General features: G+C 38.8%; 3 protein-coding genes across 17 annotated transcripts; 2 read left to right on the forward strand and 1 right to left on the reverse strand.

Moving 5' to 3' along the window:
- The first annotated feature begins 33976 nt into the window (after window positions 1–33976).
- RNFT1 (ring finger protein, transmembrane 1) lies at window positions 33977–46051 on the forward strand. The gene is made up of 9 exons (XM_032871899.1): window positions 33977–34131; window positions 35423–35880; window positions 36068–36144; window positions 37792–37892; window positions 39339–39492; window positions 40303–40461; window positions 41352–41417; window positions 44531–44632; window positions 45154–46051. The coding sequence occupies exons 2-9, from the start codon at window positions 35478–35480 to the stop codon at window positions 45286–45288; spliced, it is 1197 nt and encodes a 398-aa protein (XP_032727790.1). The 5' UTR covers window positions 33977–34131; window positions 35423–35477; the 3' UTR covers window positions 45289–46051.
- On the reverse strand, window positions 34197–86057 carry RPS6KB1 (ribosomal protein S6 kinase B1). Of its 12 annotated transcripts, none has more exons than XM_032871886.1 (15): window positions 85840–86055; window positions 78243–78292; window positions 77116–77236; window positions 75548–75616; window positions 67280–67427; window positions 65142–65199; window positions 63593–63693; window positions 61506–61596; window positions 61219–61342; window positions 60653–60760; window positions 59677–59739; window positions 59179–59256; window positions 55061–55168; window positions 53153–53265; window positions 34197–34486 (listed from the first exon to the last, which is right to left on the reverse strand). In XM_032871886.1, exons 1-15 carry the CDS (start codon window positions 85978–85980, stop codon window positions 34396–34398), a joined length of 1464 nt encoding a protein of 487 aa, XP_032727777.1. In that variant the 5' UTR covers window positions 85981–86055; the 3' UTR covers window positions 34197–34395. The 12 variants fall into 12 exon arrangements, 10 of the variants coding, with proteins under 10 accessions (XP_032727777.1, XP_032727781.1, XP_032727775.1 ...); XM_032871890.1 differs by lacking the exon at window positions 34197–34486 and adding an exon at window positions 44359–44467; XM_032871884.1 differs by lacking the exon at window positions 34197–34486 and adding an exon at window positions 50566–52196 and having other exon boundaries at window positions 85840–86054.
- Window positions 86058–86371: 314 nt separating this feature from the next.
- TUBD1 (tubulin delta 1) lies at window positions 86372–111797 on the forward strand. 4 transcript variants are annotated; one of them, XM_032871895.1, is made up of 9 exons: window positions 86372–86482; window positions 87318–87533; window positions 90863–91010; window positions 92008–92224; window positions 93742–93973; window positions 100181–100345; window positions 106377–106517; window positions 109914–110097; window positions 111621–111797. In XM_032871895.1, exons 2-9 carry the CDS (start codon window positions 87362–87364, stop codon window positions 111721–111723), a joined length of 1362 nt encoding a protein of 453 aa, XP_032727786.1. In that variant the 5' UTR covers window positions 86372–86482; window positions 87318–87361; the 3' UTR covers window positions 111724–111797. The 4 variants fall into 4 exon arrangements, with proteins under 4 accessions (XP_032727786.1, XP_032727787.1, XP_032727788.1 ...); XM_032871896.1 differs by lacking the exon at window positions 86372–86482 and adding an exon at window positions 87029–87205; XM_032871898.1 differs by lacking the exons at window positions 86372–86482; window positions 87318–87533 and adding an exon at window positions 91127–91190 and having other exon boundaries at window positions 90867–91010.
- Window positions 111798–121896: the final 10099 nt, after the last annotated feature.

Raw genomic sequence — 121896 nt, forward strand, 5'->3', positions numbered from 1 at the left:
CATCTGTCATTTCATGACTTGTTAATTTTAGCCATCCTGACTGGTGTGAGGTGATATCTCATTGTGGTTTTGATTTGTATTTCCCTGATGCTGAGTGATATGGAGCACTTTTTCATGCGTCTGTTGGCCATCTGGATGTCTTTTTTGCAGAAATGTCTGTTCATGTCTTCTGCCCATTTCTTGATTGGATTATTTGTTCTTTGGGTGTTGAGTTTGCTAAGTTCTTTATAGATTTTGGTCACTAGCCCTTTATCTGATATGTTGTTTGCAAATATCTTCTCCCATTCTGTCAGTTGTCTTTTGATTTTGTTAACTGTTTCCTTTGCTGTGCAAAAGCTTTTGATCTTGATAAAATCCCAATAGTTCATTTTTGCCCTTGCTTCCCTTGCCTTTGGCGATGTTCCTAGGAAGATGTTGCTGCGGCTGAGGTCGAAGAGGTTGCTGCCTGTGTTCTCCTCAAGGATTTTGATGGATTCCTTTCTCACATTGAGGTCTTTCATCCATTTTGAGTCTATTTTCGTGTGTGGTGTAAGGAAATGATCCAATTTCATTTTTCTGCATGTGGCCGTCCAACTTTCCCAACACCATTTATTGAAGAGGCTGTGTTTTTTCCATTGGACATTCTTTCCTGCTTTGTCGAAGATTAGTTGACCATAGAGTTGAGGGTCTATTTCTGGGCTCTCTATTCTGTTCCATTGATCTCTGTGTCTGTTTTTCTGCCAGAACCATGCTGTCTTGATGATGACAGCTTCGTAATAGAGCTTGAGGTTTGGAATTGTGATGCCACCGACTTTGGCTTTCTTTTTCAATATTCCTTTGGCTATTTGAGGTCTTTTCTGGTTCCATATAAATTTTAGGATTATTTGTTCCATTTCTTTGAAAAAAATGGATGGTACTTTGATAGGAATTGCATTAAATGTGTAGATTGCTTTAGGTAGCATAGACATTTTCACAATATTTATTCTTCCAATCCAGGAGCATGGAACATTTTTCCATTTCTCTGTGTCTTCCTCAATTTCTTTCATGAGTACTTTATAGTTTTCTGTGTATAGATTCTTAGCCTCTTTGGTTAGGTTTATTCCTAGGTATCTTATAGTTTTGGGTGCAATTGTAAATGGGACTGACTCCTTAATTTCTCTTTCTTCTGTCTTGTTGTTGGTGTAGAGAAATGCAACTGATTTCTGTGCATTGATTTTATATCCTGACACTTTACTGAATTCCTGTACAAGTTCTAGCAGTTTTGGAGTGGAGTCTTTTGGGTTTTCCACATATAGTATCACATCATCTGCAAAGAGTGATAGTTTGACTTCTTCTTTGCCGATTTGGATGCCTTTAATTTCCTTTTGTTGTCTGATTGCTGAGGCTAGGACTTCTAGTACTATGTTGAATAGAAGTGGTGATAATGGACATCCCTGCCATGTTCCTGACCTTAGTGGAAAAGCTTTCAGTTTTCCTCCATTGAGAATGATATTTGCGGTGGGTTTCTCATAGATGGCTTTGATAATATTGAGGTATGTGCCCTCTATCCCTACACTTTGAAGAGTTTTGATCAGGAAGGGATGCTGTACTTTGTCAAATGCTTTTTCAGCATCTATGGAGAGTATCATATGGTTCTTGTTCTTTCTTTTATTAATGTGTTGTATCACACTGATTGATTTGCAGATGTTGAACCAAACTTACAGCCCTGGAATAAATCCCACTTGGTCGTGGTGAATAATCCTTTTAATGTACTGTTGAATCCTATTGGCTAGTATTTTGGTGATAATTTTTGCATCTGTGTTCATCAAGGATATTGGTCTATAGTTCTCTTTTTTGATGGGATCCTTGTCTGGTTTTGGGATCAAGGTGATGCTGGCCTCATAAAATGAGTTTGGAAGTTTTCCTTCCATTTCTATGTTTTGGAACAGTTTCAGGAGAATAGGAATTAGTTCTTCTTTAAATGTTTGGTAGAATTCCCCCAGGAAGCCATCTGGCCCTGGACTTTTGTTTGTTTGGAGATTTTTGATGACTGTTTCAATCTCCTTACTGGTTATGGGTCTGTTCAGGCTTTCTATTTCTTCCTGGTTCAGTTGTGATAGTTTATATGTCTCTAGGAATGCATCCATTTCTTCCAGATTGTCAAATTTGTTGGCGTAGAGTTGCTCATAGTATGTTCCTATAGTTGTCTGATTTCTTTGGTGTTAGTTGTGATCTCTCCTCTTTCATTCATGATTTTATTTATTTGGGTCCTTTCTCTTTTCTTTTTGATAAGTCTGGCCAGGGGTTTATCAATCTTATTAATTCTTTCAAAGAACCAGCTCCTAGTTTCGTTGATTTGTTCTATTGTTTTTTTGGTTTCTATTTCATTGATTTCTGCTCTGATCTTTATGATTTCTCTTCTCCTGCTGGGTTTAGGGTTTCTTTCCTGTTCTTTCTCCAGCTCCTTTAGGTGTAGGGTTAGGTTGTGTACCTGAGACCTTTCTTATTTCTTGAGAAAGGCTTGTACCGCTATATATTTTCCTCTCAGGACTGCCTTTGTTGTGTCCCACAGATTTTGAACCGTTGTGTTTTCATTATCATTTGTTTCCATGAATTTTTTCAATTCGTCTTTAATTTCCTAGTTGACCCATTCATTCTTTAGAAGGATGCTGTTTAGTCTCCATGTATTTGGGTTCTTTCCAAATTTCCTCTTGTGATTGAGTTCTAGCTTCAGAGCACTGTGGTCTGAAAGTATGCAGGGAATGATCCCAATCTTTTGATACCGGTTGAAACATGATATAGGACCGAGGATGTGATCTATTCTGGAGAATGTTCCATGTGCACTAGAGAAGAATGTGTATTCTGTTGCTTTGGAATGAAATGTTCTGAATATATCTGTGATGTCCATCTGGTCCAGTGTGTCATTTAAGGCCTTTATTTCCTTGTTGATCTTTTGCTTGGATGATCTGTCCATTTCAGTGAGAGGAGTGTTAAAGTCCCCTACTATTATTGTATTATGGTTGATGTGTTTCTTTGATATTGTTATTAATTGGCTTATATAGTTGGCTGCTCCCACGTTAGGGGCACAGATATTTAAAATCGTTAGATCTTCTTGTTGGACAGATCCTTTGAGTATGATATAGTGTCCTTCCTCATCTCTTATTATAGTCTTTGGCTTAAAATCTAATTGATCTGATCTAAGGATTGCCACTCCTGCTTTCTTCTGATGTCCATTAGCATGGTAAATTATTTTCCACCCCCTCACTTTAAATCTGGAGGTGTCTTTGGGTTTAAAATGAGTTTCTTGTAGGCAACATATAGATGGGTTTTGTTTTTTTATCCATTCTGATACCCTGTGTCTTTTGATTGGGGCACTTAGCCCATTAACATTCAGGGTAACTATTGAGAGATATGAATTTAGTGCCATTGTATTGCCTGTAGGGTGACTGTTATTGTATATTGTCTCTGTTCCTTTCTGATCTACTTTTAGGCTCTTTCTTTGCTTAGAGGACCCCTTTCAATATATCCTGTAGAGCTGGTTTGATGTTTGCAAATTCTTTCAGTTTTTGTTTGTCCTGGAAGCTTTTAATCTCTCCTTCTGTTTTCAATGATAGCCTAGCTGGATATAGTATTCTTGGCTGCATGTTTTTCTCATTTAGTGCTCTGAATATATCATGCCAGCTCTTTCTGGCCTGCCAGGTCTCTGTGGATAAGTCTGCTGCCAATCTAATATTTCTACCATTGTATATTACAGACTTCTTTTCCCAGGCTGCTTTCAGGATTTTCTCTTTGTCACTAAGACTTGTAAATTTTACTATTGGGTGACGGGGTGTGGACCTATTCTTATTGATTTTGAGGGGGGTTCTCTGAACCTCCTGGATTTTGATGCTTGTTCCCTTTGCCATATTGGGGAAATTCTCTCCAATAATTCTCTCCAATGTACCTTCTGCTCCCCTCTCTCTTTCTTCTTCTTCTGGAACCCCAATTATTCTAATGTTGTTTCGTCTTATGGTGTCACTTATCTCTCGAATTCTCCCCTTGTGGTCCAGTAGCTGTTTGTCCCTCTTTTGCTCAGCTTCTTTATTCTCTATCATTTGGTCTTCTATATCGCTAATTCTTTCTTCTACCTCATTTATCCTAGCAGTGAGAGCCTCCATTTTTTATTGCACCTCATTAATAGCTTTTTTGATTTCAACTTGGTTAGATTTTAATTCTTTTATTTCTCCAGAAAGGGCTTTTATATCTCCTGAGAGGGTTTCTCTAATATCTTCCATGCCTTTTTCGAGCCCGGCTAGAACCTTGAGAATCGTCATTCTGACATATTACCAATGTCTGTATTTATTAGGTCCCCAGCCTTTGGTACTGCCTCTTGTTCTTTTTTTTGTGGTGAATTCTTCCGCCTTGTCATTTTGTCCAGATAAGAGTATATGAAGGAGCAAGTAAAATACTAAAAGGGTGGCAACAACCCCAGGAAAATATGCTTTAACCAAATCAGAAGAGATCCCAAATCGTGAGGGGGGAGAAAGGGGATAAAAAGAGGTTCAGAAAGAAAAAAAAAAAAAAAAGAAACAATTAAAAAAAAAACAAATAAAGAAAAAATATAAAAAAGAAAATATATATATATATATATATATATATTAATAAACTAGTTAAAAAACGTTAATAAAAGAAAAGGGTAAAAGTTAAAAAAATTTGGCAGAAGAAGAGAAAAAAAAAATTGAAAAAGAAAAAAAAATTAAATTAACTGCAAGGCTAAAGCATCATGGGGAGAAAGCCATGAGTTCCATGCTTTGCTTTCCCCTCCTCTGGAATTCCGCTGCTCTCCTTGGTATTGAAACTGCACTCCTTGGTAGGTGAACTTGGTCCTGGCTGGATTTCTTGTTGATCTTCTGGGAGAGGGTCCTGTTGTAGTGATTCTCAAGTGTCTTTGCCCCAGGTGGAATTGCACCGCCCTAACCCGGGGCCGGGCTGAGTAATCCGCTCGGGTTTGCTTTCGGGAGCTTTTGTTCCCTGAGCGCTTTCCGTAGAGTTCCAGAGGACGGGAATGAAGATGGCGGCCTCCCAGTCTCCGGCCCAGAGGAGCCGAGAGCCGGGGCCCCACTCCTCAGTGCGCCCTCAGAGAACAGCGCCCAATTATTCCCGTCACTCTGGCCTCTGGCCGCGCTCCGAGCTGACCGAGCCTGCAACTGGTTCAAGGTAAACCCGAGCTGAGAGCTCACTTCTCGGCTCTGTCTCTGTAGCCGGCTTCCCTGTTGTAATACCTGTAAGCTCTGCGACACTCAGACACCCCCGATCCTTCTGTGACACTGCGGGACCTGAGCCCACACTGACCCCGCGTGGGCTTCACCCCAGTTAAGCCTCTGGAGCGATGTCTCCCTCAGCGGAACAGACTTTTAAAAGTCCTGATTTTGTGCTCCGTTGCTCTGCCGCTTGCCGGGAGCCGGCCCCTCCCCCCGTGGTCTATCTCTCTGTCGCTTTGGATTCACTTCTCTGCCAGTCCTACCTTTCAGAAAGTGGTTGATTTTCTGTTTCTAGAATTGCTGTTCTTCTTCTCTTCGATCTCCCATTGGATTTGTAGGTGTTTGCAATCTTTAGATAAGCTATCTAGCTGATCTCCAGCTACCTGAAGTAGTCTCAGCCTGCTACTTCTCCGCCATCTTGACTCCTCCTGAAATTAATTTTAATAATATATTTTATTTAACTCAATATATCCAAAATGACTATCACTGCAAAATGTAATGAACAAAAAAATAATTTGTGAGATAGTTTACATTTTTTGGTACTAAGTCTTAGAAATCTGGTATATATTTTATACCTTATTAGCACAATTCAAATTCAAACAAACTACATGTCAAGTGTTGGGTAGTGACATGCGGTTAGTGACTACCATCTTGGATGACAAAGGTCTCAAGGCTAGTTCATCATACATGAAGTTACAGATTCAAATATATTATTTCACCCCCTACACATTTTTTAATGTTTTTATTGAAGTATAATTGACATATAACATACTGATTTCAGGTATACAACATAACAATTTGATATGTGTATACACTGTGATCACAATAAATCTAGTTACTATCTATTCCCTAGAAAGTTAACTTTTAGAATTTAATCTCCTCCTGACAATCTTCAGGTATGCATACAGTATCATTGACTATACTTATCATGATATATGTTACACCCTTGTGATTTATTTATTTTATAACTGGAAGTTTAGTACTTCACCCATTTTGCCCAACTTCCCAGTCCACCACCCTTCTGGTAAATACCATTCTGTCCTCTGTATCTGAGAGTTTTGTTTCATTTTGTTTATTCATTTTTTTTTTACTCCACATGCAAGTGAAATCATACAATATTTGTCTTTCTCTGACTTATTTTGCCTAGCATGATTTCCTCAAGGTCCATCCATGTTGTTGCAAGTAGTAAGATTTCATTCTTTTTAGTGGCTGAGTAGTATTCCAATGTGTGTACATACACTATATCTTCTTTATCTATTCATCTACTGATGGACACTTAGGTTGTTTCCATATCTTGACTATTATAAGATGAACAAAGGGATGCACATATCTTTTTGAATTAGGTATTTTTTCCAGATAAATTGCATAAGTGGGATAGCTGGATTATACAGTAATTCTACTTTTAATTTTTTGAAGAACTTCCATATTGTTTTCCACAGTGGCTGCACCAATTTTCCTTCCCACCAGCAGTGCATGAGGGTCCCCTTAAGATCCTTAATATAGGTCTTTTCCAATTTTAAAGCTCTAACCACTTACTTTTTTATATTTTTTAAAAGTTACATTTTTTTTTTTTAAGTAGGCCCCACACTCAGTGTAGAGCCCAACATGGGACTCAAACTCAGGACTGCAAGATCAAGACCTGAGCTGAGATCAAGAGTCAGACACTCAACCAACTGAGCCACCTAGGTACCCCTAAAAGTCACATTTTTATGTTAAATATTTGTTTTTAAAAAACTGGAATACTAATTTTTTTTCACAAGGGTTAGGGACAGAAATTGAGTGGGAAGGGGCATACATAATCTTTTGGGGGTGATGAAAATGTTCTAGATCTTAAAAAGGATTAGGGTTACACAGGTGAACATATTTGTCAAAACTCATTAAGGTACACACTCAAGATCTGTGCATTTTACTTTGTATAAAAAAGTTATTAAAAAAAAAAATTGAATGCTGGGTGGCTCAATCAGTTAAGCATCTGCCTTCGTCTCAGAGTCCTGGGGTTGAGCCCTGCATTAGGCTCCCTGGTAAGTGGGGAGTATGCTACTCCTTCTGCCCCTCCCCCCTGCTCATGTTTTCTCTCTCTCAAATAACATTTTTTAAATTAAATTTCCTCATACCTTAAAAAAAAAATGGAACCTTAGTTAACAATATGTATGATGACATATTTAAAGGTAAAGTATATTGTTATATGTTATTTGCTTTGAAATGCACAAAATAATGGGGCACCTGGGTGGCTCAGTGGGTTAAAGCCTCTGCCTTCGGCTCAGGTCATGATCCCAGGGTCTGGGATCAAGCCCCACCATTGGGCTCTCTGCTGAGCAGGGGGTCTGCTTCCTCCTCCCTCTCTCTCTGCCTGCCTCTCTGACTACTTGTGATCTCTGTCAAATAAATAAATAAAATCTAAAAAATAATAAAAAAAAAGAAATGCACAAAATAAGATGGCTTGATGGACACATGGAATAGGTGATTATGGCTAGGAATGGCTACTTATATAATGAAGCAAATATACCAAAATGTCTCCTGTAGAATACAGACTAGGGGTGGGAGATGGAGAGGGCAGCGTTTTTTGGGTGTTTACTACAATTCTTTCATTATCTCTGAAAATTTTCATAATGTTGGGGGAGAAAAGAAATTTGCAGAAAAACAGTATCATTATAATTTTGTTTTAATATATTCATGTGTTGTAGAAGATATATTTATATATGCATAAAGATAAGAAAGCCACACAAAACTGAGGAAATTGTCAAGCTGATCCCAAAATTCATATAGAAATGAAACCCAAAATAGCCAAAACAATCTTGAAAAAGAGAATAAAGTTGGAGTCCTGATACTTCCTGATTTCAAAACATAACATAAAGCCAGAAATTAGGAAGTACGGTACTGGTATAGAGAGATATGTAGATCAATGGACTAGAAATGTACATGCTTACATTTCTGGTCAATTGATTTTCAAGGAAGTTGTCAAGAAAATTCAATGGGAAAGAGAGAGTCTTTCAACAAACTTGATATCCATATAAAAAATTAATTTGAGGGCACCTCGGTGGCTCAGTTGGTTAAGGGTCTGCCTTCAGCAGAGGTCATGATCCCCAGGTCCTAGGATGGAGCCCACATTCCCTGCTCAGAGGGGAGTCTGCTTCTCCCTCTCCCTTTGCTCCTCCCCCTGCTCCTGTGTGCACTCTCTCTCTCTCAAATAAAATCTTCAAAAAAAATTAATTTGCACTCCTACTTCACACCATATACAAGAATTAACTCAAAAGAGATGACAAATGTAAAAGCTAAAACTGTAAAACTCTTAGGGAAAAAAAAGAAGTAAATTCTTGCGGACTTGGGTTAGGAAATGGTTTCCTTAGAGATGACACTAAAAGCACAAGCAGGGGTGCCTGGATGGCTCAGTGCGTTAAGCCTCTGCCTTCGGCTCAGGTCATGATCCCAGGGTCCTGTGATCGAGGCCCGCATTGGGCTCTCTGCTCCGCAGAGAGCCTGCTTCCTCCTCTCTCTCTGCCTGCCTCTCTACCTACTTGTGATCCATCAAATAAATAAATAAAATCTTAAAAAAATAATAAAAAATAAAAAAATAAAAGGGCACAAGCAAACAAAGGGAAAAAATAAACTGGACTTCATCAAAATAAAAAAATTTAGTGCTTCATAAATACCATCAAAAAAGTAAGACAACCACAATATGGGAGAAAGTATTTGCAAACCACATATCTGATATAGAAGCTGTATCCAGAATATATAAAGTCAAACCCATTAGTAAGATAAAAACCCTAATTTTTTTAAGTAGTGGTCTTTTTACTGGGCGGGGGGGGGGGGGGAAGACTAGCATTTATAACTTTGAATGGATGTAAATTATAATTTCTTGAATAGCATTGTTGATGGTTGTGTTGAAGTCCATTGCCATAGCCTACTTTATGCTCCAAGTCATTGTTCAGAAGGTTTTAAAAACAGATAATCCAAAGATGCTCCCTTAGTAAAATTTCTTTTAAAAAAACTGGGTGAGTGGTGACAGCCTGACACCCATTTTGCTCTACTACAGCAAGGACAACGCTGAGCCAACATACATAGCATGCCACCAGGATGAGCGCCATCATCACAATGGGTTGGGGCACAAAGAAGTACCAGAAGGCCATTCTGCTAAGTGGGCTCTGTCTAGACAGTTTATCCTTCACACATTTTTCTGCACAACATCTTGATGTAAATCAATTTTAAATGTTTGTTTTTGGTGAACCAGGTATGACAATTCATACTAACAAACTGAACTAGAACCTATTTGAATAGGTTTTAAATGTTTTTTCATTTAAAAAAAAATTATTTTTAAGTATTTGAAAAGATATTCCTCCAAAGACATACAAATGAACAATAAGCAAATGAAAAAATGCTCAACATCATTAGCAATGAGGGGAATGCAAATCAAAACTGCAATGAGATGCCACTTTACACACATTAGGATAGTTATAGTCAGAAAGACAGACAGTAAGTGTTAGAGAGGATGTGAAGAAATTGGTACGCTCACACACTGCTGGTGGGAATGTAAAATGGTATGGCCTAATTCTGGAAGATAGCCTGACAGTTCCTCAAAAGGTTAAACAGAGTTACCATATGATTCAGCAATTTCACTCTGATGTATATACTCAAGAAAAATGAAAATATATGACCATATAAAAACTTATACATGGAGGTGCCTGGTTAGCTCAGTTGGTACAGCATGTGACTTTTTTTTTTTTAAAGATTTTATTTTATTTTGAGAGAGAGAGAGTGAGTGAGAGAGAGAACACAAGCATGGGCAGAAAGAAAGGGAGAAGCAGACTCCCCTACTAAGCAGGAAGCCCAATGCAGGGCTCAATCCTAGGGCCCTGGGATCATGACCTAAGCAAAGGCAGATGCTTAACTGACTGAGCCACCCAGGTGTCCCCTGAGCATGTGACTCTTAATCTTAGGGTTGTTAGTTTGAGCCCCATGTTGGGGGTAGAGAATACTTAAAATTAAAACAAAACAAAAAACTTTAGGGCACCATGGTTAAGCATCTGCCTTCCACTCAGGTCATGACCTCAGGGTCCTGGGATCGAGTCAGTCAGTCTCCCTGCTCAGCATGTGTCTGCTTCTCCCTCTGCCTCTGCCCCTCCACCTGCTTGTGCTTGCTCTATCAAATAAATAAGTAAAATCTATTATTTTATTTTATTTATTTGACACAGAGAGAGAGATCACAAGTAGGCAGAGAGACAGGCAGAGAGAGAGGGGAAGCAGGCTCCCTGCTGAGCAGAGAGCCCAATGTGGGACTCGATCCCAGGACCCTGAGATCGTGACCTGAGCCGAAGGAAGAGGCTTAACCCACTGAGCCGCCCAGGCACCCCAAAATAAATGAAATCTTAAAGACAAAACACCTTATACATGAATGTTAAAAGCAGCATTGTCTTAACATTGTGAACAAGTGGGAGGCAATTCAGGCATCCATCAGCTGGTGAATGAATAAACAAACATGTCACATCCATATAATGGAATATTACTGAGCAATATAAAGGAATGAAATATTGATACATGCTTCAACATGGATAAACCTTGAAAATACTTTGCTAAGTGAAAGAAAACAGTCACAGAAAGCTACATATTATATGATTCCATTTATATGAAATGTCTAGAATAGGTAACTCCACAGAGACAGAAAGTAGATTAATGATTGCTAGGGGATGGGGGAATGAGGAGTAACTATTAATGAGCACTGGGTTTCTTTCTTTTTTTTTTTTTAATTTTTTATTAACATATAATGTATTACTAGCCCCAGGGGTAAAGGTTTGTGAATCTCTGGGTTTACACACCACAGCACTCACCATAGCGAGCACTGGGTTTCTTTTTGAAGTGAAGAAAATACTCTAAATTTATAATGATGATGGTTACACAGCTCTGTGGATAAAAACCCACTGAACTGTATACTTTAAAAGGGTAAAATTTTATGCTATGTGAATAATACCTTAATAAAGCTGTTATTTAAAAAGTTAGTTTGAATGAATAAAAAATTTTATATGAGAAAAATTAAACTCATTTATGTTTCTTATAATCTCTACTACCATTACTGAACCATTTTTATGAATGAAGACGAATAAGAAAGAAAATTAGAAGTGTAATTAGAAAAAATTTAAAAAACAACACCCTTAGGTTTCGGTGTTTGGTACAAAGCAGTGACTCTCAGATTTGGGCTGGTAGCAAGAGGGGTGAAAACTGCAAGTGCAGTAACTGCTGCTAAAGAAATACCAGCAGTTTCTAATTTTAAGCTGTCCTATATTTTGCTATGACTTTCATAGCTTTCGATAATGCTATAGTAGAGGCCAAAACAGAAATGCCTTTTATATTTTATTATAACAGCTAAACTGGGAAATAAACTCACCAATTGCTTTTTTAAAAATGAAATGAGCTAAAAACAACATAGATGTAAGTGGAGCTTAAATAAACCTTTACTCAGTAAAATGAATGTGTTCACAGGGGAGGGAGAGTTTGGTAGTAAAAATAGTTTAAAGTATTACATTATTTTAAAAAGCATTTTGTTTCATTTACTGTAGATGGTCAAACACCATTTTAAAACAGATGGTAAATCTGTTGGATAGTAAAAGAAATGACATCTTGTTTCCATTTTCCTATTCCTCCCAGTTCATCTCTTTATTGTAAATCATTTTCCATTGTGGGAGGATATTAAATTTAAATCAAACTGAAAGGAAAAAAGCATGTGGCTATGTCCATAAATTCATGTTTCTTAGCACTTGCTGCCTCTTATAGCCATTTTATGAAGAATACTTTAAATTTATCTATTTTTCCTGGATCTGAAAAAATTGAGTTTCTTTTCTTGAGCAAACAGCTCATTCACAAAACTTATTTACAAAAAGAAAACAAAAGAATTCTGTAGTTATGATATAAACATTTAAAATAAATTTTAATACTTTTAGGAGAAAGATGTGGTACTGGTGAGCATTTGAGGAATGGTATTAACTTTAATTTGTAAAGATAAATAATAACTAAGATATGCAGTGCTTATCATGTTCTTAGATTGTTCTAAATGCCATACATAAGACACTGTGTATATATGTTTGCATACATACATGTGTATGTGTATATGAATGTGTGTGTTGCTCACAATTATATAAATAAACACGTAAAAAATTTCTCACAATAACCACATTAAGAAGAAGGAACTGAGACAGAGCAAAGTTAAGCAGTTTGTCCAAGCTGAATTCAAGGGAGTTTGGCACCACAGTCCATTTTTAATAATTACTCTATGTATATATCAAGAGCACTGAGAACACTAAACAAGATTATAGATCTTTCAAATCTTCTATTCTGACCTTCCCTCTACAAAATACCAAGTTCTTTTTTTGGACATATGGTACATCTGAGACTTACTGTAAAGTTCTTTTACAAGAAGGGAGTAACTAATTTCTGGTTTTGAAACCTCTTTGACCTATGATAAAACACTCTAGATTTATGGAAAGCAAACAGTTTTTCAATCTAAAGCACATTACTTTGGGATCAAACATAACTACATTAAAAAAAAGATACACTGGAAGGGCACCTGGGTGGCTCAGTCAGCTGGGCATCAGACTCTTGGTTTCAGCTCGGGTCATGATCTCACAGGTTGTGAGATCAAGCCCACTTGTGCTCAACAGGGTTTGCTTGAGATTCTATTCCTCTGACCCTCCCCCCCATTTTCTTTCTCTCTCTCAAGCAAATAGATTTTATAAAAATTGTATGAAAAATTTTTATAAAAACAACACTGGAGGTGTCACTGAGGGAGGCATTACAAGGAAGGCATGGAGAACCAGGAAACACAAGGACCAATAGCCAGGACTAGAGTAGCTACCCTGGAGATACCCCTCTCACATGTGATGCCACTCCAGTAACCCAATCTCCACATGAACAGGGATCTGAGAATGTGCCAAGGCTCCACCTCGCCTTCACCAGGTGGGCCTGTGTAATGTGTCCATGTGCAGTAAAGAGGGATGTCTTTTTTTTTTTTTTAATTTTTTGCTGCCTCCTCCCTGCCAATGCATTGTTGGGGCAGAGCGAGAAGGTATTTTCAAGACAAAGCACGAGCAGCATAAATAAAAGGTGTGAAGTTGGAAAAAAAAAATTGAAATCAGGTTAATAAATCCATATCTTTATTTTCCAGATGGTTAATCATGATAGAAATAAATTTCTATATAAAATCGTATCTATGGGGCGCCTGGGTGGCTCAGTGGGTTAAGCCGCTGCCTTCAGCTCAGGTCATGATCTCAGGGTCCTGGGATCGAGTCCCACGTCGGGCTCTCTGCTCAGCAGGTAGCCTGGTTCCTCTCTCTCTCTCTCTCTCTGCCTGCCTCTCCATCTACTTGTGATCTCTCTCTGTCAAATAAATAAAATCTTAAAAAAAAAATCGTATCTACTTTGGTAATTTGGATTTTTAGCTAAAAAAAGGAAAACATATTTCTTTTTTTCAAGTTATCTATTATTTTTTTAGTTGAAGTATAGTTGACATACAATGTTAACATTAGTTTCAGGTGTACCACATAGTGACTTGATAACCCTATACTTTATGCTATGCTCACTACAAGTGCAGCTGCCATCTGTCACCCCTCAACACTATTACAATACCATTGACTATATTCCCTATGCTGTACATTTTATCCCTGTGACTTATTCATTCCATAACTGGAAACCTATACTTTCAATTCCCCTTCACCCATTTTGCCTACCCATCTACAATTGCCCTTCACCCATTTTGCCAACACCTCTGCCAAAAAACAGTTTGTTCTCTGTATTTAGTTTTAAGTCTGATTCTGCTTGTTGTTTGTTTGGTTTTTAGATTCCACATATAAGTTAAATTATGTGATATTTGTCCTTCTCTGTCTTGACTTATTTCACTTAGCTTAATACCCTCACGGTCCATCCATGTTGCCAGAAATAGCAATAGCTCATTATTTTCTAGTTGAATAATGTTCCATTCTATATATACACCATATCTTTATCCATTCATCTATTGATGGACACTTGGTCCAGATCCTGGCCATTTTAAATAATGCCGCAATAAACATAGGGATGCATATATCTTTTTGAAATAGTTTTTGTTTTCTTTGGGTAGTAGAATTACTGGATCATATGGTATTTCTATTTCTAATTTTTTAAAAGATTTTTATTTATTTATCTGACACAGAGAGCACTAGTAGGCAGAGAGGCAGGCAGAGAGAGAGGGGGAAGCAGGCTCTCCGTTGAGCAGAGAGCCTGATGTGGGGCTCTATCCCAGGACCCTGAGACCATGACCTGACCTGAAGGCAGAGGCTTAACCCACTGAGCCACCCAGGTGCCCCTCTATTTTTAATTTTTTGAGGAACCTCCATAGTTTTCCAATGTGGCTACACCAGTTTACATTCCCAAGAGTGCACGAGGATTTTGTTTTCTCCATTTCCTTACCAACATTTGTTATTTCGTGTCATTTTGATTCTAGTCATTCTGACTGGCATAAGGTGATATCCTATTGTGATTTTGATTTGCATTAAGGAAAAGATGTTTTTTAAGATTATACTCAACTTCATACAACGAATTACCTAAAAACAATTCCCAAAGACATTTTTATTTTGAGAAAGAAATAAAGACTGCCTTCTTATATCCCAACTCTAGAACCAGATTGCTCTATGACATTTTTCCTAAAAGCATTCACTTAAAACATGTTCACATCGGGTCACCTTCAACTTATTGATAGGAATGGCTGGATTCTCTGTGAAGAAGGAATTGAGGCTGAGTTCAGGCTGAACAAGAATGAATTTGACATCCGTTGTCAATACCTGCCATAGGTATGGGTAGATGAAGTGACGGCACAAGTGCTATCCATTTACTATCCCTGAATTAGTGGATACAATTTCTTTTTTTTTTTTTTAAGATTTTATTTATTTATTTATTTGAGAAAGAGACAGTATGAGTGGGGAGAGGGAGAGGGACAAGCAGACTCCCCACAGAGCAGGGAGCCCAACATAGGGCCTGATCCTAGGACCCCAATATCATAACCTAAGCCGAAGGCAGACACTTAACCAACTGAGCCACTCAGGTACCCTAGTGGATACAATTCCCATACAAAAAAACCCAATCACTTGTAGTTTATAACAGAGCTTAAAGTAGAACTGAAAATATACATATGCCAAACCAATAAAGACCATTTTTAATAAAAATAATACCATCTTACTATACCATAAAATAAAAAACTAACACTCCAAATTATTCTCCAAATGTTTAGGAAGTGAACTGTGGATCAGCCACATCATATAAGGGTGAAAGAAAGAAAACCAAAAATTTGTGTTGAAAGGAAGCAAGCTAGGGCCAAGATTTAATGGTGCTAGAGAGATAACTGGGCACAAGGAGGGGATAAAACATTCTATGAAGGAAGGGGGACAGGTACTAAAGCAAAGCAGAAGTAAAGTTTTCTTGTCAGGGTAAAAAGCATTAAGAAAAAACATTCAAAACTTGGAAATAGGCAGAAGAGATCACTGGGTTCATTCCAATGGAATACAAGATATATTTAGCAGACCCTCTGGGAATTAGCTGATTGTATAGAAATGTACATCTTAATCTGACTTTCTATTGACTAGACTATTTTACAACTTTATAGGGGTAGTGATTAAATTGCAGGTAACCAATAACAAAGCAAATTGCTCTTCCTATTGGAGAGCAATGCAAATGACTCCTGTCCTTAGTCACATAAATACAAATCTCCTGGTAGAAATTTAACTATTTTACATCTGGAAAAAACATAACCCGAAATAGTATGTCTCTTACCATGCAGAAATCTGCATCTGTTGACAAATTAGTTTTCAGCATTCCTTTGACTATATAAATTCTCTGTTCTTGAATTTTTCTTTGAACCAGTCTTAGTATCTTATATGTTCTCATAGTTAATGAGTTGAATAAAATATTTGAAATATTTTCCTGTTATATTTGAATAAGAATCATGTTTTTAAGTTTTTGAAAATTATATTCTAGCTAATGTGTGTGTAGCAAATAATAAACTAGATAAACAGGGAAAAAGAGTTACAGAGGCCCTAATATCGGACAGCAAAGGAGTGTAACTATGCTGTTAACAAATGCCTACTTTGTTCTAGAATGATGAACTAGTGACTGAGTATTTATTACTAAGAATTTAGGTGTTGCCTACATGAGGTGACTATGCAGGTATCCCTTTTTCAAAAGCAATTTCTGAAGCTGTAATGTTCATAAAGAAATGGCAACTTGAGATGCCTGGGTGGCTCTGTTGGTTGAGCGCCCAGCTCTTGGTTTGGGCATAGGTCGTGATTTCACGGTGTGAGATCCAGCCTTGCATCAGGCTCCACACTCAGCACAGAGTCTGCTTCAGATTCTCATTCCCTCTCCCTCCTGCTCACACACTCTCTCTCAAATAAATAAATAAAATCTTAGAAAGAAAGAGAAAGGAAGGAAGGGCAACTTACCAATAAAGGAAGGCTAGAGAAGTGATGAAACCAGCAGACTTCACTAATAAGGAAGACTAGAGGGAAAAGATTCCAGGTAAGAACAATCCATGGTGTAGAATGCTACAAAAAGTCACATAAAATGAGATCTGAAAAGTGTCCATTCATTCGTATATTCAGTAAATATTTATTGGGTTCTTAGTATATGCCAAAAACTGTATTAGTAATGGGGATACAGTAATAAAACCAACATAGTCCCTACTGACAGTGAGAATGGTGGAAGAGACAGACATTAAATAGCTAATACAAGTAATAAGTGTTCAGAGATTTCAGTGCTGGGCAAGGAACAGTCCACTGAAGTCTATCTCCACTGCTGATTATAACTAAACACTCTGGATGAAGTATAAAGGCCACTACCTGAGCACTCTGGAAAAGTTAACAAAAGCAAAAGCAGTACTAGGAGAAGAATCAAACTGGAAAAAGGATCCATTCAGGAGATTCATACTTTTGTATGTGTGTGTGGATGTGGATGGGTAGTGAGAGAGAATTTTATAGGATGATGGGTGCCCAGTGAAGCTGTGGCAGTGGCAGCAAAGGCAGCAACCCTGTCTTTGTAGACAGAGAAACTGAGAAAAAGGGTCCTTTGGTTTTAAACAGTAGTGGGGGAGAAATCCCCATTTTCCCTCTCTTTTCTCTTGCTGTGAAATGGGCAACTAAAACTCCTAGAGAAACCTCATCATTCTAGCTATAGGACAGAGGCAGGAAGTTGAAGAGAATCCCAGAGAGGAGAGAGCCGGTTCGGTGTACAAATGAGCATATATCCCGGGCTCATTTCTCACATACACACACACACAGAACATCCCACAGCAACAGAGTAAAGTCCTTGAGAACTGAATGACAGTATAAAGCAAACCAAAGTCCAAGATCAACCCCTAAGTAGCAAAGATGTAGGACAGATTTAAAGAACACAGTATAGGATTTGAAAACAGTTCCGACATTAGAATCCAAAAGGGATAACAAGGCAAGATAGACCTTGCAGTCTCAATCCAAGTGACATACTGACTGCTGAAGACAACAATAAAAGTCAACATCCTCCAGAGGATTTTACTAGGATCGAGAATATCACAAAATAATATTCAAAATGTCCAGAAAGGGTTTTTTTTTTCCGGATGGGCATTGATACCTCCTAGTTCAATGTGCCCCTCAAATTTCCACAGTGATTTTCCACAGAGCTGTGCCCCATACTGACACCCCTTTAATAGGCCAGGTTTCCACTGCCCTTCATTGGCCATTGTCCATGAGTTGGTAAAAATGAAATCTAAGGATTGTTATCATTGTCTAATTCTTCCACCAATGCTAAGAAAACAGTATGCAATTCGGCCTACCTAGCTGATTTTTACCTTCTCTGATCAGCGTGGTGGTCTTCCAAACAGGATTTTGTCCACTTACTTTACAACTGCCATCCATGAACCAAGGAGATCTTTGTTAGTTAGCTAAGAGATGTCTATAAGGCATTGTCCAAGTGATGACAGAATCTAGAGGCTCCTCAAAATTTCAAAGTCAGGCTTAGGGTTTGAAAAGAGGCTTCCTATTGTAAGTACATCATCTTTGCTTTCCATAGGTAGCATGACTCTGCATAAACTATTTTCATTTTATTATGGAACTATTCTGGGCACTGCCCTCCCCAATACAGTGTTTTTCCAACACTATCTAAGACATCAAAGGCATTTTAGGTTTCAAGATTTTATGTCCAAGTCACAAGGGGAGTTTTAATTAACGTCTGACGCAACCTAGTAATTCCCTCAATGGGAATTCTCCAGACCAAAGTCTCAGTAGCCAAAGCTGGGAGGTGCTCCCAGGCTTTTGTGATAAGCCCCAGTATATGTTCCACATACAGTTATTGCACAAAGAATTTGTCCAGAGGTGCATGGGTAGCTCAGTTGGTTAAGTATCTGCCTTTGGCTTGGGTCATGATCCCAGGGTCCTGGGATAGAACCCCACATTGGGCTCCCTGCTCAGCGAGAAGCCTGCTTCTCCCTCTCCCTCTACCACTCTGCCTGCTTGTGCTCTCTCGCTCTCTAATAAATAAATAAAATCTTAAAAAAACAGCAACAACAAAAAAGAATTTGTCCAAATCAGCACTCCAGCTCCTATTCTATATCGTTAAGATTCACGTAATCTTATTGATTCCCATTTAGCATGTCCAATTAATATTGCTTGAAGGGCAGATTTACGTGCCTTCTATTTTACAATTATAAGTAGCTGTTCCCCAATCAGATATAATGTTCATCCCCATAATGCAGTCAGGTGAAAGATAAAACCATTTCACGTAAGGCCCACTGAAACATTAATTCTCATCTAAGCTTTCATCTTGGGGCGCCTGGGTGGCTCAGTCATTAAGCATCTCCCTTCAGGTCAGGTCATGGTCTCAGGGTCCTGGGATCGAGCCCTGCATCGGGGGGTCCCTGCTCAGCAGGAAGCCTGCTTCTCCCTCTCCCACTCCCCCTGCTTGTGTTCTCTCTGTCGCTGTGTCTCTCTCTGTCAAATAATAAATAAAACATAAAAAATTAAAAAAAAACACTTTCACCTTAATTTCATCAGCCTTTACATTCTTAGCTGTAGCTTCCATTAGGACTTCATCAACAGGTTCTGGTTTTATAACACTGACCACGGAAGGTGTTCCCCAGTCATACATAATATTCATTCCTATAAAATATTCAGATAAAAAAGATAATTTCTTTATATAAAGCCTGTTTCAACATCTAATTTTATAATCCTATAAACTCTTATATTTCTATATTCTCTCAATTTGATGGTAGTCCAAGTTAGAGCTTCATAAGCAGGTTTCCATACCACAGTGCATGGAACTGTGTTGCAAAGGAGTACCAGAAATTTCTCTGTCCCCTGATCATTTTATCTACACAAGTTCACATGGCCTTGGGTGTCAGGCCAGAAAATTCTGGCCCCTTGGTAAATCTTTACCTTGATTAATAAACCCCAAGCAATTCTGGATAGATTTTTCTCATTGTAATCTATACCTTCTGGCTTTAAAAATTCCTCCAAACTGAGGTCAATGAAGCAGACTAATGTGGGGCTTTTCAACATTGAGGAACTAGCAGGGAGTCCCACTGGCCCTTCCAACTTTGATAGTGCTGTATCAATGTCTTTGTTTCAACAGTATCAACATCCACCACTTTCATTCCATTTCTCTATAAGCTTCTAAAGCCTTCCACTCTGCTGAGACAAGTCCCCTGATATGCCCCTCTGTCTTTCCTCCATTTTCTTGTTACTTTAATGATCTTGTTTTCAGTAAAACCCATACTGAGAAACTGAGACCACAAATCTGATAGGACTTCTCATGATGTTTCATTTCTGCAAAAGTAAAGTTATATGGCATGCTTGTGCAACAGAAGCCTCCTTAATCACAGCATCTTCTAGAACCTGAGTAATAAGCATATTCATCAAGTGAATAGCCCAGTCATCATAAAGCCAGTCCCTTAATGCTTGCATAGAAAGCACATCAGCTGCTTCATCTGCAATTGGCTCCATTTGGCAATTATGGGGGGAGTGAGGCAGTTCCCCCTTTCTCAGATAAACACAATTTCCAGTGACTTTTATCCAGTCCACCAGGATGGCTGTTCTCCTGGGAATAACCACATGTTTGTCTGGATCATGTATAGCCACGTGTGATTGTTTAACAGTGAGCTTCAGGTCCTGTACCAGCCCAAACTCTTTCATACAGCAGCATTTAAAACCAGATACTTCTCCTTATTTACTCTTACAATCCATTTTAGTAAAGGTTCTTCAGAAAGCTGATAATACTAATCTGCAAAATGAGACAAATCCTTCACACTATAACCACTGTTCTCAGTAGTTTCTTGGTTTTGCCTTTCTCCCATGTTGACTACCTTATTGGTGACCAGAGGTATTAAAGTTAATTTCTATTGTTCTGGCATAATTTTTCCCTTTGTGGGCAGCTTTGTGGCCAAAACTCAGACCAATCAAAGTCTGAGCTTGGTCCAGCATCAAAACCTAACCACACTTTCTTTCATCTTAATATTACAGATAATAATAACCAAGGGATTACATGGTTAACATGTTTCTTCTTATTTTTCATTTCCTTACATATCCAATAAGACAACTCTATAGGAATTGGGTCTACCACCATTTCTAAATTATACTGGTAATTTTTTAAATTTTTTTTTTTTTTTTTTTTTTTTTAAGATTTTATTTATTTATTTGCCAGAGAGAGAGAGAGAGCGAGCACAGGCAGACAGAATGGCAGGCAGAGGCAGAGGGAGAAGCAGGCTCCCTGATGAGCAAGGAGCCTGATGTGGGACTCGATCCCAGGACGCTGGGATCATGACCTGAGCCGAAGGCAGCTGCTTAACCAACTGAGCCACCCAGGCGTCCCATACTGGTAATTTTTTAAAAAATATTTTATTTATTTGAGAGACAGAGAGAAAGAGCGCTGGAGTTGGGGGAGGGGTAAAAGGGGAGGGAAAGGGAGAAGCAGACTCTGTGCTGAGCACCAAGCCCGATTCGGGGCTCAGAAGACTTGATCCCAGGACCCTGACAGCAGGACCTGAGCTGAAACCAAGAGTCAGATGCTGACTGAGCCACCCAGGTGCCCCTCCACTGTTAATTATTACCTTTAGTCACTGATTGCAGTACAGCTGCAGTTTCATACCATGGGTGACTAGGCAGCCATCCAGGACTCAAAGGTTCCTTACCTCCTCCTACCCTTTCACCCTTTCCCTTCATAAATCAAGTATTTCCTTGAGATAAGGCCCATTCTAGCGAATCTCATTTCTCTGACACCAACGAAAAGAAAACTGTTTCTCTGCCCACAGAACACTTCTGACACCAAGTGTATGAGGGTTTTTTTTTTTTAAGATTTTATTTATTTATTTGACAGAGATCACAAGTAGGCAGAGAGACAGGCAGAGAGAGAGGAGGAGGAAGCAGGCTCCCCGCGGAGCAGAGAACCTGACATGGGCCTGGATCCCAGGACCCTGGGATCATGCATGACCTGAGCCAAAGGCAGAGGCTTTAACCCACTGAGCCACCCAGGTGCCCCTGTTTTGCTTTGTTTTGTTTTGAAGTACATCACTTACACTTCCCACTCTGGATACCAACTGGGTATCCTATTTTAACATCCACAGACTTATGGACTCAGTCCCACAAGATTATCTTCAATTCAAATGCCAATCACAAGTAATGAGTCCCTAATGGGACCGATTTTTGTCTGACTTGGCTACAAAGTCAAGGGTTCCTATAATCACCCCCTCAGATTTAATAATTTGCTAGAATGGCTTGCAAAACTCAAGGAAACATTTACTTATGTTTACCAGTTTCCTATAAAGGATATTGTAATGAATACAGATGAATAGATGAAGAGGTACAAAGGATAAGGTCTAAAGGGGTTCCATGTGTTGGAACATCTGCTGCCATGCAACTGGGGTACATCACCTTCCTGGCATGCGGATGTGTGCAGCAACCCAGAAGCTCTCCTTGTAGTTTATGGATTTTTATGGAGGTATCATGTACACATGATTAAGCATTACCTCAATCTCCATCTTCTTTCCCCTCTCCTAAGGATGGAGGTAGGACTGAAAGTTCTAAACTTCTAATCATGGAATGGTATTCCTGATGACCAGTCCCAACCCTAAAACTATCCAGGTATCAACCAAGAGTCAACTCATTAGAACAAAACATGCTCCTATCACCCAGGAAATTCCAAAGGGTTAGAACCTCTATGTAAAATATTCCTCATCACCCTCATTGCTCAGGAAATTATTATAAGGGTTTTAGAAGTTCTGTTAGGAACCTGGGGAAGAGAACAAATATATAATTCTTATTATACCACACAGTTATTATTATTATGCTCTATAAGATAAAAATGAACCGGCTTAAAAATAATGGAAAGATACAAGTTCTCAGCTAGAGAAAAAGAAATTATGGAAAAGAAACAAATAGAAATTTTATTTTCTTTTTTAAAGATTTGTTTATTTGAGAGACAGAGAGAACACGAGTTGGGGGCGGGTGCAAAGAGAGAGGGAGAGAATCTCAAGGAGACTCCCTGCTAATTGCAGAGCCTGACCCTGAGATCATGACCTGAGCCGAAATCAAGAATCAGACACTTAACCAACTAAGCCACCCAGGCACCCCACAAAGAGATACTTTAAACTGAGAAATATATGCAGACAAAAAATTTCATTAAATAAGATCAAAAATAGGATAAAGGTGGTAGAGAAACCTGAAGATAGATCAATAGAAATTATCCAGTCTGAAGAACAGAGGAAAAATAAGATTGAAAAGAAAATGAAGACAACCTCTGGGATCTGTGGGACAATATCTAATGGTCTGACATTCATTTCATTGGAGTTCCAGAAAGGTACATTAGTTTCTACGTAAAGGTACAGTGGGGGTGTATTAGTTTCCTGTTGATGTTATATCAAATTACAACAAAGTTTGTGGCTTAAAACAACAGAAATCATTCCCTCACAAATCTAGAAACCAGAATTCTGAAATTAAGGTGTTAGAAGGGCTGCATTCCCAGTAGAGGCTCTAGGAAAGAATCCATGACTTGCACTCTGCCAGCTTCTGGTAGCTATCAGAATTCCTTAGCTTGTAGTCATTTCTCTCTCTACTCCATCTTCACACTGCCTTCTCCTTAGCCTCTCTATGTTATCTCCTTCTCCTCTCTCTTATAAGGACACTTGTGATGGAGTTTAGGGCCTACTTGGAAAATCCCGGGGAATAGCCTTAACTCAAAATCCTTAATTACATCAGCAAAGACTGTTTTTCCTAATAAAGTAATACTTTAATTTCTAGGATTAAGTCTTGATATCTCTGGGTAGCCATTAGTGCACACACACATATTTTTTGGAAGGAATATTAGCAAAAACTCCACAAATTTGGTGAAAGTGTAAATTTACAGATCTGCTGAGATTTAAGCATCTTAGGGAATCTCAAACAGGATAAACTCACAGAAAACCACTCCCAAGAAATCATAATAAAACTGCTGGATATACAAATATTGAATCGTTGTGCTGTACCTGAAACTAATACGGTGTTGTATGTCAATTATAACTCAATTAAATGATACAAAACAAAAAAGAACCTGCTGGAAACCCCAGATAAAGAAAAAATCTTGAGAGTAGCTAGAGGAAAATAATACATAACATATGGAGGAGCAAAGACTTAAATGACTATGGATTTCTCATGAGACACCTTGGAGAATAAGAACAACGAGGTATCTGTAAAATGCTGAAAGAAACTATCCAAAATTAAATATCAATCAAAGCAGCTTTCATTATGAAAGTAAAATGAAGACATTATCTGAGTAAGAAAGACTAAGAGAATATATTGCCAGCAGACCTAACGGAAACAGAATAGAAGTTCCTCAGAACTAAGGGAAATGATACCAGGGAAACACAGAACTTGAAGCATGAAAGAAATGCAAAAGAAACGTAAAATGTAGATAAATATAAAAGACTATTTTTTTTCACTAAAGTTCTTTAAAATTTGTATGACTATTACAAGCAAAAATCATAACACCATTTGATGCAGTTTTCAAATGACAGAAATGTGATCAACATGACACAAACAGAAGAAAACAAAGGCACATATATGGATTTAGGATTTTTAAATTATTATTATTATTTGAAAGAGAGAGAGAGAAATGGAGGGGGGAAGTCAGAGAGAAAAGCAGACTCCTTGGCTGAGCAGGGAGCCCAATGCAGGATTCAATCCTGGGACTCCAGGATCATGACCTGAGCCAAAGGCAGTTGCTTAACCAACTAAGCCACCCAGATGCCCTGGATTTAGGTTTTTGTTTGTTTGTTTGTTTTCATTTATTTTATTTATTTTATTTTTTCTTTATTTTTTTTCTTAATTTATTTATTGTCTTTACTTTATATACTTGACAGAGAGAGAGAGCGCACACAGCAGTGGGGGGAGGCAGAGGGAGAGCGAGAGGGAAAAGCAGACTCCCTGTTGGGCACAGGGCCTGATGTGGGGCTTGATTCCTGGACCCTGAGATCATGACCTGAGCTTAACCAACTGAGCCACCCAGGCACTCTGGATATAAAATTTTGACATTTTATTTGAAATAAACTGTGAAAGGTTAGGAATGCATATTATAATCCTTAAAATAACCATTAAAAACACTGTATCTCTGGGTGCCTGGGTGGCTCAGTGGGTTAAGCCTCTGCCTTCGGCTCAGGTCATCATCTCAGGGTCCTGGGATGGAGTCCCACATCCGGCTCTCTGCTCAGCAGGGAGCCTGCTTCCCCCTCTCTCTCTGCCTGCCTCTCTGCCTACTTGCGCGCACTCTCTCTTTCTCTGTGTCAAATAAATTAAACAAACAAACAAACACTGTATCTCTAATATATACCAATGGCCAACAAGCACTTGAAAAGATGCTCAACATAACTAATCATTATAGAAATGCAAATCAATGGGGCGCCTGGGTGGCTCAGTGGGTTAAAGCCTCTGCCTTCGGCTCAGGTCATGATCCCAGAGTCCTGGGATCGAGCCCCACATTGGGCTCTCTGCTCGGCAGGGAGCCTGCTTCCTCCTCTCTCTCTCTGTCTGCCTCTCTGCCTACTTGTGATCTCTGTCTGTCAAATAAATAAATAAAATCTTAAAAAAAAAAAAAAGAAATGCAAATCAAACCATAATGATTACATGTCAATTATACCTCAATAAAGTTGGATAAAAGAAAACCACAATGAGATATCACCTCACATCAGGAATAGCTACTACAAAAAAAGGAAGAAAGGAAGAGGGGGAGGAAGGGAAAAGATAACAGGTGTGGTGAAGATGTAGAGAACCCTTGTGCACTGTTGGGGATAATGTAAAATAGTGCAGTTGCTAAGGAAAACACTATGGCACTTCCTCAAAAAATTAAAAATTGATATAATAATTCCACCTCAAAAAATTAAAAATTGATATAATAATTCCACTTCTGATTTTATTCCAAAATATAAAGCAGAATCTCAAAGAAACATCTGTATACCCATATTTATAGCAGATTATTCACAACAGACCAAAGATGGTTAGAAACCAAGCATCCATCAGCAAATGAATGGATAAACAAAATGTGATATATAGACAAAGTGGAATATTATTCAGCCTTTAAAAGGAAGTAAATTCTAGTATTTGCTACAACAATATTTGAGATTATGCTAAGTGAAATAAGTCAGTCACAAAGACAAATACTGTATAAATACATTTACATGCATTATCTAGAGCAGTCAAATTCATAGAAATATAAAGTATTACGGTATTTGCCAGGGCTTGGGAGGAGAGAGAATGGGGAGTTATTGCCTAATAGGTATAGGGTTTCAGTTTCGCAAGATGGAAAAGTTCTAAAGAATGGCTGCACAGCAATGTAAATATATTTAGTAATACTGAACTATACAACTAAAATTAGTTAAGATGATAAATTTTGTTATGTGTATTTTACCAGTTAGAAATTAGAAAATGAAAGTGTTTATATCTTAGAGAGAGAACCAAAAAAGCCAATAGATAATGGAATACTAAAAATATCCAAACAATCAAAAAAAAAAAGGCAGAAAAGGTTAAAGAGAAAAATAAAAAAGAGGAAACAAATAGAAATCAATAAAAGGGTAACTTAAGTCCAACCCATCAATTATTACACTAATGTAAATAAACATACCAATTAAAAGCAAAAATTGTCAGATTGAGTTTTTTTTTTTTTAAAGATTCAACTGAAATGTAATAAACAACCCATAGATTAGGAGTAAAAGGATTGAAAAGATAACATTAAAACAGTCAAAAGAAGTGGGAGTTGCTCTGTATCACCATAGATAAAGAGGGATATTATACAATGTTAAAAGGATCAAACTGCCAAGAAGAATTGTGTATGGACCTAAAAACAGATCTTTAAAATACATGAAGCAAAAACTTGAATGAATAAATAGACAAATTCATAATTATACTTGGAGGCTTCACTATTTCTCTTAGTAATGGATAGAATAAGTAGAAAGTCAGCAAAGACTGAGAAGACCTGAATAACACTATCAACCAACTTGACCTAAGATATTTGTAGAATTCTCTACCCAACAACAACAGACTATACATTCTTTTCAAGTGTACCTGTAGCACTTATCAAGACATATGATAGTCTGGGGGCACCTAGCTTGCTCAGCTCCAACAACAGAGTGTGTGTGATTCTTGATCTTGGGGTTGTGAGTTCAAGCCCCACATTGGGCAGAGAGATTACTTAAATAAATAAAAAATAAACTAAAAATATCTTTTAAAAAGAGACAAGATATTCTAGGTCATAATACAATTTCATTTTTTAATAGATTTATTTATTTGAAAGAGAGAATGAGACAGGGAAAGAGAGCACGTGTGCTCGAGCTGGGGGGAGGGGCAGAGGAAAGGGAGATGCAGGCTTCCGGCTTAGCAGGAAGTCTGATGCAGGTCTTAATCCCAGGACCCTGGGATCAAGGCCTGAGCTAAAGGCAGAAGTTTAACTGGCTCAGCCACCCAGGGAACCCTAGATCATAATACAAATTTTAAAGAATTGAAATCATATGGTCTCAGTATGGTCTCTGAATATATCAAATTAAATGAGAAACCAATAATAGAAAGATATCTAGAAAAGTCATAAATATTTGGAAATTAGCACACTTCTAATTAACCCACAGGTCAAATAAGTCATCACAGGGAAGTTAAAAAATATTCTGAACTGAGTTCAAATAAAAATACAACATATGAGATGTATGAGACTCAGCCAAAGCAGTGCTCAGAGAGAAATGCATAAAATCATATGCCTATATTAGAAAAAAAAAAATCTGTGATCTAAACTTCCACCTTTACGGGCACCTAAGTGGCTCAGCTGATTAAGCATCTGTCTGGCTTCTGCTCAGGTCATGATATCAGGGTCCTGGGTCTGAGCCCCTTATCGGGATCCCTGCTCAATGGGGAGTCTGCTTCTACCTCTCCCTCTCCTCCTCACTCATTCTCTCTCTCTCTCTCAAATAAATAAATAATATCTTTTTAAAAAATTAAAAAAAGAAATTTCCACCATTAGAGGGGTGCATGGCTAGCTCAGTGAGAGCATGAGACTTTTAATCTCAGGGTCATGAATTCAAGCCCAATGTTGGGCACGAAGCCTACTTAAAAATAAACAAACTTACACCTTTAGAAACCACATAAACAAGAGCAAACTAAATCCAAAGCAAACAGAAGGGAAATAATAAAGAGCAGAAATCAGTAAAATTAAAAATAGGTAAACTACAGAGAAAAATAACACCAAAATAAAAGAAACCAAATTTTACTGAAAATACCAATAGGAGTGCCTCAGTGGCTCAGCTGGTTAAGCACTGAACTTAGTTTTGGCTCAGGTCATGATCTCAGGGTTGTGGGGTCAGGCTCCATGCTCAGCACACAGTCTACTTGAGTAGACTTTCCCTTTCCCTTTCCCCTTCCCTTTCCCTCCTCTTGTGCCTCTCTCCCTCCTCCCCTTTCTTCTCGCCCTGGTACTCTCATCTCTCTCTCGAAAATAAATAAAATAAAATAAAGGAAAATATTAATAAAAATCTATAAACTTCTAGCCATAGTAGGAAAAAAAAAAAGACACAAATTACCAAAATCAGGAATGTGAGGGTAACATCATCGCAGACACTACAGATATTTAAGAGAGTATTACACACACCTTTAGGCCAATTCATCCATAACAAATTACCAAAGCTCACTCAGGAAGAAATATATAACCTGAATAATACTATATCCATTAAAAAAATTAAATTTGGGGACGCCTGGGTGGCTCAGTTGGTTAAGCAGCTGCCTTCGGCTCAGGTCATGATCCCAGCGTCCTGGGATCAAGTCCCGCATCGGGCTCCCTGCTCGGCAGGGAGCCTGCTTCTCCCTCTGCCTCTGCCTGCCATTCTGTCTGCCTGTGCTTGCTCTCTCTCCCTCTCTCTCTCTGAGAAATAAATAAAATCTTTAAAAAAAAAATTAAATTTGTAGTTTAAAACCTGTCCATAAAGAAAATTTTTTTCCAAGTAGGTTCACCGGCAAATCTACCAAATCGTAAAGAAATAATACTAATTCCATACAATCTTCTTTGAAAATAGAAGGAGGGGAAACATTTCCAATTCAGGAGCACAACCCTGTTACCAAAGCCAGATAAATACATTATAAGAAAGGCAACATCTCCCATAAACACAGATGCAAAATCCACCACAAAACATTTGTAAATAATATGCAACATATGAAAAGGATAATATTCTACCACCCAATGCGTTTTATCCTGTAAATGCAAGGCTGATTCAACTTTTAAAAACTAACTGACAGGGGCGCCTGGGTGGCTCAGTTGGTTAAAGCCTCTGCCTTCGGCTCAGGTTGTGATCCCAGGGTCCTGGGATCAAGTCCTACATCAGGCTCTCTGCTCAGTGGGGAGCCTGCTTCCTCCTCCTCTCCCTATGCCTGCCTCTCTGCCTACTTGTGATCTCTGTCTGTCAAATAAATAAAATCTTAAAAAAAAAAAAAGACTAACCGACATAATTCACCATATTAATAGACTAAAGAAGAAAAACTGTATGATTTCTCCAAAAAGACAGGAAAAGCATTCGACAGAATTAAGATCTACTCATGATAAAAACTTAGTAATCTTAGAAAGGAACTTACCTAACCTGAAAAATGACATCTACAAAAGATAAACTATAGGTAACACATAATAGTAAAAGACTGAATTTTTTTTCCCTAAAACAGGAACAAGGCAAGGACATCTACTCTCACCGTTCCTATTCAACAAGTTTGAGCAACAGCTCAAACCAACACAATAAAAAATAAATGACATAGAGATTGGAAGGGAAAAGGCCATCTCTCCTGACAGACAACACTAAATACACAGTATGAAAGAATTTTACAAAAATCCCCAAAACTAATGAGAAATTGGCAATGTCATTCAAAGCCACAATTTATGATCTCCAGATCTCTATATGAAACTGCTAACTGGATATCTTCACTTGTATGTCCCAAGAACACAACTCCTAAGACTATTTCCACAACTGAATTTATTATCCCTCCAAAATTGGTCTTTAAAAATACATGTTTCCAGGGCACCTGGCTGGCTCAGTCACTGGTACATGCAACCTTGATCTCGGGGTTGTAAGTTCAAGTCCCATGCTGGGTGTAAAAACTACTTAAAAATATTAGATAGATAGATAGATAGATAGATAGATAGATAGAGGCACCTGGGTGGCTCAGTGGGTTAAAGTCTCTGCCTTCGGCTCAGGTTGTGATCCCAGGGTCCTGGGATCAAGCCCAGCATCAGGCTCTCTGCTCAGCAGGGAGCCTGCTTCCTCCTCTCTCTCTGCCTGCCTCTCAGCCTACTTGTGATCTCTGTCAAATAAATAAATAAAATCCTTTAAAAAAAAGGAAAAAAGATATAAAAAATATTATATATATATATACACACACATATATATTTACATATATACACATACATATATAAATATGTATGTGTATATATGTATTTACATATGTATATATGTGTATGTATTTCCCATTATCTTTAAGTAATACCACCAATTTACTTGTTCTAATATTCATAGCTTTTCAAAACTGATTTATCCATCCACCCAAGTTACAAAAGAGAGATTCATCTTAGACTTCTTCCAACTCCAAATCTACTTGGGTCACTTAGGAAATCAGTTAACTTGTTAGGAAACAAACTGCTCCAAATCTGAAGGTTTAAAAAGGAAATATTTATTATTTCCTGTGATTCTGTGGGTTGACTAGCTGATTCTTCTGGTCTGAACCATTTAGTTGGGGCTGGGTGGTCTAGGATGACCTCACACATATGTTTGGGGCCTCAACTGGGAAGGCTGAGATGGTTGGGACACTTGGTGCCTCTCTCCAAGTGCCTCCTAGAGGAGGCAAAGCCTAATTTGATTATATGGTGGCTAAAGAGTTATCAGCTGTAAAAGGGCAAGTCACAACATGCAAACATTTTTCGAGTCTCCACTGAATTATAACTGCTATCATCTCAATGGCCAAAGCAAGCCACATGAGTTAGTCAGTCTGGGAGGGGATTACCCAAGGGTATGACCAAATGGCTTGAGAAGAAGGGCATAACTGCAACAATTATCAGACTTAATCCTATTTATTTATCTCCTCCAATCTCATGAATCCCATTTTACTGAGGAGTTCAAGATCTTCTCATCTCTATTGTAATACTCTCCTAACTGAGCTTGTATTACTATAAGCTATCAGCATGTGAATTTTCTGGAAAATGCAAATCTTGTCACAAAACTCTGCCGCTTAAAACTAAATAGCTTTCCTTTGGCCATTAGAATAAACTATGGAATAAATCCCTAGATGAGACCCACAAAATCTTTCATTTTCTAGTCCATACTTATTCTTACTATTCCCTCATATGCACCCTACTCTTTCAGAAACAAACAAAAAAATTCCTTCAAAGGGCCGTTATGTTCAATACCATGCCTTTCCACCTAATGTTATTTTTATCTGAAATGTCCATCCATTTACTGCTTGTGTCCTGGCAAATTTTGACATATTCTTCAAGATTCATCTCAAATACCACAAATTTAATGAAGCAGTTCCTTCTCGACAAAGTTAAATACTCCTGTTCTTGCTTCCATTGCATCTCATGCAACCTTCAATTATAGTGTTTATTCCAATACACTACAATTATTTGTTTGGAGACTTGTCTAGCCACTTACGTCACTGTGGGAGGACTGTGTTTTTTTTAATGTCTACCTCTTCAACGTCTAGTACAATTCTTGACATTTAGTACTCAGCAAATGCTGTTTGAATTAATCAATTAAAATACCCATTTCTACATTCTAGTTGCCAGTGGAAAGAAAATGTATCAGATAAGTCTGTCACTGTCAAATCTTGTCATCACCTCAGTACTCTTCTTCAAATGTTACTTTTCATCAAGTTGTTTGAGTGGAGTGCAGTTCCAAGTATACTAGCAAATTCTGAATATGTACTAGTATACCTGCAATGTGTTATGAATGTGTTAAAATAAGAATTTAAACATTACAGTGAGATATACAAATGTAATAAAATTTAAATGTACCTAATGTATTAAAATTATCAATGTACTAAAAGACTAATGCCCCATTATAACTATAGCTAGATTACATGAGACTCTCTTCTTTCTGTTTCCTTAAATCACCATACCTTTTAAAGTTTAAAATAAAAATATTCACGTTGTAGGGGCACCCGGGTGGCTCAGTTAAGCGTTTGCCTTCGACTCAGGTCATGATCCTAGGATCCTGGGATCCAGCCCCGCATTGGGCTCCCTGCTCAGCAGGAAGCTTGCTTCTCTCTCTCCTACTCCCCTTGCTTGTGTTCCCTCTCTCGCTGTGTCTGTCAAATAAATAAATAAAATCTTTTAAAAAAAAAATCCGTGTTGTAGGTGGAATGAAAGGATATATACAAAAATATGTCTCCTTCAAAAACTCACTATAGTCCAGAGCCTGGCCTTTGCTATGGTCCTAATATTTGTGTCCCCTACAAAATTCATACACTAAATCCTAAAGTCCAATGTGATGGTATTAGGAGGTGGAGATGATTAGGTCATTAGGTGCTTAGGTCATGAGGGCACAGCCCTTATGAATGAGATTCCAAAGAGTTTCCTCCACCCTTCCACCATAGAAGGACATAGCAAGAATATGAAACATATTCAAGGAAACAGGTACTCACCAGACACCAAATCTGCCAGCACTTTGATGGTAAACTTCTTCGGCTCCTGAACTGTGAGAAATAAATTTGTTGTTTATGAGCTACCTAGTCAATAACTTTGCAGCCCAAATGGACTAAGACAGCCTTACTGACCCAGAAACTGAATCTGTCAGCAAGAAATTATGTTAATCAAGCTCATGGACACCTATTAATATTAGAAAAATAAATAAAAAGCCCAATATCTTAACAGTGTGAAGCAGATCTAATACAATTAGGGGGTGGATGTGGGGGTGTGGGGAGGAGAGTTCCTCTCTAAGCAAGCAAAAGGGTTTGGTGATAGAACTAATCTGACTTAAGTACAGCCTCAAAGTGGTTAACCAAGGATAAACGGTGTGCTCAGTTGTACTCTGATACAGGAGAAAATAAAGTGCAAACAACTTCATGATTAAAAAGCCTCAGAAAGTACACACAACTAAACTAATTTGGGCAAAATTGAGAATGGTTCTAAGTCAGGTAATGACCAATATAAAGACAAAGTATCACTCATTCCACTACATAGTCAACTCATAGCATATATATGAAAATTTATTGTCTCTAATGAAGAAAGAAAACCCCTTACCAAGTACCTGCAGCCCCACAGGGCATGGAATATTTAATTCAACACTGTAGGAAGACTATTAAGAGTTATTTACTTGACGTCAATTTAATTCAATACTGTAGAAAGACTATTGTTATTTACTTGACGTCAATTTCTATAAATTAAAGGTAAAAGGCTTGCAGTTCAGAATGGAAAGGCTTTTGGTAATCGTGTGGGATGGCGGAAGATTCGTGGAATACATTTAGTACCGTTTAAAATACATTTTCACGAGGAATCAACAGGCGGGGTCGTTTAAGATTTTTCTTAATAAGCTTATCATTTTAGGACTTATAAAGAAGACAGCACAATTCCCTATATTCCATACAAGACAGGGTTTTTAAATTTAACATCTACTTCCTCTGCCACCAAATCTCTCTCCGACTTCTCTTAGCTTCTCCTCCCTCAAGTTTTGGCAGGGTCTAGCTCACACGGCGCCAACTTTAGCATCATAACGAAAAGCCTTTTCATTTCAGTTAAAACTTCACCACCCAGCCACAACTCGGTCGGGGGTTAAGCTCGAGAAACGCAAAAGCGAACACCCGAACGCTCTCGCTCCGTCCCGCTCTTTGAGAGACGGGCTGATCCCCTAGCTGACGTGGCATGTCTAACTCGGGTCCCAGGAGACGGGCGTAAAGCGAGACCAGGGGGATGGGCAGCCTCCACAGGGCAGGTGCCCAGGATCCTGCGGGACGAGGCGGGGCCGGCCTTAGACAACCCCCAACTTCAGGCCTCTCCTCCGAGGGCAGGCTACCGGAACCGAAACATTTTTAACTCAAAATGTCCAGATCTCTGAGGCTTGTGGTGGATTACACGTATATACGGACACAGAGACGGCGGCTTATGGTTTAATGCAGACGCCTATACGGGCGGTCTTCAGGCGCAGCCCACTACTAGCCAGAGCCACCACCCCCACGCGGCCTCACGGCTGCCGGGTTCCCAGGCGCCTCCTGTCCCTCTGCGCGTTGCGCGGGGGCGGGCACGCGGCGGGCAGTGCACGCGCGCGTGAGGACGTCCGGGGAGCGCGCGCGCCGCCGCCGCCACCGAGCTGGGCCGGAGTTGCCGGTAATGGGGTTTGAAGGTGATGGCCTTGACTGAAGGCCTCGCGGCGGGGTCTTCCGCTGTTGCTGCGCTCGCTGCCGAGGCCTCCGTTCACTCTTCGTCATGAGAGGTCAGGCCTGGGAGAAGCGGGCGGAGGCCGGGGACCGCGGCGAATGGGGCTCGGGGGTGGCGGGGTTGGAGGTGGGAAATAAATGGGGCACTCGAAGCTCGAACGTGGGTGGAAAACTGAGTCCTGGGGATTCCGGAAGAGTTGCGTGCGTTTGCTTTTAAATTTTTCGTCCCCTTTCTTGCATGTGTTTGGAGGAAAGTGGGAAGGTTCTACGTTTTTATTTATGGAAAAAGATACACAAACTGTCTCGTCCAACGTTGGTCTTCAGAGGTTTGAGGGAATAAATAGCACCTGTGGCGTTGGAGCATCGGTGAAAGCCTTTGAAGGCATTAAAAACCACACTGCCGTACAGTAACTGAAAAAAAAAAAAAAATTCAGACTTAGGAATGAAATAGAATGACAGAACATACCCTGACGTTAACCCTATTTTCCTCCTGCCAGCAGTCTGGGATAAGGCTCTGCTTTCTGTCAGCTGGGATTGACTCTAGCATCTTTCTGCCCACACTGGTCATTTAGGGATCCTTCCCTGCCAGTGTCTTTTGTTCTTCCCACCCCCAACCCCCACATCCCCAAAGATGATGACATTTTTAATGGGCAGACTATATTAACTATCCTTACTCAGAGTAAAGAGTTACCTAGCAATTACATGGCGACTCCCCAAGTCTCCCTATTTTAAAGGTATTTGGGTCGCTTTCTTTTATGGGGGACGGTAATACTCTTGGAAGTAGTTATTAGAAAGCTTTTAAGCCTTGGGAAAGCTATTTCAGCATAAAACGAAATTTGTCGGTCACCTAAGTGAAATGTGTTTATTATCAGTTTTCCAATGATACTTTAAAAGGCATTAAAATTTAATTTTTTTTTTCTTCCTAGCCTTTCTAAGCATTAAAAAATACAGTATGACTTTTATGGAATGTAGAGTCTCCATCAGAGATGAAACTGCTCCATTCGGGCTGAGTAAATGTACTGATGTATGCTCAAGTATGAATGAGTATTCATACATTATTAACATCTGCTGGGCACTCATACTTTGACTATTTTGCGCTTTCCTTCTGTCATTAGAGAAGAAGGCACCTGAAACTAATTTTTTTTTGTACCAGATGTTCCCTAAAAAATAGTTGGGGTACAGCCTTTGCATTAAGGGAAGGGGGATGAGTCTAGTAACAAGTGATAGATAACCTGAAGATAATTCATCAACTATGACTATTGGCCTCTAGAATAAAGGATTCCTACGAGCAGTATTTGTCTGTATTTAACTGTTCACTTAGAATATTTTCTGCTCTTTGATTTTTAGGAGATAGAGCCCTGAAACAAAGAAATCTGGATCACAGAAAAAGTATTCAAGGGTCATGCAAGCCAACTGTAGTCAACTACACAGCCCTCCAGGAGCTGCAGGCAATGAGGATGCCTCAGTCTCCCAATGTGTCCATACAAAATTGACAGGAGAAGGTTCTTGTCTTCATTCTGGAGATGTTCATATCCAGATAAACTCCATACCTAAAGAATATGCTGAAAATCCAACCTCCAGAAATAAAATGTCAGGTGTCCATAGCTGTACCCATGGATGTATACATAGCCGCTCACGGAGTCATTCCCACAATGAAGCAAGGCAGCCTGATGATACTGCCACAGAGGCTGGAGATCATGGTAGTAGCTCCTTCTCAGAATTCCGCTATCTCTTCAAGTGGTTACACAAAAGTCTTCCATATATTTTGATTCTCGGTGTCAAACTTGTTATGCAGCATATAACAGGTAGAGTATAATAAAACATTGAATTGTTTCATTGTCAGTTAATTTTCTTTCTTTATTGGTAATCTACTTGAAGCTTTGTATTTTGTTAGCTTTTAAAATTATATATGTTTCCTTTAAATTCATGTCATTGTGTTAGCTCTTGGATTTTTTTTTTCCGTTCAATTAACTGGAACTTATTTCCTAACAGGAATTTCTCTTGGACTTGGGCTGCTTACAACTTTTATGTATGCAAACAAAAGCATTGTAAATCAGGTTTTTCTAAGAGTAAGTATAACAAATAACTGAAAAAACCATTAAATGTTTCTCTCTGTAGAATTAATTATATACTCGCTTTTGAGAGAAATAGGAATTAAGATAGTTTTCTTGAAAATTTAACTAGACATGTTATAGCATCCATGATATATTAAATTTTGTTATCTAAATGATCTGTCCTAACACTACATTGTTTCATTTTCTTTGTATGTTGAGTCCCTGATAGAAAAACTTAATAGGATTAAAAGATTTAGAATTCACTATTTGATCTGATTTGTCAAGTGTCCTCATATTTTGAGTAATTTGACCAAACTATATAATATCATTAAAAACTTTAGCTGTTGCCCTATAAAAGTTTAAAATAGTTAAATAAAATATACATCAAATAGGTATTAAAACTGTTTAGGTCTCTCTTATTTAAAGAAAATTAAACCCAAATAGTTTTTCCATTACACAAATGACAAATTATTAGTCATATAAATTATTGGGGAAAATAGGATTAGTTTATAAAATTTCACCTTAAAGCAACTTTGAAGGGCTGTATCTCTGTAAAGGATCATGTTCTAACCTGGATGTTTGTAGTTAGAACCTATCAAACCATAAAAATGTAATTCAGGGTTTAAAATAGGTAAAACTTTTATAGATTTTATTTATTTGACAGAGAGAGACAGCAGGAAAGGGAACACAAGCAGGGGGAGTGGGAGAGGGAGAAGCAGGCTTCTCACTGAGCAGGGAGCCTGATACAGGGCTCCATCCCAGGACTCCAGGATCAGGACCTGAGCCAAAGGCAGACACTCAACTGACTGAGCCACCCAGGTGCCCCTAAAACTTTTAATTAAACTAGTAATTAAAACAGTTTTAAGGGGCGCCTGGATAGCTCAATCAGTTAAGCATCCTACTCTTAATTTCAGCTCAGGTCTTTGTGAGACCAAGCCTCTCTCAGTCTCTGAGCTCAGTGGGCAGGCTGCTTCTTGTCCCTTTCCGCTCCCCTTCCCTGCACCTCATGCTCTCTCTCCCAAATAAATAAAATCTTTTCTTAAAAAAATTTAATTAAGGGGTGCCTGGGTGGCTCAGTCAGTTAAGTGTCTGCCTGCCTTTGGCTCTGGTCATGATCCTATAGAAGCAGGGAGCCTGCTTCTCCCTCTCCCTCTACTCCTTCCCCTGCTTGTGCTCTCTCTGTCAAATAAATACATAAAATCTTTTTAAAAAAATCTAAGTGATACTAATAAATCACCTTGTTAAAATCTTACTGAATTCTTTGAAAATTTTGAAAATTATATTTACAAATCCTGATAAATGCATTTTTAAAGTTCTGTTTTGTCAGGGAGGCAAAAATAGGCAAAAATACCTTTGCAGAGATAAAGTTTGTACTTGGACGAGTCCTTTATGTTAGCTTGTAGAAGTTTGGGTTTCTTTGAAACCTGGGTAATGTGGGTAATGTTTTAATACAGTGAAGAAACTTGTATTTTAAAAATTTATGAGTTCTGTTTTGTTCACTAAGGATAAGAGTGTGCTGATGTACAATTTAACAATATTTTTATTAAGATTAATCTATTAAAATGTTCTAAGTTAATAAAAATAGTCATTAATTCAAATAGTTTAATGACATAATTCTGGCATAATTCATAGTAACAAATTATAAAATTGTTTATTTTTCAGGAAAGGTGCTCAAAGATTCAGTGTGCTTGGTTACTGGTATTCTTAGCAGGATCTTCTGTTCTTTTATATTACACCTTTCATTCTCAGTCACTTTATTACAGGTAATTTGAGGTCCAAATACACAATCACATTTTTTTATGTAATCATTTATTCCATAGCACTTTGCATATATCTTAACTTGTATATAATTATTGTTAGAGTTCACTTTTTACCTATTCCTTTCCTTCCAAAATTAATAGGTCTAAGTGACTCATTCAGATTTATATATCAGTGCCTTGGCTTATAGCAGGTTCTATTTAATTTTTGATACTTAAATTTTTACTTATATAATCAATAGTTTTGAATACCATTCAGTTGTTTCTGGTGGTCTTTTTAAATTTTTATTTAGTTTTGACAAAAATTTTATATATTTGAGATAATACAACATGATGTTTTGATATGTATACATTATGAAATGATTACACAAGCTAGTTAACATCCATCACCTACTTTAGTTATGTGTGTGTGGTGAGAACATGTGATCTGTTTCTAGAAGCAAGGCAAAGACTTAGTAAAGGACAGTAGTTAAATTTCCATGTCAGATGGAAATGTTTTGAATTTTTGGCTCTAATCAGGTAATTAGAAGTTTTGGCTTCAGTAGAGCTGGAGAGATGTTACAATCTAGGATATAGTTTCTAGGGGGAACCAATACCACTCAGATTGCATTGGGTAGGTAAGTAGGGGGTAAGAATCAAAGATGACACCTAGGATTGAGTCTTAGCAACTGGCTGGATGGTGATGCCATTTATGGGCTGGGAAAGACGAGGGAAGGAACTGATTTTGCTTTGGACATGTTAAGTTGGTGAGATCATGTAGAACTGTTAAAGAGATTATAGCTATATGTCATGAGATTAGAGTCAAGGTTAGGGCTATAAATTTTGGTGGTGTCCAGCATGTGATTGATATCTAAAAACTATGGAACTCTCCAAGACTAATGAGGGACAGAAAATGTAGACAGGAGAGGGGGCAGGACTGCACATCCCTATAATTAGAGGAGGAGGAGTAAAGGAGATTTAAGGAACCATCCATCACATAATAAGAACTAGAAGAGTGTGATGTTAGAAGTCTAGGAAGAAGTAATTCAGAGAGGGAAGGTGGAAAATGAGAAGTGGCCTTTGAGTTTAGCAAGACAGAAGGAATTGGTGATCTTGGCAAAAGCAATTCAGTGGAAAGGAGGGAATGGAACCTTGATTGGGATTGGTTGAGAAGACCATAGCAATATCTAGTGTTTAGTGAATTTTTTAGATTACAGGCTAGCTTTCCAACATGCTAGGAAGACTGTTTTTCTTTATTCTATGGAGGAAACATTTGAAATTTAAACATTTGAAAAGTCTCTTTAAGCAAAATGATTTTCTGCTCTATTTACATGAACTCTGACATCTTGCCAAACTCAACATTTTTCATACATCAAATTAAAGTAAAATATTTGGTAGCAAATTTAAAACCCCTATCAAAACTTGACCTTTGTATGTTGCTTTGGTTAAGTTTTGATGTTTTTCTCTTGGTAGCTTGATTTTCTTAAATCCTACCTTGGACAATGCAAGCTTCTGGGAAGTACTTTGGATTGTTGGAATTACAGACTTCATTCTGAAATTCCTCTTCATGGGCTTAAAATGCCTTATTTTGCTGATGCCTTCTTTCATCATGCCTTTTAAATCCAAGGTAAGAAACTAACATGGCTTATTGAAAAAATGTTAGCAAACCACACCAATGCTATTTAGTCTTTGTTGAAATGACTCTTTTATAACTTTTCAGATTCCTAAATAACCTAATTTAAATTATCTATATTACTTCAGACTGGCAACCATTTACTCAAAGACTTGAACCCAAATATTAATCTAGTCCAATAAAATCAGAATTCTATTTGCTTCAGAATAATCTAAAAATCAGTCCCCACATCACACATAGAAAAATAAAATTTAGATTTGTACTTCTGTTCTCCAGGGCTTTATCAATTAATAATTGATAACTGACTGTATTCAGTGTTTTTCTCATATTCAGTAAAAACTTAAATACAAATTTTTGTAATCAGCAAAAATGTAAATTTTATTTAATAGTATATGTAAAAAATTTTCACTATGTCATTCTTTAGAAATTCTTTAGAAACAAATCACTCGGGGTGCCTGGGTGGCTCAGTGGGTTAAAGCCTCTGCCTTCGGCTCAGGTCATGATCCCAGGGTCCTGGGATCGAGCCCCGCATCGGGCTCTCTGCTCAGCAGGGGGCCTGCTTACACCTCTCTCTTTGCCTGGCTCTCTGCCTACTTGTGATCTCTGTCAAATAAATAAATAAAATCTATAAAAAAAAATCGCTCAATAATTATGAGAATGAGGTTGCCAATCATAACCATTATCATTATGAAGATTAATTTTATATTGTGTCAAATACTCGTGGTTATTTCAGTCCAGTATGAAATATTTATGCTATGTATATAAGTAGCTGTGTAGCTGTTTTTTTTTCCCCTTCCTTTTTAGGGTTACTGGTACATGCTTTTAGAAGAATCATGTCAGTATTACCGAACTTTTGTTCCCGTACCAGTTTGGTTTCGTTACCTTATAAGCTATGGGGAGTTTGGTAATGTAACCAGACGGAGTCTTGGGATATTGCTGGCTTTACTCTACCTCATACTAAAAGTAGGTAACATGGGGCACCTGGGTGGCTCAGGTCATGATCCCAGGGTCCTGGGATCAAACCCCACGTCAGGCTCCCTGCTCAGCAGGGAAGTCTGCTTCTCCCTCTCCCTCTGCTCCTTCCCCTATTTGTGCTCTCCCCCACCACCAAATAAATAAATAAAATCTTAAAGAAATAAAAGTAGGTAATGTTATAAATCTTCTCATTGTATAATGATTCATGTGATGATTACAGATTTTACATACTATTGCTTTTGTCTTTAACTGTTTTATAGCTTATATCACTAGTTTAATAGCAGGTTCTGTATCTACTTTAAAAGAATGGAATTATTTATCTTTATCTTAATCCAGTAGTTCTCAGATTTAATTGGGAAAGTGGACCTCCACAAAGCGTGGGTAGAGTAGAACATACCCACCCCCAAAAGTAGTATCTGTCCATACACAAAATTCTTGAACTGGTATACTGTCCTGTTGCCCTCAAATTAATATGAAACTTCAAAAAATCTTAAGTACAGGGGTGCCTGGGTGGCTTATTTGGTTAAGCGACTGCCTTTGGCTCAGGTCATGATCATTGGTCCTGCGATCAAGCCCCGCATTGGGCTCCCTGCTCAGCCAGGGGTCTGTTTCTCTCTCTCCCTCTGCTCCTCCCACCTACTCGTTCTCTCTCTCCCCCTCCCTCTCAAAGTCTTGGGAAAAAAAAAAAAGTTGGCTTAAACCTATAAATTGGTAAGATATTACATAACTGAATTTTAAATCTATTTAGAATGAAATGAATATGCAATGAGCATTACATTAATATCAGTATTTGATATTATGGGAATTTAGCTTTGATCTCTGGGTTTAACAGACAGGGTTCTTTGAATTCAAGAATTTTCTCTTATTTCCTTTTTCAGCTTTTGGACTTTTTTGGGCATCTGAGAACTTTCCGACGGGTTTTGCAAATATTTTTTAAACGACCAGTAAGTACTTTTTATCAGTTAAAGAAAAAAACACTTTTTACCTTTCTTCATGATAAAAATGTTTTAGTTCATAAATGTTACAAGTATGGATTTCATAGGGCACCTGGTTGGCTCAGTCAATAGAGCATGTGAGTCTTGATTTTGGGTAGTGAATTCACATCTGACATTGGGCATAGAGCTTGCTTCTTAAAAAATGTGTGGATTTCATAATTACGTGCTTTTTTAGTACTTTGGTATATAGGGATATGGTAATAATTTCAGTTTTATTTCTGTGGTAAGTTTCTTGACTTGAATGTTGACAACCACCTGTAGTTGATGTGATGTTTGTATTTTTGAATGTGCCACTTCAGATCACTTGACATAAGGGTTTATATACATTCCCTTAAGAATCTTGTCATGAACTTTTATAGTTCCTTTTTTTGAAAATTCACATGGGGTGCCTGGTTGGCTCAGTCGGTTGAGCATCCGACTCTTGGTTTCAGCCAGGTCATGAAATCAAGCCCTGAGTTTGGCTCTGTACTCAGCAGGAGGTCTGCTTGAGATTCTCTCCCTCTCCCCTTGTCCCTCCTCCCTCAGCACCCCCTGCTCACACATGCTTTCTAAAAATATATAAATATATAAATCTTTTTTAATTTTAAAATAAATTTTAATAATTTATTTTTAAATTTTTAAATTTTTAAAATTAAAAATTTTTTTTTCCACAAATGGTGGCTTTGTGTACTTCCATTAACTCTTTAGCTCCTGTAAAAATGCCCTCATTATAATTTATTGTGTATACAAGAAAAGCTCATTACCAAAAATGTCCTTTCAAATCTTCTTACTGGAAAAATTTCCCCACCAAGTCAATTTTATATATACTAATAAGTTCATAATGTGAAATTTAACAATATATTGAAACTCTAGTGTCAGTTATAAACTTTATTATGTGATTCCACTGATGTTACACGTTGCAGAGAAAGGGTCATTTGCTATTTCGTAGTCTCAGAGGTTATCAGTACTCAGATATGGACAGTCTTTGGCTAGACAGAGCTAGTAATCTTACTCTTTTAAAGCAAGCTCTGTGCCCAGTGTGGGGCTTGAACTCCCAAGCTCAAGATGAGGAGTCACATACTCTACCAGCTGAGCCAGCCACATGCCCCTAGAGCTACTAATAAGTTTTGCTGCTTCCTATTCAGACTTCATTCTTCAGATAGGTATATTAAAATTGAGAGTTCTGCTTAGATGAAGTTTATTGAATTGATTATATGAGTATCAACCATTTTACTATAATTTAGTAAGGCTTGTGCTGAAATACTTTGATAGTCACTCTCTGTGAGGCATAAAGAGAAATCACAGTCTTTGATACTCTTTGATTTACTCTTGAGTCTTTCATGAATACACGCATATACACAATCCTTAACTTTGCCAGGGAAATGGCAATCACCATCAAAATAAGTCTTTCACCTAAAGGGAGTCTGCAAAATGCCAGACAGGAGTGCCTTTTTTTTTTTTTTTTTTAAGGTTTATTTATTTATTTGTTTGTTTGAGAAAGAGAGGAAATGGGAGGTGCTGGGGGAGAGGGAGAGAGAGAGAGAAACTCTCAAGTAGACTGTGCTCAAGCCCCCCAAGGCAGGCCCAATCTCTACGGCCCTGAGATCGCAACCTGACCCAAAACCAAGTCTGATGATTAACTGACACCCAGGCTTCCCAGGAGTGCTATTTTAAAAGTTTGTCAGCTTATGCTTGTGTATCTGCAGTGCACTCTGCTAAATGACATTTTAATGAAGGGAAATCGGCATCAGGATCATTCATCAGTGTTCCAGTTTGTCTGGAATCTTTAATATGACCAGACTAAAAAAAAAAAAAATCTTATTTTTAAATATTTTTATTCTTTGAGTCTTTGTTTGATTTTATTAACTCACAGTATTTAGTAACATAAGTTTATTTATTTATTTTATTTTTTTAAAGATTTTATTTATTTATTTGACAGACAGAGATCACCAGTAGGCAAAGAAGCAGGCAGAGAGAGAGGAAGAAGCAGGCTCCCCTTTGAACAGAAAGCCCGACGTGGGGCTCGATCCCAGGACCCTGGGATCATGACCTGAGCCGAAGGCAGAGGCCTAAACCTCTGAGCCACCCAGGCGCCCCTAGTAACATAAGTTTAGATCATAGCCTCAGGTTGAGTCTGGTCATGCTTTGCTCTCATTACCATGACTGAACTTGGTTATTCTTACCTCTCTCAGCCACCTTTTCCTCATTATTTCTACAAAAAGGTGATCTTATTGGCAACATTTTGTCCGGTCTAGTTAATGACTATATTCTACTCAATTTGGTGAGGAAGTTACTAAGGTTTTAAAGAGATCAAAAACATTAAGGACTTTAGGAGAAGAGGAAATTCAAAGAATAGTGTTATCATTCAGTCTGTTTTGACAGTATAACTCTGCCCTGCAACATTTTGTAATTCCAGTTCTTTTGTAAAATTTTATTTTTTTCCTAGTAGTAAGTCTTCTCTGACTTTAGTGATAATTAAGGATGACAGTCAACTTATTTTTAGATTTAGTAAAAGGACACTGTTCAGTGGTTCCCAAACCTTCATTTTCAGTTCACTTAGAGAACTTTCAAAAGTTAGATTCCTGGGTCACATCCCAGTATGTCTGGACCTAGTGAGTCAGTCTCCAGTGTGGAGCACAGAAATCTGTTTTAAAAGCTATCTCTACATGAGTTACATTCAGCCTGCCAAGCTTTGAATGGACTGTTTTGAACCAATGCCATAGGTAATAAGTGGGCTATTTGGTAATACACATAATACATGAATATTGATTTTATAATAGCTATATTTCAGATTGCTTAATCTCTTAAACCAGTTGGATTTATAGCATTTTCATCATTATTATTATTAATAAATCTAAGAGTCTTTCAAGATCCTATTATGTATCTAATGATTTCACCTGGATGCACGTAGTCCATCCAGACATGGTTCTGCATACAAAGTTCAGTTTTGAAATGTTTGTGTCCTTCAGGAGAGTCTTCAAATGCCTAGTTCCAGGGAGATTTGATAAATACAGCATCACCTATGTATTTGAGTAACAGGAAAGAAAAAGATTTGTAGATGAACAGAACTTTTTTCTTCTTAGAGTTACGGAGTGGCTGCCAGCAAGAGACAGTGTTCAGATGTGGATGACATTTGTTCAATATGTCAAGCTGAATTTCAAAAGCCCATTCTGCTGATGTGTCAGGTAAGTATATTTTTTAAGCATACCAAATACAGTATCTTCTCTGAGTCACAAGTGATATTTATTTAGTTGAAAGGAAAAATCTACAGTGTTTAGCCTAAAGTAGCATTCAGGCCACATACTAGTAATTTCTTACCCGTAATCAGAGGTTTGGTAGATTAGCTAAATCTTATCCCTTATGGTCTAATGATATGTATGCAGAGGAATATATGTAAGGCCCTTTCTTACACTTTATGGCAATTACTCTCAAAGACTTTATTAAGCTGTGAAGTTATTAAAGTTATCGTCTAGGGATAGCATATATTTTATTAAAGGTCATTAAATGAATAGTCAGAAGAATACTATTGGCTCTACTACTGACACTGCTTTGTGTTTTTGAATGTACTTTGTTTTCTTATTTGTAAAATGAAGGGACTGGTGCTCTCCAAAATTCTTTTCAGCTATAGAGTATGATTCTCTGCAGTGTGATGGTTTTAAATTAAAATGTTATCAAGTATAAAGTCTAATTTTTAATTCCCTTACAGCATATATTTTGTGAAGAATGCATTACCTTATGGTTTAACAGAGAGAAAACGTGTCCACTGTGCCGAACTGTGATCTCAGACCATATAAACAAATGGAAAGATGGAGCCACTTCATTCCACCTTCAAATATATTAAGTTGTATGAACTATGAAGGCCACAGAACACTAATTTCATTTGGTTACACTGACTATTGATAAAGACATTAGAATGGGTTTTCAGGACTAGAAGTTAAGGAAAATGGCTTCAAACGGTTTTAGGTTATTATAGTAAGATTTAAGTGTGTAGTCAAATTTATCAAAAGATTAAAAGAGAGAACCTTATGTTTTAAGAAATATATAAGTAATGTTCAGCCTAATGCATATGGAAGATTTATTCTGTCCTAATTATTTGACAGGTGGTTGCAGTGTTAAATTGTGAATGTTTTCTCATTAATGTTATCAAAATGGTAATTGGGTAACTAAAACTAGTGGTTTTAGAGGAACTCAGGTATTCTTTTCCTGACATTGTTTTCAGAATAAAGAATATTTTTCATAATATTTTAAGATACAGGTTATCTGAAAGTAGAATTTTCTTTAGCATTGACTTTTATAGTTCTCATTCTAAAAATTCTTAAAATTTTCATAAAGTTTGTATTTTTAAATGAAAGTTCTAAAAGCTATTTTTTATTGGTACACAATCAGATTTTCTAAGTGAAGATTAATTTACTGAGGATGATATATTTTAATACTGTATTGCTCTGTTAATATGCTTAGCAATCAAATGAGAACAGATGATTTAAATTCATTGTTTGTGGACCTCATACATACAATCTGCCATCAGCTTTAATGTACATGATACTGCTTTTTGTATAGTGCCATGAACTATCTTAAAGTAACTATTAAAATAATCACATAGATTATAAACAGCTGGCTTCACTGATGATTTGAATAGTGTGATAAATGAGACCCACTCAAATTCTACAGAAGATTCCGCTTATAGAGCCTTCTCCAAAAAGTTTTGGAATCTTATGCTTGAGTTGTTACTTGAGATTAAAGCTTACACTCAAGAGGCTTCCAGAAGACGCCTTAGTGTAGTCTGTTTGCCTCTAAGTACTTCTTATACAGGGTGATAGAAAAGATAATGAGGCAGTTTCTCTATCCCCATGAACCTTTAAGACAGAATCAAATCTTTAACAGAAGTATGAAGGACTGGGACGCCTGGGTGGCTCAGTTGTTAAGCGTCTGCCTTCAGCTCAGGTCATGATCCCAGAATGCTGGGATTGAGCCCCACATCGGGGCTCCGTGCTTCTCCCTCTCCCTGCTGCTCCCCCTGCTGTGTGCACACATTCTCTGTCAAATTAATAAATAAAATCTTAAAAAAAAACTATGAAGGACTGATTATATCTAGAGTAGAAGTTTCTGCCCATTTTCTCTATTAGCATTAATCAGTTTGCACACAAGGAAAAGACAGTGGAAAGGAAAAGCTGGGAGGTAGAAAACAAATTTATAGTATTAAGACAAAGTCTAAACCAGCATATAGATAAATAAGGACAGTGACCAACCAGCTACAGATTAAGTCACTTCCATGCCTATACAGCCACCCAAACTGACAAGAGTATTAGAAAGCTGGGCACCTGGGTGGCTCAGTAGGTTAAACGGATGTCTTCAGCTCAGGTCATGATCCCAGAATCCTGGGATCAAGCCCTGTATCAGGCTCCCTGCTCAGCAGGAACACTTCTCCTGCTCCCTTTACTGTTTACCCCCACTGTGCTCTCTGGCTCTCTCCGTCAAATAAATAAATAAATTTTAAAAAGAAAAAAAGAATATTAGCCTATAACTATTTTTCCTACATAAATTTTGCCAAGTTATAAGTACAACTGTTGCTAATCAGTGATGATATATTTAACTCTATTACCTACTTTGAGAACAGTTACAAATACTGAAACAAGCTTACTTGACCTTAAATCACTTTGACTGTGATGAAGCCAAGAGCTATTTAGGTTTACAAGCAGGAGAAGACAGAGAAAGGCAGTTTGGGATTAGAATTTGAGTGTGAAAGATAGTTGTGCTGACTTCCTATTACCAATACAAGAGTACCATCTTACTACATGGGTAAGCCCTATTACAATACCTACTCTTCTTACCCTATGGCTATATGGATAGTATTATTTCTTAATATGATTTAATAAAAAAGGCCCATAATAGACAGTTGGGTTTTTGTTCTTAATAAACAAGAAAGCAGTTCACATACGAATTTAAAAGGTGTGGGGGAATGTAATAGGAGAGCTATATCATCCACCAACAACAGTGATGAACTGGAAGCATTTCTCTACTTACACTTCTTCACCTCAAAAATGGGAACAGGGATTCAAAAACCCATTTATTCTGTGAATCCAGATCACACCCTCTGAAAGACTGTTTCTATCAGCATCAAGAGCCAAAACCATGTGTTCTATAAAAGTAAAGTCAGTTTGAGAACTTCTATAGATAACTCATCCAAATGTGACAGAATTACCTCAATTAAGTGGCTTACACTAAACACCCATCTTACACTAGATATATTGAGACATTAGTTAAAAACATTCATGCAGGGGCGCCTGGGTGGCTCAGTGGGTTAAAGCCTCTGCCTTCGGCTCAGGTCATGATCCCAGGGTCCTGGGATCGAGCCCCGCATCGGGCTCTCTGCTCAGCAGGGAGTCTGCTTTCCCTTCTCTCTCTGCCTGCCTCTCTGCCCATTTGTGATCTCTGTCAAATAAATAAAATCTTTAAAACAAAAAAAATTCATGCACTACATTATGTAGTACATACACATCTAATAACCAAATGTAGTCAACAAGTGTGGCTAAACAAACTGTTGACTGTCAGCACAAGAAAGTCTTCCTAGTTTATCTGTGAAGTTATTTTTCACATGAGTTTTTTTTTTTTAAGCAACCAATTCAACTATTGAAAAGAACTTGGAAATTACAAGTGTGTAACATCTAATATATCAGTACTAAAACTTGTTATATATTTAAGTAGCTTAAAATTCTCAGCAGAAAGTTTTACAACTGTCAGTCCTCACATACATAAGCAGTTTATTAAATATGAGAACCTGAATGTATGTGGTATGTTAAAGCAAAAAATTATTGAAACCATTTGTGCACCTGATAGTTATTTCTTCCTATCTTAGAATAATAAAAAAAATCACTTCTATTTTATGTTCATTCAAATTTGCATTTAATTTCTATTTACATTCATTCAATCCGAAATCAAAATACTTAATACAGGAAACTAAATACAAGATGAAAAGCAGAAAAATGTGTTACCCTCATAGCACTCCTACTAAGGCAGCTGAAGAAGTTATTTACTCTGATAGATGCAAAGCCAACTTGGGATAGGAAAAGAAAATAGCTTAAAGAGCAAACACAGATGAACCCATCGTTCAGATGTTACTTCGGATAATCCACTGAAATAATACTTGTGCTGTAGTGATAAATTAAGAATCACACAAAAGTTTTTTATCGATCAGCAACAGACCACAGGTCATGGTGTAACATATACTTTTATGATTGTTTTGTCCAGCTTGCTGTGTCTACTCCTATGAAAAAAGGTAGATGTTTGGACACTGATATTTTTATTTGAGAAATTAACCATTTTCAAAGCCTCAAAAATCCATTCTTCATAAATTCAACATTTCTCATGGGAATAATCTTAAGATCTAACACTTGTAAGCTAGGAACCATATGACTGAGTAACCAAAATAGTTAGATCCTGTATTAAACACACAATCCAAGGCTCAGTATATTACTATTGAAGATACATCTTGTTTATAACCATTTGTTAAAGAATGTTGAATTTATGGAGTATCATACATGCATTCTTACCCCCCACCCCCCAATTATCTTCTATCTCAAAAAATAGTATGGAAAAATTCTTCTGGAAGGATTCAAATTAGGTGAGACCATAAAGGGGAAAAAGAAGTAACAATTTTCCTAAAAATCTGGTTCAAGTTCAGTAATTCTTTACATTGTTAATCACAGCTGGTTTATAAATCCCAGTTTATTCTGTAATGCTACAAACCTTATAAAATCAAAATTAGTAAACTTCAGTTCTCAGTGATTATATTTTAATTAAAAAACAACATGTATAAAGTAAAAAAATATCCTGTAATAGCTGATTTTAAAGAAAATAATCAAGTGATGAAAGAAAAGCACTTAATCTCTTTTATACACTTACCTGGAATAATCATAAAGAACCCTCTTAGAAACTTAAGACTAGTAATATTGACATCATATATTTTAAACTATGCTTGGATTTTTACAAATAAATATAGGGTAAGCCATATTGCATAGGTGTGTGCTTTCTGTCTGTGACACTAAAGTGGCACTTGACATGTTTTCACAGTCATAGTAGGGATATCCATTTATGAAACACAATTTCTCTGTAAACTTGCCACAGCATAGGAAATTAATTTCACTCAATGATAAGTTTGAAAAACTATTTGTATGGATGGTAGGTATGCAATTTATGCTTTTTATGCAGAAAAGTTGCAATGTGCGCCACTACTGCTGGCAGTACTAATTATGAAAACAGTTTATGGGGTGGTTAGAGCCAGCCAATCACAGTGCAAATATTACTTACTAGCAAATAGGACTGAGGAGGACTATTTTGGTGTAAAAACTTCTCTGGAATTTGGTTAGGCAGTCAACACTACAGATAGTAAACACATTTGAAAACAAGTATCAGAGTAGCACAAGCCATTTATAGTCTGAAATAAAGCCTGCACCTATCACCAGAGCTTTTGGGTTCTGTTTTTTCAGACATTATAAACTGTCAGAGAACAAAGATCTGTACTCCAAGTGCAATTTCTGCCCTTATCATTACTGTAGCTTCTAATTTACTAGCTACAGTTATAAAGTTATCAGTAGGCTGCTGCATAAAGGGAGAAAGGAGTCTAGAGGAAGTGATTAAAAAAAAAAAAAAAAAGGCTGTCTGTCCAAAGATGAATGGTAACCAATTCTTTCATTTATTGCCACAATTGAAAAGGTATATTTCCAATCCTCCTTCATGGTTCTATTCTGCCTAATGTCATAGGATTTCATCTCATCTCACTTGAATTGCCATTTAGATAAGCAAAGCTCTGCTCTTTTCTGACTGAATTCAACATGCATAAAGAATCTTATGGCTTGGATCCTATGGCTCAAAAAGGTTTGAAGAACATAGCAAGCAGCATCTATTTAAAAAAACTGTAGGGTTGCAAAATATTACAAATTGACTTTGCACACTCAGATTGAAGACATTATAAAAAACAAAAAGAGACGTTAAGACTCAACTGCAACTGCATGATCATCTATTATACCAGTATGAGCTGAAATGTATTTTTATAAAGCTCTGCAGATATTAAACCCTTTCACCAGCTAAAGTCATGGAAATGCTCTCTTTAAGGCAGGAAGTATTTAAGAAAGGTAAAGTTACCTTTATTTTTATTCTTTGTACCTGTATATCACTTATGTAGATTTTGTTACAATTTCAAAAACATAGTGTTTTGTTAACATGTTTCCTAAATTAAGCCACTAAGTTTTCTTATTCACTGTGGAAGACATTCATCAAAAGGCCATCAAATATTTTTACAATCAAAAAATGTAGCCCCAGTATAGGAGAAAGAAAAATACTTTTTTCCTTTTAAAACTGTTGAGGAAAAAAAACCTAAGGAAGGTAGACAGCAAAAACAGTTAAAAGTAAAACTTAAAATCTTACCAATTTGCTGTAAAGAGATTAGACACAGAGAGTGGAACATGACAACACCCTCTTTCCCTGGATCTCCCTCTCTCCCTCACTTTACTGCCCTCAGTATGCATTTTATCCTGACTCTTTTCCATCCTTCTTCAGCCATGGGCTGAAAACATTTGGCGTCTTGAACCAAATACTGGTATAAGAACAGGTGGCGCCATTTTTCCAGTGCAATGCAGGCCCAGGACAAGGATGAAATGTAGGACATACAATATATGCCCATTCCAAAGCTTCCAGTTAAGCTTAGCCCATAGCAGTACTGCAAGTAGAAATGATTAAATAATTTTTTTTTCTAGTATTACAGACAGGTATTGCAGCTGGGTTACTGAAAATAAACCCCAAGTCCACCCCAATCCCTCAAACGAGCCACAGCTGTGGTTAACAATGATTCATTTGCATTTTTATTATTTCACCAAGAGAAGAAACAGAAGTTGTCTGGCTTTCTTCACACCAACCAATAATTTTGCATTTTAAAGTTGGGATGTTTTCCATAATGAGCTGAATCAAAAATCTATTTGAAAAATATATATTTATATAAAAAAAAGATTCAGGTTGTTTGCACGTAAAACATCAATTGTTAAGTTTCTTTTGTCTTTGATTCCATGTTGCTGGAAAAAGTTTGAACAAGCTTGCATGCTAATTTGTCCTTAGTTGCAAGTATTACAGGCAATTTCATACTTTGCCTAATGAAAGGATAACCCTTCTTCGACACAATCAGAACTCAACAGTGATTCAGAAGCAACATCCTACCCTTAATACTGTCAGTTCGAGCCATCAACATCAAAATCCTTGATAAGGTTGAGAAGATGTCGCTAGGAATCAATTAATTGATGTGCCTAAGAGTTCCACAATACTATTTTGCTTAAGTTTTTTTTTTTTTTTGCACCATTGATTGATTTTTTAAAATCCATGTTTATTCTTCCTCTGTCCAAAGTGTTCAATGTAATGACACTAACTCTTCGAGACTGTCATTTTGAGTCTTCCTGTTTCACCTTACAGGATGCTCACACATCCTTTCCCCACCTTTTTTGCCTTAATTCATTAAAATCGTTGCTCTGTCATAGATTCATACGTAGGTGCTCTGGTCGTTTCGAGATCATGGGAAAAGCCTGTTTTTTGTATGGCCCGGAGTTCGGCTGTCGTATTGGAAGTGGTGCTGAAGCTTCCCCACTCATCGTCACATCCATCTGCTCTATTCCACTTGTTTCCATTGGATATTCCACAGGCGTCTGAGGATTTGCCGTGCTGGCTGAAGCACCTCTTCCCCAGAAATCCCCAGGAGAAAATTTGACTGGGCTTTAAGACAAGGAAGAGCTATCATTCATTTATCTCAAGGATTATCTCAACAAGAAGTAATTCCCTTAAATTTCAAGGAAGTGGGGTAATGTGATATTTATATTTAGTTTTATTTTTGTGTGAATTACTACAAAGGCCATCGTTCCCCTAGACTAATTGCTAGAGTTTCCTAACTGGTCTATTTACCTCTATACCTGCCTATGTAAAACCCTCAGTGATAACTTTTTTTTTTTAAATCATTTTACTCCCCACTTAAAACAGTTTCCCATAGTATTTAAGATAAAATACTCCTCCAAACCTTTCTCTTCATCACTAACCACATATCAGGAACATTGACCTTTCATTTCCAAGACCAAGTTTTTCCTCCCTTCTGGCTTTACCTGTAAAGGTAAAGGATGTTACCTGTAACATCCTATACTTCTATTTTTTGTATGGGTGGCTTTTTCTCTTCATTCATAGATGTTACTTCACCAGGGAGGCCTTTCTCTGACCACCATGAAAAGGAGCCCCCCTGTGATTCTTTGCTACCACCACACTCTTTATTTTTCTTCATATAGAAGAAATTTTTCTTCATATACTACTTCATATGATTACATAATTCCTGTATTTCCTCCTTTGGTTATTTTGACTCTCTTCTCACTAAACTGTAAGCGTTAGGACAAGGACACTTCTTGTGTTAATTATGTATCTCCATCATGCAACACAGTCCCTAGTATACAATAAACGTTGAATGAATGGGTAAGGAAGACAATTGCCAGTGCAGCAGCTTGCTTTCACAGGAGGGAAGGTAAACTACATAGCATACAATACAAGATGCAGACGCTGTGCTTATGTCAACCAAGGAGAATACAACAGATCTTTCTTTTATATAACCTGGCATAAATTTCTTAAAGCATTCTCCTCCCGGTTAAAAAAACAAACAAAAAAAAGAGATGAGAATAACAAAGTCTGAATACCTGACAGGTGTTCGTGGGCTGCCAATAAATCTTCGAGGTGATCGGATTTTTGGTTCAAAGGAAAATTTTTCTTTCACACTTTCAAGTACAGATGGAGCCACATATGTAAAACCCTAAAAGATAGTAATTGTTGACTCCAGAATGGCGTTTTGTCATATATATCAAGAAAATGTGGTTTCAGTCTCTGACACACCAAAATAACAGTGCACACCTAAAACCAGCACTCTGTTTCCTCCCATCTCCCCAATCTCATTTCACACCTGTTAGCTTCTTTCCAGCCATTTCTTGAGGCATGGATCTCAGGAAGGCAGAATTCTATCGAGTCCCATATGCCAGTAAACAGTATTCCACTTTGTTGAAGGAGTAGAACAAAATAGGAAAATGTAGGCTCCACATTAAGCTATTAAATACCAAGATGAATGCAAAGAAAATTCTACTGTTTCTAGCCACATGCACATGAGCAACTAAGATTATCACACCCCAAACAGTTTCTCATTATTAGGCCAAAGTAAAAACAGAATTCTCTAGGTTGGCATGTATGGTCTCTCTGATTTAATACCAATGATTGGATAGATTTGGTATTTTCTTTTTTCTTTTTTTTAGATTTGGTATTTTCTTGATGTATAAGGGTCAGCATTGTGAAAACCCTCAATTATAATAGGCAATTACGCAGTTTTGTTAGCTTTAGTTCTTTCTTGGACCTTGCTATCAAATCACCAGGTGTCATTTCTTTGCTGTCAATGTTTATCCCTTTAACAATCAGTCCTCCACCTAAACTTCCCTTCTAATTATTATTCTAGTCACCTATGAATAGGCATTTTGAGTTACAGTAAAAAGACTCAACAAGCCTCTGGGTGATGTCCTAAAGACTGAGGTGCAATTCTGTAGCACACATGCTTTGTGACAAGTGTATGTAGACTTCAGAAACCATTTCCCCACATAGTTTAACTACCAAGAGAACCAGTCTGTGCCTTAACCATCTTTAAATTTCCTTTAATTCTGTGATAGGAATTTAAATAATTATTGAACTGAGGACAATCTCCAGATAAGTGAGATGTTACTGTTTCTTACTAGTTTTTAAAGAGGGGCGCCTGGGTGGCTCAGTTGGTTAAGCGACTGCCTTCAGCTTAGGTCATGATCCCAGGGTCCTGGGATCGAGCCCCATATAGGGCTCCTTGCTCAGCAGGAAGCCTGCTTCTCCCACTGCCTCTATATTCTGCCTGCTTGTGCACTCTCTGTCAAATAAATAAGAACTCTTAAATATAAATAAATAAAAAATAAAGAGATTCACTTTATGTAACAAAATAAATGGTATAAAATGAGGTTTTTGTTGATCAAAATCTAAAAGCCCTCAAAAAATCTAAAAATCTAAAAGCTTTGCTTTTCTGAGGAGACAAGGTACAAATCAATACAAATACTTCTACAGTGAGAAATAGTTTATTTCCTACTACATATAAACCAATATATTTTGATGTCTAATATTCACAATTAACAGGTTAAAAATCCCCTACAAAGTTGCATGAAAATGTACCAAAAATCTGTAACTATTCCAAGAATAGAATAGTTACAGTGAATTCTTCTCCTACTGTTACAATGGTGTGACTTCCAATAGAGATACTGAGGCAAACATCATTTTAAGTCAGTGGCCCACGTATAAGGGAATCATATACTCCAAAGAACCATACAGTTAGTTCTACTCTAAATGCTGAAATGGAACACTGGATTATGGGAATCAATTTTCTAATTTAGCAAGTCAGAAAACTTAAAAAACCCAAGTTAACTTAATAAAAAATAGCATCTAAGGTTATCTATATCAATTGCAAAGCAAACAAACTGAATTTTCTTATTGAAAAGGGTCCATCCTAATACTTAAATTTCTCATGGCCACATGGAAATTCTTTCACTTACCAGAAAGACCTGGTTGGCACTTTCACTGAGAGTTGAGTCATCTGGGCTGTCAACAGGTGTCTGACGTGTAAACTTTGAATCAAACTGACTCACATCCTCTTCGGATTGCTTTGTGAAAAACAAAATTAGAAAACAATGAATAGTCTATATTATACATATCAATCAAATGCATGACTTGCATTAGAGAAGGCTCTAGTTAAAACTCTTCAGAGGGCTTGACTGTAATAAAATATCAAACAGTTTTAGTAGGAACAGACTGAAGAATAAACACAGGTAGAAAGTTTCTTTTTAAAGATTTTATATATTTATTTGAAAGAGAGAGAGGGAGGGTGCCTGTGTGGCTCAGACATTAGGCACCTGCCTTTGGCTTGGGTCATGATCCCAGGGTCCTGCAATCAAGCCCCACATCAGGCTCCTTGCTCCACGGGAAGCCTGTTCTCCCTCTCCCACTCCCCCTGCTTGCGTTCCCCTCTCACTAAGTCTCTCTCTGTCAAAAATAAATAAATAAAATCTTAAAAAAAAGAGAGAGCGAGCTAGAGAGAGCACAAATGGTGGGGATGGGCAGGGGGAGAGGGAGAAGCAGACTCCCCACTGAGCAGGGAGCCCAATATAAGGGCTCAATCCCAGGAGCCCAAGGTCATGACCTGAACCTAAAGCAGATGTTTAACCAACTGAACCACCCAGGTGGCCCTAAGCGGAAAGTTTCAAAGGTCAAATTACATCTTCAATTTTTAAGCGTATACTAAAGTAGATTTTAGTACACACTCATCATTTTTTTTTAAAAATCTGAATGTCAAAAAAAAATTTTTTTTGAATATCAATCTTCCCCACTTAAAAAATTTCAGTGTGCCTAGTCCACTGGATAAATTCCCTATTAGAGATAATTTGCTCAGCGGGCCACTGCACGTTTATAATAAACCTGAGAAACCACTGAGGCAGAGTTTTAACACAAAACATATTTGTAAAATGCTCTAAAATTTCTTCCTATAGCTTGGTTCATCCTACTACATTCTCAAGGAGCAAAAATGATGTTCTACTCTGCATGAGTACATTTTCTTATGAAAAACATCACCTAAATCTAACTACCACATCTGTTTAATTCCTTCTCTCTGGCACAATATCAGACTTTGTGGTCATGTCAAAAGAGCTAAGGAACCAACATGAAGAAGCACCTAGTGTCAAAAGATGATACAAACTAAGCATCAGTAAAAATTACTGCAGCAGATTAAAACACAAATATATTAAAACTCATAATTATACTTAAAAAGAATCATGGAATTCATTGGTCAATTTTGGAAGATGTTAAAGAACTAATTGATTATTTTGAAAACTGGGAAAGAAACATTTATCCTGCCTTTCCTGTATAAACAATGTAAGTTTCTCTTTAAGGAAAAATTCACTAATGAGGAATCAATAATAGTATTAGAATAAGACATTTTACAAACCCCTAATGAAATCCTGAAAGTAGGCTAGAGTTTCTGAATCTCAGCACTACTGACATTTTGGGCTTGATAACTGCTGCAGAGCCCTGTCCTTCATAAAGGAGGATGTTTAGCAGCATCTCTGGCCTCAACTCACTGCAAACCAGTAACATCCCCTCCCCCAAAAGTGACAACTTGTCTCCAAACCTTGCCAAACTGACCATAGCTAAGAATGACTGATGTTGGCAATGATCAATGGAAAAAAAAAAAAAAATACACACACACACACACACACACACACACACACACACACACACACATACATTATGCCTCCTGACCAAAATATACAATATCAAAAGTTTAATCTCAGGGCACCTGGGTGGCTCAGTGGGTTAAAGCCTCTGCCTTCGGCTCAGGTCATGATCTCAGAGTCCTGAGATCAAGCCCTGCATCAGGCTCTCTGCTCACCGGGGAGCCTGCTTCCCCACTCTCTCTGCCTGCCTGCCTACTTGTGATCTCTCTCTCCATCAAATAAATAATCAGATTAAGTATCTAAATCTAAATACTAGTTTTTGGAAATACAGGGAAGAGATGAGTATGATCAATGACACTATGGATTAAAATCACAAAATCAAAGTTCGAAACCCTATAGGATAAATGGTCCAGTTTCTTCAGTAAATACTCAGGAGAGGAATTGAGATGAGGGTATCTGCAGATGGAAAGCAACCTAAGAGATAAAATAACCAAACCGTACAGACCTTGACTGAATCCTTATTAGAACAAACCAATAGGGAGGAAAAGAAAACAAAAGAAACTGGGGAAATTGTCAGCTTTTTAGTTGTGATGATAACTAGCAGTTCTGTTTAAGTTTAAACAAGATGACCTGACAAGCTGGACAGTTGGTACATAAGGGTTAATTATCCTCCTTTATAATTATATATGTGAAAATTTTAAAGCAAGTCACCTTGTGCTCCAGGACCAAATTATCATCATCATTATCCTCCTCCTCCTCCACCTTCACCCCAAGAAAGAGAAAAAGAAACTCTATTTTCTCAAATTCTGAGGTGGAAGAAAGACAAGAACTAACACACTAACTCATTTACTAATAAATATATTGTTATGATTTGAGTTGTGTCCCCGTCAACATTCATATGTTGAAGTTCTCACCCAAATACCTCAGAACGGAACCTAATTTGAATGAGGGTCAGTGCAGATGAAATCAGTTAAGATGAGGCCATTTTGGAGTAGGGAAGATCCTAATTCAGTCCTGATAAAATGGGAAAATCTGGACACAGATCTGCACAAAAGGAGAATGCAAACATAAAGGTAGAGATCGGGTGATGTCGCCTATGGGCTCCAAGCTTAGCATGGCCAAAGCTGAGAAAGCCAAAGATCGCTAGCAAACCAGCAGAAGCTAGGAGAGAGGCACAGAGTGGAAAGGAGGGCTCTCATCCTTAATAATGAACCAAGTGTGTCAATACATTATCTTGGCATCTAGTCTCCAGAACTGTAATATAATAAACTTCTGCTGTGTAAGCCACCTAGTTGGTGGTACTTTATAACAGCAGGCCTAGCAAACTAATACACACATATGCTATATTTTGAAGAAAATTCCCAGAAAATCAAATTCAAAATAGGGCTGAATCAGAGGGTAACTACACTTAACCCGGTGAACATTTTGTTATGTATATAACTGTTAAATCACTATGCTGTATACCTGAAACTTACATATTATTATATGTCAACTAAACTTTATTTAGAAATAAAAAATAAGGGGCACCTGAGGGGCTCAGTCAGTTAAATATTTGCCTTCAGGGGTGCCTGGGTGGCTCAGTGGGTTGGGCCGCTGCCTTCGGCTCGGGTCATGGTCTCAGGGTCCTGGGATCGAGCCTCGCATCGGGCTCTCTGCTCCGCGAGGAGCCTGCATCCCCTCTCTCTCTGCCTGCTGCTCTGCCTACTTGTGATCTCTCTCTCTGTGTCAAATAAATAAATAAAATATTAAAAAAAAAAAATATTTGTCTTCAGCTCAGGTCCTGGGGTCCTGGATTTTATTTATTTGACAGAGAGAGCATTCACATGCACAAGCAGAGGTAGCAGCAGGCTCTCTGCTGAGCAGGGAGCTGGATCTGGGGCTCAGTCCCAGGACCCCGGGATCATGATCTGAGCCGAAAGCAGAGGCTTTAAAACCCACTGAGCCGGGGCGCCTGGGTGGCTCAGTGGGTTGAGCCTCTGCCTTCAGCTCAGGTCATGATCTCAGGGTTCTGGGATCGAGCCCCACATCGGGCTTTCTGCTCAGCAGAAAGCCTGCTTCCCCCTTTCTCTCTGACTGCCTTTCTGCCTACTTGTGATCTCTATCTGTCAAATAAGTAAATAAAATCTTTAAAAAAAAAACAAAAAACAAAAAAAAAAACCCACTGAGCCACCCAGGCGCCCCATATATATTTTTTTTTTTAAGATTTTTTAGTTTATTTGACAGACAAAGAGACAGCGAGGGAACACAAGCAGGGGGCGTGGGAAAGGGAGAAGCAGGCTTCCCATGGAGCTGGGAGCCGGATGCAGGGCCTGATCCCAGGACCCCAGAATCATGACCTGAGCCAAAGGCAGACAGCTTAATGACTGAGCCACTCAGGCGCCCCTGGGATTTTATTCTAAAGAAATACCAGGTCCTTCAAAGTATATGCTTTCATGTATACATACCAACAGAGGTTTAAAGGGGGGCTCCACCTTCCGAGCCAGCAATTCTTCCCAGTTAATATGCCTGAAGAATGGATGAGCCTAGAAAAAAAGAACAGGAAGAAAAGTCAAGGTGAATAGACTTCACTGGACTGACAAATTAACTGTCTGTTTGAAGTTACAAATCACAAAATAAGCTATACTTATTTTTTAGATTTTATTTATTTATTTGAGAGAGAGAAAACATGCACACAAGTGCGGGGAGGAGCAGAGGGGGAGAGAGAGAAAGAGAGAGAATCTCTCAAGAAGACTCCACGCTGAGCTTGGAGCCCAAAACAGGGTTTGATCCCAAGACCCTGCGATCATGACCTGAGCCAAAACCAAGAGTTGGATGCTTAATCAACTGAGCCACCCAGGTGCCCCCCAAAATAAGCTATACTTTAAACAACTACACACAACCCTCACAAATAAATAAAATTAGCACTATCTTCCCCTCAAACCACCAAAAAGGCCAATCCCTACTTGAACTTCTCCAGCATCCCCAGGACCAGCTCCAAGTCGAGAAGCAGCATTTCTTTTCAGCAGCTTTAAAGAGGGAAAACAAAACAAAACATTGATAAACCTTAGTCAAATTGATTATTTTTTATTTAGAGAATTTGCTTGTCTATATTGCTTCTCTATTTTGAGAAAATTTGCTTTATTTATTATAACTAAATATTGCTTGGGAATAAAAAGGAAAAAAGTATTTTTTTAAATTATTTATTTATTTAAGGAGATAGAACAGAGAGAGAAAGCACACACAAGCGGCAGGCAGCGGGGAGAGTGTAAGGGAGGGGCAGAGGGAGAGGGAGAAGCAGACTCCTTGCTGAGCAGGGAGCCCAACGCAGGGCTCAATTCCAGGACCTGGGATCATGACCTGAGCTGAGCCACCCAGGCACCCCAAGGAAAGAAAATCTTTAAAAAATGTGTACTTTACCTGCAAAAACTGTAGGTGTTTTGATTAATATATATCATTCTTTATTTAAAATGTATGTTCAGGGGTGCCTGGGTGGCTCAGTGGGTTAAACCTCTGCCTTCAGGTCAGGTCATGATCCCAGGGTCCTGGGATCAAGCCCCACATCGGGCTCTCTGTTCAGCAGGGAGCTTGCTTCCCCCTCCCTCTCTGACTGCCTCTCTGCCTACTTGTTATCTGTCAAATAAATAAATAAATCTTAAAAAATAAAATAAAATAAAATGTATGTTCAAATCTATTAAATTCCAGTAGTTGAGGGTTATCATTTCATGTCCTACCCCCCCCCAAAAAAAAGACTTATTTATTTATTTATTTATTTATTTATTTATTTGAGAGAGACAGAGTACAGAGAGGGAGAGGGAGAAGCAGACTCCTGCTGAGCAGGGAGCCTGACACAGTGCTTGATCCCAGGACCCCAAGATCATGACCCAAGCCAAAGGCAGACACTTAACCGACTGAGCCACCCAGGCACGCCTCGTGTCCTACCTTTTTAAGCAGATCTCTGGCTTCTTGTGTGAGGTAGGGAGGCAAATTAAGTTTACATTTGAGGATTTTGTCAATTGTTTTCTTTCTGTTCTCCCCAGTGAATGGGGGCTATGAGTAGAAAAGAGTGAGAAAAATTAGCACATAAAAAATAAAATCATCCATTTCCTGAATTAGTCAGTTATGCATAAAGATCAGATATGTATGCTGTGATATGGGCTGACTGCTAAAGATCTATAGTTTTTAAGCAATGTGACAGAAGAAATAGTAACATCTCAGAAGAAACTGGGTTTCCACTTTATCTCTGTGTGGTAATAGGTGAGCCCTGTGATTTTATGCTTTACTTTCTCTTTTTATAAAATAAGGGCTGTATCTATTTTATACCTATTTCACAGGACTGACATGACAGATCATTTAAACAAAAATGTTTTTAAAAGTACAGGGCCCATACTACTACCAATAAAGCATATTAGTGTTAATTTTTTTTTTAATAACTCCATCAGTAACATTTTTAAAAAGCACAGGAAAGGTCTCTTGCCATAATGATTTAATAACTACTCAGCACAGACCATAATACATGCAGCTTTTAACTGTGCACCTACTGCTCCAGTCAGCATGTCATACATTAATGCTCCCAAACTCCACCAATCCACAGCACGATTGTGGCCACTTCTCATCAAGATTTCAGGGGCCCTACAATGAGAAAAATAATACACCTAAAAAATTCACCCATTTGCATATCATCTGAATTAGAAGTTTAAAAACAATATACGGAGCCAATGGTCCTACATAAACCAGGTAAAAGTTAGCTATCACCCCCTCAAACCAGTTATATTTCTTGCAACATGCAGCTCACATGTATTCTATTGTTCCACAAAATGTGTGTGTGACTGTTCCATCGTGAATAGATTCTTTGCATAGTCCAAAGTCTGTTAGTTTCACATGACCTACAATGAAAGATCACAGCATGGTTATTCTGAGAATTCTAAGCATGTGCAGTGTTTGAATGTATCATACAAGACAATAATCTATTCTTTCATTTAACATTTTCTGCCTTAAATATTTGTTGAAGATACAAACAACTAGCAAGGTGTCATCCATAATATGGAATGCTAACTTTTTAAAGCTAACACAGTCATTTTTGGCCAATGATATAATATAAAGGGAAAATAGAGAAAAAAGTAAAACAGTTTTTCCAAAGCTCTATCTTTACCTATACCTAGAATCCTCTACCATCCTGAGAAAGCAAGCCTTCAAGAAAAATTCTCTAAAGTCTGGTTTAAGGGGCACCTGGATGGCTCAGTGGGTTAAAGCCTCTGGCTTCAGCTCAGGTCATGATCCCGGTGTCCTGGGATGGACCCCAGCATCAGGCTCTCTGCTCAGCAGGGAGCCTGCTTCCTCCTCTCTCTCTCTGCCCGCCTCTCTGCCTACTTGTGATCTCTATCAAATAAATAAATAAAATCTTAAAAAAAAAAAAAAGTCTGGTTTAAGTACACAAACCCTTATAAAAATATGTTGCATCATTTAAAAGTCTGACACTATACTTGAAATATATAACTTTTTACCACAGTGAACTGTGACTGGACAGTTTTTTAAATGGTCTCAGAAAATCACTCTAACAAGTTGGCTTATTCTGCCAATACTGCCAATTCAGAAAAAGAAATGAAATTGCTATGGCAAGGGACTGTCATCTCTAATCCAAAAAGTAAAAAACTCACCACCTTACACAAAGAACATTGCAGTTCAAGCTTAGCTTTACTGAAATGTTATTAGATATAGAGTGGTTCAACCACCCCAGGAACCCTACTATTCCAGGTTTATTTCAGAGAAAAGAAAAGGTAAAGGCTTACTGATACTCTGTCATACAAAAAAACATGACCTTTATTTTCACAGACCACCTGACATACTCAGCATTATGGATCAAAGAAGTTAACTAGTCACTTCCCTATTCTATCCTTTGCCTTAGAATTCAGAGTCAGAATCCAAGTGTGGGGGGATGGGAGTGGAACTGGAAGGGACAGAGATAAATAGATTCCCATGATGTACTTGGTTAAGTAGCATTTCTCCTAAAAAAAAAAAAAAGAAAAGAAAAAAGAAAAGAAAAAGGGAAAACGAGAAAAAAAGCACAATTTGAAACATATTCATATTAGCATCAGTTGTCCACACCATTTCCTGTCCAAGAATTTAAAACCCTTAACTACCTCGTGTATCATTTTGTAGACACTGAAGGCACCCCGACAGCACCCCGACAGCCTGGCTGGCTGGTTGCTCCTCTGGGGTATGAGTGACCTGAGAAGTCTACCGAGCCCAGATTACTCTTGCATAAATCAAACTGTCTCTAGCAGCTTGCAGTTGTAATCAAGACTCAGTCTGCTCTACGTACAGCTGCACAGAGTATGGGTCTTTGATTTTTATGTTTGTTGTTATGAACACCAAGAATAAACTAATGCCTACTCAACATTTTCTTTCCAAGGCTACATCAAATATTGTGGTTCAATTCTAATCCTTTTTTACAGCATTAATAAAATTTATCATAAAAAGTACTGCTTCTAATATTTATGCATTTTTTTCATTACGGAAAACTCAATCTATAGGGTTAAGATCTACTTTCCAATTAAAGGGTCAAAACAAAACTGAAGATGGGACTGGCTTTTGGCTCACCACATGTTATGTAAAGATTTCAAAAGAATGATAAGCTATAAAGAGCAAGGATTAAACCCGAAAACACAGTTAAGTGGTCAGTTATTCCTAACTTCCTCTAATCTCATCAATCACAATTATCTAAATACTTAAATCTCAGCAAGCATTATGATGCCATAAATTCTGAGGGAGGAGCGTATAACAGAAGTTACATGACTATGGGGCTTTGAAAATGACCATGACCTGGGTGGGAGGATTTTAAGATGATTATTTACTATAGAATTGTTTACGGTATATCTCCACCTTGGTGATTAAGCATGATATTTTCCGGCTTCAGGTCTCTGTAGATGATCCCCTTTTGATGCAAATGCCCCAAAGCCATGGAGATTTCTGCCAAGTAAAAGCTGGAAACAAAAGTGATTTAATAAAATTAAAAAGAGTAATATACTCAAAGCAGTTTATGTATGGAGCAAAATTCCTTGAAAGAAATAGACATGCACCAAAGACCAAATTAGTGGGGATGGGGGCGGGGATGGGGGAAAGAGATGGCATAGGATGCTGCCAAAAGGCATGGTGACATTTATGTTTCACTTATTTAGTGAAACTATAAAATGTTTTATTTCTTTAGAACATACTACTAATTGCAAAAAAGTCCAGAATATGCCAAACTGTCACTGGTTTTTGTTCTGTTCCTAATAGGAATTAGGACAATAGTCATTCAGATCAAAGCAAATTTCTCCCACCCACCCCCAATTTTAAAATCCCATAGGACACAGGAACTTTGTTATTCTCAGAGATCAAGTCTTAGTTTTGAAAGATACCTTATAAATAATCTGACCCTTAGAAGCCCACTCATCCCTTAATACAGCTGCATATTTATATACAGTTCATGCCCACAGTATCTGCCCTCCCTCCTGCCAGCCAGCCCACAACTATAAACTGTGTGACACTCAAATTTATCTACCTCAAAAGAATAAAGGGCTGAGTCAACCCTGTCTGGATTCGAAAAGCACAAGGCACTGCAATACTGGCTGCATAACAATGTTGCAATCCTGCAGATTACTCCAGGATGGAGAGGGTGTGTCCTAGAGGACTGAGGCAGTTTCACAGCCAGCAGGACCACAAATACAGCCTCCAACACGGCTCAGAGAGCCTCCTCCAAAAAAGGGTACTTCATCCCTAAGGCTCTTAAATGCAGCTTCTGTGTTAGAAAAGGCCTGAAATTAAACAATGGAATGCAGTTTGGTAATTAAGGTAGAAAAAAACATTTAAGTGTTTTCTATTCAATTAATGTGTAGGATAAACTGATTTATTGTTACCCAATACTGTCATCTCACAAAAGGATGTGTATATTTTTAATCTGAAGCAGATGCCATCTTAAGAAATATAAGGGTAGATCCCATCCTGGCCATAGAATCAATCCACAGATGATGTGTGCCGGCTTATCACCTCCCTAAGACTGCACCTTGGGAACTGGAAAGTCTAAAAAAAAAGAGGAGATGATTTCTGATACTTTCTATTGTTCCAGACATAAAGTTTCACCGGAAAACCACACTCACCCACAGCCAAGGCAGGCAGCTTACCAATTCAAGGAAAGAAAGCCCCAGTGAGAATGGTTCTGTTAGGAACTGGCGTGAAGAGCGTTCCACCCAAGGCCTGGGGGCAAAGGAATGATGTGACCTCCAAAAGCTGCCCCATCCCAAAGATACTTCTCCCCCTTGAAGTCCTGAGTGACTGACTGGCTCCAGAACAATTTACGGAATCATTTGGCTGCCCACAGTGGGAAAAGGGCTTTGCTTTTAATTATATGAATCATTACCTGAATCCATGCAACTGCAAAAATTTCACTTACCAGGCTGTGTCTTCCATAAATATTCCCTCTCTTTCTAACTGCATAAATAATTCTCCTCCTGTGAAGAAAAGGAAAAGGCCTTAGAAATGAAACAATCTTCATTTCCAACCCATTTCTAATGAGAAGGTTGTGCTTCCTCTTTTAATTATAGTTAAAAGATATCAGTTCCTTAAAACTAAAAAACAGATCCTAAAAACTATAGGTTTAAAACTAAGTCTTCAGGATTCTATTTTTGCAGTGTTCTTATTCTTATGTGAAAACTATGTTTTGGAATTCTAGGTTTTACATCTTTAAACGTCAAAATAGTTAAAAGATTCCAGACCTGAGGTTAAAAAAGTAATCTTGGTTAAAACTTCTCTCACATTTTATCCTAAGCAGAAAAATGTTAGTATATAATTAAGCCACCCTTACAATCAGTGAATGCCCTTATTCCGTATTTTCAGATCTCTTAATCTAGATGAATCTAGCAGCAGCTTTATTAAAAGCAAGGCATTGTTTTGAATATCAAGATAATAACGACTTATATCCCATTGAATAATCTTAGAATACATGAGCCCGCAATAATGTAAATCAATGAAGAGATCAATAAATTAGGTTTTAAAATGGGAGAGAAGGAAAAGCTCTTTGTTACAGCAGAATGCCAAATAAATGAATGAGGCATGATGGAATAAGAAAAATCACTTGGCAAACATTACAGTTAATTGTTTCAAGCAAGAATCAATGAATGCTAAAACTGTATGTGAAAGCTTGATGAGAGACAAGATATTTCGATAATCCCAAAGTATCTCAAGATACTTATTCATTACAAAGGGTAAACTTCACCAGGGGAAAAACTGGCCAACACTACCTTATAAATGTGATCAAAGTGAACATCAACAGCAATGGAACAAAGATATAACATCATGTACCTCCTGATCTGACAGAAGACACAATGTCACTTCGATGGTCCTCCCCAAATGCATAACCTGAATCTAATCTTGAGGAAATATCAGATAAGCCCAAATTGGTGCATTCTACAAAATAACTGGACTATATTCTTCAAAAATGTTAAGGTCACAAAAGATAAAGACTGAGGAACTGTTTAGGTTAAAGGGAACTGAGAGATATTACTATATCAATGTTAATTTCCAGTTTTGATAACTTTAGTAGAGTTAAGATACTGTCATTAATTTTAGAAAATATAAACTGGAGCATTTAGGGGTAATGGGAAATCATGTCTGAAACACTCGCTTAAGCAATCCAGAAAAAAAAAGTGTGTTTATACATATACATGTATATATATATATACATACACACACACACATATATATATACACACACATATATATGTATACATATACAGAAGGAGAAAAAAGAAGGATGAAACAAAACAACTGTAAAATGAAAACACTTGGGGAATCTAGGTGAAGGATATGTGGGAAGTCTTTGTACTATTTATGCAACTTTTCTGTATAAATCTGAAATTGTCAAAATAAAGTTACTCAAAAAACGGCAACAACAGTCACAAAGAAGTTGCTAAATTCTGTATCTTTCTGTTCCACGTTATAGGCCACTGTGGAACCTCTTTTTCAGAAAACTCAGTTATCTTGGCTGGAAATAGATACCTGTGATTTAGAAATGATAAGCAACAAGGTTTGAGGAGGTAGTAATCCCTGGAAATTGTGGATGTCTTCCTATGTAAACTGCATAGTCTAACAAAAAAGCTACATTCAACCAAAAAACTCTGTTTAGAGATGCAATTTTGAAAATACTCAATATCTTAAATACTCTCAGTAAGTTTTCCATTTGAGTTTAGAAATGCTTTGATAGTTCATTGGAATTATAGTATCTTACCCCAGCACAGTCAATGTGATGGCTCTGTATCAATTAGGTGTTTGTTATTTTAAGTATGAGTACAAAGGGATTAGGATTAAGATAAAATTTTACAGATGGGGAAAAAAACCTAACCTTTAAAGTTCTTCATATTTGTCTGCAAAAAGAAACACATAGTCACATCTAAATTCCTTATGTCAATGTATTCGTCAATTTTAAGAACTATTTAATCACATTGGGGAAAAAGCATTTTTCCATTGGAAAATAATGTTTAACCCAGTTTCTGGAGCAAATGCAAATAATTACACCAAACTGAGTGTACTGACCGCTGAGATACTCAAGGATGAGGTAGAGTTTTCCACCAGTCTGAAAGGCATAAATTAAATCCACAATGAAGGGATGCTTTACTTCCTCCAGAATATTCCGTTCTGCTTTTGTATGAGCTGTATCTTTAGCATTTCTTACTATCATTGCCTAAAGGAAAAGAGATGATCTATAAGAACAAAACAGTAGACATTTTTATTCTATAGTAACTGGAAATTCTATTTTGTGCTCTTCTTGCCAATAGTTTAATATTTAATATAATTAATTTAATTATAGTTCCCACCAGAGACTGAGATAGGAGTAATGGAAGACATTCACTTCTTATATATATCTGCACTGTTTGGATTTTTTGCACCGAACATGTAAATAACAACCTAAAGATACCTTTTTAAAAAATGTAAACAGATGAAGTTTATTCATATGTTCACTAATTATTCTATGTCTACTATGCTCCAGGCTCTATAATAAGAAAGAAGAACGAACAGAAGTCTCTAGCTATTAGGAGTCCAAAGTCTCAGGGAAGAGAGAGAAGTCAATGCAGGTAAACACAAGGTGCTATGGGAGAACAGAGGAATTACGGCTGACATGGCAAGAAGTGTTCTGGGAGGTGGCAATACCTAAACTGTATGATGAAAAATTATTAAAATGAAACACAGAGGATAAAAAAAGCATTTCCAGTGCAAAATAGGCTTGACAGGACATGTCTAGGTAATCTATAAGTAGTTCAGTACGGTTACAAGTGACTAGACATTAGGCTGGTGTTGTAGGTGGAGACCAGGAAATGGAAGGCCTAGTACCTAGACAAAAGTGCTTGAATCTTATCTCAGAGGCAGAGGAAAAATGTTGAGGTTCTGAAAATGAGTAATCTTTGGCTGTCAGACAGTTTTAGTAGTAGTTCGGAGTTTTAGGGAAGAAATGAGACCAGCTGGGAGGCTAATACAGTAAACTAAATTAAGCAAGACCTGTACCTAAAAAAATGAAGGTGGGGGGCACCTGGGTGGTTCAGTTGGTTAAACGTCCAATTCTTGATTTTGGCGGCTCTGGTCGTGATCTCAGGGTGGTTAGACTGAGCCCCACATTGGGCTCCACGTTGGTCATGGAGCCTACTTAAGATTCTCTCCCTCTACCCCACCTCTCTTAAAAAGAAAGAAAGAAAGAAAGAAAGAAAGAAAGAAAGAAAGAAAGAAAGAAAGAAAGGGAAAAGGAAGGTGGGAATAAAGAAAAAGGTATCATCAGCACTTGCTGACTAGGTTGAGAAGAAATGATGATACCATGGTTTCTGCATAATTAATAGGACAATGGTTATCATTCAATAATAGGAAATGAAAGTCAAAAGAGTTTTGGGAAAATGATGCACTATTTTGGATATGTTAGGTCTAAATTCTAGGACTAAGTTCTGGTACATCTCCAGTAACATGAGAAAGCATATACACAAGAATAGTAGTTGCAATATTATTCGTAAAAGTGCAATATTAAAAACAACTTAAATGGCCATGTATAGAATACTAGATAAAAACCTATGGACTGGGCACCTGGGTGGCTCAGTGGGTTAAAGCCTCTGCCTTCAGCTCAGGTCGTGATCCCAGGGTCCTGGGATCGAGTCCCGCATCTGGCTCTCTGCTCAGAGGGGAGCCTGCTTCCCTTCCTCTCTCTCTGCCTGCCTCTCTGCCACTTTGTAATATCTGTCTGTCAAATCAATAAATAAAATCTAAAAAAAAAACAAAAACAAAAACCTATGGACTATCTACCTAATGTGTAAAAAAAGCTTTAAAAAGAATGGGGAATTTCTCTGTAAAACCAAGGTACAAAAGAGCATACATGGCATAACAGTATTATAGTATACCACCTTTTGTGTCAGAAAGGGGAGATAAAAATATGTATGTGTATCTCCTTATATCTTCAATAAGATAACTAAGATAAACCAAAAGCTAATGACAGTGGAAAGGTAAAAAAAGTAATAGGACTAGACTTCTGAGAACACCTTCTGAGTAAAGCCTCAACGCTTTTAGCTTACCTAAAGTTTTTTTTTTCTGTTACCTAAATCAAATATTATTGTGATTATAAAATGGGGGTTTTTGAATTCTGAACCATGCTAATGTTTTATATATTCCAAAAATAAAATTAAATCAACAAGGATGGGTGAGGGAAATAAAACTGTGAATACAACAGAAATACATAAATGCAACTGAATAGGGGCGCCTGGGTGGCTCAGTGGGTTAAAGCCTCTGCCTTTGGCTCGGGTCATCATCTCAGGGTCCTGGAATCGAGCCCCATATCGTGCTCTCTGCTCAGTGGGGAGCCTGCTTCCACCTATCTCTCTGCCTGTCTCTGTGCCTACTTGTGATCTGTCTGTCAGATCACAAGTAAAAATAAATTTACTTATAAATTTCTTATAAATAAATAAATCTTTAATTTAAAAAAATTAGTAAATAGAATCACATAAGTAAACAAAACAGAGTTTTCTTAGCTTCAATGTAAGAGAGGTAAATTAAGGATGAATTAAGTAAAGACCACTGAATTCAGACATTAGGAGATTGGTGGTGACAAGAGTTTCATTGAAATAGTAGAGTCATTAAGTCAAAATAGAGTGAATGAAAAAAATAATAAAACATGACTTCTCAAGAAATTCAGCTAAGAAGGCAAAGAGGGTAGAAGCTATTGAAAGACTTTGTATGAAAGAAGGATCTCTTTTACTAAATATGGCAAAAGCATGAATATACGTAAACAAAAAAAGAAGTCAGGACAGAGGATGGAAAAACAGAAAGAAGTGACAAAGACCCCTAACAGGCAGAAAGGGATGGGATCCAAAAATAAGCAGAGGGCTTAACCTTGGAAAGGAGGAGAAATACATCTCCTACTAAACACTGGAGAGAAGGAAGTAAAGACAAGTAAAAATGCAGATTAATATGGTATGAGGGGTAGGGATTAGAACAGGAAATGGAAGGAAATCACATGTGACAGCCTCAAATAGAAAGAGAGGCAGTGTACTAAAGAGTTAAGAGGGACTGATAGCAGTTATAGAAAATGAAAGAAGTTGTCTGGGGACATGGGGAAAAAAAGTTGGTGGGGCGCCTGGGTGGCTCAGTCAGTTAAGTGTCTGCCTTCGGCTCAGGTCATGATTCCAGGGTCCTGGGATCGAGCCCCACATCGAGCAGGGAGCCTGCCTCTCCGTCTCCCTCTGCCTAACACTCTCCCTGCTTGTGCCCTCTTTATCTCTCTCTGTCAAATAAATAAATAAAATCTTAAAAGAGAGAGAGAGAGAAAAACAGCTGATGAATACTTAGGGTCCAAATGATTTGGGTACTATGAATTTGTCCTAGCAGCAATCTATAAGATTATGTGATTTCTGCCAGCAATGCTCAGTAGCTGAGATAAAAGAATAAAGGAATATTAACAACTGAACTATTAGGAGTAGGACTTTCCTAAACATAAGGTCAATGGAGCTAGCAAGAACTAAAACGGCAGATCATGCTGATTACACCAGATTCAGAATAAAGTGAAATAAGAAGGGGGTTAAGAACTTTAGCAAAAAAAAAAAAACCCAAAACGGTCAAAGAACTAAAAGGTTGAGAGCCAAAGACCAAGCATTGTGAGAATAAAGAAGTGAGAAAGTTATTGTTCTATCATAGTCCAACACCTCAGAGGTGGAGAATACAGCCATGGGGGCTGGTAAAGTGGAACGGAGGTGAAAGCTGATAGAGTTGAGATCAGGGAATTAGAAGGCTGGGCTACTGATTACTTAATTAATATAAGGACAGCAAAGATATACAGGATGACAAGGCTTAGAAGTGAGAAAAAAGAATGATAAATACTGAGGGAGGTTTCAACCTCAAAGTAGAAAGGATTTTGACCACAAGATAGAAAAAAAAATTGTAAGAATAAGCTTAACAATTCTTCCCTTGAATTATATGGTAAGCAGAGTGAGAGGGAGAGACCACATTTGCCCCAAATGCTAAATCTTAGTATCTAGCATAATGCCTGGCACATTACCAGTTCTTAACTGATTCAATAAAAGAAGGAATGAAACAAGTATGACCAATCTGTTAACCACAAGCCTTTAGCCAAACAATCTAAAATTTACAGTGTGGGCTAAACTAATGCCATGGGCAACAGTACTTTGCTTCCAGGGTCCATCTTTGTTGCAACTGGTAGGAAAGAGAGTCTTTTCCTCAACATTCCACCCTGAGAAAATACCCAAGTAGTACCATTCTTGTAAAAAAAAAAAAAAATCCCAGAAGAACTGAAAAATTCAGACAAACTGTCCAGATGTAAACACCATTTAAAATAAAGAGACATGTGCGGGGCGCCTGGGTGGCTCAGTGGGTTAAAGCCTCTGCCTTTGGTTCAGGTCATGATCCCAGGGTCCCGGGATTGAGCCCCGCAGCATCGGGCTCTCTGCTCAGCGGGAAGCCTGCTTCCTCCTCTCTCTCTGCCTGCCTCTCTGCCTACTTGTGATCTCTCTGTGTCAAATAAATAAATAAAATTAAAAAAAAAAAAAAAAAGAGAGAGACATGTGGCTCTACTCTGATTTCATCTTCAAGGCTGGAAAAAGACATGTTCTTACCACATACCGAGTTCAAGAGGGTTAATAATAATAAAATCAGAATAAAGAAGCTCGAAGGCAGCACACCGTCATCTTATCTAGTTAGGAATTAAAATTCTGGACTTAACCCTAGCACCTCTTCACTTGCATTATTTATACTGTGAGCTTGTTTTCAGGGACAGCAAGGAAAACATTAAACAGCATCTGACTCTCTAGCCACGCTTGGGGGAAAAAAAACCCTGAGACTGGGAGGGAGCGGTAACTAAGCACATGAAGAGGCAAGCAAGTTAGGTCTTAGATACCTGGGGCCAAAAAGGACGTCTAACATTTAGCAATAATTAAGTCTATGGATTTCCCATTACACTGTGCCTATCCACCATCAGTGGAAAAACAACACCCTCTTCTTTTCATTTAAGGTGCCCATGCCAGAAACATATTTGACTCAAGACAGAATTGTGACTAATTATGGTCAGCCTTGATTATAAAATATATCAAAAGGAATAAATTAACCTAAGAATCTTGACCAGTACTTCTTTCAACATTTCTAGGGGAAGCATTATTATATTATCTCCATCATTAATCTCAAATGATTCCAATGGGAAAGCCAGACAGCAGATTAATACTGACTTATTAATATAGAAAGTAAAGTTCAGAATATCTAAACTGCTTCTTTTAAGACAATCACCAGGGGTGATTTCAGCTGGCTCAGTCAGAACAGCATGTGACTCTTAATCTTGGGTCATGAGTTCAAGCCCCAAATTGGGTGTAGAGATTACTTAAATAAACAAACAAACAAATTTAAAAAAAAAAAAAGACAATCACCAATAAAGTTGTGGTCATATTTATTCCTCAGCTTTTAAATTACTAAGTCATATATAATGCTTAAGTAAAAATAAGGAAGATAAAGACTGAAGTATTACAAACCTTGTAATTTTTGTTAAAAGTCGTTTTGTCTTTTTTTTTTTTTAAAGATTTTATTTATTTATTTGACAGAGATCAAAAGCAGGCAGAGAGGCAGGCAGAGAGAGAGGAGGAAGCAGGCTCCCTGCTGAGCAGAGAGCCCAATGTGGGGCTCCATCCCAGGACTCTGAGATCATGACCTGAGCCGAAGGCAGCGGTTTAACCCACTGAGCCACCCAGGCGCCCCTTGATTTTCTTTTAATACAGTTTTCTACTAAGACTTGTTTTAAGACAGTGTGATCTTTCCAGAAATTAATCCCAAACAAAAAGAACAAGAAACCAAACACACATAACCCATTTTCAATAAAACTAGGAAATGCATTTAACTCCACACATCAGGAGGTAAAGAAAACAGAGTGGGATAAAGCAATGGTACATGACTCAGTGGAGTAGAATATGATCAAACCTAAATGCCTGCACAGAGAACTCAAAAGAAGTTGATTCCATCTATAGAACCCTAGTAGGTTCAAAAATTGGAGACAAAAATAAAAAGCAAGAAAGGAAAAAAAAAAGTCATTAGGGACTGCAGAAGGCAGGAGGTAGAGGACTAAAAATAGGTAGATTACTAGCACTTGGAAAGGGGTACTCTCCAAGAAAAAAAAAAAAGAGTGAAATATCAGATACAGAGTGAAGTGCTAAAGTAAAAACTTGACTTCAGTGAAGGTCTGCGTATTGGAAGGTTAAGATCTTCATCTCTTCTCTCCCATCCAGCTCCAGGATGCTTTTTCTATGCAAAAGAATAGAGGATCTTTGTCAGCACCAACTGACTACAGAAAATGGTATTTGGAGGTTCTCAGTCAATTGCCAGCTAACCACATGCCTTCCTACACAGATGGAACTTCTGATCAGCTTTTCAGAGTTTCACTCTTAAATATCAATAATCAGTAAAGGACACCAGGCATCTAAAGAAGACCTTTGACATGGAAGAAAGAGACTAAATCATACTTAAAGAAAACAGGAACTTAGAAAAGAAATCTAATGCCTAGAAAAAAAGGACATTTCAAAGAATTATCATTAATACCCTCAGAGGAATAAGATAAGGTAATGTACTCATAAAACAGTTGCTATAAAAAGAAAAAGTCAGTTAAGTGTCTACCTTCAGCTTGGGTTTATGACCTCAGGGTCCTGGGACTAATCCCCATGTCAGGCTCCCTGCTCGGCTAAGAGTCTGCTTCTCCCTCTCCCTCTGATACTCTGCCCCACTTGTGCTCCATCTCAAATAAATAGAAAATCTTTTTAAAAAAATAAATAAAAGAAAAAGAAAAAATGGCAAAGTTCCGAGGAACCACAAATATCATAGCTTAAAAAAATCAGTAAAAGGATTAGAAAACAAATTTCTAGAAAAATCTCAGAAAGTAAACAAAAAGACAAAGAAGCAGACAAATGGAAAAGATAAGAAAAATAGATGATCAGTCCAGGAGGTCCAATATCCAACTAACTATAAATCCAAGAAGAGAAAATAGTAGAGGGTGAAATTATCAGAGATCATATAAGAAAACCTCCCACAGATTAAAGGACTGGAACTCTCAAGATGCAAAGAGTAAAAATAAAGAAAATAATAAGAACCCAAAGGAAGATAAATACACCACTGTAGAAAATTTAGAACAGAAACTAAAGAAAATTTTAGATATTTTAAAAGAAAAATAGATCTCTAGGGACACCTGTGTGGCTCAGTGCATTAAGTGCCTGCCTTTGGCTCAGGTCATGATCCCAGGGTCCTGGAACTGAGTCCCACATCTGGCTCCTTGCTCATCGGGGAACCTGCTTTTCCCTCTGCCTGCCCCTCCCCCTGCTTGTGCTCTCTTCCCCAGCCCTGACAAATAAATAAATAAAATCTTTTCTTTTTAAAAGACATTAAATATACAAATAAATAAATAAATAAATAAGAAAAATAGATCTCTAAAGAAATGGGAATTGGGAGTGCCTGGGGGGCTCAGACAGTTAAGTGTCTGCCTTTGGCTCAGGAAGCCACTGGTAGATGGTCACCACAAGAGGGAACAAGGGAATAAACTATGATAAAGGAAGATATGGGATCCAGGACACAAAGAATCCAACACTGATGGAGCCAAGGGGATTCCAAGGACTGTGACCAAAGTCCAATAATGGCAGCTATGCCTCCAGAGCTACCAATACAGACAGGATTGGGGGACAGAAGGTTTTGATGGGATATCTACAGGAAAATAAATGGAACTGACAGACAACCTAGTAATTGGGACCATAGAACATTGACCTAAACAGAGTTGTTGGAAGGCATGAGAAGACAACAGTAGACTCAAAGAAAATGAAGCAAAATCAGAATATGGGGAGAAGGGAGGAAGAAGTAAAAGAGAATAGAGTGGAAATCAATACATATTTCAAAACTGCTGTATTAAGTGACAGCAGAACATGCCTATTACTTAGAAATGGAGACCAGAACAAAGAGCTAAAACAGTTACCTCAGAGGAAAATTAAAAGAGCTCTCCTCTCCATGTTCACTAAGCAGAAAACACGAATACCAATAATGAAACATACCTCACATTCTAAGAGGACTTGTAGTATTGTGTTAGAAATAGATTTTCTTGACTGAGAATTTTAGGCCAAAATGTGGATTTTATAGCAGTTAACAATAAAGTTGGGGAGGGATGCCTGGCTGGCTCAGTGGAGCATGCAATTCTTGATCTCAGGGTCATGGAGTTCACCCCCTATGCTGGGCATGGAGATACTTAAAAAAAAAAAAAAAAAAAAAAAAGGAAAAGGAAAAAGGACCAAAAAGGAGGGAAGGAATCACCTTTTTAAGCACCTTCATGGCAAATATTTTCCCAGTATTTGCTCCTGTTACTTTTCGTACTTGAAAAACCTGGATAAAAAATAAAAAAGTGTTTGTTACTATAAGCTAAACTAGGTTAGTCACACTCCCTTAATTCCTATTTATAAGAAACAGATACAACAGTTTATATTCTTACAAAAACTAGTAACACAAAGACTGTGCAAAAATGAAAAGCTGCAAGAGCAGACTATATTAAAGCTTTAGTAATGAAATCTGAGAAACATGGGACTGTTCTATTTGGTCTGCTGACATCTGGTGGCAAAGTCAGTCAGTGATCATCTAATAATGAGTAATCTATGTAACTTCATACACAAAATCCAAGTTTGCTTGGAAAAAGCTATAATCAGGGTTCCCAGAGGCAGAATACCAAAAGTAAAAATTATAAAATATTTTGTAAATTTCTTCTAGGAATGCCACTGTTCTTGCTTCACATAAAACTTTAATAATAGTTGACAGGAATTACTGTTTACCTATTCCTTAAAATGGCTAACTATATAAAACTTTATCATGCAATAGCTAAAACAATGTGAGACTCAAAGTGCATGTGTTCCACATTCAAGATGATTAGAACAAATCAGAATGTGTCCTTAAGCCTAAGAAGAAACTACAAATGTCATGCAATGAAAAAATTAACACTACACAGTAGCATAAATAGTTCTTAAACTTAACTACTAAAATGTTATCCAAATTCTACCTTTTGATAAAGAATAGCTAGGTATAAATTTTCCTGGGCAGCACACATAAAGATAAGGTCGTAAGTTAGAAAGACATGGGCAAAATATGAAGCTAAGCAGTTCTCCTCCTTTTTCTTCTCCCTTCAGCTTCCCTAACTCTAAAGCTCCAAATACTGCAAGTCAAAGAAAACCAATTCAGATTTAGATCTCAGTAACAATTAGCAATATGCCATGCCCATTAAGAGTAAGGAGTGGTTTGTTTTTTTAAGAGGATACCTATAGAGGATACCATTTAACCAAAAGAAGGAAGGATTCCTCTAATAACAGACTTTGACTGGCAACGTTGTCTATTTATTTATTCAACAAATATTGACTGAGTGCCTATTATGTGTCAGTCTTTTATGTTTATGTTGGGAGGAAGAGAACTTCTGTACATCCTCCAAATAATATCAGGTTAAGCAATCATATCCTTTGCTGATAGCTAGCAAAGACTGAAGAGGACTGCTGAACAAGTATATACAGGGCGAGGGGTTATGGGGGTAGGGAACAAAAAAATGAAACAAGATGGGACCAGGGAGGGAGACAAACCATAAGAGATTCTTAATCTCACAAAACAAACTGAGGGTTGCTGGGGGTGGGGGAGTAGGGATAGGGTGGCTGGGTTATGGACATTGGGGAGGGTATATGCTATGGTGAGTGCTGTGAAATGTGTAAGTCTGATGATTCAGACCTGTACCCCTGGGGCAAACAATACATTATATGTTAATAAAAATTTAAAAAAAATTAACCTATCCCCCACCAAAAATTAACCTACCCAAGACAGACAACAGCTCTTATTTCAAAAATACTTCCTACCTTTCCATAGCCCCCTTTACCAAGTACCCGAAGTAGCTCAAAACATTCTGGTCTGATTTTTTCTGGCCCTCTGTTCACACTAGTTTCCGAAATTTCAAATTTCTCACAATGTTCCATGCCACTAAGAAGAAAATTAAAACCAAAAGTAAATTCTCAAAAAGTTAAATTACCTTCCGTTTACTATAATTTAATCCAAATAAGTAAAAAGGAAAAGGTACATAACAACAAATTTACTATCTGGACTCTGAATAAACTAATGATTCAATGACAAGGTAAGTCAAGATTAGGATGACTTGATAATTGCTTATCTGCTTATTTACAGAATATGCTACTTATTTTTTGAAACATCGAGCACCCCCAAACTAAGATAAATTAGAACAAGTTTATTGAGCAAGTTGACAAAGGAAAAAAGTCTTCTGGCTACTCATATTTAGTTCATTCAAAATGTCTAAGAGATTAGGTATTATCCAACTTCATTTAGCAACTTCAGAAAATCTGGGAACTTTGTAAAAGTACCTGATTAGTTCAAGTCTTTATGCTACAAAAATTCTTGCTAATAGAATGGATCCATGCACCTTTCCATATCTACTATTAGCTTGCTTTAAAGATTCCAAAAGTGGCATTTAAGTGGCAATTGTCCCTTCACTGGTTTTTATATGAGAGATCTTGGTCTACCCCCATCCCATGGTTTTTACTTAAGTTTGGGGTATAGAGCAGATTAATCACCATTTTCACTTAACAGAGTTTGCCTAAGATGGCTTGAGATCTCTGTATGAATGACATATTACAAGCAAAACAAAAAACATTTGACTTTGAAGGCATTTCTAAAAATTTTATTTTTAAGTAAGAAAGTTGACTCTATTAACCTAGTAAAAATTTCTAACCCATTCAGACTCATATTCAGTCTAGTGTTAATCAGGATGAGTATCTTTCTCTTAAAATCTATATATGATCTCAAAACCTGGATATATTACTATATTAGAGCTAAACTCAATAAACCAAGTTTACATATATGACTAGATAATTAAGAACAATTTACTGGAATCACATGATGGCTACAAACTAGAACTTATAAAACCTACTTGTAAAGAAAGACAGCACAATGAAATCTTTTCATATAAACTTACAGTTCATATGGTCCAACTCCCCCATGGTCCATGCTTTCATTTAACTGACCCTGAAAAATACGTTAAAGTTGTAAAAATAAATAATCTCATAAACATAAAATCAAAATATGTAATGCTTCACCCTACTACTAAAAGAGAAATGAATGAAATAAACCAGCTTAAAAATTCTCTATACTTTAATAACAGGCAAATGTCATGATGAACAAAATAAGGTACACAGTACCACAGGGATTTCACTTTTAGTTTTCTATGACAGTTACGCTACTGATGCTACCCAATAATGATCTACAAAAAAAACTGGATGATAGCTCCTTTAAGAATTACATTTATTCAAAAGATAAATTTTGTGTATTGTGAAACTAAAGACACCAGACTTTAAGTATGAATTACTAAATCAAATTATTTACATAAAGTGCTATTCTGATATGATTCTGATACACAAGACTAACATAACATGTAACTACAACCTAACTAAGCCTATAGTAACCACAACTAGTCCAAGACACTGTACTGTATGATGTGGCTGATCAAAGCAAAATAATTAAGCATCACCCTCAAATTGTCAAGAGTCACGCTGGCTGAACATTTATTCTGACCACAGTATAGATCTAAATAAAAGACATTCCAAGTTCATGGATCTGACGACTTAATACTGTTTAAGATGGTTATACTAACCAAACTGGTATATAGGTTCAACACAATCCTATCAAAATCCCAGGTTTCTTTCTTACAGAAATTGACAAGCTGACCATAAAATTCATACAGAAATGCAAGGGACCCAAAATAGCTAGAACAATCTTGAAAAAAGGAGAACAAAGTTGGAGAACTGACATTTCCTTATTTTAAAATGTATTTACAACAAAGCAACACCAACGAAGGCAATGAGATACTGGGATAAGGACAGACATACAGATGAATGAAATAGAAATGAGTCCAGAAATAAACCCTTACATTATGGTTAACTAATTTTTGACAACGATGCCAAGAAAATTCAACGGGAAAGAGACAGTCTTTCAATAAATGGTGCTGGAACATTTGGATATCTACATGCAAAAAAATTACTTCAATTCCCTACTTCACACCATATTCCACCACACTAAAAAATTAACTTAAAATTCATCACAGGCCTGGGGTGCCTGGCTAGCACAGCTGGTTGGATGTCAGACTCTTGGTTTCTGCTCTGATAGTTATCTCAAGGTCGTGGGATTGAGCCCTACATCAGGCTCCACACTTAGCATGGAGTCTGCTTGGGATTCTCTCTCCCTCTCCCTCTGTCCTTTCCCGTTGCATGTACATACTCTCTCTCAAATAAATAAGTAAACCTTAAAAAAAAATTGATCATAAGCCTAAATATAAGATCTAAAACTACAAAACTCCTACAAGAAACCTAGAGTAATTCTTCATGATCTTGGGATAGGCAATGATTTCTTAAGACATATCACTAAGGTGCACCTGAGTGGCTCAGTCAATTAAGCATCTGCCTTTGCTTAGTCATGATCCCAGGGTCCTGGGATAGAGCTCCATGTCAGGCTCCCTGCTCAGCAGGGAGTCCGCTTGTCTCTCTGTCCCTGCCCCCACTTGTGCGTGTGTGCGTGTGTGTGTCTGTGCGCGCGCCTGTGCGCGCGTTCTCTCTCAGTCACTGTCTCTCTCTCAAATAAATAAAAAAAAATCTTTAAAAAAGACATATCATCAAAAGCACAAATGATTCAAGAAAAAAAAACAATAAACTGGACTTATTCAAAATGTAAAACTTTTGCACTTCAAAAGTTAAGAAAGTGAAAAGAAAACCCACAGAGTAAGAATATATAAAGAACTTCTACAACTCAAAAATTAAAAAATAACCCAACTTTTAAAAAGTATGTTAGAATCTGAACAGGTATTTCTCCAAACAAGATACACAAATGGTCAATAAGCACCTGAAAAAATGTTCAACATCATCAGCCATTACAGAAATGCAAATGCAAATCAAAATCACACTGAGATAACCCTTCATATCCACCAGGATGGCTATAATTAAAAAGACAGAAAAGTAAGTTGGGCAAGAAGCAGAGAAATTAGAATACTGGTAAACTACTGTCAGGAATATAAAATGGTACAACCTCTTTAATAGTTTGGCAGTTTCTTGAAAAATTAAACATAGACTTAACATATAACCCTGCAAATCTACTCATAGGTATCTACCCAAGAAAAATAAAAATATATGTTCCATAAAGAGTTGGGTACAAATGTTCTTAGCAGCATTATTCACAAGTCAAAAACTGGAACAACTGCAATGAGTATCAACTGGTGAACTCATAAATAAAATGTGGTTGACACATACAGTGGAATACAACTTGGTTCTATGTACATACTATGACATAGCTGATCTTCAAAAACGTCATGTTAAGTGAAAGAAGCCAGACACAAAGTCCACATACTAAATGATTCAATTTATATGGAATGTTCAGAAAAAGCAAATTTACAGAGATGGAAAGTAGACCACTGGTTACCTAGGGACAGAGTGGCAATAGTGACTCTAAATGGGCCCAGTTTCTTTTAAGGCGATAAAAATGTTTTAAAACTAAATTGCAGTGGTGGTTGTACAACTCTATAAATATACTAAACGTCACAGAATTGCCAAAAAAAAAAAACCTTGGCAGCAGAAATTCAGTTATGAATATTATAAAATATAGCTTTAAAATAAGTATTCTTGAATACAGTCTGGTTATGAGTCTTTCAATTTATACAAAAGGATATCTCTTAATTGGGCTCTCAATAATGATGTTTTTTTAAGTGCTGAATCACTAAATTGTATACCTAAAACTAGTATTACACTGTAGGCTGACTAACTGGAATTTAAGTACTTTTTAAAAACGGTAAGTTTTTAAGTTTTTATTGAACATTTTAGAGTAATTTATAAAATGTTTAGTTGAATATATCTTCCTTCAAAGGTACCAGTACACATTCAAGCTACACAAAGAAAACTGATAGTATTTTTTTTTTTTAAAGATTTTATTTATTTATTTGACAGACAGAGATCACAAGTAGGCAGAGAGGCAGGCAGAGAGAGAGAGAAGAGGAAGCAGGCTCCCTGCAGAGCAGACAGCCCGATGTGGGGCTTGATCCCAGGACCCTGGGATCATGACCTGGGCCAAAGGCAGAGGCTTCAACCCACTGAGCCACCCAGGTGCCCCAAAACTGATAGTATACTTAAACAAGGGATGCTTAAATGTCCCCCCAAAACTGTAAGTCTTCAGCCAAAATTTACTCATGGTGTGAACAAGTCAGGATGAAGGCTAATACTAGGCATGTATGTTTCAATGTTAGACTGAGCTAAATGGATGGGGCAATACCAAGGGGAAAAAAATTCTTGTAGTTTCAACTTGATACAGTTTCTTTTGGGGGGGTAGGAGTAGTTATGGTTAAAGGTTTTTTTGGTCTCCAGTATTTCACATTTAATAGCTTCACTTTAAAGACAAAAGACTAACTTCTCTCAAATGTGATAAAAGTAGTAATACATAACTGTTTTTACTTTAATGTTAGTTTTACTTAATTTTAAATTAAAGACCACAGGGTAGTTAACATTAAACCATGACTTTGAAGCCACCTAGAAAGATACGGCCTGTGGCTATAGTTAATTTCCGAAGCCAGCCAGGCCTGTATTACCACCTCTATCTGTGTTTATAACTTCCTACCGTTACCTTCTGGAGCAGAAGCATTTGAGGGACAATGCTTTTCTGTGGCCCACGTGACCTCTAGAAAAGTCTCACACCTGAAGCATCAGGCTAACATTATATAATACATAGACAACTCTTTCATAGGAAACTTTTCAGTTAGTTTTTTTTTCCTCCGCTTTAAGCTTTATGACTTTTTATGACTTAATACTTTTCTTCATGTGCTACTATGATTGCCAACATGAATCCTGCTCACCTAAGGAACTATTCAAGGTATGTTTCAAACCACCCACCAAACTATTTCCCAAGTTTTAAGTTAAAATTGTATATAAATTCAACTTAATATGCCTAAAATCCCAATCAAAGAGAGAACATTTCATAAAAATGTAAATAAGTTGTTACACAATGGGTGAAATATCCTTAATCCAGATATCCATTATATGGTTTATCGACTTGCCTGCTTGTCACAGACATTTCATTATAAAATAAGATTCAGTAAATCAATGAATTGGGAGAAAAGGAGTAAACCTTGCTCAAAATCTTGAGCTACTTAAAACTGCTTTATAATGCCTATTATAATGCAGGATAACTACTGATGTTTTTCTATAATTTTTCGTAACAGTGAATATTTGCTTTAGCACTATATTTTTCAAAGCAGTAAAAAATTTTAAACTTTTTGCTCAATAAAAATCTGATATCCCAATCTGAAACTCATGTAGTAAGCTTCTGTGACTACTTCAAATTTTGAATTAGTAGAGTAAAAATTAAGGATTAGTACTGTTTTTGTGTCTCTATAGAAAACAGAAGTTTACAACATCTTCAAAATCTAATGAAAATCTCTAGAGGAAAACTTTCCCTTAGTTTCAACTCGCTCTCCCCAAATTATACCATCACCAGTGAAAAACAAACAAAAAAGATCCAAACCCACCCATCCAGCCCTCTCCCAAAAAACACTCTTACCCATTGCTTTCTAATATAGTCTTTTGAGGTATTCAATCAGGGTCTTTTCTTAGTTAAGAGACATTCAGCTTTATCCATAAATGCTTTCATTTACTGTCCTCATGAGGACATCCTTTACTCACTGAAGAATTAACTATGCTGTATAAACATATATATTAGCTAATATAAATTTAGTCAGTGTAACATATCTAAAAAGGCATATATCTCTAACTAGGACCAATAATTTAAAAAACCCTAGTTTCAAAAATGCAGCACCTTTGGTATAACTGCATTTATCAAGTCTCTAGGCAAAAACGAGGGTAAACTTGAATGTTTCGTTTTTTGACAATGAGTAAGACTGACAAGCTGCATTTCCATGAACAAGATAACTGCTTAATATGCCAGAATATTTTAAGAGGACAATATTTTACATACTTTAACTCACATAATCCTCATCTTACAGAGAAGAAAAAAGTGTCAGATTAAGCAATTTATTCTAAGTCATACAGTCAAGGCACCTGGGTGGCTCAGTCAGTTAAGCGCCTGCCTTTAGCTCAGGTCATGATTCCAGAGTCCTGGGATAGAGCCCCATATTGGGCTCCCTGCTTGGCGGGGAGCCTGCTTCTCCCTCTGCCTGGTGCTCTGCCTGCTTGTGCTGTCTCTCTCTCACATAAGTTAAATCTTTAAAAAAAAAAAAAAAAAAAAAAGTCACACAGTCAGTGACAATGCCTAGAGGGATTTGAATTAACTTTTAACCCACCACAAAGAGGTACAGAATGAACAAGACAAGTAAATGCAATGAAGAAGCTGTGCAATGAAGCCTGCAGGCTGAATGGAATCAGAAGACACTACTAGTTAACTACTAGTTATCTATGTAGTCTTGAACAATCACCTCTCTGGTTTATGCCTCGGTTTCCTTGCTATACAATGACGAAGTGGGGCTTCTCTGAGACCAATGTTTTAAAAGCTTGTGTACTAAGTGTTGCATATTCACGACTACCCAGATTTTCCAAGATTCTAAACTTCTCTTGTTTTTCAGAATTTTTATATTTTGTTTTAGAGAAACCTGGATGTCACTGCATTTCCTCAAGTGGCCAACCCAATCCCATTCTCAACTCTTTTCATTTGTCTACCTTGAGGAATCTCTTGGAATAACACATTCAAAAGAAATATTTTCAACTCCAAAAGCACTGCTAAGTAAGATATATTCTACTGAAGGCTCTTCCTCAAAATCCTCTTTACCTTTGCTTTTTCTCCGAAGTTCCCCTCCCCAGGGTAGTGGTCATATTTCTTTCTCTTTCATATTTCTACCAATTTCTCTGGCCTCCTCTTCCACACTCTCTCAAAACCTGTTTGCTCATACCCAACAAAATGAATGTACAGGAGCAGTCCAAAACACATCTCAAGGAGATCCCATTTCATAACAGAAATCTTAATACAGTGTTTTACTTTCAACTGCTTTAACATCTCCTGAATTACCCAGTTTTCTCCCTTGCCCCAATCCAAAGCCGCTGCCATATGGAGCCAATATAATTAATGAGAGTATGCAATACATAGTGAAAGTAATTCCGTATCTGTTTCAAATTGTATGTAGTGTATCAGGTATTAAGAGGCTACCTGGAATTCTGCAGGCAAACATACTAACAAGTATACAACTCAATACCCACCTTACAAACTGTGATTTTTATTTAGACTCATTTCATTATGAAAAGACAATATTATTTCAGCCCACTTAGTTTCTTACAATGTTCAAAGCTCTTTTTTTTATAGCATCTCAATCTTTTGGCAACAAGCAGGGAACAACTTACTTTCCAGGAGAGGAAAATCAGGTGAGGAAAAGGGAAGTTTCTTACATAGAGCAAATATCTGACACCAGTCCTTAACTCATATGCTCACCTAGACAGTGGGATTTAAAATCTAAATTATCATGAGGTTACCACGGGTGATCATTTGCCCAGAATCAGTGACTTAGTATGACAACAGTATTTTTGAACTTCAAGTGCAATTTGTGATTTTTCAATAACTTTATCTTGAAAAAAGAATGGTATTCCATAAAGAATAACAAACTATTAAGACAGCAAAGGTAAAACCAAGCTATGCATTAGGAAAAAACAAATCTAAATTTAGTACCCTAAATTACAGCAAGGAAAGCCCTCACACCACCATTCACAAGTCTCAGTACAAGCAATTTATTTTTGGCAAGCCAAATCACAGCTGTCAACGCTGGTTTTTTTCCACCCCCAAATTACACAAAGTATTTTGAAAAAATGTAGACATCTTCAACTAGGGAAAACTTACAAATACCGTGTGCCATTATAAATGATTTAAGAAAAAAAAAAAAGTCACACGGAAGAGGGTGTTTAAAAAAAAAAAAAAGCAAACAAACAAACCCTGGAAGATGCAGCAGAGCCCCCTTGCTCCCGAAATAAAACTCCTGGTGGCTGTAACAGCAGCGGCAGCGCTACTCCCGACAGAAGTTTTCAGCTGTCACTTCTAACAGCTGAGCGCTTCCTAGGAGAGAAGCGACAGGCCGAGAAGAGAGGTGGTTGTGGGAGGTCTGAAGATTTAATACTTGAAAACTTACACTCGAAGGGAAACCCTTCCGCACTTCACCTGCACTTAAGGGACACCCAGAAAGCGCAGTCCCCCCTCCCCCCAACACGCGCTTACACCACTCGCGCCCCGCCACACTCAAGTTCAACAGCTCGAGGAATCGACCACGCGCCCTTTCTCGTTCCCTCCACAAATAGACTGCTCCGGGTTGCGCTGATCTGGGGCTACAGGCGCGACCTGCACCTGCGAGCCCCGAAGCGGCCTCACACCTAGGGCCAGGTCCGCCCCACCCGCTCCCCTACCTCGGACCGCGCGGCGCCTACACTCCTCCTGGAGACTACTCGCGCCCCCCCTTCCCCGGGTCTCCGAGCTCTCCGACGCGCCGGGCTTCCAGGGCCCGCGCCGCCGCCCTGGCCCTGTCACCTCGGGCCCCCCGGGACCCCGGGCCTCACCCCCTCCTCCAGCTCATCCTCAGAGCCCGCGTCCTCTGGCTGGTCCAGGTCTATGTCAAATACTCCTGCCATGTCCTCAGCTTCCCTGTCTCGGAAGTCCGGCGCTGGGTAAAAGCCGTCCCGCCTCCGTCGTCGCCTCATGGGCCCGGACCCGCCGCAGCCACCGCCGCTGCTGCCGCCATCACCGGCTGCTTGGGCTCAGTGCGTCTGCGCTTAGGCCCTAGACTGGCTCCTCAAGTTCAGCGCTAGAGCATGCGTACAAGGTTGTGTGAAGCCGAACTGTGGGCAATGAACATGCGTAGAGCTATCGCCTGGAGCCAGGTACTGGCAGAAACATGCGCAGAACCCCGACCGAAGCCCCTTGAGGTAGCTAGATCATGCGCATTGTCGGCTAAAGCTTTGATGGACAATGAGCATGCGTACCTATTCTGAAGTTGATAAATTGAAATTGAACATGCGTAATTAACCTTTCTGAATAGGAAAAAAAAAAAACAACAACCAACAAAACTCTTCGTTTGTGAACATGCGCATTCGTCCTCCGTAGTTTTTTTTTTTTTTTAATTGACAGTGAGCATGCGCATGATGAGGGGGTTGGCCCTCTGAAGTTTGAACAGGACGGAAACGGCTGGTTCTGGGTCTATCAGTGAGTGGGGTTTATGGGGAGCTCCTGGGGCTAGTGGAGAAAGGGGGAAACTTGGTTTTGCTGTTCTATTTCAGTGGCCTTGTGAAAGTCACATAACCTTTCAGAGTCTCAGTTTCCTTATCTATTATATGAGAATACCTAGTTTGCCGGGTTATTGGGAAAATTGTAAGTACAGTCTGGCTCGAAAGCCACTATCCACTGTTCTTTCCAGTGCTGCAAAGACCTGGTGTGAGGTCTTTACCAAAAATTCTCTTTTCATTGTTAAAAATAGTGAAAGCTCGGTCTCCTATTTCATCTAGTCCTCCCTTTCCAAGCTTTGTCTTCCTTGCTCTTTACCTGAGCTAAACGCACATATTTCTTGTGTTACTGTAGTTACCAGGACAGAAGGTGATTGGTAGAGAGAGAAAGTTATTAGTTAGAAGACAGAAAATTAAAGTTAATTAAACGTACAATTGTTGAGCTAACTTCTGTGTTCTGTGTGAAGTGTAGTTGAAGTTGAACTAGGAATTCCTTCAATTAGCATTCATTTCGTTTTGTTTTGTTTTGTTTTAAATGCATGCTTGGGGACACAGTGACTACAAATCAGATTTCAGTAACTATTGAGAAGTCTTTGAATGCATTTGGGTACAGTAAATTCCAAATCCCAAAACCATGTAGAGAAAGAAAACAACTTCCTTGAATGATTAGTTCCTTAGACAACGTAACTATTTCATCTATAACACCATATGTATGGCATTTTTAAGTTATATTTTTATCGATGTACATATGATATTTTATTTGTTCCTTGGTTATTAGTACTGTAGTGGTTCTCAAAGCCTGTATTTTTCTATTACAGGTTGCTCACTTTTTTGAGGGAATAGGCCTAGTTTGCCTCTCAGCATGTCAGTAGTAACAGTGCAACTTGGTCAGTGTGGTAATCAGATTGGTTTTGAAGTATTTGATGCTCTATATACTGACTCACACTGTCCCCAGGGACTCTGCTCTAAAAGAGAGAATGAGGCATATCAAGCATCTTGCAAAGAAAGATTCTTCAGTGAGGAGGAAAATGAAGGTATGTGTGATGCATCTTATTCCTCTCCCTTACTCTGACATCTCTTCAAGGCCACGTCCTCCGCATGGTGTCTGAACCCCAACTCTTCCCATTTTTCTAGGGAATGACTTTGCTCATAGCCCTTTGTTTCTGTGTTAACAACCTTTCCCTCTCTAGTGGCAACTTCCCCTCAGCACATGAGCATGCCCAGATCTCATCAACCTACCAAACAACATAGGACTAACTTCTTTTCTTTTTTCTCTTGTTTTGATTTGTTCTGTTTTGTTTTTTAAAGTCTTATTCCCTGGGGCACCTGGGTGGCTCAGTGGGTTAAGTGTCTGCCTTTGACTCAGATCATGATCCCAGAGTCCTGGGATGGAGCCCTACATCGGGCTCCCAGGTTAACAGGGAACTTGCTTCTCCCTCCTCTCTGCCTGCCACTCCCCCTGCTGGTGCTCTGTGTGTGTGTGTGTGTGTGTGTGTGTGTGTGTGTGTCAAATAAATAAAATCTTTAAGAAAAAAATTTTATTCCATTTTGGGTATATGCACTGCGGGGTGGTACATGGTGCAAGGATTTGGAATAAGCTTTGCAGTTTTATTTAAAGTAAACTCTACCCCCATCTTGGGGCTCGAACTCACAACCCCAAGATCAAGAGTTACATGCTCTACCAGCTGAGCCCATCAGGCACCCCAAACTTTTCTTTTCCTTCTTATCCTTTTACCTTCCTATCTAAGATTCTCAAAGGAGAACCCTCTTTACCCAACTACAGTCCTGCTTTAGCCCTACACCACCACTGAAGTCCTCAAAGAAAAGTTCCTAGGGGACTAGGGGGATGGGGTAACTGGGTGATGAACATTAAGGAGGGCATGTGGTGTAATGAGCACTGGGTATTATATAAGACTGATGAATCACAGATCTATACGTCTGAAACCAATAGTACATTATATGTTAATTTTTTTTAAAAAGTTCCTAGTGGGGAACCTGGTGGCTCGGTTGGTTAAGTGTCCAACTCTTGATTTCAGCTCAGGTCATGATCTCAGGATTATGAGATCAGGCCCTGCATTGGGCTCCATGCTGGGTGTGGAGCAAGCTTAATATTCTCTCTCTCCCTCTGCCTTTCCCCGCCTCTCTTAAAAAAAAAAAAAAAGTTCCTAGTAGTCTCCTAATTACTAGATTGTTGTGATTGTTTCTCTTTTCTCAATTCATTCCTGGATTTTATAACATTAACTATAAAACTTCCTCCTTGAGGGGTGCCTGGGTGGCTCAGTGAGTTAAGCCTCTGCCTTCAGCTCAGGTCATGATCTCAGGGTCTTGGGATCAAGCCCTGAATCCAGGCTCTCTGCTCAGCAGGGAGACTGCTTCTCCCTCCCTCTCTGCCTACTTGTGATCTCTCTCTCTCTGTCAAATAAATAAATTAAATATTTAAAAAAGAAACAGTAAAAACTCCCTCCTTGAAACTCCTCCTTAGTCTCTGAACTTTTCTTCTCCACTGGTTGCATCTCAGGCTATCTCTCCTCACTGGTATAATCCTCTCTGGTATAGTTCTCTCTGGCTAATTTCAGTTACTCTTGTAATTTGCCACTTCTTTGACACTAGTGATTCTCAAATCTGCAGCCTCTCTTCCAAGCTGCAGACTGATTAGTGGACATCTCCACCTGCATCCTCATGTGTATCTCAAACTCAACATCTCCATACCTTAGGGCATTCATTATTTTTTCATTTAGAACTTGGGCTCTTTCTGCCCACATACCATCAAACATAATGATCTGCTTACTTTACCTCCTACATATATCTCTTCTCCCCTTTCTATCTTCACTGCCGTTGGCTTAGTTCTGGCTCTTGTCCTCTCTCACCTAGATTATTTCAAGACATTCCTTCTATTTCCCTGCCTTAACTCTTGTGTCTGTCTCTTCCATACTGCTATATTTAACAAGTCATCTGATGGGGCACCTGGCTGGCTCAGTTGGTAGAGCTTGTGACTTTTGATAACAGCGTTGTGAATTCAAGCCCCACACTGGGTGTAGAGGTTACTTAAAAACTAAATTAGAGGTTACTTAAAAACTAAATTAGAGGCTCAGTCATTTAGCATCTGCCTTCAGCTCAGGTCATGATCCCAGGGTCCTGGGATGGAGCCCCGCATCAAGCTCCCTGCTTGGTGGGAAGCCTATTTCTCTCTCCCCCACTTCCCCCTGCTGGTGTTTCCTCTCTCGCCATCTCTCTCTGTCAAATAAATGAATAAAATCTTTTAAAAATTAATTAATTAATTAATTAATTAATTAATTAAAGGGATGCTTGGGTAACTCAGTTGTTAAGCGTCTGCCTTTGGCATTGGGTCATGATCCCAGGGTCCTGGGATCGAGTCCTGCATCAGGCTCTTTGCTCACTGTGGAACCTGCTTCTCCCTCTGCCTGTTCTGCCTGGTGCTCCCCCTCTTGTGCTCTTGCTTTCTCTCTCTCTCTCTGACAAATAAATAAATAAAATCTTAAAAAAAAATTAAAAAGATTAAAAGTCATATGACAATTCCTCACTTGCTTGAACATTTGTAGTTTCACAGTATTTTAAAGATAAATTTTTAAGCTTTTTAGCACTGCATACCAGGACTTCCAAGATTTGAGCCCTGCCTGCGTTGCATCCCCATTCATCAGTCCCTGTACTCCCTCCTTCTCTGTCTTCTGTTTCAACAATCCTGAGCTGCTTTCTGTGCCCATGCTATTTTATACATCTGAATGTGCTACTCTGTTAATGTGGATTCATTGTGGGTCATATCACATCACACTGAGATTAAGTTTTATCTCTTCCACCAGTCCTTCTAGGGCTAGACTGATGTTGTCTTCATCTCTGTGTTCCCAGCACTGTACATGGGACATTGTAAGCTCTTAACAGATGTTTGTAGACCTGACCCAGTGATCATTTTAGCCTACACTGATCCATTCTACTTAGTAGAATGCTAGGCATTATGAACCATCTGCATATACCTGCTACTGCCCACCTTAATTTCTTTTTTTTTTTTTTAAAGGTTTATTTATTTGACAGAGAGAGAGATCACGAGTAGGCAGAGAGGCAGGCAGAGAGAGAGGGGGAAGCAGGCTCCCTGCTGAGCAGAGAGCCTAATGCGGGGCTTGATCCCAGGACCCTGAGATCATGACCTGAGCTGAAGGCAGAGGCTTAATCCACTGAGCCACCCAGGTGCCCCTGCCCACCTTAATTTCTAAGCAGTATGACAGATCTCTCTATCCTTAATCTTTGGATTTTTTTTTTTCTTTTTTTTTTTGGACCTAGAAATTTGTGCTCTGAAATAACCCAAATAAGACGTGAAATATTTTTCTTTTGGTCTTTTTCCTCACTCTAGTTCCAATTGCCCGGGCCATACTTGTCGATATGGAACCTAAAGTTACCAATCAGACACTATCAAAGGCTGCCCAGTCTGGCCGATGGAAATATGGTCAGCATTCGTGCTTCTGTCAAAAACAAGGCTCTGGAAACAACTGGGCATATGGGTAAGAGTAATTCCTCATGATTTTTGGTTTAGATACAGCTACCCTGTTAGCATAGTTACTGCTGCACAGTTGATATACCAAGCACATAATCCTGAAATTGCTATTTTAAAATTTAGAGTGTGACTTCACCCAGAAGAAACTTTTCATTCTATCTCATGGGTGTCTCTGCTTCTGGTCCAGGTAATGATAAAACCAAAGCTCTCTTCCGACAGGGTTTTCTACCTCTTCACTGTCATCCCACCACCTAGCATATTATCAAAACAATATCTTTATCTGGCAGGTATTCCAGCTAATGGGGAACACAACAAGGCAGTAGTATGTCTTGGGGTTCTTTGGAAAATTCCGATGCATGGGTCTTACTTCCAGAAATTCTGATTTAATTGATTTTTTTTTTTAAGATTTTATTTATTTTTTTTGACAGAGAGAGATCACAAGTAGGCAGAGAGAGAGAGAGAGAGAGAGAGGAGGAAGAAGCAGGCTTCCCGCTGAGCAGAGAGCCTGATGTGGGACTCGATCCCAGAACTCTGAGATCATGACCTGAGCTGAAGGCAGAGGCTTAATCCACTGAGCCACCCAGGTGCCCTGATTTAATTGATTTATGATAAAGTCCGGATGTTGGAATTTTTTTAAAGCTTCCCTCTGTGACTCTAATGTGCAGCAAAGTTTGAGAACTACTGCTTTAGGAGTATTATTATAAATATTGAATATTATTTTGTACCATAAACTTGCAGAAGTACCTGGTAACTGAAGTCTTCAGCTACAGGAATGGCCTACAAAAGAGAATTGTACCCACTAATTCACTGTCCCCGCAGGGCTATTCATCTGTTCAATATATTTGACATTTAAATTTTATCAATCAGGGCACCTATACCTTTCATGAGAGCTAGTTCACATCCATGTGTTTAAAAAAGCTTCTGTATTGTATATATTCCTCTCTGCATTGCCTCTTTCTGAGTAAATTGAAAGGTGTTTGTATTTGTTTCTTTGTGTTGCATAGTTACTCTGTTCATGGACCCAGGCATGAAGAATCTATAATGAACCTAATCCAGAAGGAAGTGGAGAAATGTGACTCTTTGAGTGGTTTTTTCATCATAATGAGTATGGCTGGGGGCACAGGATCAGGGCTAGGAGCCTTTGTTACACAGAATTTACAAGATCAGTACTCAAACTCTTTGAAAATGAATCACATTATTTGGCCTTATGAAACTGGTGAGGTATGAAGATTTTGAAAAATTTTATATTTTGGGGGCATCTGTCTGACTTAATTGGAAAAGCATGTGACTCTTGATCTTAGGGTTGTGAGTTTGAGCCCCACATGGGGCATAGAGATTACTTAAATGAAACTTACCAAAAAAAGAAAAAGAAAATTTTGTATTTTGTATTCTTTGCAGTGAGATAAATATAGGTAAAATATTGCTCTCAGGGGCGCCTGGGTGGCTCAGTGGGTTAATCCTCTGCCTTCAGCTCGGGTCATGATCCCAGGGTCCTGGGATCGAGCCCCGCATCGGGCTCTCTGCTCAGCGGGAAGCCTGCTTCCTCCTCTCTCTCTGCCTGCCTACTTGTGATCTCTCTGTCAAATAAATAAATAAAATCTTTAAAAAATATATATATATTGCTCTCACCCTTTCTTTGGAAATACCAAGTTACCACATCAGGAGTCATTCATTATATTATATAGTACTTTTGTGAGCAATTCATTTAACTTTGCTTAAACTTTTCCAAACGAGTGAGGTGTCCTTGTTTTTAAAAACTCCAAAGGAGGGGCGCCTGGGTGGCTCAGTTGGTTAAGTGACCACTTTCAGCTCAGGTCATGATCCTGGAATCCTGGGATGGAGCCCCACATCAGGCTCCCTGCTGAGCAGGGAGTCTGTTTCTCCCTCTGACCTTCCCCCTGTCATGCTCCCTCTCACTCATTTTCCCTCTCTGAAATAAATAAATAAATAAATAAATAAAAATTAATTAAAAAAAAAAATCCAAAGGAGATAATTGTGCATCTTCTCTCAGAAACCCATTTCTGGGTTTGTCCCTGTGGCTACAGTATGTAAAGGAGGGACCTTGACCTCATGTTGGGGTTCATCATCATGCCATTGCCAACCTTCAAAGACTTTTCCTTTCTCTTTTTTTTTTTTTTTAAGATTTTATTTATTTATTTGACAGACAGAGATCACAAGTAGGCAGAGAGGCAGGCAGAGAGAAGAAGAAGCAGGCTCTCTGCTGAGCAGAGAGCCTGAGGCGGGGCTGGATCCCAGGACCCTGGGATAGTGACCTGAGCCGAAGGCAGAGGCTTTAACCCACTGAGCCACCTAGGTGCCCCTCCTTTCTTTCCATTGAGAGGAATTTTCTATATAGGTCAATTTCCTGTTGATCAATCTTGTAAGAGAAATGATAAAATAGAGGTGAGTCAAGTCACTGTAGGAAATGTAGGAAGAAAGTGTGATAGTAATAGTAATAGTCACTGTTTTTTGAGCCCTTACAAACAGCAGGACACTGCTCTAAGTGCTTTAACTGCATTCTGTCATTAATCCTTACAACTCTAAGAGCTGGTGTAATTATGATCCCTGGTGTACAAGTGAGAAAACTGAGGCATGGAGACATCATATAACTTGTCCAAGATCATACAGCTAGAAAGTGACAGAGCTGGGATTTGAACCCAGGCAGGACGCCCTTCTAGTCTACCTTCTTAACAGCTCTTTTCTCTTCCTTTCTTTTTTTCTGACCTTTTTCTCTCCAGGTTATTGTCCAGAACTACAACTCCATTTTGACTCTTTCTCACTTGTACCGATCTTCAGATGCCCTCCTTGTTCATGAAAATGATGCTGTTCATAAGATCTGTGCGAAACTGATGAACATCAAGCAGATCTCCTTTAGTGATATAAACCAAGTCCTTGCACATCAGTTGGGAAGCGTGTTCCAGCCTACGTATTCTGTGGAAGGCTTATGTCACTACAGAAGAAATCCACTAGGTATTTGTCCTCTTGTATGTAATTTGTAGGAAAGTCTTATGTTCTTTTTTTTTTTTTTTAAAGATTTTATTTATTTATTTGACAGACAGAGATCACAAGTAGGCAGAGAAGCAGGCAGACGGAGAGGAGGAAGCAGGCTCCCCGCTGAGCAGAGAGCCCGATGCGGGGCTCAATCCCAGGACCCTGGGATCATGACCTGAGCCGAAGGCAGAGGCTTTAACCCACTGAGCCACCCAGGCGCCCCGGAAAGTCTTATGTTCTGAAAGCCTCACAGTTATTCCCCACTAGCTCCTCCTCTCTGTCTGAGGATACACTCAGGTTTCCCTCCTCTCAAAAACCTTCCTAAAGAGCTACTTAACTCTCCAACTGTCTTTTTTTTTTTTACACTTTTTTTAAAAGATTTTATTTATTTATTTGACAGATAGAGATCACAAGTAGGCAGAGAGGCAGGAAGAGAGAGAGAGAGAGGAGGAAGCAGGCTCCCCGCCCAGCAGAGAGCCCGATGCGGGGCTCTATCCCAGAATCCTGGGATCATGACCTGAGCCAAAGGCAGAGGCTTTAACCCACGGAGCCACCTAGGCGCCCCGCTCTCCAACTGTCTTATGAGGTTTTGAGAAGTTACTAAATTTCTGAAGAGTGGTGATATCACTGACTCCATTCTTCAGGATCCTTTCTCTTCTTTTTTTATAGAAACTTTGGGACGCCTGGGTGGCTCAGTTGGTTAAGCGGCTGCCTTCGGCTCAGGTCATGATCCCAGCGTCCTGGGATCGAGTCCCGCATCGGGCTCCTTGATCGGCAGGGAGCCTGCTTCTCCCTCTGCCTCTGTCTGCCTGTGCTCGCTCGCTCTCTCTCCCTCTGTCTCTGACAAATAAATAAATAAAATCTTTAAAAAAAAAAAAAAAGTAACAGGGGTGCCTGGGTGGCTCAGTCAGTTGAGCATCTGCCTTCAGCTGGGGTCATGATCCAGGGTCCTGGGATCAAGCCCTGCATTGGGCTCTCTGCTCAGCGGGGAGTCTGCTTCCCCCTCTCCCTCTGCCACTCTCCCTGCTTATGATGTCCCTGTTTGTGCTCTTTCGCTCATGCTCTCTCTCTCAAATGAATGGATAAAATCTTTAAAAAAATAATTAAAAAATAAAAATTAAAAAAATAAAAGTAACACACACACACACACACACATTCAAAGAATGCAAAAGAATATGTAATCAAAAGTAGGTGTCCTCACCCTTTCCCAGATGATACCATTGTAACTAACACCGTTCGTTTCCTTAGAGAGGGATTTCTGTCATGTGCGTATTATGTAATCCCACTCATTTGCAGCTTCCTTGGAGACCTGTATCTTGTTAATATCTGTGCATGTCATGGTACTTAACCATATTGCACATCTGTTCACTCAACCAATATTTATTGACTTCCTGCTATGTGTCAGTCGCTATGCTAAATGTCAGGGATCCAGCGGGAGCCAATGCAGACATTGTGTTCCCTGTGAAATGGGAAGGAGAGACATTAAACAAATAAATTACATCAAGAACATATAATTAAAAACTGAGTTAAGTGCTCTAAAGGAACATAGTACAAGAGAATGTGTCATGAAGGAAACAGACTTAGGCTGCAGGGGCAGAGAAGGCTGCCCTGAGAAAACAACACCTGAGCCAAGAGCTGGATAAGGACTCGGAAGTGACTTAGGGAGGGAGGAGAGAGTAGCGTGTGCAGAGGGAACAGCACATGAAAAGGTCTTGCAGCAGGAGGAAGCCTGGCACATCAAACAAATCCAGTGGCACTGGAGTGCAGGGAATGGTGTAGGGGGTGGCTGAAATCTGAAGCTAACATGGTAAGCAGGGGCAGGCCTTGCGGGTCCTCGTAAGCCATTTGGAGGCCTTTCTCATCACCCAAAGAGAAGGGGAAGCTGCCGAACAATTTTAAGCAGGTTGGTGACATAGTCACTTTTATTATTGAAAAATTCGCGGGACTGCCTGCCTGTGGATAACTAATTGGTGGTTGAGTCTGTAGGCTAGTCTAGTCATTCCTCACTGGACCTCACTGAGGAAATAAAGGCATTTAGTCACACAGGAGCTCTCTCAGCTCCCCCACTATGTCTGCAAACCTTACTGTGCTCTCTGGGCTCACCTTTGCACTTCACCTGGTGTCACAGTAGAATTGTCCTGCTCCTATCAAAGGCCAGTCTCTCACTTGGCTTCTGGGTCCCATTCCCTTTCTTTTTTCAGGAGCTTAATTACTCACTCATCTCTTGCTCTTCGTGCATCTTTCCTAGATAACTGCCATTATAACAACTCTCTGGCATCGCTCACACTGAAAATACCCTCCTTTGACCTCACCTCTAGTTATTGAACCTATTTCTCTGTTATTCTTTAGAACAACACAAGGGCATTATGACTTGTGTCTGCCCTTTTGTCCTGTTCTCATCTCTTTACTCTTCAGCCCACTCTGCTCTAGTTTCTCCCTCACCGCTTTTCTGAAATTGCTTTTTACAAGTCACAGGCATGTCCATATTGCCAAATTCAGTGGACACTTTGCTGTCCTTGTTTCCATCAACCTGTCAGTAGAATTTGGCATGGCTGACCTTTAGTCTTCCAAATCTTCTGTCTTTTGTGACAGCCCTCTCCTGATTTTCCTTCTATCTCAATGATCACTCCTTTTATTCCTTTCTTTTCTCCTCTTTTGTTTCATCTTCCTTTTCCCAAGCTCTAAATGCTGGTCTTGGACTCTCTCCCTGATAACTGGCCCAATTCCATGGCTCTAAATGCCATTTGTATCCTCCAACCTGCTGGTTTATCTCCAACTCCTACCAATTCTCTTAGCTCCAGATTTCTATATCCTGCAGCCTTCCTGAATGGACATCCCAAACGTAATGTATTTGAAACAGCTTTCTCCCATAAGCTTGTTTCTTTCTCGCTCCCTCAGTTGCTCAATTTTAAAGTCTTAGGTCAGGGCTCCATGGAGCCTACAAAAAAAAAAAAAAAAAAGATTCTAAAGTCTTAGGTCCAGCTTTCTTATAGCAGAGTCTACTAGTGCCTCAGTTGTATGTAATCCATCTTCTGTCTTCCAGGTTCCCTTCTGCCATTTCCCCTGTTCACGAGCACAGCCTCAGGGGCCTCACTGAACATCATAGCCCAGCTCATTTTCAGGGGGTTCTTGCTGTCCTCATCATCTTCCTGCTCCCTCTACCAGGAATATCCTCCTGGCCATTTCCCTTTCATCTTCCCAGTCTCAGGTCACAGTTACCCCTTAAAGTGGCCTTCCATGGGGGCACCTGGGTGGCTCAGATGGTTAGGCAGCTGCCTTCAGCTCAGGTCATGATCTCCAGGTCCTGGGAGTGAGCCTCGCATTGGGCTCCCTGCTCAGCGGGGAGCCTGCTTCTCCCTCTCTCTGCCTCTCCCCCTGCTTGTGTATTCTTTCTGTCTGTCTCTCTCTCAAATGAATATATCAAATCTTAAAAAAAAAAAAAGTCTACCCTCAACAGAGTTATCACCACCAAGTAACTGAGACCTTATCTGACCCTCATCATGCTGAGGGAAACCTTTAAAGATATCTATCTATATATAGATATATATATATATCACTATATATAGATCACTCCATAACAAATGGAGTGATATTACAGATATCACTCACTCCATTTGTTCCCTTCTCAGCATTTGTTACTCTCTGACATTGTTTTTGTTCATCTATTACCATTTTTATTCTTTGTTTCTAACCACTAGAATAGAGGCTTTGTGAAGGCAAGGCCCTTTCTACCTTGCTTACCACCATGTCCCCCGTCCTCAGAACAGAGCCTCTCATATAACAGGCCCTTGCCAAAAGGGCCTAAACAAATGGAGCTAATAAGGACAGATTTGAGAACAATTGGGGGTGGGGTAAAGTGGTACATGACTAGGTTTGGATCTAGAAAATGACAGGGAGGTACAGAGCAGAATTTGTGGGGCCCCGGTTTGCGTAACAGTGTAAATTGTAGTGCTATTCACTAGAGCTGGGGACACTGAAAAAGGATGTGGTTTGTAGGCCACAGGGCAGGGAAAGAGTTGGTCCTAGACATGTTGAGTGTGAGGTGCCTTTGCCATATCGTAATGGAAATGTCCTGTGAGGAGTTGGCTGGAGGCTGGTCTTCCCTCTTCAACCTTTGCCAATGCACAGCCTTTCCTTAAGTATAGCAGCCAGACTGAACTCTGGCTTTACTTGTCTAAAAGGTTAAATCCCATTAGATCCTGTTAACTCTCCTACTCCAAACCTTCAGGAGGTTTCCCATCTCACCCAGAGTTAAAGCCAGAGTCCTTGGGATCACATGTAAGGCTTTGCTCTGTCTGGTTTCCCACTGCTTTGTTGATCTTATATCCTGCTACTCACTTTCTTCTGGCTGCGTTGGCCTCCATGCCCCTTCTCGGGTATGTCTGCTGTGCTCCAGAGTCTCTGCATGAGATGACCTTGGATAGCCACATGGCTCCACTCAGGTGTTTGAGGGGATGGGACCTTTACAACAAAGCATCAGCATTAGTGGGCAGCAGTGTTCGGCATCTAAATTCTGAGGGGTCCCATCAGTGAGATGGGCTGATTTGCTTTATTTTTTTTTTAAGATTTTATTTATTTATTTGACAGAAAGAGACACAGCGGGAGAGGGAACTCAAGTAGAGGGAGTGGGAGAAGGAAAAGCAGGCTTCCCACCGAGCAGGGAGCCTGATGCGGGGCTCAATCCCAAGACCCTGGGATCATGACCTGAACTGAAGGCAGACACTTAACAACTGAGCCACCCAGGCACCCCAGGGCGACTTGCTTTAGCTGTGCTCTGACAGGCACAGAGAATGTGAGGAGTGAGGCTGATCCAAGATTGGATTTTCACTAGAAAGATCTGAAGAAGAGACAAGAGCAAGTAGCTGATTAAGGAGAGGAGCGAAGAAAGGGGGAGACTAATAGACTGAGAAGTCAGGCAGTCCACGGATTAGTTTGTCTTAGCCCATTTAGGTTGCTATATCAAAAGTGCTATATACCAAGTGACTTATAAACAGCATAAATTTATTTCTTGTGGTTCTGGAGGCTGGGAAGTCCAAGATCGAGACACCAGTAGTGGTGTCTGGTAGGGCCTGATTCCTAGTTCTCAGATGGCCATCTTCTCATTGTGTCCTCACATGGCAGGAAGGGCTAGAGAGCTCAGGAGGACCCTTTCTATAAGGGCACTAATCCCATTCATAAGAGCTCCATCCTTAACCATACCATCACCTCAGGGGTTAAGATTTCAGTATAGGAATTTGAGGGGGGGAACAAACCTTCAGTTCATAATAGGGTCTCAGCAAGTTCCCAGAATGGCTAAAATGAGAGTGGGTGAACAAAGAGGCTGGGGGAAAAGGTGGATTGTGATAATTAATAATTTATGTGTTAGTGCTCAGGCTAGCTGTTACTTCTTTTATTTGTGCTGTGCAACAGAATTCAGCTCTAGGTATTTTGCAGAAAAGGACTCTTAGGTTTAGAGAAAACTCCGTTAGGCATAAGACCAATTTGTGCGGCATTTTGTAGATGCTGGCGTCAAAATCTGTTCTTTCCCTGAGGATATAGAATATGAGTTTGTACTGCTATAAAATTTATATTTCATGTTTTTGTAGTAATATATTTTTCTCTTTCCTCTAGTTTTTTTCTACAAACATATAAAACATCTCTGAATGCAAAACAAATTAGTCTTTCTCCATAATCCTGTGTCATTACAAATATAAGTTTCTAAAGACAGGCATATTCCTGTCTTCAGGAATCCCTAATCTTCTCTTTTTTTCCCAGTAGAGTTTGATTTAAAAGGTTCTGATTATCATTTAAGTAGGTAAAATAAATAAGAGATCTAGGAAAATTTCCAAAGGAATATTTAGTGACTATAGAATGATGATAAAAGCATAGTGGCTCTCATGCTTACTTTATTTTCCTGAGGTGTAGCTAAATTTTTCATTCATGTTTCCAGTTTCTTAGTTTCCAAATTCTTGTCTCCTTTTTGGCAAAGTGTCTTTTCTCACTCATGCTAAAATAGGTGCCAAAATATGTGATCTAAAATAGACATTGTCTCTGAAATTTTATTTATGTTTTTAAACTTAAGCAATTCTGGTCTTGGAGGAGAAAACATGTTTGGCCCTCCAAACCATCAAGCCACAGTTGTGTATGGGCCAATGGAAACATTATGGAATTTAAAAGTTTAGTTCAGATTTTTTTTTTTCTTTACAGGAGACTTAATGGAGAATTTGGTTCCCCATCCTGAATTCAAGATGCTGGGTATTCGTAACATTCCTCAGATGTCTGAGAACTCACTGGCATACAGCACCTTTACTTGGGCCGGCCTCCTCAAACATCTAAGACAGATGCTCATTTCTAATTCAAAAATGGAAGAAGGTAAAGGATATTTTAAAAATATGCAGGCCACAAGCTGGGGAAAGTGCCTGTACTGGAATTCTCAATATAAACAAACTTCCTTGGCCAGTTGAAATAATGGTGCCTTCTTCTGGTCAGGGAGGCTCCTACAGAAACTCACCAGGACATCCCAGGAGGGTTTCTTAATCACTTCACAGTTTCATTTACCAAAAATGAAAAAAATTTCAGAGGAGCATGACATTTTTTTTTAAGGTTATTTATTTATTTTTAGTAATTTCTACACCTAACCTGGGACTCAAATTCTCTAACCTGATACCAGGAATCCCATGCCAGCTGCCCCTGTTTTATTTTTATCGAAGTGATAAATGAACATAGTTTTTAAAAAATCAAATGGTCAAAACTCATCTAAGTGTATACTTATATCTGTACATTGCATTGTATGTAGATTATATCTGTTTTTTTAAAAAACCAATTGTCCAATATGAATTTTTAATGAGGGAAAGAGCAGATCCTTGTCCTACACATCCCCACTGCCTTGATGAAACTGTCAATGTTTTTAGCTGTTTTCCCCTCCATATTTCTAAGTATCTTGCTTATACTGTTACTTATTTTATTTTCCAGGTTTAGATATTGTCAGTTGTTTTCCTAATGTGAAATTGAGAATTGAATCTACTTATACTTCCTCTGTATACACACACACACACACACACACACACACACACACACTCTTTCTCGCTCCCTCTTTTCCACTCCCCCTCCCTCCCTCTTCCGTTTATGGTTATAACATACTTTTGAATTAGATTTGTTTTCAATGTTTGTACTACCTTTGATAAGTAAATATTTTTTATAGTTGAGCCATGTATTATATACATAGAGTAAATTTATTTCATGTAATTTTTTTCTTCAGTTAATTTTTTTCTTCCTCTGGTTAATAATTATACTTATTTGGGGGCACTTGTCTGGCTCAGTCAGTAGAACCTGCGACTCAGGTTCGAACCTCACATTGGGTGTAGAGATTACTTTACAAAAATTATACTTATTTGCTCAGTATTCTGTGTGCCTGTCACACATCTATCCCTAAATTTTTCCCATAAAAATGAATCCCTTCTCAACATGTTCAAACCCATCAGGTAGTCTCTTACTTTCATTATCTCTTTGGAAATGTCCCTTTTGGAGATCTCCTCCTCTTGTTGCTGCCCTGGTTACTCTCCAGGCTTGATGAGCAGCCAGCACCAACATCTCTGCCTCATTCTATATTCTGTCTGATTTCCTAGATTCCACATCTGCCTTTTGTTTTGTTTATTTTCTCATATTGATAGGACACGCTCTCCAGGAGCTTCCTAAGAAAAAGTACAGGGAAGGTTAAAAAAAAAAAAAATTAAAGCTATAAATGTCATTATTCTGCCTTTACATTTGATTGATGATATTTGCTCAGGTATAAGATCTGGGGATGGGGAGTCATGTTTGCTCAGAATTTTGAAGGCATTGTTCTGTTATCTTCCAGCTTCAGTGGTTGCCGGGAGGTCCCACGTCAATCTGATTCCTAATCCTGTTTTGTTCTCCCTTGAATCTTTTAGGATTTCCTCTTTGTCTCTAGCATTCTGGAATTCCTTAGTGTGGATCTTCCATTGATCTCTGTAGGATGTAAGCTTTAGAAGAGCAGAGATTTCTGTTTTGTTTACTGCTGTATCTTCCAAGCCTGGAACGCAGGGCCCAGCATGTAGTTCGGTGGAGGCTGGAGCCTCACTGGTTTAGCCTTTCCTGAGCAAATGGATTCTAGGATGAAGGGGGGGCACGCCCTCTGCTGCCAAGAGAGAAGAAATGTCTTGGCCTCTCCACTTTGCATGAAGCCTTTTTTTTTTTTTTTTTTAAGATATTTTTTATTTTTTTGACAGAGACAAGTAGGCAGAGAGGCAGGCAGAGAGAGGAAGGAAAGCAGGCTCCCTGCTGAGCAGAGAGCCCAATGCGGGGCTCGATCCCAGGACCCTAGGATAGTGACCTGAGCCAAAGGCAGAGGCTTTAACCCATTGAGCCACCCAGGCGCCCCTTGCATGAAGATTTTTAACTAATCCTCTTGTTTCCCCCTTTTAGAAGGGCCTGGCCTCCTGCCAGGACCTTCACTGGGGGCAGAAATGTCAGCTTTCCCTGGTTGCTAAGTCAGCCACCGCTGGCTCATTTGCTTGTCAGCTTCCAAAATGTTCTTGCCATTATCTTCTCTTCCATTCCCTGTTTTCTTGTTTATGCCTTTTAAAAATACCCCTGTCTTGGGGCACCTGGGTGGCTCAATGGGTTAAAGCCTCTGCCTTCAGCTCAGGTCATGATCCCAGGGTCCTGGGATCGAGCCCCGCATCAGGCTCTCTGCTCAGCAGGGAGCCTGCTTTCCTTCTTCTCTCTGCCTGCCTCTCTGCCTACTTGTGGTCTCTGTCAAATAAATAAATAAATAATCTTTCTAAATAAATAAATAAATAAAAATACCCCTGTTTTGTTAGTGAAACTTTGGGAGAGAGTTACAGTGGACTGGTATGATCAGTCTGTCATGTTTAACTGGAAATCACTACTGTTAGTGAATATTTAAGCAGCATATATTTTATCACAAATAACAACGAGTTGGGTTTCAATACTATGAAAGTGGATGGATTTCCTCAACATTACCTACTAGTGATACCTTATGGATTTTAGATCATAGTGCCTGAGGTTTGGAGATAAATAGAAAGGCCACATCTTCATATCTTAAAGGAATGCTTACCAAATTTTTTGGCCTCAGTACCTGTTTTTCTAGTAATACCTGTTAACATCTCAAGGAACACAGTGTTCCTCAGGGTATAGCATGAGACATGCTGCTCTGAGCTCTCTTAGGTCAATAAACCAGTTTGCTTAGTCATTTTCCCATGCAGTACCTTGAGTGTCAACATTTTTTAACAGTTATAGATACAGCTTTGAACATATAAATATTTTCATATATATGAGTATATATGAATAAATATATTTATGTCACTTACCAGGTTGAGACAAATAGCTTTAAAAATCTTCTTGTATGTAGGGACATGTGGAGGCTCAGTCAGTTAGGCATCTGCCTTTAGCTCAGGTCATGATATCAGGGTCTTGGGATCAAGCCCTGCATTGGGCTCCCTGCTCAATGGGCGCCTGCTTCTCCCTCTCCCTCTGCCTGCTGCTCCCCCTGCTTGTGCTCTCTCTCTGCCAAATAAATAGATGAAATCTTAAAACACACACACACACAAATACAAAAACAGCTTTTACAGTAGGTCATAAATTTTTAAATATCTTTACTGAGATGTGATTTATATACCATATGTCTCACCTATGATAAGAGTATAATTTGGTGATTTTTTTAGTAAATTTGCAGAGTTATGTAACCATTATCACAAGGCAGTTTTTTTGTTTTGTTTTAATTTTTTAAAGATTTTATTTATTTGAGAAAGAGAGATACAGAGAGCACAAGCCAGGGGAGCAAAAAGAGAGGGAGTAGGGGAAGCAGACTCCCACTGAGCAGGGAGGCTGAGGTGGGGCTCGATCCCAGGACCCCAGGATCATGACCTGAGCTGAAAGCAGACGCTTAAGCGACTGAGCCACCCTTGTGCCCCTATCACAAGACAGTTGTAGAACATGTCGATCACTTCAAAAAGATCATTGTGTTCATCTGTAGTCAATTCCCATTTTTATTCCTACTCCCAAACAACCACTGCTGTGCTTTCTATCTCTATAGATTTGCCAATTTTGGACATACCATATAAATGGAATTAGACAATATACAGTCTTTTTTGTCTGACCTTTTTCTTTCTTTTTTTTAAAATTTTTTTAACGATTTTGTTTATTTGTGTGACAAAGAGAGAGATCACAGGTAGGCAGAGAGGCAGGCAGAGAGGGGAGGGGGAAGCTGGCTCCCTGCTGAGCAGAGAGCTTGATGCTGGGCTGGATCCCAGGACCCTGAGATCATGACCTGAGCCGAAGGCAGAGGCTTTAACCCACTGAGCCACCCAGGTGCCCCTGTGTCTGACCTTTTTCACTTCATGTCTTTGAGGTTCATCTACGTTGTAGTATATATCAGTAGTTCAATTTGTATCAACTTCAGTATTGCTGAATGGTAACCCATTACATGGATATACCACATTTTGTTTAGATGTCCAACAGTTGATGGACGTTTAGCTTGTTTTCACTTTGTGTCTGTCATGAATAATGCTGCTGTGTGCATTTGTATAAAGTCTTTGTGTGGACATATGTTTTCAGTCTCTTGGTTATATACTTGTAAGTGGCATTGCTCGGTCAAAGGATAAGTATGTGTTTAATGTTTTGTAAAATTGCTATACTCTCCAAAATGGCTGAACCATTTTACATTCCCACAAACAGTTGAAGAGGGTTTCAGTTTTCCACATCCTTGCCAACACCTGACATTGTTAGTCATTTTGATTATAGCTATTCTAATGGGTGTGAAGTAGTGTCTCCTTGTGGTTTCATTTTGCATTTTCCTAATGACTGTGATGTTGAGATCTGTTAATGTGCTTGTTAGGTTTGTTTATCTTCTTCTGTGAAATTTCTATTCAAACATCTTTCTGATTTTTATTTTATTTTTTTTTTAAGATTTTATTTATTTATTTATTTGTCAGAGAGAGAGAGAGAGAGCAAGCAAGCTAGCGCACAAGCAGGCAGAGTGGCAGGCAGAGGCAGAGAAAGAAGCAGGCTCCCTGCCGAGCAAGGAGCCCGATGCGGGACTCAATCCCAGGATCCTGGGATCATGACCTGAGCTGAAAGCAGCGGCTTAACCCACTGAGCCACCCAGGCATCCCTCTTTCTGATTTTTAAATTGGCTCATTTGTGTTATTATTGAGTTCAGCATGCCAAAGTTTTTAGTTTCTTGTGTTTTTATTTTCATTGAAAATCAGTCTGTTGCTGTGTGCTGAATTTTATCCCAATCCTATGTATACTTTAATAGTATTTTCTTTTTTTTAATTTAAATTCAATTAGCCAACAAATAGTACATCATTTTCAGATGTAGTGTTCAACAATTCATCAGTTGCTTATAACACCCAGTGCTTATCACATCATGTGTCCTCCTTAAAGCCCTTCACCCAGTCACCCCATCTTCTTACCCACCTCCCCTCCAGCAACCCTGTTTGTTTCTCATAGTTGAGTCTCTCATGGTTTGTCTCCCTCTCTAATTTCTTCCCATTCAGTTTTCCCTCCCTTCCCTTATGGTCCTCTGCACTATTCCTTATATTCCACATATGAGTGAAACCATGTGATAATTGTCTTTCTCTTCTTGACTTATTTCACTCAGCATAATATCCTCCAGTTCCATGCACATCAATGTAAATGGTAAGTATACTCATCCTTTCTGACAGCTGAGTAATATTCCATTGTATACATTAAGAGTATTTTCTTAATATTTCTACATGACTGGTGTCAGTTTTCAATCCTATTTTTGTTTTATGTTTCTACATCCCTTAACATTTTTGTATGTATTCTATATAGAGTAAGGTTCGCCCTTTGTAGGTGTATGGTTCTATGAATTTGGACAAACCTCTATAAAAGTATAACCTCCACCACAATTGAGATAGTGTTTCCATCATCTCAGAAAGTTCGTTCATACTTTGGAGGCACTTTCTGCCTCTGACTCCAGCCCCTAGCAACCATGGATCTGAATTTCATTCTTATGGTTGTGCCTTTTCCAGAATGTTCTGTAAATGGAATCCTACAGTGCATAATTTTTTGAGTCAATCTTGTTTCACTTACCATAATGCTTTTGAGATGTATCCCTGCTGTTTGTTATGTGTATTAATAGTTTCTTTTTACTGGTGAAGAGAAATCCATCGTATGTACCTACCCCCATCCTTTAGTACTCCATGAAGAGATATTTCCTGCCTTTCTCGGGATTGAATAGTTTGAATCATTTTGGGTCAACCAGATACGAATTTTTAAACATTTAGTAGAAAAAAAGCAACGATAAAAATTTATGTAAAATATACATACCGTAATATGCTTTTCTCTTCTTATTCTGAACTATTTATAAAATCTTGTGCTTTTTTTCTTTTGGTAGGTATTGATTGGCAGGTACGGCCTCCTTTATCAAGACTTCCTACTCTGGGTAAAGCATCTCTCAACAGGGAGCTTCAGTTTAACACTTCCATTGCCAACTTGGTCATCCTTCGTGGGAAAGATGTGCACAGTGCAGATCTGGGTAAGAAGTTAAGGTGAAATCAATATGTACATTCTGCACATGTACATGGTAACACATTTTTTAAAAAAAAAGGAAGCCCCAGGTGGCTGGGTGGCTCAGTCGGTTGAGCGTCTGCCTTTGGCTCAGGCAGTAATCCTGGAGTCTGGGGATTAAGTCCCATGTTGGGCTCCCTGCTCAGCGGGGAGTCTCCTTCTACCTCTGCCCTTCACCCTGCTTATGCTCTCTCTCACTCGCTCTCTCTTTCAAATAAATAAATAAAATATTTTTAAAAAGAGAAGTCCCTGAATTTATTTTTAAAGAAAGGAAAATCATAATTATGTGTTTCTATCAGTTACTATGTGATTGGACACCAAAAATAGAAGTGATTGAAACAAGATACAGGTTTAATTCTTTCTTTTGAGCCTTGCTGTTCTTATTGTCCTCACCTTCTGGCTTCCTTTTGTAGTCCCAGACATCTGTTTGAGCTTCGAGCATCAAACCACATAGGAATGAGCATGCCACCAGCCTCCTCCTAGAGTTGCACACACTGGTGTTTATACGCTTTGATTGGGGCTGACTTGTGCTACACCTAGCTACAGGGGCAGCCATGAATACAGTTCAAATTTGGGGGTTCTCTTTCTAAAGAAGAAGGGGAGAACAGGTCATGTAGCATAACCAGTGGTCTCTGTGACAAGCATTTTTTTTTTTTTTTAAAGATTTTTTTTTTATTTATTTATTTGACAGACAGAGATCACAAGTAGATGGAGAGGCAGGCAGAGAGAGAGAGAGAGAGGGAAGCAGGCTCCCTGCTGAGCAGAGAGCCCGATGCGGGACTCGATCCCAGGACCCTGAGATCATGACCTGAGCCGAAGGCAGCAGCTTAACCCACTGAGCCACCCAGGCGCCCTGTGACAAGCATTTTGATATAAAACTTTCAGGAAGTTCAAAGAGAAGTATTCTTTTAGCTTTGTGTTTTTATGGAAAATCTCCAGGTTTGTCTTATCTTTATTTGATGGTTTTATTTTACTGGACACCCAGCTAACTGAGCCACCCAGGTACTCCTTATTTGATGATTTTAGCAGTATCAAGTTGCCTGCTTCTTGCTGTAATATTAAAAAAATAATAATAATTTAGTTCCTATAATACGCCTTAGATAAGAAAGTGGTAATTAAAAGGGATTGTTTCAAGTCTGTCAAATGGTATACTTTCTCCTACCTCAGAACATCTTCATAGTCTTCATTTCAGATTTTAAATTGAGAGAATATGAAGATATATAAAGTAATCAAACTTCCAAAAATGTATCCACAGCACATGACATACAGAGAGGTGTTCTCACAAAGATATTTACTACAATATCTATCACATAAAAATGCAGAAACAACCTAAATGCTCAACAGTAGGAAATGTGTTAAATAAATTATGGTATATTCATATAATAAAACTTTATGAGTGATATTTGTTGACATGGAAAGGAGGTTCACAACATATTGGTGAATGAAAACAGATTACAGAACAGCATTTTTGTAAAATTACAGACCCAAGAAGGTCAGCAAAATGTTCATGGTCTTCTCTGGGTGGTGACATTTCAGATGTTCAGTTGACTTTTAAATTTTCTTCATTTTTTGTTTGTTTGTTTGTTTCAAGTTTTTATATAAATTCCAGTTAGTTAACATATACAGTAATACTAGTTTCAGGTGTAGGATTTAGTGATTCATCAGTGACACACAACAGCCAGCGCTCATCACAGGTGCCCTCCTTAATACCCATCACCCATTTAACCCATTCCCCGCCTACCTCCCCTCAAGCAACCGTCAGTTTGTTCTCTGTAAAGAGTCTGTTTTATGGTTTGCCTCTCTCTCTCCCTCCTGCCATGTTTGTCCATTTTGTTTCTTAAATACCACACGTGAGTGTGGTATTTGTCTTTCTCTCACTGACTTATTTCATGTAGCATAATACACTCTAGCTCCATCCACGTGGTTGGAAATGGCAAGATTTCATTTTGTTTTATGGCAAAGTAATATTCCATTGTATATGTATGCCACAACTTCTTTTTTTTTAAAGACTTTATTTCAGAGAATGAGAGAGTGAGAACACAAGCTGGGAGAGGGGTACAGGGAAAGGGAAAGAAATCTTCAAGCACACTCCCCACTGAGCAGGGAACCCGATGCAGGGCTCAATCCCAGGACCTCAAGATCATGATCCAAGCGGATATCAAGAGTCAGACACTGAACTGACTGAACCACCCCGGGACCCCTGTATACCACAATTTCTTTATCCATTCACAGTCAGTGGACATTTGGGCTCTTTCCATAATTTGGCTATTGTTGATAATGCTGCTGTAAACATTGGGGTATATGTGTCCCTTTGAATCAGTATTTTTGTATTCTTTGGGTAAATACCTAGTAGTGCAATTATTGGGTCAGAGGGTAGTTCTACTTTTAACCTTTGGAGGAATCTCCATACTGTTTTCCCGAGTGGCTGCCCCAGTTTGCATTCCCACCAACAGTGTTAAGAGGGTTCCCCTTTCTCCACATCCGTACCAACACCTGTTGTTTCCCATGTTGTTAATTTTAGCCATTCTGACTGGTGTGAGGCAGTATCTCATTGTAGTTTTGATTCGTATTTACCTGATGATGAGTGATGTTGGGCATCTTTTCACTTGTCTGTTGACCATCTGGGTGTCTTCTTTGGAAAAATGTCTATTCGTGTCTTCTGCCCATTTCTTAACTGGATTTTTGTTTTTTGGGTGTTGAGTTTGATTGGTTCCTTATAGATTTTGGATATTAACCCTTTATCAGATATGCTATTCACAAATATCTTCTCCCATTCTGAAGGTTGCCTTTTAGTTTGGTTGACTATTTCCTTCATTGTGCAGACTTTTTGTCTTGATAAATTCCCAATAGTTAATTCTTGCTTTTGTGTCCCTTGCCTCCAGAGACATATCTAGTAAGAAGTTGCTATGGCCAAGGTCAAAGAGATTGTTACCTGTATTCTCCTCTAGAATTTTTGATGGTTTCCTATCTCACATTTACTTTCCTGAATGATGTGAATTTTTTTTAAATGAATATGGATTATTTATCCAAAAGCAACATAAAGCTAGTTTTAAATATTTTTATTATTTATTTTTGCGAAAGAGAAAGAGTGTACACGAGCAGGGGGAGGGGCAGAGGGAGACGCAGACTGCCCACTGAGCAGGGAGACAGATGCAGGACTCCTCCCAGGACTCTGGGATCATGACCTGAGATGAAGGCAGATGCTAAACCTGCTGAGCCACCCAGGCACCCATAAAGCTAGTATTAGAAGGCAAAACAAAAAGAGATTTCTGGTGAAATGAATTAAAAAAAAAAAGTTTATTAATTTGTTTCTAAAATTAATGATTTATGATGTAAACAATGGCTTTGTGTTGTTTTACTCTAGGAGGATTTAAAGATCCAGCTCTCTATACTTCTTGGTTAAAACCTATTAATGCTTTCAATGTGTGGAAAACCCAGCGAGCCTTTAGCAAATATGAGAAGTCTGCAGCGTTGGTCAGCAATAGCCAGTTCTTACTAAAACCACTTGATACAATTGTGGGCAAAGCCTGGAATATGTTTGCTTCAAAGTAAGTAAAAAATAAATCTACAAACCTTTCTACCTTAGGCAGATAATACCTTAAATCACAAAGCAGGATTTGGAATGTTTTAGTCTGTTTGGTTTGCTGTAACAAAAATAGCCCAGACTGGGTACCTTATAAACACCAAAATTTCTCAAGAGGTCTGGAGATTAGGAAGTCCAAAGTGAAGGTGTTGGCAGATTCGATGTCTGATGAAGACCTACTTCCTGGTTCATAGGTGGTTTCTTTTCCTTGTGTCTTCAAATAGCCAAAGGGGCAAAGAAACTTTCATGGGCCCCTTTTAAAAGGCTCTAATCCCATTCATGAGGGCTCCACCCTTGTGATCGAATCACCCTCCAAAGGCCTCACCGCCTAATACCATCACCTTGGGGGTTAGGATTTCAGTGTATGAATTTTGGGGGAACATAAACATACAACCTACAGCCTGGAGTAAGCACAGTTACCACTTTGTAGGTGTGAAACTGGGTCATGTTAGTTCAGGTGTTATTTTCTTATCTGTGCATTGGGTCTACACTGAGGAGATGCAGTGAGGATTAAATGTGATACCCATGTAAAACCACCTACTACAGTGCTGTTATTGACTAGAGGAGTCATTTCTAAATGAAATGAAATGAAAGTGAAATTTCATTATGAGGCTGGACAATAACATAGTTTTCCAAAATAAGACCCTTGGAAGAATGGAAGAGATCCCTGATCTTGTTCAGCAAGAAATCTTACAAGTTCAACTCCGTCTGCTAAGAAATGTCTGCTTGGTACTAAGAAATGTGTTATCAGATTTCCTGACCTCGGCCACAATTACCTCCTGTCAAAGCAAAATTTCCATATTAACGGGCAAGGCCTCTACTGTGATTAGCCAGGATTCCTAAGGGCCCCCCATCCTGCACGTGGCCATTCCATAAGCCCCCGCTCCCAGGATTGTGAACTCTGTCCTTTCCTGGTATTGTTCTCTTCCCACTCCCATTAAATGGCCACAGCCCTTATTACCTCAGTTTAATCCGTGTCTGCCTTTGCTCGACATTCTTTTTAACATGATTTCTCATTTGGGGGGTACAGGGTATTCATAGAACCACCTGGCATAACTACAAATTAAATGTCTGAAAAATACTTGGGAGACTTCACTTTATTCCTAGAACTGGATTAATGTATTTCTGAAATTTCAAGGTTTAGGTGAAAATTCTCAGGCACTTTTTAGAGTTGATACGGAACCCAGTCATCTCTGTAGGGTGTTGAGTATGTACTGGGTTCGATAACCAAATCTGAACATGCTTCTTTTTCCTATGTGCTTCTTATTGTCACTCTCTTAGACACTAAAGAGACAGGGAGCTTGACATAAACGTTCTCAGTTTGCTTATCTTTGGAATAAACATTGAAGCAAATCTAAGACATTTAAGAGGTTCTGCCATCTTCAAGTATTCGTGAACTAGGAAAGTTCTACTTATTGTTTGATTTTAAGAGTTATTCATTTGCCTGATTTTTTTTTTTAATTTTACATTTTCTGTTTCTTTCACCAGAGCCTACATTCATCAGTACACAAAATTTGGACTTGAAGAAGAGGACTTTTTGGATAGTTTCACATTGTTGGAACAGGTTGTCGCCAGTTACTGTAACCTCTGATGTCGAACAAAGGAAAAATATGTTAAGTCATTTTTGGGCTAAAATATTTTCTTTTATTTTTATTTATTTTTTTTTAAAGATTTTATTTATTTATTTGACAGAGAGAGATCACAAGTAGGCAGAGAGGCAGGCAGAGAGAGAGAGGAAGCAGGCTCCCTGCTGAGCAGAGAGCCTGATTTAGGGCTTGATCCCAGGACCCTGGGATCACGACCCAAGCCGAAAGCAGAGGCTTCAACCCACTGAGCCACCCAGGCGCCCCATGGGCTAAAATATTTTCAATAATACTTTCTCTGTAAGGTTTTCAAATCTCTACCTGTTAAAGTAACAAAGTTGAATGCTGTTTCCTTTGGCATGCTATGACCACAGAAAAAGAGGAAGACCTTTTAAATGGAGAATGTCATGTTTTCAATGAAAATGTCTACGTGATATTTTCATTAGTAAGAAAGAAACTGGTACTTGTATAAAGAAATTTGGAAACACTTTGCTGAGATGTTGGAACTCTGGAAGTATCCAAAAAAGGGAATATTCTGTTTTGTCCCGTTTCCAAGTCTTCCCTTCTTTTTTTTTTTAAGATTTTATTTATTTGAGAGATTGAGAAAGAGCAAGCACACAAGCAGGGGGTAGGACAGAGGGAGAAGCAGATATCCTGCTGAGCAGAGAGCCTGAGGTGGGGATCAATCCCAGGACCCTGGGATCATCACCTGAGCCAAAGGCTCATGCTTAACCAACTGAGCTAACCCAGGTGCCCCTCTAAGTCTTCCCTTCTTTATGCCAAAAAGTATTCACTAGTGGCGCCTGGGTGGCTCAGTCACTGGGCATCTGCCTTCTGCTCAGGTCATGATCCCAGGATCCTAGGATCCAGCCCTGCCTCGGGCTCCCTGCTCATGGGGAGCCTGCTTCTCCCTCTCCCACTCCCTCTACTTGTGTTCCCTTTCTTGCCGTGTCTCTATCAAATAAATAAATAAAATCTTAAAAAAAAAAAAAAGGATTCACTAAATACCAGCTAAACTTTCACCACACAATTTGAAGCTAAGAAATTGCAGTTCTGCATTTTTTTTAAAAAATTATTTTTATTTTTTTTTTAAGATTTTATTATTTATTTATTTGCCAGAGAGAAAGAGAGAGACAGCACCAGCAGGGGGAACAGAGGGGAGAAGCAGTCTTCCCATCGAGCAGGGAGCCCAGTGCGGGGCTCCATCCTAAGACCCTGGGATCAGCACAGGAGCTGAAGGCTGATGCCTAATGACTGAGCCACCCAGGAGCTCCTGCAGTTCTGCATTTATTTGAAGTGGATGCTTTGAACCACAAGAGGGAGTTATTGTCAAATGCTAGACCATGAACCTTTTCACTATTTTCTTCTGTAATAGTTAAGATTTTCCACTTGAAGCAGCTATTTAAAAATAAACATCAGATTTTGTTAATAAACGTAAATCATGCTTAAGTAAAAAAATAAGTAAATTTTTGCTTTTCTTAAATTTTCTAGGCATCAGAAAATCAGGTCACTTTTTCTTTTAGATCTTGAAATGCAAGAGCAGAAACTGACTATATTCAACTAGTGCTTTCAGATTACTTATAGTATTTAGCTAGGATGGAAGATGTTATGCTTGTCAGAAAAAAGGGGTAAGAGCTTTCATTAAGGGGTGCCTAGGGCGCCTGGTGGCTCGGTGGGTTAAGCCTCTGCCTTCTGCTTGGGTCATGATCTCAGGGTCCTGGGATCAAGCCCCACATCGGGTTCTCTGCTCAGTGGGGAGCCTGCTTCCCCCTCTCTTTCTGCCTGCCTCTCTGCCTACTTGTGACCTCTGTCTCTGTGTCAAATAAATAAAATCTTAAAAAAAAAAAAATTTCACAAAGTTGAAAAAATTACCACCAAGGAAATACTGTCCTTGATGAAATTGATGCATACAGATGTGGGTTTCACTGAGAAGAACAAAACACACTTGGAAATTGGCAACTGAACTTGAGAGTACTTGTGTATTTCAATAAAATACGTCACATGCAGTGTATTAACAAATGTCAAATAGGAAACAAATAGGAACATTTGCCCCTTCTGCCAAATCTACCAGTGGTGATTTATTTTTATATGGAAAAATGACAGTTCACAGCTTCACTGGTTTCTTCCTTTTCTTTCCATATGGAAATGATTACTTTTTTGCTGTTTTTCTTATCAACTGTTGCTATGATTTAAAATACTGAGCCATATCTTATTTCTAAGGAATGTAAGAAGTGGTCTGTCCAGCCACTAAAAGGCACACCCCTCTGCTGCATTTTGTTAACCCAAGTATACTTGAAAAATAATCAGATAATGATTTTTACAAAATAAAGTTAAAAGTAATAGTTTTTACACTGAAGACATCGAAAGCCTGAAAGTTTCCCAAACCGAACCAGCATTAATAAAGATCTGGAGCTCCCCAGGGGTTAAGCTGATTCTGAGGAACCTGCTACAAGTGAAGCTTAAAGAAAGTCGTAAGATTAATCACTCTATATTTAAGGAAGTAATTCATGAGGTACCAACGGGCATGAGTTTATTTCTAGTTTAGCAACCCACGGAATCAATGGCAGGTGAATATTCGAAAAAAGCCGCAGGTAGACACAGCTCTTGGTCCATTCACTTATATGAGTAGAGCTTTTCTTTTATGATCCATTACTGCATTATTTGATGTGTGTGAATACGCAAATATTTGCAGACTTGTCTTAAACATTTACATGGAAAAAAAATTCTTTTTGGTCTATTTGGAGTAACATAAAATTTTTGCTAATAGACTTGTGATTTAACTTCAACACATAGAAGGTGATACCAAAACTTCAAGATAGAGGAGGTCACTGGAAATGTATTTTGCGTCGAGAAAATGACCTATCAGCAGATCAGCCAGGACAACATTAGGATCATAACTTCCTGGGCATACAGATCCAGAGGCTTTGAACTTGTAATATCTTAGATTACTGGGTAACTGGAGTACTGCGTTGTCACTCGCATTTCTCCCACAGAGCCTGCACACCCCCTGTAGGCAGGAAGGAAGTGTAAATTCAAACTGCTTCTTATTTTCAAGGCTTTTTCACTCCTTCATTTGTGCTTTTGTCGAGAGTTAAGCTGTAGAACCTGTTTCTCCCCATTCATTCCCTCTTGCTTCTAGCTTTGCTCCTGCCAACACAATCCAGTCGATCATAAACATCTTTCTCCTTTACTTAACCTGTCACTTAGACTTTCGCCAGCGTATCCACAGTTCACTGTTCTGAGGCCATTCATTCATTCAACCGGTATCTAGTCAGTGCCAGGCATTGAATTGGATGTTAAGGACATAGAGGTTAATACCACATAGTCAAAATGAAGAAGCTTACAATGTAGCTAAGTTTCTTTGAATGTCTTGATGCTCCAGTCCTAGCTTCCTAATTATTGCTTACTATTTTTCCCATGTCCATGTTCCACTTTTTTACAGGAAAGATGTAGTATAGGGAACAACGAACTGGGAGCTCTAGTCTGGGCTTTAAATTGGTCTGAAAGGCCTCCTCCCTGGCTCTGGGGATTATTCTGCATGGTACATACCAATGATTCTTCTGACCACCATGTTTATCACACTTGAATTCCTGTCCAAAATTTTGTTTTAAAACATGCTCCATATGTTCCTATCACAGTAGTCTCTCCCATGAGCCCAAGGTTTGGCAGTCAACCCTTTCTTGTTCTTCAACCTACCTACCAAATATGGCTTTACTCACTAACTTGTCATTTTTGGCAAATAATCAGTAATTTAAGAGATGTCTGCTCATCTTTATCAATCACACTGTTTCCTATGGATTTTAGGGATGTGAGCTAAAAAATCTGGCTCTACATATTTAACTAAATAACTTCCTGGGGTGCCTGGGTGGCTCAGCTGTTAAGCATCTGCCTTCAGCTCAGGTCATGATCCCAGTGTCCTGGGATCAAGCCCCACATCGGGCTCCCTGGTCAGCGGAGTCTGCTTCTCCCTCCCCGACTCCCCCTGCTTGTGTTCCGTCTCTCATTATCTCGTTATCTCTCTGTCAAATAAATAAAATCTTTAAAATAAATAAATAGGGGCGCCTGGGTGGTTCAGTGGGTTAAAGCCTCTGCCTTCGACTCGGGTCATTATCCCAGGGTCCTGGGATCGAGCCCCGCTTGGGGCTCTCTGCTCAGTGGGGAGCCTGCTTCCCTTCCTCTCTGCCTGCCTCTCTGCCTACTTGTGATCTCTGTCTATCAAATAAATAAATAAAATATTAAAAAAAAACAAAAGAATAAATAACTTCCTACTCCTCTACTCTGAAATGTCTCAGACAATACAGTGTCAGCCTTACTAATAAAGGGAATCCCATTTCCACTAGCCAGAATACTTGCACAAGAATTTAAGATAAACAATGTAAAGATCTCCATTTTCTGGGCAACACAGTGTGGGGTCAGTGTTGTAGAAGATAGGGCATTTAATGCAGAAGAGGGAAAAGATAGAAAATCCTGATCACTGAGATCCCAGGGAGCCAGTGACATAGGAAGAGATGAAAAGGAAGGTTGGTGATGCCCCCCACCCCCCGCAACCCTCAAGAACTGCTTACAAAGAAAGAATAGCTTACAAGCATTTTCTGAAAAAGACTTGGTTTCTGAATTTAGACCTTACCTAAAGTAATGAAATATCTAATAGCTTACAAGAATAGCTTAAAAAGAAACAGTAAGCCAAATAAAGTGTCACTTAGCAAATAATCCTCTTACCTGAATTTATCTCCTTTGCTCATGATGGAACCAGTAAGATGAATACTTTTCATAGTTTGTCTAATTATCTACATGGGGAGTACACAGAAACGCAAAGATTCTGTACCTGTGGTATCCAGTAAGGTAGCCATTAGCCATATGCAGCTAGCACTGTAAGTATAAAATACACATTGGATTTTGAAGACAGTATGAATAAAAGAATGTACAATATAAATATTTTTGATTGTTGAAATGATATTGTGGACATATTGAGTTAAACTATTCAAATTGTATACTTGCTTCTTTTTACATTTTAAAATATACCTACTAAAGTTTTTAAATTAGATACATGGCTTGAATTATATTTCTGTTGAACAGGGATATTCTAGACATTTCAGGAGCAAAGGCCTGGGAACTATAGAAAAGGGAGCTGAATAAACTTGTCCTTATTAGGTGAAGGGTCATGGGAACATGATAGTAAGAAACATGACATAAGGCAAAAGATGGGAGTTTCCTTTTTCGAAAAAAAAAAAGGACTTTGCTTAAGTTCAGCTCATGTGAACGGTATGAAAAAGGCAGGATGTGAGCTTAACTCAACAAACATTCATTAACCACCCGCAAGGAAAGACAGCGCTAGGAGAGGCAGATTTTGAAAATGAGTAAAACCTGGCCCCTGTCCTTAAGGAGTTTACCACTTGATATATTCTTTGCGGCAAAGCATATGCCTGGCTCATGGTAGAGTTTATAGATTAATACACATGTCTAAGAAACTATGGAAGAGACAAAAAACTGCAAAACTAGAGGCACAAAGCCCATTAAAGCTCACTTATTATCAACAGATCTCGTAACAGATAACACTGAGGACATGGAAATACAAACATAATTAAAAATATTTGGTCTTGGGGTGCCTGGGTGGCTTAGTCAGTTAAGCATCTGCTTTCAGCTCAGGTCGTGATCCCAAGGGCCTGGAATTGAGCCCCACATGGGGCTCCCTGCTCAGTGAGGAGACTGCTTGTCCCTCTGCCTATGCCACACACCACCACCCCTCCCCATATTCTCTCTCTCTTGCTCTCAAATAAAATCTTCAAAACGGTTTTTTTGGTCTCTGACCCATCTTATACAGTTAAGAGCCACCTAGGACAATATAAACTCAATATATTGAGAATGAAGAAATGTCTTTGTTTCTAAGTCCTTGCCTAAAATCTAAAGCCCTAGTCCTGGAATTCCAAGCCTTCTGAAGTAAAGCACTCCCACTGTTCCCTTTACACATGCGGCAGTAAGCCAAGACAAACAGAAATGGCTGTTAAATGTTACGAAAAACACACGGATTTGTTTAATTTTTTTCAGTAAGGACAGGGACGGAGCAGTCTAACACTGACCTGAAGATACAAATAAGAGACATGAACCAGTGATTCTGGCTGCCCCTGCTTTGCCCCCCACTGCCAGGCCTCCAAGACAAAGGAGAATGGGAAGCTCAGAGCATTTTTGAGCAGTCCTGAAAGGATACACACTAAACTTAATAGTAATTTTCTCTGGGGGAGTATCTTTCTCAGATTTCCTTTTTATGCTATGCATTTCTTTTGCTTGCCTTTTTTTTTTTTTTTAAGATTTTATTCATTTATTTGAAACAGAGAGAGAGAGATCACAAGTATGCAGAGAGGCAGGCATAGAGAGAGAGAGGAGAAAGCAGGCTCCCCGCTGAGCAGAGAGCCCCATGCGGGCCTCGATCCCAGGACCCTGAGATCATGACCTGAGCCGAAGGCAGAGGCTTTAACCCACTGAGCCCCCCAGGCGCCCTTGCTTGCCTTTTTTAAAGCAAACTCTTTGCCCAACGCAGGGCTCAAACTCATGACCCCAAGATCAAGGGTAATGTGCTCTTCCAACTGAGCCAGCCAGTTAACCCGGCATATTTTTATTTTAAACCAAGCTTGAAAAACCCAATGTAAAGATAAACTAACTTGTTATTTTTAAAAGGGTGTTAACACCTGAACAGTTTGATGAATGAAGAAATAAGTCAAATCAATCAGAAGACAGTAACAAGGGGTTGAAGGAGAAGGCAGCATCATTGTTCTGTAAACTACCACATAAATAGGTGTAGAGATTACAGGATCCTCTACGTACATTCAGAGGACAAACACAGGAAGAAGGGAAATTAAAGACTAACTTTGGGGTCCTACTATCTCACCATTTCCTTCTAATGAACACACTGCCTATTGCAAGGAAGACTAGTAAATATTTCTCACACAAACACAGTCTGGGAGCAGCCTAAAAAGTAAAAAAAAAAAAAAAAAAAGTAGGAAATCTTTTGTATCTGAAAGTTGTTTTTTTTTTTTGTAAGATTTTATTTATTTATTTGACAGAGAGAGAGATCACAAGTAGGCAGAGAGAGAGGAGGAAGCAGGCTCCCCACCGAGCAGAGAGCCCGATGTGGGGCTCGATCCCAGGACCCTGGGATCATGACCTGAGCCGAAGGCAGAGGCTTTAACCCACTGAGCCACCCAGGCGCCCCCTGAAAGAACTTTTAAAGATTTTTTTAATTTTTAAGTAATCTCTACATCCAAGTGGGCTCAAACCCACAACCCCAAGATCAAGAGTCGCGTGCTCTACCTCCTGAGCCAGCTAGGCACCTCTTATGTAGTTTCTTGAGACTTTTTTTTGTCTTTGTTTTTAAGATTTTATTCACTTGAGAGAGAGAGAGAGCAAGCGCAAACACAAGTAAGGCGAGAGGCAGAGGCAGACAGAGGCAGAAGCAGGCTCCTTGCAGAGCAGGGAGCCTGACTCAGGGCTTGATCCAGGACCCGGGATCATGACCTGAGCCGAAGGCTGACATATAACTGACTGAGCCACCCAGGCAGCCTGAGACATTTTTTGTCTTTAAAAGTAATCTCTACACCCAATGGGGTTCGAAATCACAACCCCAACATCAAGAGTAAGGTGCTCTACCGACTGAGCCAGACAGATGTCCCTGTATGAAAGAACCTTTTATTTCCTCCTTACAGAGTGCAGGGATGTCTTTTATGCTCCAAGGGATTCTTTATGTTTGAAGAAGGAAATATAGAGCATCTGAAAATTTCTTTGATCTCTGTTTTTCTAAAAGCGCTATTTTCAGCTTCCGTTTCTCTTCTGAAATCGTGCAAGAGCACTCCCACATAGATGCTTTTACTAGATAGGCATCTCATTATGTCTGATTCCATCAGAAAGCCAGTAACAGTGACAATCCCAGTTCCCCCAGCTTCAAAAACTACACACCCACCTTAGAGAGTACTAGTTTTGTACCTCTCTTGTCCATCAGAGGATCACACACAACTAAATCTCTCCTTCTGAACTCTGCTGCTCCTGTTGAGTGGTATAATTGTGGTCATATGTCATTGATTTTGAACTCCTAGCCAGCCAACTTCAGTAACCATAACTCATTTATTGAAACATGTAAACAACACCAGCACCAAAGCAGCCAAATGGAAAGCCGCCTTGACCACATGCTAGAAGGTGTAATAAAGCCATGATTCTGCCTTTTGGCTTGGCAAAAGCAGTTGGGAGGATGCCCTCATACTTACTGGGAATACTTATGACATCTGGGTTCTAGGTGGCTGCCAGTGCTGTCTAGGCTAGAACTGCTGGAATCTTGGACTCCAGTATAAATATACAGGAAATCACATTGCCAAACTTTTCTCCTTATAAAGACAATCCATCCAGGAATTACCATCCTCCCAGTTCTCATAGGGAGGAGCCATTCATTAAGCAAGCAGGATACAACCGGGATGAGGAATTTTAAAGCGGCTTCCTGTGGCCCCAAGGTCTGGTTACAGTGCCGTCTTTTCAAGAAGAGAGCTATATAACTAGTCAAGGCTTAGATGATTACTTATGAGAAAGTACAAAGGACATATTACTGTAGAGAATTCTCTGAAAAAGTCCAGTTTATTCTCTGACAGAAGTCACTGGGTGGTGGGATTGTACATTCACAAGTCTAGGAGTTAGAAATCCTGAAATAAGACCCGTGGTGGGACCCTCCATCCTACTGAGCAGTACCTTCCCTCTGTGTGTTCAGAACAGACCACCATTTCTCACGCTCTCGAACTTGCTCCTCCTCCTGTATTCCTGGCCTGGATCAGCACAACTATCTTCTCAGGTTCTCAGGTTCCTTCTTGACCTCTGCTCTACCTCCTTTACTCTGGCCTTGCCTGGTCCCCTGGGACCCTGACTCAGGTAGCCTCTCCTGTCCACCTTCGCATATCCACCATTCCTTCACTGGACGACTGAGAGGGTCACTAAGCAGACACTGTGAGCTTACTGAGTGCTAGGTCCAGGGCAACCAATGGAGAGCATAACAGTGCCTGCTCTCACAGGGCTTATGTTCTTGAGCAGGCAACAACAACAAAAAGGCAACAGAGAAACTACTTGCGAGTTATGCAGGTGCTTTAGAGGATACAAAATGGCGATAAAGCAAAGAATAACAGAGGTGTGTGGACTGACCTTAGGTGGCTCCTTGTCTTGTCTCTTCTCCCCACCTGACAGAGCTCTCCTCTCTATGCTTCCTGCTGTCCCACAAGGCTTTCTGTGTTTGGACTGATTTCCCTCTGTCCACCCTAGCTGGCAATTCAAATGCCTCATCTTCATGAAACCTTTCCTGATCCTTCCTACTCAGCCATTCTCATCCTCTCCTCAAGTGCTTTCCCTAGCCAGACTTCACCTTGTATTGTAGTTATCTGCACAGATGCATAATACCCCCAAGAAAACTCTCTAGTCCTAGAGGGAGAAGATTATTGTCACTAGCGTTGTCTCTTCCCCACAGTACCTTAAACCTATAGAAATTTAAAAAGCAAATTCAAAAATATCCCCCTCTCTCCTAATGTGGCTAATGCCACTTTTGGCTCTATTTCATAGGGTTGCTGTGAAGATCAAATAAAATTTAACATGTGAAAGTGCTTTGAAAGAGAGGAAAAAAAAAAGGTCTATACAAATAGAAATTGCTTTGTAATCATAATTATAGCAAACATAATTCTGGGAACCTGCCCACACAGGATGGTTAAGAATGGAGCTGGCTTGTCCACCCTTGTGATACAGGGAAGCACAAAGACCACTCATCTATTTAAATAGCAAAACTTTTAAGGCTGTGGGCTTGATTTTCAGTGTCTCTTTCTCCATCACCTATTTGTGATCACAAGAGGAAATAAGTATGTAGCCAACAAACAAGCTTGGACTTTTGTACTGGACTTTTCTGGAGAACTGAATGTTAAAGAGCCAGAATGCCTAGGGTTTGAATCCTTTTTCTGCAACCTTGCTTCCCACACCCAGCTACTAAACTTCTCTACCTTAATTTTCTCATGGAGTTGTAAGGACTTCAGTATTCAACAACACAAAACAGCACTGAAAACAGCACCTGGTACAAAGCAAGCAAACAATCATTATCAGTTACAGTAATTCACTGTACTTCCTGGTAAAGGGCACATCAGAGGAGGTTCCTGGGAGCTAATCTTGACTGCTGG

Source organism: Lontra canadensis, unplaced genomic scaffold (assembly GCF_010015895.1).
Source record: "Lontra canadensis isolate GAN:19392208 unplaced genomic scaffold, GSC_riverotter_1.0 scaffold43, whole genome shotgun sequence".
Taxonomy (NCBI): Eukaryota; Metazoa; Chordata; class Mammalia; order Carnivora; family Mustelidae; genus Lontra; species Lontra canadensis.

Bases quoted from the DNA above. Each gene is read 5' to 3' on its own strand.
- RNFT1 (XM_032871899.1), top strand. From the start codon at position 35,478: ATGCAAGCCAACTGTAGTCAACTACACAGCCCTCCAGGAGCTGCAGGC. The intron at 35,881-36,067 runs GTAGAGTATAAT...ATTTCCTAACAG, and splicing joins TGTTATGCAGCATATAACAG to GAATTTCTCTTGGACTTGGG. The intron at 36,145-37,791 runs GTAAGTATAACA...TTTATTTTTCAG, and splicing joins TAAATCAGGTTTTTCTAAGA to GAAAGGTGCTCAAAGATTCA.
- RPS6KB1 (XM_032871884.1), bottom strand. From the start codon at position 85,980: ATGAGGCGACGACGGAGGCGGGACGGCTTTTACCCAGCGCCGGACTTC. The intron at 77,237-78,242 runs GTAAGTTTATAT...TTTTCTTCTTAG, and splicing joins GGAGTTGGACCATATGAACT to TGGCATGGAACATTGTGAGA. The intron at 65,200-67,279 runs GTCAGTACACTC...TTTTCTTCACAG, and splicing joins CATCCTTGAGTATCTCAGCG to GAGGAGAATTATTTATGCAG.
- TUBD1 (XM_032871895.1), top strand. From the start codon at position 87,362: ATGTCAGTAGTAACAGTGCAACTTGGTCAGTGTGGTAATCAGATTGGT. The intron at 87,534-90,862 runs GTATGTGTGATG...TCCTCACTCTAG, and splicing joins CAGTGAGGAGGAAAATGAAG to TTCCAATTGCCCGGGCCATA. The intron at 110,098-111,620 runs GTAAGTAAAAAA...TTCTTTCACCAG, and splicing joins TGGAATATGTTTGCTTCAAA to AGCCTACATTCATCAGTACA.